This window comes from Panulirus ornatus, chromosome 9 (assembly GCF_036320965.1).
Source record: "Panulirus ornatus isolate Po-2019 chromosome 9, ASM3632096v1, whole genome shotgun sequence".
Lineage (NCBI taxonomy): Eukaryota > Metazoa > Arthropoda > Malacostraca > Decapoda > Palinuridae > Panulirus > Panulirus ornatus.
The window spans coordinates 35227914-35343149 of record NC_092232.1 but is presented as its reverse complement, the minus strand read 5'-3'; the positions used below and the strand labels follow the sequence as shown (position 1 = coordinate 35343149).

At 42.6% G+C, this 115236-nt stretch overlaps 3 protein-coding genes across 3 annotated transcripts in view; 2 read left to right on the top strand and 1 right to left on the bottom strand.

Annotated features, from left to right (window-relative positions):
• The window catches only part of LOC139750331 (COMM domain-containing protein 8-like), an 11336-nt gene extending 134 nt beyond the window's left edge, over positions 1–11202 (top strand). Inside the window, exons 1-4 of the mRNA XM_071665008.1 lie at positions 1–25; positions 1724–1876; positions 7550–7699; positions 9813–11202. The exon at positions 1–25 is cut by the window's left edge and continues 134 nt beyond it. Of these exons, the coding sequence (XP_071521109.1) occupies positions 1–25; positions 1724–1876; positions 7550–7699; positions 9813–10001 (517 nt within the window). The 3' untranslated portion in view covers positions 10002–11202. The remainder of the gene's footprint in view (positions 26–1723; positions 1877–7549; positions 7700–9812) is intronic.
• Positions 11203–35289: 24087 nt separating this feature from the next.
• Positions 35290–93051, top strand: LOC139750333 (transmembrane protease serine 5-like). Its single transcript, XM_071665012.1, has 12 exons — positions 35290–35569; positions 46032–46111; positions 46753–46906; positions 47026–47113; positions 49406–49490; positions 54963–55098; positions 56831–56981; positions 62883–62973; positions 68846–69001; positions 69564–69729; positions 75270–75497; positions 92679–93051. The coding sequence occupies exons 1-11, from the start codon at positions 35527–35529 to the stop codon at positions 75470–75472; spliced, it is 1353 nt and encodes a 450-aa protein (XP_071521113.1). The 5' UTR covers positions 35290–35526; the 3' UTR covers positions 75473–75497; positions 92679–93051.
• Positions 93052–93076: 25 nt separating this feature from the next.
• Positions 93077–109004, bottom strand: LOC139750051 (uncharacterized). Its single transcript, XM_071664390.1, has 6 exons — positions 108927–109004; positions 106686–107069; positions 102292–102486; positions 94364–94499; positions 93595–93793; positions 93077–93203 (listed from the first exon to the last, which is right to left on the bottom strand). Exons 2-6 carry the CDS (start codon positions 107067–107069, stop codon positions 93077–93079), a joined length of 1041 nt encoding a protein of 346 aa, XP_071520491.1. The 5' UTR covers positions 108927–109004.
• Between the last annotated feature and the right edge of the window lie 6232 nt (positions 109005–115236).

Genomic DNA, 115236 nt, shown 5'->3' with positions numbered 1-115236 from the left:
TATCCCAGCCCAGCAGATACTCAAGGTAGTTTTATGACATTGTCATGTTAAAACTGCAGTGGATCTGAAACATAAACACACGACTTTATCTAAGTAAAAGTGTGGTAGTCTATATATATGCTTTGTTAACATGGTGTTCATATTCTCAAGTGTAAATCATCCCTCGTTTTCCCTGATCTTCATTACCTTCACCGCCTGTTCACCAAACATACAATAAATAAATAGTGATAATTTTGACCAACACACGGCCGAGGTGTCTAGCATTATCTGGCTCAGTTTGTTTTAGATAGTTTGGGTAAATTACTAGTTCAAGTGTAGTTTCAGTTTAGGGGCACCACCAAAAAAAAAAATTTTTTATACAGATTTTGATGAAACTTTTTTTTATTGGACTCGTAAAATACTTTGTTCTGTAACTGATGATAATTAGGTGTGGTATTCACAGTGGTGTCCCTCTGGGTTCTTTCCTATTACCTCCTGCCCTTCATTTCTTCATAAATGATCTCTTATCATCTAACCTTGTTCACTCATATGCTCATGAATTCACCCAACATATTTCAGCTCATTGCTATTATTGACAGAACTTCAACTGCTATCATATTTCATTAATTAATCAGTTTTATATCAGTACTGATGGGTTTTCTAAGATTTTTATATCATTGCACAATTACTGAATACTGAGCACTTTGCACTTATTTTAGAAAGGTTGTAATATAGTTTTAATCAAGAAAATCTTCGAAAAAATTGCTGTGATATCAATAATTAAGAATATTTTGTTGTTATACATGTGTCTGCAAAACTTTGTGAATAGAACCTTCATAAATCGGGAATAAGTGTACAAAGATTAAAAAGAGTAAGAGATCTATGTAATTAGAACAAATCAAAAACTTAAGATTGAGGAAAGTAGGAGATCTATGTAATTAGAACAAATTAAGAACTTAAGATTAAAGAGTAAGAGATCTATGTAATTAGAACAAATTAAAATCTTAAGATTAAAGAGAGTAAGAGATCTATGTAATTAGAACAAATTAAGAACTTAAGATTAAAGAGAGTACGAGATCTATGTAATTAGAACAAATTAAAATCTTAAGATTAAAGAGAGTAAGAGACCTATGTAATTAGAACAAATTAAAATCTTAAGATTAAAGAGAGTAAGAGATCTAAGTAATTAGAACAAATTAAAAACTTAAGATTAAAGAGAGTAAGAGATCTATGTAATTAGAACAAAAACGTAAGATGAAAGAGAGTGAGAGCTATGTAATTAGAACAAAAACGTAAGATTAAAGAGAGTGAGAGCTACATAATTAGAACATATTAAAAACAAGATTAAAGAGAGTAAGAGATCTATGTAATTACAACAAATTAAAAACTAAGACTAAAGAGAGTAAGAGATCTATATGATTAGAAAAAATCAAAAATATTCAGTGAGTTCTCATAATGGTAAAGTAAGAGGGAGTTAAGAACACGTGCCCCTGCCTCTGCTCATTTCCCATGCCATCAACTCCAGCACAGCTTTCCATATGTTTTCAAGATTGCTTTTTCACTTCTAGGTCACTGACATGAGTCTGTTTTCAGTTTTGAGTCTTGTACTTGACTGGATGCTTACGGTCTCTTGTTAAACTTAGAACTGTGCCTAGATCTGTAGTTCTTTTCTTTTTTGCTTTTCTATATATTATGCAGTTTGTACCCTGATACATTCTTATGATTTTTTCTCTCCCCTTGACAGTTCCTTCATCATGTAATTGACAATTTGTGTGGGGGAAGAGCTGTCTCCCATGAGTTGTGTAAAGAATGCCCACTTGATAAATTTTGGCTTGCTGTGAAACAAGCTAAAGCAATTGTGCAAGATGTCACCATTGGAAAGTTGACAGAGGAAGAGGTAAGGCTATAACAGATTCTTATCATTCTTAAGGTATTGTGTAGGGACACTGTGGAAGAAGCTTATTCAATGTAATGTAAATATCAGAATGCATACTTTTTTACTGTTCTTCAGTAAATATCAGAATGCATTCTTTTTTACTATTCTTCAGTTAATATCAGAATGCATTCTTTTTTCCTGTTCTTCAGTTAATATCAGAATGCATACTTTTTTACTCTTCTTCAGTAAATATCAGAATGCATACGTTTTTACTGTTCTTCAGTAAATATCAAAATGCATACTTTTTCACTGTTCTTTAGTAAATATCAGAATGCATACTTTTTCACTGTTCTTCAGTAAAAGCTCCAGGACTAGCCTGAGAGTAATCCAGTCTATCTTGCAGAAAGTTCTAAGTTGTGAACCCACCTCAAAAACATACTGTAATCATAATGCCCAACAGTATACATCTTTGTGAGGATCTTAGCCAGAAAACCTTTTTAACAATTTATTCACAATGATATGGAAACAAAAACCAATTGTTATTTACTTTCAATAATTTTCATAACTAAAAAAGTTATGTATGGAAAGATGATTTCATACCATTTGGATGAATATAGTGTACTTAAAACTGTATGGGTATAGATTGTTCTGTGTTGATTAGACCTTTTCTTTAGCTGATCACACTTTTTAGTACTTAAGTTTTTTTTTTTTTTTTTTTTTTTTTTTTATACTTTGTCGCTGTCTCCCGCGTTTGCGAGGTAGCGCAAGGAAACAGACGAAAGAAATGGCCCAACCCCCCCCCCCCCATACACATGTACATACACACGTCCACACACGCAAATATACATACCTACACAGCTTTCCATGGTTTACCCCAGACGCTTCACATGCCTTGCTTCAATCCACTGACAGCACGTCAACCCCTGTATACCACATGACTCCAATTCACTCTATTTCTTGCCCTCCTTTCACCCTCCTGCATGTTCAGGCCCCGATCACACAAAATCTTTTTCACTCCATCTTTCCACCTCCAATTTGGTCTCCCTCTTCTCCTCGTTCCCTCCACCTCCGACACATATATCCTCTTGGTCAATCTCTCCTCACTCATTCTCTCCATGTGCCCAAACCATTTCAAAACACCCTCTTCTGCTCTCTCGACCACGCTCTTTTTATTTCCACACATCTCTCTTACCCTTACGTTACTTACTCGATCAAACCACCTCACACCACACATTGTCCTCAAACATCTCATTTCCAGCACATCCATCCTCCTGCGCACATCTCTATCCATAGCCCACGCCTCGCAACCATACAGCATTGTTGGAACCACTATTCCCTCAAACATACCCATTTTTGCTTTCCGAGATAATGTTCTCGACTTCCACACATTTTTCAAGGCTCCCAAAATTTTCGCCCCCTCCCCCACCCTATGATCCACTTCCGCTTCCATGGTTCCATCCGCTGACAGATCCACTCCCAGATATCTAAAACACTTCACTTCCTCCAGTTTTTCTCCATTCAAACTCACCTCCCAATTGACTTGACCCTCACCCCTACTGTACCTAATAACCTTGCTCTTATTCACATTTACTCTCAACTTTCTTCTTCCACACACTTTACCAAACTCAGTCACCAGCTTCTGCAGTTTCTCACATGAATCAGCCACCAGCGCTGTATCATCAGCGAACAACAATTGACTCACTTCCCAAGCTCTCTCATCCCCAACAGACTTCATACTTGCCCCTCTTTCCAGGACTCTTGCATTTACCTCCCTTACAACCCCATCCATAAACAAATTAAACAACCATGGAGACATCACACACCCCTGCCGCAAACCTACATTCACTGAGAACCAATCACTTTCCTCTCTTCCTACACGTACACATGCCTTACATCCTCGATAAAAACTTTTCACTGCTTCTAACAACTTGCCTCCCACACCATATATTCTTAATACCTTCCACAGAGCATCTCTATCAACTCTATCATATGCCTTCTCCAGATCCATAAATGCTACATACAAATCCATTTGCTTTTCTAAGTATTTCTCACATACATTCTTCAAAGCAAACACCTGATCCACACATCCTCTACCACTTCTGAAACCGCACTGCTCTTCCCCAATCTGATGCTCTGTACATGCCTTCACCCTCTCAATCAATACCCTCCCATATAATTTACCAGGAATACTCAACAAACTTATACCTCTGTAATTTGAGCACTCACTCTTTTCCCCTTTGCCTTTGTACAATGGCACTATGCACGCATTCCGCCAATCCTCAGGCACCTCACCATGAGTCATACATACATTAAATAACCTTACCAACCAGTCAACAATACAGTCACCCCCTTTCTTAATAAATTCCACTGCAATACCATCCAAACCTGCTGCCTTGCCGGCTTTCATCTTCCGCAAAGCTTTTACTACCTCTTCTCTGTTTACCAAATCATTTTCCCTAACCCTCTCACTTTGCACACCACCTCGACCAAAACACCCTATATCTGCCACTCTGTCATCAGACACATTCAACAAACCTTCAAAATACTCATTCCATCTCCTTCTCACATCACCGCTACTTGTTATCACCTCCCCATTTACGCCCTTCACTGAAGTTCCCATTTGCTCCCTTGTCTTACGCACCCTATTTACCTCCTTCCAGAACATCTTTTTATTCTCCCTAAAATTTACTGATAGTCTCTCACCCCAACTCTCATTTGCCCTTTTTTTCACCTCTTGCACCTTTCTCTTGACCTCCTGTCTCTTTCTTTTATACTTCTCCCACTCAATTGCATTTTTTCCCTGCAAAAATCGTCCAAATGCCTCTCTCTTCTCTTTCACTAATACTCTTACTTCTTCATCCCACCACTCACTACCCTTTCTAAACAGCCCACCTCCCACTCTTCTCATGCCACAAGCATCTTTTGCGCAATCCATCACTGATTCCCTAAATACATCCCATTCCTCCCCGACTCTCCTTACTTCCATTGTTCTCACCTTTTTCCATTCTGTACACAGTCTCTCCTGGTACTTCCCCACACAGGTCTCCTTCCCAAGCTCACTTACTCTCACCACCTTCTTCACCCCAACATTCACTCCTCTTTTCTGAAAACCCATACTAATCTTCACCTTAGCCTCCACAAGATAATGATCAGACATCCCTCCAGTTGCACCTCTCAGCACATTAACATCCAAAAGTCTCTCTTTCGCACGCCTGTCAATTAACACGTAATCCAATAACGCTCTCTGGCCATCTCTCCTACTTACATAAGTATACTTATGTATATCTCGCTTTTTAAACCAGGTATTCCCAATCATCAGTCCTTTTTCAGCACATAAATCTACAAGCTCTTCACCATTTCCATTTACAACACTGAACACCCCATGTATACCAATTATTCCCTCAACTGCCACATTACTCACCTTTGCATTCAAATCACCCATCACTATAACCCGGTCTCGTGCATCAAAACCGCTAACACACTCATTTAGCTGCTCCCAAAACACTTGCCTCTCATGATCTTTCTTCTCATGCCCAGGTGCATATGCACCAATAATCACCCACCTCTCTCCATCAACTTTCAATTTTACCCATATTAATCGAGAATTTACTTTCTTACATTCTATCACATACTCCCACAACTCCTGTTTCAGGAGTATTGCTACTCCTTCCCTTGCTCTTGTCCTCTCACTAACCCCTGACTTCACTCCCCAGACATTTCCAAACCACTCTTCCCCTTTACCCTTGAGCTTCGTTTCACTCAGAGCCAAAACATCCAGGTTCCTTTCCTCAAACATACTACCTATCTCTCCTTTTTTCACATCTTGGTTACATCCACACACATTTAGGCACCCCACTCTGAGCCTTCGAGGAGGATGATCACTCCCCGCGTGACTCCTTCTTCTGTTTCCCATTTTAGAAAGTTAATACAAGGAGGGGAGGATTTCCGGCCCCCCGCTCCCGTCCCCTCTAGTCGCTTTCTACGACACGCGAGGAATACGTGGGAAGTATTCTTTCACCCCTATCCCCAGGGATAATATACATATATATACACATACACACACACACACACACACACACACACATATGCACATACACACACACACACACACATACATATATATACATATGAAAAATGTAAGAACAATTTAGAAACAAACTTTTAGCTTGAAATGAATGAAAAAAATGAATGTCACATAATGGTTCAACCTCTGGCTATGGAAAAGGAAATGTACAATTTATTCACACAAACGTCAATAGCAGTTCTCATCAATTTCACCACTGTGTCAATAAGCTTCAATGTCTAAGCTACATTTTTCTCCAACTTCACTATTTTCTTGTCAAAAACACCATGCATGAAAACTATCACTCCATTAACACAACTATAAACATTTACTTCCCCTTTAAAAGTTCTGGGGAAGTCTGTCTCGATACACTGCGGCGAGGCGACGCGACGCTGACACAATCACTGTCACAATATCACTTCTGCCTCCTCAAGTCAATCTCTCAGCCACAGTGCCGGCCTTCATCGTCGAAATCGGTCTTCTTCCTCATTTGCCGAACCCGTCCTCTAATGTACTGACCCAACGAGGTCAAGGCTGATGAAGACGCTTCGAGACGCGTAGTTCCGCTGACTAGACTGTGATTGGCTGGGTAGCTTCAGACCCAGGGTCGAGTGCCTTGGCCTCCAGCGTCTGCAACTTGTTGACTCGGGGTCGCATCCCGCCGCCGCCAGGCCCACCAGATGGCAACAGCGTCGACAGCGAGACGGACCTGCTACATCCTGCGACGAACACGAGTCCTGGCAAAGCTCTTGTATGCAGCAGACATTGGGTTGATACAAAGAGGAACACGGTCACGTGCTAAGTGGCTCATTATGAACTTGTGAAGACGATCTTTCACCTGAGACATTGATCTCAACTCATTTCATTTCATTTTTTTTTTTTTTTTTTTTAAGTATGTACAATATCTTCTTTAATTCAACGTTTTCCTCCTATTTTGTGTCTTTATCAGTCTATAGCCAGCTCTTCAGTGGTAAAGCTTCCTTTTTTACTCTTGGTTTCCTCTGAAAGTTGATTATTTTACTTTTAGTGCCCCCTCACCTTCTCTAAATGAACCCATACTCTCTCTTGTATTTTCCAAGGGTCTTCTGAATTTTATCCCAGCTACAGATAGACTAGGTATATGGAACAGATGGCATACTTCCTCATGTCTTAAAGGACTGTGCATCTGATGTAGCTCTGATCTTTGCTCATGTATTTCATGTCTAAATACCCAGACATTTTATTTTTCTTGGATGCATGCCTTGATTCAACCCATCCCAAAGAGAGGAGACCATCCCAGTCATTTCAACTATCGTCCCTTCAATCTCATATCTCTTATTTCTAAAACCTTTGAAACTCTTCTCATCTCTTGATTTTCCCAAATATGGTACTTATTCTCCTCTTTCAGATCACCGATGTGGCTATTGTAGTACAAGGTCTACAAATGTATGTCTTTATTATACAACATTCCAAATTGTCATGAGCATCATAATTTAGCTGAAACTGTAGCTTACGCAATAATGAAAATGCTTGTTGTATATGGTACAGAATTCATTTTGCAAGACTCTTGTTTAGCAGAAAGGTTTAAAAAAATGGTGTTTTTCGATGCAGGAGTATTCTGTAGGTTTTTAATGTGGATTTGATATTAACAGGTAATTAACCTCCTGTTGCCATTTGGTGAAGAATTGGCAAAAAATGCTTATGAGGCTATATGTGCCCGGAAAGAAGAAATTAGGGAATCCTTATTGAGAGCAGCTTTACAAGATACTCATCATCTTAAAGATTTTGACTGGAATGTTAGGGTAAGTGCTGTCATTTTTGATATTCAGGGCATTATTGTGTAATGATACTCTGTATTATTGACATGATTCATACAAATTTAGGCATCAGTACAGAATCTGAGTGTTTTGGAATTTTACTGAACTTGTTTATGGCTTCTGTATACCTCTGACATATAGAACATACTCGTACCTCCTTCCAAAGTTTAATGATTCTCTCCTACCTTAACTCTCATTTGCCCTTTTTTTCGAACCCTGCACCTTCCTCTTAACCTCCTGCCACTTTCTCATATACATCTTCCAATCATTTGCACTCCTTCCTTGTAAGTACTGCCCAAACACCTCTGCTTTCTCTTTTACTAGCAACTTTACTTCTTCATCCCACCACTCACTACCCTTTTTAATATGCCTATCTCCCATCTTTCACATGCCACATGCATCTCTTGCTTATGCCATCACTGCTTCCCTAAATACCTCCCATTCCTCACCCACTCCCCTTTTTTCATTTGCTCTTACTTTTTGCCATTCTACATTCAATCTTTCCAAGCATTTCTTCACACAAGTCTCCTTTCCGAGCTCATTTACTCTCACCACTCTCTTCTCACCAACATTGTCTCCTCTTTCGAAAACCTTTACAAATCTTCACCCATGCCTCCACAAGATAGTAATCATACATCCCACCAGCTGCCCCTATCAGTACATTTACATCCAAAAGTCTCTGTTTTATACACCAATCAGTTAATACCTAATCTAATTATGCCCATTGACCATCTCTCCTACTCACATATGTATACTTGTGTATATCTCTCTTTTTTATCCCTGGGGATAGGGGAGAAAGAATACTTCCCACGTATTCCCTGCGTGTCGTAGAAGGCGACTAAAAGGGAAGGGAGCGGGGGGCTGGAAATCCTCCCCTCTCGTTTTTTTTTTAATTTTCCAAAAGAAGGAACAGAGAAGGGGGCCAGGTGAGGATATTCCCTCAAAGGCCCAGTCCTCTGTTCTTAACGCTACCTCGCTATCGCGGGAAATGGCGAATAGTATGAAAAAAAAAAAAAATCTCTTTTTAAACCAGGTATTCCCAATCACTAGTCTTTTTTTCATCATACAACTCCTCAAGCTCATCATCATTTCCGCCAGGTGCAAAAACACCAATAATCACCCATCTCTCGCCATCCAATTTCAACTTTACCCACATCAATCTAGAATTAGCTTTCTTACACTCTATCACACACTCCCACAGCTCCTGCTTCAGGAGTGGTGCTATTCCTTCCTTAAATCTTGTCCTCTCTCCAGTATATATATATTATTTGTATTATTTATTATACTTTTGTTGCTGTCTCATGCGTTAGCGAGGTAGCACAAGGTAACAGACGAGGGCTGGCCCAACCCACCTACATACAAATGTACATATATAAACACCCACACACACACACACACACATACATACATGTACGTTTCAACGTATACATACATATACATACACAAACATATACAAATCCATACTTGCTGCCTTCATCCGTACCTGTCGCCACCCGGCCACACACGAAATAGCATCCCCCTCCTCCAGCGAGGCAGCGCCAGGGATAAAAAAAAAAAAGGCCATCTTCGTTCACACTTAGTCTCTAGCAGTCATGTGTAATGTACCAAAACCACAGCTCCCTTTCCACATCCAGGCCCCACAGACCTTTCCATGGTTTACCCCAGATGCTTCACATGCTTTATCTTGTTTTTTCCTTTGTCTTTCTTAATTAAGAACCTACATATGGGGAAGACTAAGGTGAATTGGATGACAGAGAACGTATTTATTTGAGAAGGTAGCCACAATGAATAGATGTATAATGTATCAAAGTAATGAGTAATCATATTATGTACACAAAATTCTACCACAGCCACCTTGTTACACTATAGGAAACTATAAAACCGTCATAATTTTGTTGAATTATCTTCAAGCAGTGTAGGATTAGCATTCTTTTAAAAGATTAGTAGATAATGAGTTATATCTTAGCATCAGAATATTTTGATTTAATCAAAGGTGATATATAGACTAAGTTGTAAACCCTACTAATTAAGCCTTAGAAATTAAGCACTCAAAATGTCCTGTATGATATGCATTTATGCATACTTTTTTCTTTACCAGTTGGCTGTTTCAAGTGACAAGGTCTTAGATCTCAGTGAATCATTGCTGACACTTCACCTACATTCATCTTCACTGGAGAATAGAAATGCAGATAACCTCAGTGTTGAGATGACAGCAACTCAAGTAGATGCTTTACTGGACTGTCTAAAGGCCGCTCAAGAAATTATCAACAGACAACAATTTGAGTAGCCAACATCATTAAAGAGATTACGACATAAATGTTGATTAATTTAGATTTGTAAGGGGACCAAGATTATTAATCTAAAGTGGGAACTAAAGATGAGAAATGTAAAATAGTCTAATTTTTTCAGATTCTAATCAGAGCATGTGCAACTGAAATTTCTGTGTTTGCCAATTAAGAAATATGCTCACACACACACACACACACACACACACACACACTAGAGCTCTGCTTAGGTGTGTACAGATGTACGAGTGAAACATGATGCAGTTTTTCAAAAGTAAATGGACAAAATAGGGCTACAAGTCATGAACGATGAGATGTACATTTACTTAGCTTCAGTATTTTTCTCTAAAAATGATTACCATATTTCCCACCATATTAGACAGACTGCTACATTAGATGCATTCCTTATTTAGCAGGGAGTATTTAGAAAATAATAATGCTGAGGTATTGGCATAAGACATGCAAGGTGACCTTTGGGGACTTTTTTTTGGAAAATATTGCACCTTATATGGCAGGAACTGTTACTTAGGGGCATAAATCAGCATAGATTTGAAAAAAAAAATTCTGTTAACACAAAATAGCAAGATAAAACATTCCTTGGCAGTCTTGAAGTCCAGTGTATCCTCCAAGTAAATAACTTATTGGTTAGGTGATTCCAATACAGACCAGTTTCATAAGTAAAGAAGACCTAGTCTTTACTGCATCTGTCCTTCTCAATGACTGGTTCCAACTTAAGCATAAGCTGCCTTACCAGTTACAGTACAAACTGTGCAGGTTTTATCTGGCTTTCAAGCAATGAAGCCACACATAAGATAAGTATCCTTACCAATAAGTTCTCAACACATCATATGATGGATCTCAGCAGCTCTTTCTTGAATCATAGGTCATCACTGAGATACAGTTCCTGTAATCTATCCTTAATCTAGATGTGAAAATCCTCTAAAAGTGTTTGAGAAAACCTCTCTTCAGGCTGTCTTTCACAAATTCAAACTGATTGAGGTAGGGGCTTCTTACATTCCAATTCCTTGTTCTTACAATATTTATTTAGTTTAATTTATATTTAAGCCTGTATTCCCTTCTGATGCTGCATCCTTGTTCTTTCAATCTAAACAAGTCTATTTATATTTAGTGGAAAAATGTTTACACTTGTTATATGCCTTTCTTAAGGCTGAACAGCCTGTAATATACATTTACATAATATTTCAGTGATTTTTATTATCATTTGAATATCATTTGTGATTTAGTGATAAAAAAAAGGAACAGCAGTCAAGCATAGTGCAGGCTGACCTCAGTATGGGAAATTTGAGGGATGAGGGAAAGATCTCAACTCTGATGGGATGACAGACAGAACAGCACTGTGCTGTGATTACCTGAGACATGATTATGATGCCATTTGATTACCTTGGCCACTTTTGCTAACAGTGGTCAAATCTCCAATTTCTTGTTCCTCTAGAATACTCAAAAGTGTCCGGAAAGGAATTTTTTCACACAGTACCTGAGGGATTGGCTGCTGTACAGTCAAATGAATTTTGTTATTTAGACACTAATTCCTGTGTTTGTAATATATTCAAGTAAATAATATTTGAGGGCATACATTATTATCATTGTATAACACAAGGACCCATTTTATAGGGTCATGAGTGTTGAAAACCAACACAGAATCTTCATAGTAAGTTCTTAAAAAAGTTAAAAAAGTGAGAAAAAGGATTGTGTGGTGCAATGTTGTTTTCAATGAGGCCCATGCTGGCTCTCAGTGCCCTTGGTTACTGGGCTCATCCTGCTTGAGGTTACACCACAAGTGGAAAAGTCACCTTCAGCAAGGCTGTATCATAGTTGAAACAAAAGTAGTCTCATCAGAGAACTTCTTTCTTCAAGGGTGTCCATTCTGTCCCTGGTTCTGAGAGTAATGCAGCTGTGGAGCTACAGAAACCCCTGGTAAAAAGGCCATGGAGGATAACCAAGACCTTGTTTGAAGGAACTCCTGGATTAGTATATAATAATGATGTCAATTTCTTTCTTTCCAGCCTCAAAGATTGATGCACCCAACTGAAACTATTACAAGTGTAGGAAGGTAGTACTGAAAAGTATTTACCCTCTTTCATTCTTTCCTGTAAAACTCTAAGCTTGCTTTTCATAAGCAATATATGGTTTTTCTTCCATTTGTTTTTCCTTAAGATTGTTGAAGATGGAAGGAGTGGAGATTTTTACTCGTCATCAGAGGTTAACAGGCCTTCTTTCATTTGTATTTCACAGCTAAGCTATCATGATAGGGTAACAGGCCTTCCTTTATTTGTATTTCACAACTAAGCCATCATCATAGGCTAATACGCCCTCGTTCATTTGTATTTCACATCTAAGCCGTGACCATAGGCTACGAGGCTTTCTTTTATCTGTTTCACATCTAAGCTGTCATCAAAGGCTAAGAGGCCTTCTATAATTTGTATTTTACATCTAAGCCATCATCAATAGCTAACAGGCCTTCTTTTGTTTGTATATCACATCCAAGATGTCCTCATAGGCTGACAAGCCTTCTTTTACATGTACTTCACATCTAAGAACTATGTGCAGAACAGCCTTGTGTTCATTTACATTTACTTTGAATTTACTATTCTCACACTCCCTTCCAACCCTTTACACTTATCAATAGCAATTGTGTTGTTTCTCAAAAGTAGTTTATTTATATACATGATTGTCATTTCCAATAGTAGCAAAGTAGCACCATGAACAGATGAAGAAAGGCCACGTCCATTTTCTAGCTGCCATGTGTAATGCACCGAAACCACATCCAGGCCCCACAGACTCTTTCCAAGGTTTACCCCAGATGCTTCACATGTCCTAGGTTGGTCCACTGACATCACATCACTCCCTGTATACCACATCATTCCAATTCACTATATCCCATGCATGCCTTTTATCCTCCTGTATGTTCAGGCCCAGAGTGCTCAAAATCTTTCTGACTCTATCCTTCCATTTCCAATTTAGTTTCTCCATTCTCCTTATTCTCTTCAGTTCCAACATATATGTCCTTTTTGTCAACTTTTCCTCACTTATACTCTCCATATGACCACATCATTACAGCATACCTTCTTCAGCTTTCTCAACCACACATTTCATTACCACACCACTCTCTTACCCTCTCATAACTTACTCAATGAAACCACATCAGATACTGTCTTCAAACATTCAATTTCCAGCACATCCACCACCCTCCACACAGCCTTATCGATATCCCATGCCTCACATCCATATAATATTGTTAGGACTACTATCATTGTAAACATATCCATTTTTGCCCTCATTCCCACCTCCTTTAACCACTTTTTACTACATGCAGGAAATGGAGGTAGAATTCTTTCTCCTTTACCCCAGTATTAACATCAGTATTACTTTCCTTTCCCATCCATTATGTTTTATTGATGCTTTTCTGCTTTTGTTATTTCTTTTCTTTTTTTTTTTTGCTTTGTCGCTGTCTCCCGTGTTTGCGAGGTAGCGCAAGGAAACAGACGAAAGAAATGGCCCAACCCACCCCCATACACAATGTATATACATACACGTCCACACACGCAAATATACATACCTATACATCTCAATGTACATATATATATACACACACAGACACATACATATATACCCATGCACACAATTCACACTGTCTGCCTTTATTCATTCCCATCGCCACCTTGCCACACATGGAATACCATCCCCCTCCCCCCTCATGTGTGCGAGGTAGCACTAGGAAAAGACAACAAAGGCCCCATTCGTTCACACTCAGTCTCTAGCTGTCATGTAATAATGCCCGAAACCACAGCTCCCTTTCCACATCCAGGCCCCACACAACTTTCCATGGTTTACCCCAGACGCTTCACATGCCCTGATTCAATCCACTGACAGCACGTCAACCCCGGTATACCACATCGATCCAATTCACTCTATTCCTTGCCCGCCTTTCACCCTCCTGCATGTTCAGGCCCCGATCACACAAAATCTTTTTCACTCCATCTTTCCGCCTCCAATTTGGTCTCCCACTTCTCGTTCCCTCCACCTCCGACACATATATCCTCTTGGTCAATCTTTCCTCACTCATTCTCTCCATGTGCCCAAACCATTTCAAAACACCCTCTTCTGCTCTCTCAACCACGCTCTTTTTATTTCCACACATCTCTCTTACCCTTACATTACTTACTCGATCAAACCACCTCACACCACACATTGTCCTCAAACATCTCATTTCCAGCACATCCACCCTCCTGCACACAACTCTATCCATAGCCCACGCCTCGCAACCATACAACATTGCTGGAACCACTATTCCTTCAGACATATCCATTTTTGCTTTCCGAGATAATGTTCTCGACTTCCACACATTCTTCAAGGTCCCAGGATTTTTGCCCCCTCCCCCACCCTATGATTCACTTCCGCTTCCATGGTTCCATCCGCTGCTACATCCACTCCCAGATATCTAAAACACTTTACATCCTCCAGTTTTTCTCCATTCAAACTCACCTCCCAATTGACTTGACCCTCAACCCTACTGTACCTAATAACCTTGCTCTTATTCACATTAACTCTTAGCTTTCTTCTTTCACACATTTTACCAAACTCAGTCACCAGCTTCTGCAGTTTCTCACATGAATCAGCCACCAGCACTGTATCATCAGCGAATAACAACTGACTCACTTCCCAAGCTCTCTCATCCACAACAGACTTCATACTTGCCCCTCTTTCCAAAACTCTTGCATTCACCTCCCTAACAACCCCATCCATAAACAAATTAAACAACCATGGAGACATCACACACCCCTGCCGCAAACCTACATTCACTGAGAACCAATCACTTTCCTCTCTTCCTACACGTACTCATGCCTTACATCCTTGATAAAAACTTTTCACTGCTTCTAACAACTTGCCTCCCACACCATATATTCTTAATACCTTCCACAGAGCATCTCTATCAACTCTATCATATGCCTTCTCCAGATCCATAAATGCTACATACAGATCCCTTTGCTTTTCTAAGTATTTCTCACATACATTCTTCAAAGCAAACACCTGATCCACACATCCTCTACCACTTCTGAAACCACACTGCTCTTCCCCAATCTGATGCTCTGTACATGCCTTCACCCTCTCAATCAATACCTTCCCATATAATTTACCAGGAATACTCAACAAACTTATACCTCTGTAATTTGAGCACTCTCTTATCCCCTTTGCCTTTGTACAATGGCACTATGCACGCATTCCGCCAATCCTCAGGCACCTTGTTATATGTCAGCAAAATCATTGTAAACATTTAACCATGGTGACATTTGCCTAATTTCAGTTATTCAGTGGATCTCCAAAGTAAAATGTTTGAGTACTATACTCATATTGTATCATTTACAACACAATAATTTTCCTCGTAACTACATAAACTCTTTAGAACGTACAGATCTTGTAACTGTTTAAGCTGGCCTTGTTTATCAAGGTCTTTCTTTTTATATTGAAAGCTGCTTTCAGTAATTGTCATTGAAGCCAGCCCTTAAGAGGAAAGGCTTAAAGGAAGAGTAATCTGAAAAGATTTTGATGAGGTGGAAGACATTTTTAAAAAGGAGCAGTTTTGAGATGTTAGGAAAAAGCAAGACCAGCAATTCTGACCCACAGGATGCGAGACGGTATTGCACACCAAGTTAAAGTTTGTAAGTTAGTATGGCATTACTGTCCTAGGTGGCTGATACTAATACAGTGTTCCTTCAAATTGGTTTATGTCTTAACCATCTATGTTGCTGGGTTTTATCTGCTCATTATGTACTGTCAGAGCACCTGGAGTACCATAAAACCTTTATGTGTGTATAATTTGTGTAGCACACAGTTTATTAAATCCTAAGTTATTATCATTATTCAATTAACTGTGTGGCAAGATGACATGCAAGTTTACAACATTGACACCTCGGTAATGCGGACCAAAAACAGCTTGCCATGATCATGCAGCATCTGGTAGCCATTGCAAGTTGAAGTTACTTGTCCATCTGCCTGGTAAAATTTTGAGTGGAAAGGTCTGTTCAGTATGCTAGAGAAAACAGTCACTGGAGATCAGAGATCTATGAGTTGTTCCCAGATTTAAATTCCACTGATGAAACCTTGTCTTAATTTTGTAAATTAGAGCAAGACTGCTTAAATCTTGTACTGAGCCTTGAGTTCAAACTGGTTTGGAGGAAATTGGCAGGTGAAGTACAATCAGAAACCAATTACTTTAAACAGTGACTAAGTAATGTAACTGCTCCAATATATTATTATTGTATATAAGGTAGATGGTATAAGGCACGTACCCAAGATTTGGTTGAGGGAGGCATGCGAAATATGAACTCTTCAAGATAATGACGTAAGGGTATACAAAATATTCTAGAATTTCCTTAGATTGTAATTGTTACTTATTCCGGTAACCGGCATCATTATATTTTAGAGAAGTCAGCGATATTTAGTTCATTCAGAGATCACCCATTTTTGTATAGATCTATAATAATTTTTCATTCATTTACTATATTTCATCGCTGTTTCCCGAGTCAGCGAGGTAACGCCAAGAAACAGACGAAGAATGGCCCATCCACTCATATACACATATATACGTACATAAACGCCCATACACGTATATATACGTATCAACATATATACATATACGTACACATACACAGATATATACATATATACACAGGTCCATAATGCTTGCCTTCATCCATTCTCGACGCTACTCCGCCCCACAGGAAACAGCATCGCTATCCCCTGCTTCCGCGAGGTAGCGCCTGGAAAACAGACAAAAAAGGCCACATTTGTTCACACTCAGTCTCTAGCTGTCAGGCGTAATGCACCGAGACCACAGCTCACAGACCTTTCCATGGTTTACCCCAAACGCTTCACATTCCCTGGTTCAAGCCAGTGACAGCACGTCGATTTATAGTCATACTTGATAAAATAGTTGATAGCATTAATCAAGAGAGTTTTGTTTCACAACATCTAGTATGCTTTTGTATATGGGTAAAATTTTGCTATTGTAATTACGTCCGTCTTAGAATGGTGGTGAAACGGACACCAGTTTCATTGGTCAATAAATCACTGAAACACATATAGTTAAGTATATACACATATAGGGATAATCAGAGGGTATAGCATAAAATCTAGTAAAACCTGTTAAATGTTATGGAAATTACTTTTATGGTACAGGAAATGGTGTATGGTGTATGATCGCATACACAAATTAAGGTAGTATGGATGGAGACAATATCTAAGGGATAAGTTTCCGTGAGCATAAAACCCGACTATACAAAAATAACTAATAGGTAATTACTTAGGGGAGGAGGTATGTACATAATTTATTTGTCTTAGTTCTAGGAAGTGCAAACCAGACCAAACAACTGAATAATAATTTGGAATATTTTTCATGAGATCAAATAAAATGGGATTATTACATGTGGGATGTCAATGACAAAACCAAAATGGCAAAGGTTTACTGTACATATTTTGAGAAGATAGAAAAGCGTCCAAGTTGGAAGAGGGACCTAGCCCCTCTGTATTTTTTCCTTTACTATATGTTACAGGCTTAATAAAAATCAGACTAAAATTCCAACGAAAAACTCAGAGTTCAATTGAACTAACGCAGAAAAATTTGAATGCAGATGATTCTGTAATCTTCATGCAAAGGCAAAACGAGAATAGGTCACTCCTGGTATTCCAGATGCGTGAAAAATGTCAAGACGAGATCCTATATGTGAATGAGACAAGTACCCTGTGTGGCTGGCAATAACTGTTGTGGGCAGGGTAGACCTTCCAGTCTATAAACTGTATTTCAGTGTACAATTTGATCTGTGCGAGAAATGCATCATTATCTTATGACAAATCTTCAGTGGAAACACAAATTCTTGTGGGACTATAACAAAAAAATATTTGCAATTGGCTGGGCTAGTCCTGCCATTTTCCTCTCAAGTACTATACACCTACTCGAACCTATTTTCTTCTCATATATTCTTTTGCTATCTCCTGTTTGTACAATCGTTTTTGAAACGTTATCATGATAGAGTCCAACAAACCTATGGTTCCTAGTCACTAGCATTATGGGTTCCTGCCTGACCCTACTGCCAATGTGAGGGAGGACTCAGACAGTAGTAGTACTGGCCCCTCCACGACGTTTCCCTTTCCCTTTCTTTCGCACCTTCTCTTGTTGAACACCATCTTTCCAGTATCTTTCCTAATATCTTACTTCTCTCTCTGAAACCCAATTGTCTAATGATGTTCTCACTAGTCCCTTTTTCATATACAACTATAATTTCCACTCATGAATCCAGTTCAAAGATGGTGTCTTTACTTATTCCAACATCAACGCACCAGTTGCACACCTAAAGGAGTCCCCAAACTTTGATATTACGTGGCTCAAGGTCTGTCTCCCAACTACCACACTCTTTGTTTGTTTCACATACTTATCTCTGATTTTTCTAACTAAACTCCTGCCATGAGACAGTTAAAAAATGGCAAGGTTTTTCGACTAGTTTATTCGGACACAGCAGTCTAAAGTCTCAACACTCACTCTTCGAGACTCTTTTACGAAACAAAATTCCTAACCTCTAGTATGGCTCCATCAGTATTATAACTCTTTCGAACGATCAGCAAATTTTGTTTGCTTTGGTTGAAAATTGCTTTTCCGATAACAAAGCGCTTGTCAACGTTGCCGGGGAATTTAACCATAACATACAAGGCTTTACTGCAAAATCTTAACCTCGTGTGGCGTCATACTGGAACAACGTTCTCCTTCCTACTTCCATAAAGACTTTACACGTGTAAATACGGGGTGGAGACCCACTCACTGAAAGCCTGCAAGAAAGACCCGAAACAAATATAATCACATACGGAAATGAGGAGGCAAAATGAAAAATATCCCGCACACACACAGGGAAAAGACAAGAATGTTGCTGGAACGAGCCAAACAATGCGTCTTCTTTTACCTCGTATAACGTATTAGTCAGGGAGCAGTTGTAGCTCTAGTTTTCAGTTCGCTTAGCAACCTATATAAATGAAGTCCATTACAAACTAAAGCATAACTGGATCAAGCCAGGATACTTGTCCGTGGTAGAGTCGCCCGATCCGATACGTCCAGCATCAGTTGGTTGGAGTTCTTAGCCTACCCGTCAAGTGTTCAGAGCCACTGACGTCGTCTAACGTGAAGTTCAACGTCAATTAAGCACAAGGTTTGTCATCATTCGACCCATTCCGTCCACCATCACCAAATCTGAGTATCCAGTTTCCATATTGACACAATCACATTCCATTCTCTCATATCATTTCCGGGTATTCAACATCCATATCTACACAAACATCATTCCCTCCACCATCTCCTCATCAATATATTCGACTTCCATATCCACACAGCCACAATCCATGTCAAATATCTCAACATATTCAACTTCCATCACCTCCACAAAGGAGAATTCTCCTGCCTGCACGGTGTTGGAGAAAAGGTTGAGGGAGTTTGCAGGGCGGGGCAGAGATGTGAACCCAACAGAGGTCAGACCTGTTGTTTGTTGGGTTCTACGGCCATCGACCTATGAGGAAGGTCATTAGCCCTGCAACCCTATCTAATGTAAGACTGAAGTCACCATTCCTAAATAAATGTTAACAAAAATAAATTTAAAAACATAAGAATAAGTACAATTCCGATATGATAATGATAAAGATACTAATATCAAAAATAAATAATGGGAAAGAAGGGATTTTGTGGGTATTGGGCCGACGTGGCGGCAAATACCACTCAGTCGGCACAGCACATACGGTTGCATTTTACCCAAGAGTGCGAGAAGATAGGACACACTAGAGATCGCCCTCCACCACGTCATGCATACAGAATACATAGTCTATTCGGAGGTCCGCCGGCTCAACCCCAGAGCGTAGCTGCCCCGCGGTATAACCAACACCCCCAAAAAGCCGATCGCCTAGTGAACAGACACGTCCACCCACCATGTGACCAGCCCAAGTAGGAGGAGCCTCACACCGAAGATAACCCCGCCACAGAGGAGAAATCACGAACCATACATCATCATGATAAATTCTGTTTCTCTGAAGAAGACCATCAATTTGTCAATAGTACTCGAGTTATGCCCGAGTACATTAATGATGTTAAAAGAAATGTTTTTCTTGTAAAGATTTAATAGTTTTCTTCTATGTTGTTGAAATCTGATGCATCGGAGGAGTAATGTTCTATTGCGGGGAGTTCTTCGCACTGCTGGCATACTGGTGGGCAATCTTTGTTTATGTATGGCTGCAGATGGGTGGTATAAGGCCAGCACGACCTCTCTCTTCTGTTCTTGTGGTATGAGGTCGGCCAGTCCGCCACTTCTTGCTTGTATTTTCTACTGATGGTCAGGTTGGTCCACTGACTCTGCCACAGAAGATGGATTGATCTCTTCCCCAAGGAAAGGCAGGACCCCAGCTCCCGAGGGATCGTAACGACCTCCTCGAGTTCTGAGGTCGACTTAGCCAAGCTGTCTACCTCATCATTGTCGTATATATTGCAATGACCCGTCAGGCACCTTGATCAAGATGATATCTTTCTCACATGAATCTAGTTTATTAATAATATTGCCCTGCAATTCACAGGGCTCTGTATATTTAGAGCCTATTGCTTTAAGAGCAGAAAGAGAATTTGAAAAAATTACTGCTTTATTGTAATTTGAATTAATCATAAAGTCTATGGTTCGATCAATAGCAATCAATTCAGCGTAAAATACAGATGTATGGTTCGATAAGCGGTATCTGAGGGCACACTCCATCGACCATACACTTGCACCCACACATTCGTCCGTCTTGGAACCATCAGTGTAGAAGTAAACATGTGATTGATAATGACCTGACGAAAACGCTGGTGTACCTCGCTCTCCGATGTACTGGCCTTTCCGGGTGGAAGCCAGTTTGTCTTGAGGTTGATTCTTTAACCAACGAGTCCACTTCATTCACTTTAATACCTGAGTTCTCACTAAGGAAGTGTATTCTGACGGCCAGGGTCCTGACGCCTCTGTTGACGAACTGTAAACATTCCAGAATGAGGCGACAGGCAGTTGTTCCTCCTGACCATCAGAATACCACTTTACCACCACAGGATCTCACGTCTTAGCCGCGGAGGACGTAAGTGCATACACAGGCCTCACCTTCCAATCGTGGAACTCTGGTACAGGTTACGGCTCCAAGACACATTCGTAAATATTTATTCTGTATCACATCCAACCTCCTCAGGTGTATACTCACTCGCCAAAGCATATACCTGAGAGCCACAGTCTAGTTTAGATCTAGGGGACTTATAAATCATTAATAAAGATTTTCTGTCAGCTTCCCAGAAGGAACCCGAGAGATACTTAAGAATATTTAATTTTTTACTGCAGTTTACTGCAATTCATTACTAACATGACTTTTCCAATTAAGTCTTTTATCAAAATTGAAGCCTAAGAATTTTACTGTATTTCGAAATGGGATTGGGTTGTTGTCTACCGGTAAAAGCAAAATCGGGATACTGATTTTTGGGGTAAAAACAACTGCGATACTTATATTAGATGAGAACTTAAATCCCCACTGTAGCGCCCAACGATGAACGGACTCAAGCGCAGCTTGAACCCGCTCAGCCGAAAATTGTGCACTAGACGAAGATGTGCCACAGTGCACAATCATCAACATAAAGTGAGTATTTAAGATCTCGCAGGACGGAAGTTGGAGACAGAATATCATTAATCATAATATTAAATAAAGTTGGGCTAAGAACGCTGCCTTGCGGCACCCCGTTCTTTTGTACAAATGTGTCCAAAATGACATTGAGTGCTGTAAGTAACACAGCAAAGGTGGTATTAATTTTAAAAAATCTGATAAATATAGGTAAATACTTCTTTAACCAAAAGCATAAAGTCTGCTTAAAATTCCGTTTCGCCATGTCATGTGGAAGGCTTTCTCTAAATCTAAAAATACAGCAACTAAAATAAACGTCTCTTCTATAAGAGTAATAGCTATCCACAACGGAACAGTCTTCGTCTATGCCGTTTAGAAAGGTCTTGTAAACAGAGCACGGCTGGTCTATACAATGCAAACAACAATTGTAGCTGTGCTTGTTTATGCCTACGGCCTCTACAATTCCAGTGAATGATACTGAACGTGTTGATTTAAGAGTTATATAACCGACCAGTTTTCTTAGCCCGTTTATGTCGGGACTTGGGCGAGTCTCCAGGGGAACATGAACGGTCTCTGGAAGTGGATTGTCATTGTATTCATCAAGTCTATGTTCTCTAAAGAAGAGGACCTGTGGACCACAAGCCTCTCTGCTGGATATACTGGAACAATGACGTGCCACGTAGCTTTGTTCAAGTTTAGTCAGGTTTAAAGACATTCGTTTTGTTCTCTTTCTTTTCTTCAGGACGGACAACCGAGGATGTGGTATTGGCATAAGATTTGTTATGGATTGTGGTTGGAGGACTGAGTGTAGGTGTAGGGTTAGATGGAGCTGAGTTTTTGGAACTGACGGTCGGCGTGTCACAAGGAGTCTGCGTCGAGATGGTTCGCATATCCGGATTACATTTCAAAGCCGAGGCGTAAGATTCGCTAGATTTAGAAGCCCGTAGCCAGCTTGGATGGTTGCCATCGCAGTTGACACACTACATCTTATTGGCCGTACAATCCTCAGCTGCACGACGCTCCACAGCACACTTCCCTCCCGCATTTAGTAGAAAGAGTGCAAGACTTTAAGGCGCGGCCACATTTCTGGCAATTAAAGCAACGCAAAGGATTTGGAATGTAGGGACGAACTCGACATCGCATGTAACCAATACAAATATCGTCCGGCAGCCGAGATTTTCCGAAGGTTACGTTAATCAGGGGAGTTCTACGCCGTTCACCATGGACAAATTAAGTGATGAACCTGACGGTGATAACTTTCTCGTGTCGTCCTGTGACATACCCAGGACATCAGTACCGTAGGTGACTCCCCTGCATGAATTCATGGCAGTGGGTATCGAGACCACAACGTCATGAATATGGAACTTCGTCAACTTTAAGTCGAGTTCCGCCACCTGATTCGTCGACATGACTTTTATCAACAAATCGCCCCTAACCAGTTTCCTGACCGTTTCAACAGAGCCAGACCAACCATCAATGACCTTCCTCATTAGGAAGGGATTGAGGGAGGTAAAAGTCATTGATTCGGTCGCATGATGTGGCTAAAACAAAATCATTCGCCTTCCTACATTTTGTAGATCCGTCACCACTATCCCCCTATGGGGGCAGCGGATGGCTTACCTGAGTCCATCCTAGCCCTAAAATCTGGGGTGGCAAACCACCCCAGATAGTGAAAAAAAAACCTAGTCAGACAAAAAAAAAAAAAAAAAAATCAGGTTGTTGTTTTAGACAGAAAAGGTTTCAGGGCGGAACCGGTTGCACAAAGGCCGGGCGGAGTTCTGCCGACACCCGTCAATGAAAGATCGATTCAGCACAAAGCAACCTTACAGAAAATTAATGATGAACAATAACTGCACAAAACAATCTTAAAGTCATTTATGAACAGTAACTGCACAAAACCTTACAGAAAATTAATGATGAACAATAACTGCACAAAACAATCTTAAATTTATTTACGAACAGTAACTGCACAAAACAATCTTAAAGTTATTGATGAATAATAACTGCACAAAACCTTACAGAAAGTTATTGATGAACAATAACTGCACAAAACAACCTTACAGAAAGTTACTGATGAACAATAACTGCACAAAACAACCTTACATAAAGTCATTGGTGAAAAAAAAAACAATCTTAAAGTTACTGATGAATAATAACAGCACAAAACCTTACAGAAAGTTGGTGAATAATAACTGCACAAAAAAACCTTACAGAAAGTTAATGGTGAACAATAACTGCACAAAACATCCTTACAGAAAGTTATTGATGAACAATAACTGCACAAAACAACCTCAGAAAGTTATTGATGAACAATAACTGGGCAAAACAACCTTACAGAAAGTTATTGATGAACAACAACTGCACAAAACCTTACATAAAGTTATTGATGAACAATAACTGCAAAAAACAACCTTACAGAAAGTTATTGATGAACAATAACTGCACAAAACAGCCTTACAAAAAGTTATTGGTGAATAATAACTGCACAAAAACATTACATAAAGTTATTGATGAACAATAACTGCGCAAAACAACCTTACATAAAGTTATTGATGAATAATAACTGCACAAAACAACCTTACATAAAGTTATTGATGAACAATAACTACACAAAACAACCGTACATAAAGTTATTGATGAACAATAACTGCACAAAACCTTACATAAAGTTATTGATGAACAATAATTGCACAAAACAACCTTACAGAAAGTTATTGATGAACAATAACTGCACAAAACAACCTTACAGAAAGTTATTGATGAACAATAACTGCACAAAAACAACCTTACAGAAAGTTATTGATGAACAATAACTGCACAAAACCTTACAGAAAGTTATTGATGAACAAATACTGCATAAAAACCTTACATAAAGTTATTGATGAACAATGGCTGCACAAAACAACCTTACAGAAAGTTATTGAAAAACAATAACTGCACAAAACCTTACAGAAAGTTATTGAACAATAAATGCACAAAATCTTAAAGAAAGTTATTGATGAACAATAAGTGCACAAAACAACCTTACAGAAAGTTATTGATGAACAATAAATGCACAAAACAACCTTAAAGAAAGTTAATAATGAACAATAACTGCAAAACAACCTTACAGAAAGTTATTGGTGAACAATAACTGCACAAAAAACCTTACAGAAAGTTATTGATGAACAATAAGTGCACAAAACCTTACAGAAAGTTATTGACGAACAATAATTGCACAAAACAACCTTACAGAAAGGTATTGGTGAATAATAACTGCACAAAAAAACCTTACAGAAAGTTAATGGTGAACAATAACTGCACAAAACATCCTTACAGAAAGTTATTGATGAACAATAACTGCACAAAACAACCTCAGAAAGTTATTGATGAACAATAACTGCGCAAAACAACCTTTACAGAAAGTTATTGATGAACAACAACTGCACAAAACCTTACATAAAGTTACTGATGAACAATAACTGCACAAAACAACCTTACATAAAGTTATTGATGAACAATAACTGCACAAAACAACCTTACATAAAGTTATTGATGAACAATAAATGCACAAAACAACCTTACATAAAGTTATTGATGAACAATAACTACACAAAACAACCGTACATAAAGTTATTGATGAACAATAACTGCACAAAACAACCGTACATAAAGTTATTGATGAACAATAAATGCACAAAACCTTACATAAAGTTATTGATGAACAATAACTGCACAAGACCTTACAGAAAGTTATTGATGAACAATAACTGCACAAAACAGCCTTACATAAAGTTATTGGTGAATAATAACTGCACAAACAACATTACATAAAGTTATTGATGAACAATAACTGCACAAAACCTTACATAAAGTTATTGATGAACAATAACTGCACAAAACAACCGTACATAAAGTTATTGATGAACAATAAAAGCACAAAACAACCTTACACAAAGTTATTGATGAACTATAACTGCACAAAACAACCTTACAGAAAGTTATTGATGAACAATAACTGCACAAAACAGCCTTACATAAAGTTATTGGTGAATAATAACTGCACAAAACATTACATAAAGTTATTGATGAACAATAACTGCACAAAACCTTACATAAAGTTATTGATGAACAATAAATGCACAAAACAACCTTACATAGTTATTGATGAACAATAACTGCACAAAACCGTACATAAAGTTATTGATGAACAATAACTACACAAAACCTTAGATAAAGTTATAGATGAACAATAACTGCACAAAACAACCTTTCAGCAAGGTATTGACGCACCTTCAAAACAAAGCAGGGGTAGCGACAACGCAGGGAGGCCCAGCCACAACCTAGCTGAGACGCGGCAAGAGTTGTGTACAGGTGAGCAGGGTTGGACCGTTGGAACAATTACGCTTTAAAAAATATATTACAATTATAAATACTTTCTACTTTTTAAATTACAATTATAATTACAAATACATTTGAGAATAGCAATTACATTAGTTACAATTACCACAAAACAAAATCAATTGTAATTACAATTTCCCAAAATTGGGAGAAAATCATTTTCGTTTACAAAAAAAAAAAAAATTAATTTTGCATTGTAAGGTTATCCTTTACTTCCAGACAAGTGTCACAAAATACGTATTTGAGAACAAAAATAGAAATTTCATTTTCGTAGAAGTTGCAGCAGATGGTAACTAAAAACCTGGTAGATTGTCACACAATTCACTATCGCACTTTGTGAATCACAATGAACGGTAAGAAGTGGCACCAAGCTGAGCTCTGTTAGCAGCGAAAAAAAATAAAAATAAAAATAAAAAATCCGGCAATACTGACAACTGGCTCTGATGGAGCATAATGGAGCAACGCAGCCAATCATCACCTGCTGGTCTCTTGCTAGGTTCTTCAGTGGATGCAGAGTTGGGGACACTTCATTCCAGTATAGCACTGGATCACTTGATAATGACAGAGTTCTTTCCTCTACATCATACTGCTCCGACACAAGACTCACTGACACTGTGCTTCCCTCTGATCCCCGGGGGTTGATTTTGGAAGTTCGTTGAACATTTTGGTATGAAGGAGAAAAGGCTGGGTGTTTTTGATTCAGGTGATATAATCCTTCTGCTGGATCATCCTTGTTACTTTCTTTATCCCTTGTTGATGTTGACCCCCTCCCGAACTACCTCCAATTCTTCAAAGCATTTCCTTGAATATACCAGCACTTGGTGCCTCGGCTCTTGTAATGGAAGCCACTCCAGTTTGAACCTAGGATCCCAAAAAAGCCCGCGACTTGAACATCTCTCATTTCCACGTATGGATCCAACGTTTTCTTCACAGAGTCCAGTAGGACTTTAGCCAGTTGTTCACACTACTGTCACTGGGTGTTATGATTATGAATTAGGTTCTCCAGAGAGTGTTTAAGTCCCTAAATCACTGGTCGAACAGCAGACATGGTCACCTTCTTCTGCCCCTGCACAACTTGCCTGGCCTCATGGAAGGCTTCGAAAGTCACAAGCTCCTTTAAGGCAGGAATCTCCACTGGCATGATTGTCTTCCTCCTCTGCTCTCACTGGGACACAAGATCAATTGTATCAATCACCTCTGCAGGGTTCCTCAGTTCGTATAATGTTTTGTTTTTAAATATCATCAGACTGATATTTTTGTTTGGGTAGGGTCAAGGGATCAATAGAGTGGACTCAAACGGTTAATAATATTAATAAAAAAAAGTACCGCTAGCGAGTACTGCTACAACTACCGGATGTACTTTTTATAGAAATATATTGCTACAGCCATTCATTTTTTGGGCCAGGATCGCTACCGCCGGTAATTTAAAAAGTACCGTTTGCCCACCTTTTGCACTGACAAGGCTACCAGCACCACTTTCCTCCCCTTTCACAATTACTATCAAATTACAATGACTTGATCACTCAAATAATTACAATCACAAGCATCTCTATCAACTGTATCATATGCCTTCTCCAGATCCATAAATGCTACATACAAATCCATTTGCTTTTCTAAGTATTTCTCACATACATTCTTCAAAGCAACACCTGATCCACACACCCTCTACCACTTCTGAAACCACACTGCTCTTCCCCAATCTGATGCTCTGTACATGCCTTCACCCTCTCAGTCAATACCCTCCCATATAATTTCTCAGGAATACTCAAAAAACTTATGCCTCTTTTGTATGAACACACCTTTATCCCCTTTGCCTTTGTACAATGGTACTATGTATGCATTCCGCCAATCTTAAGGCACTTCACCATGATCCATACATACAATGAATATTGTTACGAACGTGTGCGCGTGAGCCAACATGTTCGTGTATATAACGTGTGTGTGTGTCCTTGTGTATAGAGATGTCTTCCTCTGAGAATGGCTCGGAGCTTCTCTTCCCACCAAGCATTAGGCTTAATAATTTAATTTTGAAGCCAGATGGTCATTTGTCCTTGAGTTGTCAATCAGTTACGGAATATTTCACCACAGTACGGGGGGGTTGGGCCATTTCTTTCGTCTGTTTCCTTGCGCTACCTCGCAAACGCGGGAGACAGCGACAAAGTATAAAAAAAAAAAAAAAAAAAAGTACGGGACAAGTCATCGCTGCAGGTTTAAACAAGAAGGACCAAGGGAGTGAGGGCTGCCCAGAATGTGCGACGCTAGAATACCACAACCAATCACAAGTGCTCTTAGTCCCATAGCCAATCAAGGGTGGTGTTATAGCTAGCAGGGCGGAGACTCGTCTTTGTAATAAATACCCATGACACCCACTGAGCTCTCTCTATCTCTAGCCTAGCGAGGTAAGTGGTTCCCCCTGCTGTAAGCCTGTAAGCCCGTTACCCGAGTACTGTGCTGTAAGCCTGTAAGCCCGTTATAATTATCAAAGTGTAATGTTATCGAAGAACTGACATAAAGGAAAGAGATCTGGTTTGAAATCTTATCTGAAATGTTAACTCATGTACAAATGTTAACTCATGTTTAATGTTAACTCATGTTCAATGTTAAACTCATGTTCAATGTTAGCGTCGATGATTCATCCCTGATTTATGTGTTCACAATGTACATTTGAATTCTTTCATTATAAGTAGATTTAATGTAATGCTGGTCTTTAATTCAATCCCATAACGCTTAGATAGAGTTATCCTGAGTTGTGCAACATAAATCTAACGTCCTTGCAGAGACAAGGATCAGTATAGTATTTGTAACATATATATGTTACTGGAGACCTTGCCCGAATAAGTACCGAGTTCGTAACAATATCCTTACCGACCAATTGACAACAAAGTTACCCTTTTTTTTTTTTAATAAATTCTACTGCAATACCATCCAAACCCGCCGCCTTACCAGATTTCATCTTCCGCAAAGCTTTCACTTTCTCTTCTCTCTAAACCAAACCATTCTCCTAACCTTCTAACTTCGCACACTATCCCGACCAAAACACCCTACATCTCCACTCTATCATCAAACACATTCAACAAACCTTCAAAAAACTCACTCCATCTCCTCTCACTTCATCACCACTTGCTATTACTTTCCCACTTTCCCTCTTCACCGATGTTCCCATTTGTTCTCTTGTCTTACGCATGTTATTTACCTCCTTCCAAAACATCTTTTATTCTCCCTAAAGTTTAATGATACTCTCTCACCCCAACTCTCATTTGCCCTCCTTTTCAACCCTTGCGACTTTCTCTTGACCTCCTGTCGCTTTCTTTTATAAATCTTCCAGTCATTTGCACTCCCTTCCATGCAAGTATCGTCCAAACGCTTCTCTTTTCTCTTTCATTAACCACTTCTTTATTCCACCATTCACTATCTTTTCTAATCTGCCCACCTCCCATCTTTCTCGGGCCACATGCATCTTTTGCACAAGCCATCACTGTTTTCCTAAATACATCCCATTCCTCACCCACGCCCCTCACGTCATTTGCTCTCACCTTTTGCTATTCTACACTCAATCTCTCCTGGTACTTCCTCACACAAGTCTCCTTTCCAAGCTTACTTACTCTCACCACACTCTTCTTCCTAAAGGCCTGTCTACACGAGCGGGCCTGACCGGCAGGTTTGCCCGTTAACGGGCAAATTCTGGCGGGCCTGCCCGTGAATGTTGTCCACACGACCGAAGTGATGAACAGCCGGGCCTGCCCGACGATGTTGCCAGTAGCGGGTGGAGTGCGGTACGAGAACCATGGTGCCTAGCATTGTCAAGAAAAAGATTTTGTGCTCTATGATAATAGCTTTGTGTCTCAAGAAGAAAAAGAAGAAAAGGATATGGTGTAAAGATTGGTTAAAGAAAAAAAGTATGTTTGAAAGCACTGCAACAATACTTCATGAACTACAAAGTAGTGAGGAACACGACTTCAGAAATTACCTGAGGATGAGTGTAAGCACTTTTTACATCTTGTTATCAAAGGTGGAGCCATACATAGTGAAGAAAGACAGTTATGAGAAACAGCATTACAGCAGAAGCTCGTCTGGAAGTAACTTTACGATAAAGGTCAATCAAAGTACTAGTAAGTGCTTTAGACCAAAAAATTGTTGGTGGCTCACTAGACTTATCCTGGGCTGCCATCGTTAAATGTTCACTGTGCTACTATGCCGTGGGATGTGGGATGAAGGCCCGCTGTGGGTTCACGATATTGCGTCTGGCAGGGTAGAAACTCCAGCTACCGGGCACCAGCTCAGTGATTTCGCTCGGCGGGCTTTCGGGCAATTTGATCGTTTGCCCGTCAAATATGCCCGTTAACGGGCAAGCCCGCCGATCAGGCCCGCTCGTGTAGACAGGCCTTAACATTCCCTCTTCTTTTTTGAAAACCTGGACAAATCTTCACCTTCGCCTCCATAAGACTGTGGTCAGACACCCCTCCAGTTGCCCCTCTCAGCACATTAACATCCAAAAGTCTCTCTTTAACACGCCTCTCAATTGACATGTAATTCAATAATGCCCTTTCACCGCCTCTCCCACTCATATACGTATACCTTTGTATATCTTTCTTTTTAAACCAGGTATTTACAATCACCAGTCTTTTTTCAGCACACAAATCCACAAGCATTTCACCATTACCAATCACAACACTGAATATCCAATGTACACCAATGATACCCTCAAGTGCACCATTACTCACCTTCACACACACACACACACACACATATATATATATATATATATATATATATATATATATATATATATATATATATATATATATATATATATATATTTTTTTTTTTTTTTTTTTTTTTTTTTTTTTTTTTATACTTTGTCGCTGTCTCCCGCGTTTGCGAGGTAGCGCAAGGAAACAGACGAAAGAAATGGCCCAACCCCCCCCCATACACATGTACATACACACGTCCACACACGCAAATATACATACCTACACAGCTTTCCATGGTTTACCCCAGACGCTTCACATGCCTTGATTCAATCCACTGACAGCACGTCAACCCCTGTATACCACATCGCTCCAATTCACTCTATTCCTTGCCCTCCTTTCACCCTCCTGCATGTTCAGGCCCCGATCACACAAAATCCTTTTCACTCCATCTTTCCACCTCCAATTTGGTCTCCCTCTTCTCCTCGTTCCCTCCACCTCCGACACATATATCCTCTTGGTCAATCTTTCCTCACTCATTCTCTCCATGTGCCCAAACCATTTCAAAACACCCTCTTCTGCTCTCTCAACCACGCTCTTTTTATTTCCACACATCTCTCTTACCCTTACATTACTTACTCGATCAAACCACCTCACACCACACATTGTCCTCAAACATCTCTTTTCCAGCACATCCACCCTCCTACGCACAACTCTATCCATAGCCCACGCCTCGCAACCATACAACATTGTTGGAACCACTATTTCTTCAAACATACCCATTTTTGCTTTCAGAGATAATGTTCTCGACTTCCAAACATTCTTCAAGGCTCCCAGGATTTTCGCCCCCTCCCCCACCCTATGATCTACTTCCGCTTCCATGGTTCCATCCGCTGCCAGATCCACTCCCAGATATCTAAAACACTTTACTTCCTCCAGTTTTTCTCCATTCAAACTTACCTCCCAATTGACTTGACCCTCAACCCTACTGTACCTAATAACCTTGCTCTTATTCGCATTTACTCTTAACTTTCTTCTTTCACACACTTTACCAAACTCAGTCACCAGCTTCTGCAGTTTCTCACATGAATCAGCCACCAGCGCTCTATCATCAGCGAACAACAACTGACTCACTTCCCAAGCTCTCTCATCCACAACAGACTTCATACTTGCTCCTCTTTCCAAAACTCTTGCATTCACCTCCCTAACAACCCCATCCATAAACAAATTAAACAACCATGGAGACATCACACACCCCTGCCGCAAACCTACATTCACTGAGAACCAATCACTTTCCTCTCTTCCTACACGTACACATGCCTTGCATCCTCGATAAAAACTTTTCACTGCTTCTAACATACTTGCCTCCCACACCATATATTCTTAATACCTTCCACAGAGCATCTCCATCAACTCTATCATATGCCTTCTCCAGATCCATAAATGCTACATACAAATCCATTTGCTTTTCTAAGTATTTCTCACATACATTCTTCAAAGCAAACACCTGATCCACACATCCTCTACCACTTCTGAAACCACACTGCTCTTCCCCAATCTGATGCTCTGTACATGCCTTCACCCTCTCAATCAATACCCTCCCATATAATTTACCAGGAATACTCAACAAACTTATACCTCTGAAATCTGAGCACTCACTCTTATCCCCTTTGCCTTTGTACAATGGCACTATGCACGCATTCCGCCAATCCTCAGGCACCTCACCATGAGTCATACATACATTAAATAACCTTACCAACCAGTCAACAGCACAGTCACCCCCTTTTTTTTTTAATAAATTCCACTGCAATACCATCCAAACCTGCTGCCTTGCCGGCTTTCATCTTCCGCAAAGCTTTTACTACCTCTTCTCTGTTTACCAAATCATTTTCCCTAACCCTCTCACTTTGCACACCACCTCGACCAAAACACCCTATATCTGCCACTCTATCATCAAACACATTCAACTAACATTCAAAATACTCACTCCATCTACTTCTCACATCACCACTACTTGTTATCACCTCCCCATTTGCGCCCTTCACTGAAGTTCCCATTTGCTCCCTTGTCTTACGCACTTTATTTACCTCCTTCCAGAACATCTTTTTATTCTCTCTAAAATTTAATGATACTCTCTCACCCCAACTCTCATTTGCCCTCTTTTTCACCTCTTGCACCTTTCTCTTGACCTCCTGTCTCTTTCTTTTATATATATATATATATATATATATATATATATATATATATATATATATATATATATATATATATAATATATATATATATATATACATATATATATATATATATATATATATATATTTTTTTTTTTTTTTTTTTTTTTTATACTTTGTCGCTGTCTCCCGCGTTTGCGAGGTAGCGCAAGGAAACAGACGAAAGAAATGGCCCAACCCCCCCCCCCATACACATGTACATACACACACCCACACACGCAAATATACATACCTACACAGCTTTCCATGGTTTACCCCAGACGCTTCACATGCCTTGATTCAATCCACTGACAGCACGTCAACCCCTGTATACCACATCGCTCCAATTCACTCTATTCCTTGCCCTCCTTTCACCCTCCTGCATGTTCAGGCCCCGATCACACAAAATCTTTTTCACTCCATCTTTCCACCTCCAATTTGGTCTCCCTCTTCTCCTCGTTCCCTCCACCTCCGACACATATATCCTCTTGGTCAATCTTTCCTCACTCATTCTCTCCATGTGCCCAAACCATTTCAAAACACCCTCTTCTGCTCTCTCAACCACGCTCTTTTTATTTCCACACATCTCTCTTATCCTTACGTTACTTACTCGATCAAACCACCTCACACCACACATTGTCCTCAAACATCTCATTTCCAGCACATCCATCCTCCTGCGCACAACTCTATCCATAGCCCACGCCTCGCAACCATACAGCATTGTTGGAAACACTATTCCTTCAAACATACCCATTTTTGCTTTCCGAGATAATGTTCTCGACTTCCACACATTTTTCAAGGCTCCCAAAATTTTCGCCCCCTCCCCCACCCTATGATCCACTTCCGCTTCCATGGTTCCATCCGCTGACAGATCCACTCCCAGATATCTAAAACACTTCACTTCCTCCAGTTTTTCTTCATTCAAACTCACCTCCCAATTGACTTGACCCTCAACCCTACTGTACCTAATAACCTTGCTCTTATTCACATTTACTCTTAACTTTCTTCTTCCACACACTTTACCAAACTCAGTCACCAGCTTCTGCAGTTTCTCACATGAATCAGCCACCAGCGCTGTATCATCAGCGAACAACAACTGACTCACTTCCCAAGCTCTCTCATCCCCAACAGACTTCATACTTGCCCCTCTTTCCAGGACTCTTGCATTTACCTCCCTAACAACCCCATCCATAAACAAATTAAACAACCATGGAGACATCACACACCCCTGCCGCAAACCTACATTCACTGAGAACCAATCACTTTCCTCTCTTCCTACACGTACACATGCCTTACATCCTCGATAAAAACTTTTCACTGCTTCTAACAACTTTCCTCCCACACCATATATTCTTAATACCTTCCACAGAGCATCTCTATCAACTCTATCATATGCCTTCTCCAGATCCATAAATGCTACATACAAATCCATTTGCTTTTCTAAGTATTTCTCACATACATTCTTCAAAGCAAACACCTGATCCACACATCCTCTACCACTTCTGAAACCGCACTGCTCTTCCCCAATCTGATGCTCTGTACATGCCTTCACCCTCTCAATCAATACCCTCCCATATAATTTACCACGAATACTCAACAAACTTATACCTCTGTAATATATATATATATATATATATATATATATATATATATATATATTTTATATTTCATTATACTTTGTCGCTGTCTCCCGCGTTTGCGAGGTATATATATATATATATATATATATATATATATATATATATATATATATATATATATATATATATATCATCCCAGGGGATAGGGGAGAAGGAATACTTCCCACATATTCCCTGCGTGTCGTAGAAGGAGACTAAATGGGAAGGGAGCGGGTGGCTGGAAATCCTCCCTTTCCGTTTTTTTTTTTTTTTTTTTTGATTTTCCAAAAGAAGGAACAGAGAAGGGGGCCAGGTGAGGATATTCCCTCAAAGGCCCAGTTCTCTGTTCTTAACGCTCCCTCGCTAACGCGGGAAATGGCGAATAGTTTGAAAGAAAAAGAAAAAGAAAATATATATGACAAGAATTCACTTTCGACTGGGCGGTATAATCGTAAATGGAAGGAAAAAAAGCAGACTTATTCAAGACCACGCTCCAAAGGAGCCTACCTTACTCTGCTCCCTCATGTTGCGAAGCCTGGAAACTGCAGGGACCCCATAACAAGACTTGCTAGGGTCACACGTATTTGAAATAACGTGAGGGATGACAAATTAACAAGTGTTATCAAGCAAACGTCGCAGTAAAGTTAGGTAACACACGCTGGAAAAATTCCCAGTAGGCGACCCAGTTGCCACGTGGCAAAATTTTCATTTTAAAATGTTAGTACAACATTTGTCCTTCTTACACGTCACAGCTATATATGTTTGTGTCTTTGAAAATACTGTATAAAAAATCAGTATGAGAGATGGTTTTTAAAATTCTATTATCATTATTACATAAATACAGATTTCCAGTTGGCAGCTAAAAATCGTAGCCAGTAGGCATGTGAACAGTGCGTGTGTGTGTGGCTGAGGACGCAAGTAACGTTCGTGTGTTTATTAACGGTGTACGTGAAGACTATGGCTCGCTGGTATTCCCTCGTGATCCTAGTTTCTTTATCAGGTAAGTGTAATGACTGAATATCTAGTATTATATACAAGCGTTCTTCAGCAATGTCATTTATTCATTAGGGTCTGAAAGACGAAGTTGCAGCAGCATATGTCCACAGTTTGCTGAAGCTAGATTTCAAAAATTGATTATCTTTCATGTTTATTATTCTTTTTATAGTTCACTTGCTGACCACCAGCATAATTATATCTCCTAAGTTCCACTTAACTGTACTAAGACATTTAAAACATCAAGTGCTAATAACCAATAGAACCTTAAGTACTACTTGTTCACCCAGGTCTGTGATGTTTCTTCTAGGCACAAATATCCCTTGGTCTCCTACAGCTAGGCCAAATATGCCCTGGTCTCCTGATGTAGGAAGGGACAATGTATCTCAACACTGCCTTGTGGACGTATTTGCCACTTAAGCAGCTAGGTTAAGCTAGCAAGAGAATTTTGGAAACACCTTAATATGCATGAATACTGAATTTGACTTTGATTTAGTACCCAACTTTCATGCAAGAGTGATATTTTTCAATCGATTTGTACATGTCAAAAATAATATAGAACATACATGGACTGAGACAGAACTTATGCCACTAGATTTTACTTTCTGAAGGGGAGGGGGAGGTTTTATGATCTGGCATTTTCATGCTCCTCTTGTCTTGAGATTGTATGCCGTGGCGTACTTGCAGCAGTGGTTGATCCAGCCCAGATGAGCAAGTGATTGTTAAGGCCATCTGTCTTGAGACAATTGGCATCTTACCCACCACGTCCTCTGCCTGTTGAGCAAGGTCACCTGATCGGCTGACTGGATTTCCCACGTTAAAATGCCCAAAACTGTTACCTGTTCTTGCGTCTGATTATCATTCTTGCCTGCAAACATTTCTGATGTTTTCTTAGCGTATTCTCGAGGACAACCTCTATATGAAACCTGTATGTTGCTATTTCACATAACGTCACTTCCAGCTGATTCTGCATGTAGGTTTGTTTGGATTGACTGGTTACGTGCTGAAGCACTAAATTCGGTCAAGGTTCTGACGAATTCACGGGTCGTGACTTGTCCTCACTGAAGGGAGAGAGTAGCTCTAGGTATGAGAAGGTACCTGACGAGGCTACTCATCACGTGACAGGCGACCACAACCCATAGACAAAGTGTAAACATTGGCAACTCGAGAACTGGTCAATTCGATGTTTGACTTTTCTCCCACGGCTCATTTTGTGCTTTACTCTTGTATGATTAATCACTGACTGCTAAAACTGTAAGATATAAGTCCGTTATTTCTTGATAACCAATTCTCCATCAACTTAAAGTATATCTTGTGATTTGCTCATATCCTGAAATTAACGGTAGTGTTTGTCGTACGCTAACAAGGGGTTCCTGTCCTGTGCCTTTCTCATAGTTGTCACCGGGAACTTGCACTCCCACTGTGGCCACAGTGTGGCCATGGGCCAGGCGAGGGACGTACTCTCGGCCGGTTAGAGAGCGGAAGCGTCTTTACCTCGGGTTTCCCCACAGTAGCGGCTGTTCACACATGCGTCAAGCTTTTGTCTTCATAATATAATATATTATATAATCCTCATACAATCTCGCACTCCCTCTTCCTCTAGTAAACTGGCACGTCAGTGGCTTTCAAGTGTCACTCTTTTGACCTAAGTAGCTGTCTGCCTCTCAGACATGTCGGCTGCTGCTGGTTTTCAGTCCACAGACATACATGTCATTTTCTTACTTGGAACACAACACGCTCGACAGTACTTTATACTATGTTTTACTGCGGTCAGGGTTACGCTAGGGTCTAACTTTACTGCAAATTCTCTCTCTCTCTCTCTCTCTCTCTCTCTCTCTCTCTCTCTATATATATATATATATATATATATATATATATATATATATATATATATACATATATAGTTTTTATCGAGGATGTAAGGCATGTGTACGTGTAGGAAGAGAGGAGAGTGATTGGTTCTCAGTGAATGTAGGTTTGCGGCAAGGGTGTGTGATGTCTCCATGGTTGTTTAATTTGTTTATGGATGGGGTTGTTAGGGAGGTGAATGCAAGAGTTTTGGAAAGAGGGGCAAGTATGAAGTCTGTTGGGGATGAGAGAGCTTGGGAAGTGAGTCAGTTGTTGTTCGCTGATGATACAGCGCTGGTGGCTGATTCATGTGAGAAACTGCAGAAGCTGGTGACTGAGTTTGGTAAAGTGTGTGAAAGAAGAAAGTTAAGAGTAAATGTGAATAAGAGCAAGGTTATTAGGTACAGTAGGGTTGAGGGTCAAGTCAATTGGGAGGTAAGTTTGAATGGAGAAAAACTGGAGGAAGTAAAGTGTTTTAGATATCTGGGAGTGGATCTGGCAGCGGATGGAACCATGGAAGCGGAAGTGGATCATAGGGTGGGGGAGGGGGCGAAAATCCTGGGAGCCTTGAAGAATGTGTGGAAGTCGAGAACATTATCTCGGAAAGCAAAAATGGGTATGTTTGAAGGAATAGTGGTTCCAACAATGTTGTATGGTTGCGAGGCGTGGGCTATGGATAGAGTTGTGCGCAGGAGGATGGATGTGCTGGAAATGAGATGTTTGAGGACAATGTGTGGTGTGAGGTGGTTTGATCGAGTAAGTAACGTAAGGGTAAGAGAGATGTGTGGAAATAAAAAGAGCGTGGTTGAGAGAGCAGAAAAGGGTGTTTTGAAATGGTTTGGGCACATGGAGAGAATGAGTGAGGAAAGATTGACCAAGAGGATATATGTGTCGGAGGTGGAGGGAACGAGGAGAAGTGGGAGACCAAATTTTAGGTGGAAAGATGGAGTGAAAAAGATTTTGTGTGATCGGGGCCTGAACATGCAGGAGGGTGAAAGGAGGGCAAGGAATAGAGTGAATTGGATCGATGTGGTATACCGGGGTTGACGTGCTGTCAGTGGATTGAATCAGGGCATGTGAAGCGTCTGGGGTAAACAATGGAAAGCTGTGTAGGTATGTATATTTGCGTGTGTGGACGTATGTATATACATGTGTATGGGGGTGGGTTGGGCCATTTCTTTCGTCTGTTTCCTTGCGCTACCTCGCAAAAGCGGGAGACAGCGACAAAGCAAAATATATATATATATATATATATATATATATATATATATATATATATATATATATATATATATATATATTATCCCTGGGGATAAGGGTGAAAGAATACTTCCCACGCATTCCTCGCGTGTCGTAGAAGGCGACTAGAGGGGACGGGAGCGGGAGGCCAGAAATCCTCCCCTCCTTTTTTTTTTTAACTTTCTAAAATGGGAAACAGAAGAAGGAGTCACGCGGGGAGTGCTCATCCTCCTCGAAGGCTCAGATTGGGGTGTCTAAATGTTTGTGGATGTAACCAAGATGTGAAAAAAGGAGAGATAGGTAGTATGTTTGAGGAAAGGAACCTGGATGTTTTGGCTCTGAGTGAAACGAAGCTCAAGGGTAAAGGGGAAGAGTGGTTTGGGAATGTCTTGGGAGTAAAGTCAGGGGTTAGTGAGATGACAAGAGCAAGGGAAGGAGTAGCAGTACTCCTGAAACAGTTGTTGTGGGAGTATGTGATAGAATGTAAGAAAGTAAATTCTCGATTAATATGGGTAAAACTGAAAGTTGATGGAGAGAGATGGGTGATTATTGGTGCATATGCACCTGGGCATGAGAAGAAAGATCATGAGAGGCAAGTGTTCTGGGAGCAGCTGAATGAGTGTGTTAGTGGTTTTGATGCACGAGACCGGGTTATATTGATGGGTGATTTGAATGCAAAGGTGAGTAATGTGGCAATTGAGGGAATAATTGGTATACATGGGGTGTTCAGTGTTGTAAATGGAAATGGTGAAGAGCTTGTACATTTATGTGCTGAAAAAGGACTGGTGATTGGGAATACCTGGTTTAAAAAGCGAGATATACATAAGGATACGTATGTAAGTAGGAGAGATGGCCAGAGAGCGTTATTGGATTACGTGTTAATTGACAGGCGCGCGAAAGAGAGACTTTTGGATGTTAATGTGCTGAGAGGTGCAACTGGAGGGATGTCTGATCATTATCTTGTGGAGGCTAAGGTGAAGATTTGTATGGGTTTTCAGAAAAGAAGAGTGAATGTTGGGGTGAAGAGGGTGGTGAGAGTAAGTGAGCTTGGGAAGGAGACTTGTGTGAGGAAGTACCAGGAGACTGAGTACAGAATGGAAAAAGGTGAGAACAATGGAAGTAAGGGGAGTGGGGGAGGAATGGGATGTATTTAGGGAATCAGTGATGGATTGCGCAAAAGATGCTTGTGGCATGAGAAGAGTGGGAGGTGGGTTGATTAGAAAGGGTAGTGAGTGGTGGGATGAAGAAGTAAGATTATTAGTGAAAGAGAAGAGAGAGGCATTTGGACGATTTTTGCAGGGAAAAATGCAATTGAGTGGGAGATGTATAAAAGAAAGAGACAGGAGGTCAAGAGAAAGGTAAAAGAGGTGAAAAAGAGGGTAAATGAGAGTTGGGGTGAGAGAGTATCATTAAATTTTGGGGAGAATAAAAAGATGTTCTAGAAGGAGGTAAATAAAGTGCGTAAGACAATGGAGCAAATGGGAACTTCAGTGAAGGGCGCAAATGGGGAGGTGATAACAAGTAGTGGTGATGTGAGAAGGAGATGGAATGAGTATTTTGAAGGTTTGTTGAATGTGTTTGATGATAGAGTGGCAGATATAGGGTGTTTTGGTCGAGGTGGTGTGCAAAGTGAGAGGGTTAGGGAAAATGATTTGGTAAACAGAGAAGAGGTAGTAAAAGCTTTGCGGAAGATGAAAGCCGGCAAGGCAGCAGGTTTGGATGGTATTGCAGTGGAATTTATTAAAAAAGGGGGTGACTGTATTATTGACTGGTTGGTAAGGTTATTTAATGTATGTATGACTCATGGTGAGGTGCCTGAGGATTGGCGGAATGCGTGCATAGTGCCATTGTGCAAAGGCAAAGGGGATAAGAGTGAGTGCTCAAATTACAGAGGTATAAGTCTGTTGTGTATTCATGGTAAATTATATGGGAGGGTATTGATTGAGAGGGTGAAGGCATGTACAGAGCATCAGATTGGGGAAGAGCAGTGTGGTTTCAGAATTGGTAGAGGATGTGTGGATCAGGTGTTTGCTTTGAAGAATGTATGTGAGAAATACTCAGAAAAGCAAATGGATTTGTATGTAGCATTTATGGATCTGGAGAAGGCATATGATAGAGTTGATAGAGATGCTCTGTGGAAGGTATTAAGAATATATGGTGTGGGAGGCAAGTTGTTAGAAGCAGTGAAAAGTTTTTATCGAGGATGTAAGGCATGTCTACGTGTAGGAAGAGAGGAAAGTGATTGGTTCTTAGTGAATGTAGGTTTGCGGCAGGGGTGTGTGATGTCTCCATGGTTGTCTAATTTGTTTATGGATGGGGTTGTTAGGGAGGTAAACGCAAGAGTTTTGGAAAGAGGGGCAAGTATGAAGTCTGTTGGGGATGAGAGAGCTTGGGAAGTGAGTCAGTTGTTGTTCGCTGATGATACAGCGCTGGTGGCTGATTCATGTGAGAAACTGCAGAAGCTGGTGACTGAGTTTGGTAAAGTGTGTGAAAGAAGAAAGTTAAGAGTAAATGTGAATAAGAGCAAGGTAATTAGGTACAGTAGGGTTGAGGGTCAAGTCAATTGGGAGGTAAGTTTGAATGGAGAAAAACTGGAGGAAGTAAAGTGTTTTAGATATCTGGGAGTGGATCTGGCAGCAGATGGAACCATGGAAGCGGAAGTGGATCATAGGGTGGGGGAGGGGGCGAAAATCCTGGGAGCCTTGAAGAATGTGTGGAAGTCGAGAACATTATCTCGGAAAGCAAAAATGGGTATGTTTGAAGGAATAGTGGTTCCAACAATGTTGTATGGTTGCGAGGCGTGGGCCATGGATAGAGTTGTGCGCAGGAGGATGGATGTGCTGGAAATGAGATGTTTGAGGACAATGTGGTGTGAGGTGGTTTGATCGAGTAAGTAACGTAAGGGTAGGAGAGATGTGTGGAAATAAAAAAAGCGTGGTTGAGAGAGCAGAAGAGGGTGTTTTGAAATGGTTTGGGCATATGGAGAGAATGAGTGAGGAAAGATTGACCAAGAGGATATATGTGTCGGAGGTGGAGGGAACGAGAAGTGGGAGACCAAATTTTAGGTGGAAAGATGGAGTGAAAAAGATTTTGTGTGATCGGGGCCTGAACATGCAGGAGGGTGAAAGGAGGGCAAGGAATAGAGTGAATTGGATCGATGTGGTATACCGGGGTTGACGTGCTGTCAGTGGATTGAATCAGGGCATGTGAAGCGTCTGGGGTAAACAATGGAAAGCTGTGTAGGTATGTATATTTGCGTGTGTGGACGTATGTATATACATGTGTATGGGGGTGGGTTGGGCCATTTCTTTCGACTGTTTCCTTGCGCTACCTCGCAAACGCGGGAGACAGCGACAAAGCAAAAAAAAAATATATACATATATATATATATATATATATATATATATATATATATATATATATATATATTATCCCTGGGGATAGGGGATTAAGAATACTTCCCACGTATTCCCTGCGTGTCGTAGAAGGCGACTAAAAGGGGAGGGAGCGGGAGGCTGGAAATCTTCCCCTTTCGTTTTTTTTAAATTTTCCAAAAGAAGGAACAGAGGGGGGTCAGGTGAGGATATTCCACAAAGGCCTAGTCCTCTGTTCTTAACGCTACCTCGCTAATGCGGGAAATGGCGAATAGTTTAAAAGAAAAAGATATATATATATATATATATATATATATATATATATATATATATATATATATATATATATATATATATTTCCCTGGGGATAGGGGAGAAAGAATACTTCCCACGTATTCCCTGCGTGTCGTAGAAGGCGACTAAAAGGGAAGGAAGCGGGGGGCTGGAAATCCTCCCCTCTCGTTTTTTTTTTTTTTTTAATTTTCCAAAAGAAGGAACAAAGAAGAGGTCCAGGTGAGGATATTCCCTCAAAGGCCCAGTCCTCTGTTCTTAACGCTACCTCGCTATCGCGGGAAATAGCGAATAGTATGAAAAAAAAAAAAAAAAAAAAAAATATATATATATATATATATATATATATATATATATATATATATATATATATATATATATATGTATGTATGTAAGTAGGAGAGATGACCAGAGAGCGTTACTGGATTACGTGTTAATTGATAGGCGCGCGAAAGAGAGACTTTTGGATGTTAATGTGCTGAGAGGTGCAACTGAAGGGATGTCTAATCATTATCTTGTGGAGACGAAGGTGAAGTTTGTAGAGGTTTTCAGGAAAGAAGAGAGAATGTTGGGGTGAAGAGAGTGCTGAGAGCAAGTGAGCTTGGGAAGGAGACTTGTGTGAGGAAGTACCAGGAGAGACTGAGTACAGAATGGAAAAAGGTGAGAACAAAGGAGGTAAGGTGAGTGGGGGGAGGAATGGGATGTATTTAGGGAAGTAATGATGGCTTGCGCAAAAGATGCTTGTGGCATGAGAAGCGTGGGAGGTGGGCAGATTAGAAAGGGTAGTGAGTGGTGGGATGAAGAAGTAAGATTCTATGTTACAACATCACTATATCCCTCCAACCCAAACCACTCTATAACCAACCACCAACCCCAAAGTACAACCAACCACCCACCACCCCTCCAATACAATCACAAAGCTGACCCTTCCTCACACCTCACTAACCTCTACTCACAGATTCCCTAACCTCAACAAACATAACACTGGCAAAACACATACACACACTGGAATAACCTGATAACCACTAAACTGCCGGAGCTCCCACCTCATTTTGAAACACCAACCCACCAGACATACATCCATCAAAAAACCACACTCCCCCCGGAACACACACACACGAATCACACTGACCCGCTTACAATGCACAGACACCCATCGCAACGACACTACAAACACCATTGGAACATATCCCAAGACCCATCATGCCCACGATGCATCTGCCATAAAAAAAGACACCGAGCATGTACTACCCCACCGCCCTGCACTCTACACACAGCCGCACACACACCACAACACTTTATGACCTGTGGTACCAACCGGTGGACGTGGCCAGCTTCCTGAGTGCTGCCTCTTCCTTGCGAGATTACTGGGGACGGTAGAAAAGACCGAAAACATAGCCTTATGCAACAGACCATATATATCCTAGCACAACAGACCATATATCGTAGCACAACAGACCATATATCATAGTGCAACAGACCATATATCCCAGTGCAACAGACCATATATCCTAGCACAACAAAACAAATATCCTAGTGCAACAGACCATATATCCCAGTGCAATAGACCATATATCCTAGCACAACAAAACTAATATCCTAGTGCAACAGACCATATATCCCAGTGCAACAGACCATATATCCTAGCACAACAGACCATATATCGTAGCACAACAGACCATATATCATAGTGCAACAGACCATATATCCCAGTGCAACAGACCATATATCCTAGCACAACAAAACAAATATCCTAGTGCAACAGACCATATATCCTAGCACAACAGACATATATCCTAGTGCAACAGACCATATATCCTACTGCAACAGACCATATATCATAGTGCAACATACCATATATCCCAGTGCAACAGACCATATATCCTAGCACAACAAAACAAATATCCTAGTGCAACAGACCATATATCCTAGCACAACAAAACAAATATCCTAGTGCAACAGACCATATATCCTAGCACAACAAAACAAATATCCTAGTGCAACAGACCATATATCCTAGCACAACAGACCATATATCCTAGTGCAACAGACCATATATCCTACTGCAACAGACCATATATCATTGTGCAACATACCATATATCCCAGTGCAACAGACCATATATCCTAGCACAACAAAACAAATATCCTAGTGCAACAGACCATATATCCTAGCACAACAAAACAAATATCCTAGTGCAACAGACCATATATCCTAGCTCAACAAAACAAATATCCTAGTGCAACAGAACATATATCCGAGCACAACAGACCATATATCCTAGTGCAACAGACCATATATCCTAGTGCAACAGACCATATATCCTAGCAAAACAAAACAAATATCCTAGTGCAACAGACCATATATCCTAGCACAACAGACCATATATCCTAGTGCAACAGACCATATATCCTACTGCAACAGACCATATATCCTAGTGCAACAGACCATATATCCTAGTCAGAAGAGACCAGAAAATTAAGCAAACTGTAAAAGGAAAATGAGAGTCATCGTTTTGACTCCATAAATACAATCAGTCATGCATGGACTTGAAGCGAAGACATTTCTCTTGTCTGTCTATATCTCAGCATGTCTGATGTGGCTTGATGCTACTCTTGTTGGTAAATTATTCCAAATGTTAACAGTCCTAAGGAAGAAATAGTATGTTACCTCACATGAAATAAATCGCTTTCCCGCCACCTTGTATCCATGAGTGTATCAGGCCAGACTGATCCAGTCTGAAATAGCTTTTCTCATCGAGATTGTCAGAGCTTTTGATATTTTTGAGTAACTGTACTGTCATCTCTGAACTTCCCCCCCCATAATGTGAAAAAATTAAGGTCTTGTAGTATCTAAGGCAGGGAGTCACCCTGGTAGCTCGCCGCTGTACTCTGTTCAGGACAAGTCCTTTTCTTTTAAGTAGAAGTAACGAAAACGGAACACAATACTTGAGATGGGCCTTAACTGCAATAAAGAGAGGTTAATTAAAGGGAAATAGATGACAAGGGAAAGCATCTATGAAATTTGGAAGACGGGAAGAACTTGTCTTTTAAACTGTATCAAGTCATAGTTACTGAGAAAGACATGAGAAGGTAGAGAGTTCCAAATTTTCGAGGTGTAGGGAAAGAAACAGTTATCAAAATGGCCCACTCTCGAGTTACCAACGGCCCCACAGTAATCATGCGACGCAGCAGCTGGTTGAGTATTGTGCCTTATGGGAGCCTTATAAGTGATTAGAGAGAAGACTGTGAGATATTCAACATGACTTAGGATACGGGAGTCGAGAAGGGATTCAAATACTTTGGAAATGGTAGATGTCAAAGCAACAGGACGAGAGTTAAGGGCTTAGAACGGTCACCCTTCTCAGAGATGGGATGTATCAACGCCTGCATACAAGAAGAAGGAAAAGTTCTGGCTTATAAACAGAAACGAAACAGACGAGCAAGCACAGGTGCAAGTTCAGAGGCACACTCTTTCAGTACATGGGGATGGATGCCATCAGGACCATAAGCCTTGCTTGTGTGTGTGTGTGTGTGTGTGTGTGTGTGTGTGTGTGTCCAGAGAGAGAAGTGCTTTCCCGACACCTCGAAAAGAGATTACAGGAAGAGGCATAGGATTAATATGAGCATCAGGGGGTGAAGGAATGTTAGGGGAAGGGAAGATGCATTGTGCCACTATGAAGTGGATCATCGCACTAACTGTCTCCCTCCTTGACAGTGACGGCTCCGGCACGGTTAAACATACAGTCGCTACTGACGCAGTTCTGTGCTGTGCACCCCGACACGCCAGGGTGTAAGGTGAGTATTCCTGCCTCAATCTTAGATGCCAACCTAGACCACAGACCACACCCGAGACCACAAGACCGCACCCGTGACCACACGACCACACTAGTGACCACACGACCACACCCGTGACCACAAGACCACACCCGTGACCACAAGACCACACCCGTGACCACAAGACCACACCCCTGACTACAAGAGCACACCCATGACAACAAGACCACACCCGTGAGAGGGGTTAGCGATGCTGCTTCCTGTGGGGCAGAGTAACGCCAGGAATGGATGAAGGCAAGCAAGAATATGCACGTATACATATGTATATGTGTGTGTGTACATGTTGATATGTATAAGTATGTTGTACATATTTGTGTATGTGAGTGGATGGGCAGTTCTTCGTCTGTATCCTGGCGCTACCTCCCTGACGCGGGAAACGGCGATCAAGTGCAATGAAATATATATATATATATATATATATATATATATATATATATATATATATATATATATATATATATATATATATATATACACAACCACTTTATCATGACTGACGCGACCACAACACACTGTTCACACCCACATGACATCACATACCCACGACCACACGACTCCCCACGACCGAGAGCCAGGTCCATTGAGCGCGTCTCCACCCGCAGAAGACCGTCGGCGTGTTCCGACCCAATACATTTCCGGAAGGTCCAAGTGAGCCCTCTGGAGGGAACACGGAGCAGTCCTGCAGCGCCTTCAGCAGGAGGTGTTCTCAGCTGTCTAACTTCTGTGTCCCGAGGAACATCGATTGTAGCATCATCGGTACGTGATCCCCATGTTCGAAGCTCTGTAACACATTAAGTGGCGACGTGATTGAGGCAAAGATTCTACTGTGTTCAGCCCACCGGAGTGTCACTCTGACTGTCTCCCTCACTCCGCAGATTCGGGTCAGCAGTGCAAGGTGCCTGATGGCGACAGCTACGCGCTGCAGATCCTCATGTGTGGTGACGGCACGCCCGTGGGGATCAGGTTAGTTTAGTATTCAGTCACTGACGAGACCTGAGTCACGAGTCCCTGCTCAGACTTAAAAGTCATTCATCACTATGAGTCGGGCAGTGCTCGTCATTCCCTCTCTCCACCTGCCTGAATCGTGAGTCACTCTCAGGGGGTACAGGTTAAAGCCGTGAGTCACTGTCAGGGGGTACAGGTTAAAGCCGTGAGTCACTGTAAAAGCTTCAGTTGCTTTTCATACTCAGGCTTGTGAGTTCCTGAGATTATTCAGTGTTCAGATATGGACCAGCGCATCTCACGATATCCTGGAGGGACATATACACAAGTGGAGGGAAGTCAGCTCGGAATATCGGCTAGTTAAGATCTACGGAGCCTGGTCTCCTCACCATTCACTTACCCTTTTTCCCTTCACCCTCTTTTCTCATCTTCAGTCACCGCCCGGGTCCACCTTTGCTGTGCCTATCATCATCATCGCTATTCCTCCTATATATCAGCGGTTTGTTCTCCGCACAACGTACCCAGCTGGACGTACATGAAGATAATTCCACACTTCCTTCCATCTGTTCCCTCAAAACCGCTCCATCTTCGCTTGCCTGATGTGCATCTCGTTTCCTCACAGTTCTCTTGACCGAAACTTGGACAGGGTGTCCTGGTGTGTCATGCAGTATAGTAAATCGCCGTAAAGACTACATTTTCTTCACATTTTTCTTTCTAAAATCCTTGAAGACTTTCCCCATCTACCTTGATGTATATGTAATGTCACCACTGTAGTGTTGATGGTGTGGTGTGATATGTAATGTCACCACTGTGGTGTTGATGGTGTGGTGTGATATGTAATGTTACCACTGTGGTGTTGATGGTGTGGTGTGATATGTAATGTCACCACTGTGGTGTTGATGGTGTGGTGTGATATGTAGTGTTACCATTGTGGTGTTGATGGTGGGGTGTGATATGTAGTGTTACCATTGTGGTGTTGATGGTGTGGTGTGATATGTAATGTTACCATTGTGGTGTTGATGGTGGGGTGTGATATGTAGTGTTACCATTGTGGTGTTGATGGTGGGGTGTGATATGTAATGTCACCACTGTGGTGTTGATGGTGGGGTGTGATATGTAGTGTTACCATTGTGGTGTTGATGGTGGGGTGTGATATGTAGTGTTACCATTGTGGTGTTGATGGTGGGGTGTGATATGTAGTGTTACCACTGTGGTGTTGATGGTGGGGTGTGATATGTAATGTCACCACTGTGGTGTTGATGGTGGGGTGTGATATGTAGTGTTACCATTGTGGTGTTGATGGTGTGGTGTGATATGTAATGTCACCACTGTGGTGTTGATGGTGGGGTGTGATATGTACCATTGTGGTGTTGATGGTGGGGTGTGATATGTAGTGTTACCATTGTGGTGTTGATGGTGGGGTGTGATATGTAGTGTTACCACTGTGGTGTTGATGGTGGGGTGTGATATGTAATGTTACCACTGTGGTGTTGATGGTGTGGTGTGATATGTAGTGTTACCATTGTGGTGTTGATGGTGTGGTGTGAAATGTAATGTCACCACTGTGGTGTTGATGGTGGGGTGTGATATGTAATGTTACCACTGTGGTGTTGATGGTGTGGTGTGATATGTAATGTTACCACTGTGGTGTTGATGGTGTGGTGTGATATGTAATGTTACCACTGTGGTGTTGATGGTGGGGTGTGATATGTAATGTTACCACTGTGGTGTTGATGGTGGGGTGTGATATGTAATGTTACCACTGTGGTGTTGATGGTGTGGTGTGATATGTAGTGTTACCATTGTGGTGTTGATGGTGTGGTGTGAAATGTAATGTCACCACTGTGGTGTTGATGGTGGGGTGTGATATGTAATGTTACCACTGTGGTGTTGATGGTGTGGTGTGATATGTAATGTTACCACTGTGGTGTTGATGGTGTGGTGTGATATGTAATGTTACCACTGTGGTGTTGATGGTGGGGTGTGATATGTAATGTTACCACTGTGGTGTTGATGGTGGGGTGTGATATGTAATGTTACCACTGTGGTGTTGATGGTGGGGTGTGATATGTAGTGTTACCATTGTGGTGTTGATGGTGGGGTGTGATATGTAGTGTTACCATTGTGGTGTTGATGGTGTGGTGTGATATGTAATGTTACCACTGTGGTGTTGATGGTGTGGTGTGATATGTAATGTTACCACTGTGGTGTTGATGGTGGGGTGTGATATGTAGTGTTACCATTGTGGTGTTGATGGTGTGGTGTGATATGTAATGTTACCAATGTGGTGTTGATGGTGGGGTGTGCCAACAGATGTGGTAAAAGTTCGATGGTGCCACAACTGACCCAGATGCTCATCCACTGCAAGGGTGCCAACGATGCTTTCACACAGCCAGTGGTGAGTAAGGATGCCATCCTCGTTAACACAATGCCGGTGGTGAGTAAGAGTGCCATTCTCGTTAATACAGAGCCAATGGTGAGTAAGGGCGTCAACATTGTTAACACAGAACCAGTAGTTAGTAAGGGCGTCATCAACGTAAACTCAAGAGCCAGTGGTGAGTAAGGGCGTCATCATCGTTAAAACATGAGCCAGTGGTGAGTAAGGGCGTCAACATTGTTAACATAAGAGCCAGTGGTGAGTAAGGGCGTCAACATTGTTAACATAAGAGCCAGTGGTGAGTAAGGGCGTCATCATTGTTAACACAAGAGCCAGTGGTGAGTAAGGGCGTCAACATTGTTAACACAAGAGCTAGTGGTGAGTAAGGGCGTCAACATTGTTAACACAAGAGCCAGTGGTGAGTAAGGGCGTCATCTCTGTTAATACAGAGCCAGTGGTGAGTAAGGGCGTCAACATTCTTAACACAGGAGCTAATGATGAGTAAGGGCGTCAACATTGTTAACACAAGAGCCAGTGGTGAGTAAGGGCGTCAACATTGTTAACACAAGAGCTAGTGGTGAGTAAGGGAGACAACATTGTTAACACAAGAGCCAGTGGTGAGTAAGGGCGTCAACATTGTTACCACAAGAGCCAGTCCTGGGTGAGTAAGGGCGTCAACATTGTTAACACAAGAGCTAGTGGTGAGTAAGGGAGACAACATTGTTAACACAGAGCCAGTAGTTAGTAAGGGCGTCATCAACGTAAACACAAGAGCCAGTGGTGAGTAAGGGCGTCATCATCGTTAAAACATGAGCCAGTGGTGAGTAAGGGCGTCAACATTGTTAACATAAGAGCCAATGGTGAGTAAGGGTCATCATTGTTAACACAAGAGCCAGTGGTGAGTAAGGGCGTCAACATTGTTGACATAAGAGCCAGTGGTGAGTAAGGGCGTCATCTCTGTTAACAGAGAGCCAGTGGTGAGTAAGGGCGTCAACACTGTTAACACAAGAGCCAGTGATGAGTAAGGGCGTCAACATTGTTAACACAAGAGCCAGTGGTGAGTCAGGGCGTCAACATTGTTAACACAAGAGCCAGTGGTGAGTAAGGGCGTCAACATTGTTAACACAAGAGCCAGTGGTGAGTAAGGACGTCAACATTGTTAACACAAGAGCCAGTGGTGAGTAAGGGCGTCAACATTATTAACACAAGAGCCAGTGGTGAGTAAGGGTGTCAACATTGTTAACACAAGAGCCAGTGGTGAGTAAGGATGTCAACATTGTTAACATAAGAGCCAGTGGTAAGTAAGGGCGTCATCATTGTTAACACATGAGCCAGTGGTGAGTAAGGGCGTCAACATTGTTAACACAAGAGCCAGTGGTGAGTAAGGGTGTCAACATTGTTAACACATGAGCCAGTGGTGAGTAAGGGAGTCAACATTGTTAACACATGAGCCAGTGGTGAGTAAGGGCGTCAACATTGTTAACACATGAGCCAGTGGTGAGTAAGGGAGTCAACGTTATTAACACGAGCCAGTGGTGAGTAAGGGCGTCAACATTGTTAACACAAGAGCCAGTGGTGAGTAAGGGCGTCAACATTGTTAACACAAGAGCCAGTGGTGAGTAAGGGCGTCAACATTGTTAACACAAGAGCCAGTAGTGAGTAAGGGCGTCAACATTGTTAACATAAGAGCCAGTGGTGAGTAAGGGCGTCATCTCTGTTAACACAGAGCCAGTGGTGAGTAAGGGCGTCAACATTGTTAACACAAGAGCCAGTGGTGAGTAAGGGTGTCAACATTGTTCACACAAGAGCCAATGGTGAGTAAGGGCGTCAACATTGTTAACACAAGAGCCATTGGTGAGTAAGGGCGTCAACATTGTTTACACAAGAGCCAGTGGTGAGTAAGGGCGTCAACATTGTTAACACATGAGGCAGTGGTGAGTAAGGGCGTCAACATTGTTAACACATGAGCCAGTGGTGAGTAAGGGAGTCAACATTGTTAACACGAGCCAGTGATGAGTAAGGGCGTCAACATTGTTAACACAAGAGCCAGTGGTGAGTAAGGGCGTCAACATTTTTAACACAAGAGCCAGTGATGAGTAAGGGCGTCAACATTGTTAACACATGAGCCAGTGGTGAGTAAGGGCGTCAACATTGTTAACACATGAGCCAGTGGTGAGTAAGGGAGTCAACATTGTTAACACGAGCCAGTGGTGAGTAAGGGCGTCAACATTGTTACCACAAGAGCCAGTACTGGGTGAGTAAGGCCGTCAACCTTGTTAACACAAGAGCCAGTGGTGAGTAAGGGCGTCAACATAGTTAACACAGAGCCAGTAGTTAGTAAGGGCGTCATCAACGTAAACACAAGAGCCAGTGGTGAGTAAGGGCGTCATCATCGTTAAAACATGAGCCAGTGGTGAGTAAGGGCGTCAACATTCTTAACATAAGAGCCAGTGGTGAGTAAGGGAGTCAACATTGTTAACACGAGCCAGTGGTGAGTAAGGGAGTCATCATTGTTAACACGAGCCAGTGGTGAGTAAGGGCGTCAACATTGTTAACACAAGAGCCAGTGGTGAGTAAGGGCGTCAACATTGTTAATACAAGAGCCAGTGATGAGTAAGGCGTCAACATTGTTAACACAAGAGCCAGTGGTGAGTAAGGGCGTCAACATTGTTAACACAAGAGCCAGTGGTGAGTAAGGGCGTCACCATTCTTAACATAAGAGCCAGTGTTGAGTAAGGGCGTCAACATTGTTAACACAAGAGCCAGTGGCGAGTAAGGGCGTCAACATTGTTAACACATGAGCCAGTGGTGAGTAAGGGCGTCAACACTGCTAACACAAGAGCCAGTGGTGAGTAAGGGCGTCACCATTCTTAACACAAGAGCCAGTGGTGAGTTCCTATACAACGGAGAGCAAGACGCATGCGCTAACACATCTGCGTCTTATGTCTGTTGTCTACATTCGAATATTTACTTATACTTAATGTAATATTTACTTATACTTAACATTATAGTTACTTATATTTAATATAATATTCACATAATCTTAATATAAACGTATACTACGAGTAGAGATCTGAATGTAAGGCTTCTTTCGATAAAATTCTAGATAGAAACATTGTGTGCAAATGTTTATCATCACAAGAAACATTGAAAAAGATGGGTGAGTAATTCTTTGATGATATAAAAGTGCAGCTCTTTTCTTTTGTCTACAAAGCAGTTTAGGATCTAATCTCGTCACTGTTCACTAGCGGATACCAGAACCCTTCCTCACAAGAGATTTGCAAGTGATTCTGAGAAAGACATTCTGAACCCAACGTATAAATCTATCCCACAGACCTGCACACCGGGTGTGTGAGTGTCGTTTGTCGGATGTTTAACACCGAGTGCTTACAAGGGTTCTACATCCACAAATACGAGGAAACGTAAATACAGACAAAGTCAGGATCTTTGGTCCCCTCACCATATAGTTTGACCTACGGGCGAGATATGTGCATGTTGACGCTTAACATTTATAAAGGACAGTCGACATGGCAAGGACAAAAACATGGTCCAGTCATGACCCTCTGGGGATGAAAGGTGTGACCATAGGTATACGTCGAAAAGAACCAGCAAAGACTAATTTGAACCCCACAGTTCTCAGACGTGGAATGGCGGGAAAACAAAACAAAAGGAAAATTCTACAGCTTAGGCATATCTGGATGTGTCATAACGGTAGATCTTCGTCAGGTGATCCCGACATATAAACTATGGAAAGCAACAGGCAAACCCGTGATGGAGGTCCTTTTCACAGGGCTGCGACACACAAAGCTCACAGGAGCAGTGGCTGAGGTAACTACTGGAGAACAATGTGGCGGGATATGGAAATGCATGGCTGAAGAAAGTCGATAAACGAAGAGTTGATGTGGTCGAGGGATTTTAATTTCGGTCTGGTCAGGAGAAAGGTGGAAGAAGAGCTACCTCAAGTGTGCGAGTTGTACGCTATAACTGGGGCGAATGAGAACCCCGTAGAATAGCTACTTATAAGACAAATGGTGGCAGGACCTACACAACATCACTAGCTTTTGGGAAGCAGATTTTGCGATCATCATGTGAGGTTTCCTGAATAGAGAGAAAAATATGATTACTTCATTTTTTTTTTTTTTATTGCAGGGTTGAACTGTAGCGTTCCGAAATTGAATAGTACGAGAAGAGTGAGATTCATAAAACAGGTAGAAACTGCGTTTTAGCGCTGTTAAATCTAACCAGACAACTATTGCCCAATTTCGTGATGATGCACAAGTCCGCATCAAGAGAGAAAAATCTAAGTTGAAAAGTCGTGAGTAGAAGCGTCGGCATAAGAGTGAATACGTTTATATATCAAAGCAAGATCACCTGTGAACAGAAGAAAGTGGGTAGGCGATATGGGAGAACCCTGATGAACACCAGTAGAAATAAGAGGGAGATGTTGCTCCGTCATCGACTACCTCAGAGGAAAGACTGGAGAGAAAACTTTTGAATTAGAGAACAGAGAGGAACAGATGAGTCTAAGAAAGTTAGTTTAGCCATCAAAGACTTGTGTCACGCCCTGTCAACTGCTCTAGTAATGTCGAACTCCACGAGAAAATGATTCGTTAAAATCCCCAACAAAGGTGAACCACACAGGAAAGGTCGTGAGTAGATTCTACACCACAAAAGCCATGGAGGTGATCATAGGAAATAAGGGAATGAGTTGTAGACTTAAAGAGAGTTCGTTACAGAGATTCGACCGAAAACACAGATGTCGGAATTAAGATCAACGAGGGCGACATTCAGAGAGGGTTTGAGCTGTGTCCTCCATTAGGGACGGGCTGACCGAAGCCTAGCTCCCAGATGGAAAAATATTTCGGTTTACGGAAATATACGAGACAGACGAGCCGCCAGGATTGACGCTAGCCCAGAGGCCCAGTCTTTTACAAGCCTTACGCTTTGCCCGCCTGTAGATGGCGTGGAGCTCAGGATATCCCGCCTGGGAAGCATGAGAGAGGGTGAGGGTTCAGCAGGAGGTGTGGTGAGGGGCAGGACCACAGATGCAATCATCCATGTCAGGGTCAGTGGAAAACAAGTTGCCGAAAAGATTTTTTTTTTCCACCTGGGATTAACTTACATGTAAACGTAATATATGTTTACATGTTCATCATTACTTGTTAAAAAAATTTACATCCACAGCTGATTTATAGGTAAGTATGATGTAAACACATACCGTTATAAATATGACGTAAACAAATACCGTTGTAAATAATGATGTAAACACATACTGTTGTAAATAATATGACGTAAACACATACGTAAACACATACTGTTGTAAATAATATGACGCAAACACATACTGTTGTAAATAATATGACGTAAACACATACTGTTGTAAATAATATGACGTAAACACATACTGTTGTAAATAATATGACGTAAACACATACTGTTGTAAATAATATGACGTAAACACATACTGTTGTAAATGATAATGTATAACCACAGAAGCGACTGGGTGTGCTGAAGGGCCCGGGGCACACAGGTGGTGCTGGCGTCTACCGATGTGGCGACTCCGGCTCCTGGGAACCGCTCTACGACTCCCCACCTATGAGCGACCTGATCCACTCCTGCCGTTACTCAGGTCAGTGGGGGTGACGGGGGGTTAGAGGAGGCGCGGGGAATGAGCAACTGGTTGACCACTGAAGAAAAGTGGCTTCACTACGTGAACACTTGGTCTGTGAGCTTTTGAGTCAGGCGGGAGGTCAGCTCGTCTTACCCAAGGGCCGTGCTGTTATGCTCAAGGCTCAAAGGAAAGTGCTCAAGGGTAGTATTGTAGTGCTCAAGGGCCATATGACTGTGCTCAAAGGTCATATTGTAGTACTCAAAGGTCGTATTGTAGTACTCAAAGGTCGTATTGTAGTGCTCAAGGGCCATATGACTGTGCTCAAAGGTCATATTGTATTGCTCAAAGGTCGTACTGTAGTGCTCAAGGGCCATATGACTGTGCTCAAAGGTCGTATTGTAGTGCTCAAAGGTCGTATTTTAGTGCTCAAGGGCCATATGACTGTGCTCAAAGGTCATGTTGTAGTGCTCAAAGGTCGTATTGTAGTACTCAAGGGCCATATGACTGTGCTCAAAGGTCGTATTGTAGTGCTCAAGGGTCGTGTTGTAGTGCTCAAGGGGTTGTTACAATGGTATATGCAGATGACGCCACATTGCTTCCCATCATGATTAAGGTGACGTAGGCCGCATGAGTGAGGCACACCTGCTGGCTACGTAGAGCGATGAGGACCACTGCGAGCCTCGCCTGTGAGCAGCCAGCAGTGGACGGCTTCCATACACGAGACGTGAGAGTAAACACCGGAATGGACCGTAAGTAAACATTCATTATCGGAATGAACCGCTATGACACAACTGTTGTATGGTAAGATATTGTTGTATTGACATTGCAGCGCTCCGGAATCATCTGTAGTGCGCTAGTGAATTACGATTAACTGGAGTTGAATTATTCTGACACAAGTCATATCATATATCACTCGTATCGTATGATGCCCAAACCAACAACATTAACTGGTTCATTCCGGTAATCTACCTATCCATTCCAGCAATCATGGTCCATTCCAGCAATCATGGTCCATTCCAGCAATCATGGTCCATTCCAGCAATCGTGGTCCATTCCGGTGTTCATCTAGAAGAACATTTGTGGTAAAGTTCTTTGTCTATAGAAAATACCGCCATGGTTAAGGCTCGAACCCTGGACTTAAGAATGTCAAGGCTGACCGTCTGAGCGAGCTGGGAGCAAACGCGCATACGACCTGTGTTAGGTGATAACGACCTGTCTTAGGTGATAACGACCTGTGTTAGGTGATAACGACCTGTGTTAGGCGATAACGACCTGTGTTAGGTGATAACGACCTATACCCTGCCACTAACTAACTGCCTCACCTCAGTGACACGCCAACATCACTCGCTAACCACTGCGTCCAGCCACAACCACGTCGTACCCCAACACACAAACCATATATCCATACATCTTTTGCCTCTTCCTCACAGTCCGGTTATCCCTCAGGACGAAACACCTGTCTCCAGCCATCATACTCGTTATTACGAAACACCTGTCTCCAGCCATCATACTCGTTATTACGAAACACCTGTCTCCAGCCATCATACTCGTTATTACGAAACACCTGTCTCCAGCCATCATACTCGTTATTACGAAACACCTGTCTCCAGCCATCATACTCGTTATTAATCACATATTTCCAGCCACTAACGACCTGTCTCTCCCTCTTAGTTCACTATGTACCCGCTAGGCAACCGTGTGCAGCCACCATCCGTCCCCAGCTGTGTAACTTGCACCCTCCCCCCGGCAGAGTGTGGCCGCGTGCCCCAGCCCAAGCAGAGGATGCCCATGCACCGTCGCTGGTCCTGGGTGAGGGCCATCTACTTCAGGAACAACATCCACTGTACAGGCACCATCGTCTCCCCCACAGCCATCCTCACCGCCGCCCACTGTCTCGCCAGGTACGGTGTCACCAGGTAGTGTTCCTCCCTCACCAGGGTGTGTTGCTCCCTCACCAGGTTGTGTTCCCCCCTCAGCAGGTAGTGTTGCTGCCTCACCAGGGTGTGTTGCTCCCTCTGCAGGTAGTGTTGCTGCCTCACCAGGTTGTGTTGCTGCCTCATCAGCCTGTGTTCCTCCCTCACCAGGTTGTGTTGCTCCCTCACCAGGTTGTGTTCCTCCCTCAGCAGGTAGTGTTGCTGCCTCACCAGGGTGTGTTGCTCCCTCTGCAGGTAGTGTTGCTGCCTCACCAGGTAGTGTTCCTCCCTCACCAGGTAGTGTTCCTCCCTCACCAGGTTGTGTTCCTCCCTCACCAGGTTGTGTTCCTCCCTCACCAGGTTGTGTTGCTGCCTCACCAGGTAGTGTTCCTCCTTCACCAGGTTCTGTTCCCCCCTCACCTGGTTGTGTTCCTTCCTCAACAGGTTGTGTTCCTCCCTCACCAGGTTGTGTTCCTCCCTCACCAGGTAGTGTTCCTCCCTCACCAGGTTGTGTTCCTCCCTCACCAGGTTGTGTTCCTCCCTCACCAGGTTGTGTTCCTCCCTCACCAGGTTGTGTTCCTCCCTCATCAGGTAGTGTTCCTCCCTCCCCAGGTAGGGTTGCTGCCTCACCATGGAACACGGTGGCGTCGCGCATGGATGACGGCGAGCAATGATGAATGTTTACATGTGTATATATGTGTATGTGTGAATATACATACATGCGATGTGGTATACCGGGGTTGACGTGCTGTCAGTGGATTGAATCGGGGCATGTGAAGCGTCTGGGGTAAACCATGGAAAGCTGTGTAGGTATGTATATTTTGCGTGTGTGGACGTATGTATATACATGTGTATGGGGGTGGGTTGGGCCATTTCTTTCGTCTGTTTCCTTGCGCTACCTCGCAAACGCGGGAGACAGCGACAAAGCAAAAAAAAAAAAAAAAATATATATATATATATATATATATATATATATATATATATATATATATATATATATATATATGCCACAAGCATCATTTGCGCAAGCCATCACTGCTTCCCTAAATACATCCCATTCCTCCCCCACTCCCCTTACCTCCTTTGTCCTCACCTTTTTCCATTCTGTACTCAGTCTCTCCTGGTACTTCCACAAACAAGTCTCCTTCCCAAGCTCACTTACTCTCACTACTCTTTTCACCCCAACGTTCTCTCTTCTTTTCTGAAAACCCCTACAAATCTTCACCTTCGCCTCCACAAGATAATGATCAGACATTCCTCCACTTGCACCTCTCAGCACATTAACATCCAAAAGTCTCTCTTTTGCGCGCTTATCAATTAACACGTAATCCATTAACGCTCTCTGACCATCTCTCCTACTTACATACGTATACTTATGTATATCTCTCTTTTTGAACCAGGTATTCCAAATCACCAGTCCTTTTTCAGCACATAAATCTACAAGCTCTTCACCATTCCCATTTACAACACTGAACACCCCATGTACACCAATTATTCCCTCAACTGCCACATTACTCACCTTTGCATTCAAATCACCCATCACTATAACCCGGTCTCGTGCATCAAAACCACTAACACACTCACTCATCTGCTCCCAAAATACTTGCCACTCATGGTCTTTCTTCTCATGCCCAGGTGCATATGCACCAATAATCACCCATCTCTCTCCATCAACTTTCAGTTTTACCCATATCAATCTAGTGTTTACTTTCTTACACTCTATCAAATACTCCCACCACTCCTGTTTCAGGAGTAGTGCTACTCCTTCCCTTGCTCTTCTCCTCTCACTAACCCCAGACTTTACTCCCAAGACATTCCCAAACTACTCTTCCCCTTTACCCTTGAACTTCGTTTCACTCAGAGCCAAAACATCCAGGTTCCTTTCTCAAACAAACTACCTATTTCTCCTTTTTTCTCATCTTGGTTACATCCACACACATTTAGACACCCCAAACTGAGCCTTCGAGGAGAATAAGCACTCCCCGCATGACTCCTTCTTCTGTTTCCCCTTTTAGAAAGTTAATATACAAGGAGGGGAGGGTTTCCAGCCCCCCGCTCCCGTCCCCTTCAGACGCCTTCTACGACACGTGAGGAATGCGTGGGAAGTATTCTTTCTCCCCTATCCCCAGGGATAGTGGGCAGATTAGAAAGGGTAGTGACTGATGGGATGAATAAGTAAGATTATTAGTGAAAGAGAAGAGAGAGGCATTTGGACGATTTTTGCAGGGAAATAATGCAAATGGCTGGGAGATGTATAAAAGAAAGAGGCAGGAGGTCAAAAGAAAGGTGCAAGAGGTGAAAAAGAGGGCAAATGAGAGTTGGGGTGAGAGAGTATCATTAAATTTTAAGGAGAATAAAAAGATCTTTTGGAAGGAGGTAAATAATGTGCGTAAGACAAGGCAACAAATGGGAACTTCAGTGAAGGGGGCTAATGGGGAGGTGATAACAAGTAGTGGTGATGTGAGAAGGAGATGGAGTGAGTATTTTGAAGGTTTGTTGAATGTGTTTGATGAAAGAGTGGCAGATATAGGGTGTTTTGGTCGAGGTGGTGTGCAAAGTGAGAGGGTTAGGGAAAATGATTTGGTAAACAGAGAAGAGGTAGTAAAAGCTTTGCGGAAGATGAAAGCCGGCAAGGCAGCGGTTTGGATGGTATTGCAGTGGAATTTATTAAAAAAGGGTGTGACTGTATTGTTGACTGGTTGGTAAGGTTATTTAATGTATGTATGACTCATGGTGAGGTGCCTGAGGATTGGTGGAATGCTTGCATAGTGCCATTGTACAAAGGCGAAGGGGATAAAATTGAGTGCTCAAATTACAGAGGTATAGGTCTGTTGAGTATTCCTGGGAAATTATATGGGAGGGTATTGATTGAGAGGGTGAAGACATGTACAGAGCATCAGATTGGGGAAGAGCAGTTTGGTTTCAGAAGTGGTAGAGGATGTGTGGATCAGGTGTTTGCTTTGAAGAATATATGTGAGAAATACTTAGAAAAGCAAATGGATTTGTATGTAGCATTTATGGATCTGGAGAAGGCATATGATAGAGTTGATAGAGATGCTCTGTGGAAAGTATTAAGAATATATGGTGTAGGAGGCAACTTGTTAGAAGCAGTGAAAAGTTTCTATCGAGGATATGAGGCATGCGTACGTGTAGGAAGAGAGGAAAGTGATTGGTTCTCACTGAATGTAGGTTTGCGGCAGGGGTGTGTGATGTTTCCATGGTTGTTTAATTTGTTTATGGATGGGGTTGTTAGGGATGTGAATGCAAGGGTTTTGGAAAGAGGGGCAAGTATGCAGTCTGTTGTGGATGAGAGAGCTTGGGAAGTGAGTCAGTTGTTGTTCGCTGATGATACAGCACTGGTGGCTGATTCGTGTGAGAAACTGCAGAAGCTGGTGACTGAGTTTGGTAAAGTGTGTGAAAGAAGAAAGCTGAGAGTAAATGTGAATAAAAGCAAGGTTATTAGGTACAGTAGGGATGAGGGACAAGTCAATTGGGAGATAAGTTTGAATGGAGAAGAACTGGAGGAAGTGAAGTGTTTTAGATATCTGGAAGTGGATTTGGCAGCGGATGGAACCATAGAAGCGGAAGTGAATCATACGGTGGGGGAGGGGGCGAAAGTTCTGGGAGCCTTGAAGAATGTGTGGAAGTCGAGAACATTATCTCGGAAAGCAAAAAAATGGGTATGTTTGAAGGAATATTGGTTCCAACAATGTTATATGGTTGCGAGGCATGGGCTATGGATAGAGTTGTGCGGAGGAGGGTGGATGTGCTGGCAATGAGATGTTTGAGGACAGTATATAGTGTGAGGTGGTTTGATCGAGTAAGTAATAATAGGGTAAGAGAGATGTGTGGTAATAAAAAGAGTGTGGTTGAGAGAGCAGAAGAGGGTGTTTTGAAATGGTTTGGTCACATGGAGAGAATGAGTGAGGAAAGATTGACCAAGAGGATATATGTGTCAGAGGTGGAGGGAACGAGGAGAAGTTGGAGACCAAACTGGAGGTGAAAAGATGGAGTGAAAAAGATTTTGAGTGATCGGGGCCTGAACATGCAGGAGGGTGAAAGGCGTGCAAGGAATAGAGTGAATTGGAATGATGTGGTATACCGGGGTCGACGTGCTGTCAATGGATTGATCCAGGGCATGTGAAGCGTCTGGGGTAAACTATGGAAAGTTCTGTGGGGCCTGGATGTGGAAAGGGAGCTCTGGTTTCGGTGCATTATTACATGACAGATAGAGACTGAATGTGAACGAAAGTGGCCTTTGTTGTCTTTTCCTAGCGCTACCTCGCGCACATTTGGGGGGAGGGGGTGGTTATTTCATGTGTGGAGGGGTGACGATGGGAATGAATAAAGGCAGACAGTATGAATTATGTGCATGTGTATATATGTATATGTCTGTGTGTGTATATATATGTATACGTTGAGATGTATAGGTATGTATATTTGCGTGTGTGGACGTGAATGTATATACATGTGTATGTGGGTGGGTTGGGCCATTCTTTCGTCTGTTTCCTTGCGCTACCTCGCTATATATTAACTGTGAAGGAAATTTACTAGAGCTAATACATATTGTAAAATTCTTAGTATTAACTGTTGTAAGCTGTAGTGCGTGAACAATAAGGGAATTTTAAGATTTTGGTTTTTCATATGAATTAACCATAGGCACTGTCAGTTTGAGTATGGACTGCGAAGTCTTTTAGATATTAAGGATTAAATGTTAAGCGTGTCTTGTAACTACATAGGTTTGGAACTGCTCTGCTTTGAACCTTCTTCACCTAGAGTTTGCTTCACCGTGGCTCGGGTAGAATTTGTTAAGAATCATTGATGCATTTGTATTTTCATTTTGTTCATCGTCATGTAAAGGGATGAGTAGTATTTCAAGTATATTTATGTAATTTAAAGAAATGTATACATGCATGCATACACTGTACGTATACATACAAGTGCATCTGTCTCTAGGGATACCTTGCTATGGCAAGGAAAGGAAGCAGGTAACACCGTGAGCAAGCAGCCACCTTCGCAGAGGTTTTAATTTAATCAAGGGATGGAAAGAATACTGCCTTATTAAGGACCTTCTTACCCAAATGAAACCTGCCTTACCTAGTTCCAAAGATGACGTGCAGCCTCTGAGTTGCAGGATCTCAGTAAAAGGGCTCCTAGAATTACATGGTAGTAATGAGTATAGTATATTATTATTATTATTATTATTATTATCATTATTATTATTATTATTATTATTATTATTATTATTTATCCCTGGGGATAGGGGAGAAAGAATACTTCCCGCGCATTCTCTGCGTGTCGTAGAAGGCGACTAAAAGGGGAGGGAGCGGGGGGGCTGGAAATCCTCCCCTCTTGTTTTTTTTTTTTTCCCCAAAGAAGGAACAGAGAAGGGGGCCAGATGAGGATGTTCCCTCAGAGGCCCAGTCCTCTGTTCTGGGCGCTACCTCGCTAACGCGGGAAATGGCGAATAGTATGAAAAAAAAGAAAGAAAAGGAGGGCAAGGAATAGAGTGAATTGGAGCGATGTGGTATACAGGGGTTGACGTGCTGTCAGTGGATTGAATCAAGGCATGTGAAGCGTCTGGGGTAAACCATGGAAAGCTGTGTAGGTATGTATATTGCGTGTGTGGACGTGTGTATGTACATGTGTATGGGGGGGGTTGGGCCATTTCTTTCGTCTGTTTCCTTGCGCTACCTCGCAAACGCGGGAGACGGCGACAAAGTATAAAAAAAAAAAAAAAATATATATATATATATATATATATATATATATATATATATATATATATATATATATATATATATATATATATATATATATATATATATAATATTAATAATAATAATAATAGTAACAATAATAATAATGATAATAATAATATTATTACAGATCGCGGGTGTCGCAAAAGCCCCACGACGTCCAGGATTTCCAGATAGAGCTGCCTGGCCCCAACAAACAGGTCAAACGCATCACCATCACCGTGAGTTGGCTTCCCCACACCTGGTGACCCCTGGCCACGACGGCACATGGAGACACTGTTCTACTCGTACTTGGTTATCATGACGGCACTGCCAGTGTACTTATGTAGTACTCACTATGTACAATACTACTGTTGTATGTGTCGCTGATGATGTTTGCTTCTGTAAATACTGTTTCCATGTTACGGGGAGAGAATTTTGCCCTCGTGTTACCCCGTCATATATATATATATATATATATATATATATATATATATATATATATATATATATATATATATATATATATATATATATTATACTTTGACACTGTCTCCCGCGTCAGCGAGTTAGCGCAAGGAAACAGACGAACGAATGGCCCAACCCACCCACATACACATGTATATACATAAACGCCCACACACGCACATATACATACCTATACTTTTCAACGTATACATACATATACATACATACACATGTACATATTCAAACGTGCTGCCTTCATGCATTCCGCTGCCACCCCGCCACACATGAAATGACAACCACCTCCCCTCGCGTGCGCGTGAGGTAGCACTAGGAAAAGACAACAAAGGCCCCATTCGTTCACACTCACTCTCTAGCTGTCATGTGTAATGCACCGAAACCACAGCTTCCTATCTACATCCAGGCCCCACAAAACTTTCCATGGTTTACCCCAGACGCTTCACATACCCTGGTTTAATCCACTGACAGCACGTCGACCCCGGTATACCACATCGTTCCAATTCACTCTATTCCTTGCACGCTTTTCACCCTCCTGTATGTTCAGGCCCCAATCGCTCAAAATATATTTCACTCCATCCTTCTACCTCCAATTTGGTCTCCCACTTCTCGTTCCCTCCACCTCTGACACATACATCCACTTTGTCAATCTTTCCTCACTCATTCTCTCCATGTGACCAAACCATTTTAATACACTCTCTTCTGTTCTCTCAACCACACCCTTTTTATTCCCACTCATCTCTCTTACTCTGTCATTACTTACTCGATCAAACCACCTCACACCACATATTGTCCTCAAACATCTCATTTCTAACACATTCAACCTTCTCCGCACAACCCTATCTAAAGCCCATGCCTTAAACCATATAACATTGTTGGAACCACTATTCCTTCAAACATACCCATTTTTGCTTTCCGAGATAACGTTCTCGCCTTCCGCACATTCTTCATTGCTCTCAGAACCTTTGCCCCCTCCCCCACCCAGTGACTCACTTCTGCTTCCATGGTTCCATCCGCTGCCAAATCCACTTCCAGATATCTAAAACACTTCACTTCCTCCAGATTTTCTTCATTTAAACTTACCTCCCAATTGACTTGTCCCACAATCCTACTGAACCTAACAACCTTGCTCTTATTCACATTTACTCTCAGCTTTCTTCTTTCACACACTTTACCAAACTCAGTCATCAACTTCTGCAGTTTCTCACCCGAATCAGCCATCAGCGCTAAATCATCAACGAACAACAACTGACTCACTTCCCAAGCCCTCTCATCCACAACAGACTGCATACTTACATCTCTTTCCAAAACTCTTGTATTCACCTCCCTAACAACCCCATCACACATCACACATCCCTCCCGCAAACCAACATTCACTGTGAACAACTCACTTTCCCCTCTTCCTACTCTTCCTAAAAACTTTTCACTGCTTCTAGCAACTTACCTCCCACACCATATACTCTTAATACCTTCTATAGAGCATCTCTATCAACTCTATGGTATGTCTTCTCCAAGTTCATAAATGGTACATACAAATCCATCTACTTTTCTAAGTATTTCTCGCATACATTCTTCAAAGCAAACACCTGATCCACACATCCTCTACCACTTCTGAAACTACACTGCTCCTCCCCAATCTGATGCTCTGTACATGCCTTGACTCTCTCGATCAATACCCTCCTACATAATTTACCAGGAATACCCCACAAACGTATATTTCTGTAATTTGAACACTCATCTTTATTCCCTTTGCCTTTGTACAATGGCACTTTAAGTGCATTTCGCCAATCCTCAGACATTTCACCATGAGTCATACATACATTGAATATCCTCACCAACCAGTCAACAAAACATTCAGCCCCTTTTTTAATAGATTCCTCTGCAACACCATCTAAACCCGCCGCCTTGTCGGCTTTCATCTTCCGCAAAGCTTTCACTACCTCTTCTCTGTTTACCAAATCATTCTCCCTGACCCTCTCACTTCGCACACCACCTCGACCGAAACACCCTATATCTGCCACTATATCATCAAACACATTCAACAAACCTTCAAAGTACTTACTCCATCTCCCACTCACTTCACTACTACTTGTTATTACCTTTACCCGCTCCACCGATGTTCCCATTTGTTCTCTTGTCTTACGAAATTTATTTACCTCCTTCCAAAACATCTTTTTATTTTCCCTAAAATTTAATGATACTCTCTCACCCTAATTCTCATTTGCCCTCTTTTTCACCTCCTGCATCTTTCTCTTGACCTCTTGGCTCTTTCTTTTATACATCTCCCAGTCATTTGCACTATTTCCCTGCAAAAATCGTCCAGAAGCTTCTCTTCTCTTTCACTAACAATCTTACTTCTGCATCCCACCCTTTCTAATCTGCCCACCTCCCACCTTACTATATATATATATATATATATATATATATATATATATATTGTATTATTATCATACTTGTCCCTGTCTTCCACGTTAGCGAGGTAGCGCAAGGAAACAGACGAAAGAATGGCCCAACCAACCCACATACACATGTTTATGCATACACGTCCACACACGCACATATACATACCTATACATTTCAACGTATACGTATATATACATACACAGATTTAATTCATACTTGCTGCCTTTATTCATTCCCGTCGCCATCCCGCCACACATGAAATGACAACCCCCTCCCCCCCACATTCGTTCACACTCAGTCTCTAGCTGTCATGTGTAATGCACCGAAACCACACCTCCCTTTCCACATCCAGGCCCCACAAAACTTTCCATGGTTTACCCCAGACGCTTCACATGCCCTGGTTCAATCCACTGACAGCACGTTGACCCCCGTATACCACATCGTTCCAGTTCACTCCATTCCTTGCACGCCTTTCATCCTCCTACATGCTCAGGCCTCGATCGCTCAAAATCTTTTTCACCCCATCCTTCCACCTCCAAATTGGCCTCCCACTTCTCCTCGTTGGCTCCACCTCTGCAGATATATCCTCTTTGTCAATCTTTCCTCACTCATTCTCTCCATGTGCCCAAACCATTTCAAAACACCCTCGTCTACTCTCTCAACCACACTCTTTTTATTGCCACACATCTCTCTTACCCTCTCATTACTTACTCGATCAAATCACCTCACACCACATATTGTCCTCAAACATCTTATTTCTAACACTTCCACCCTCCTCCGCACAACTCTATCCATAACCCACGCCTCGCAACCATATGACATTGTTGGTACCACTATTCCTTCAAACATACCCATTTTTGCTTTCCGAGATAATTTGCATTCCACACATTCTTCAACGCTCCCAGAACTTTCGCCCTCTCCCCACCCTGTGACTCATTTCCGCTTCCATGGTTCCATCCGCTGCCAAATCTACTCTCAGATATCTAAAACACTTCACTTCCTCCAGTTTTTCTCCATTCAAACTTATCTCCCAGCTGACTTGTCCCTCAACCCTACTGTACCTAATAACCTTGCTCTTATTCACATTTACTCTCAGCTTTCTTCTTTCACAAACTTTACCAAACTCAGTCACCAGCTTCTGCAATTTCTCACCCGAATCAACCATCAGCGCTGTGTCATCAGCGAACAACTGACTCACTTCCTAAGCCCTCTCATCCACAACAGACTGCATAGTTGCCCCTCTTTCCAAAACTCTTGCATTCATCTCCCTAACAATTCCATCCATAAACAAATGAAACAACCATGGAGACATCACGCGCCCCTGCCGCAAATCGACATTCAATGAGATCCAATCACTTTCCTGTCTTCTTACTCGCACACATGCCTTACATCCTCAAAAAAATTTCAGTTTCTAACAACTTGCCTCCCGCACCATATATTCTTAATACTTTCCACAAAGCATCTCTATCAACTCTGTCATATGCCTTCTCCAGATCCATAAATGCTACATGCAAATTCATTTGCTTTTCTAAGTATTTCTCACATACATTCTTCAAAGCAAACACCTGATCCACACATCCTCTATCACTTCTGAAACCACACTGCTCTTCACCAATCTGATGCTCTGTACATGCCTTCACCCTCTCAATCAATACCCTCCCATATAAATTCCCAGGAATACTCAACAAACTTATACCTTGTAATTTGAGCACTCACCTTTATCCCCTTTCCTCTCTTCCTACACGAACACATGCCTTACATCCTCGATAAAGACTTTTCACTGCTTCCAGCAACTTGCCTCCCACACCACATATTCTTAATACCTTCCACAGAGCATATCTATCAACTTTGTCATATGCTTTCTCCAGATCCATAAATGCTACATACAAATCCATATGTTTTTGTTTCTCACATACATTCGTCAAAGCAAACACCTTATCCACACATCCTCTACCTCTCATGAAACCACACTGCTCTTTCCCAATCTGATGCTCTGTACGTGCTTTCACCCTCTCAATCAATACCCTCCCATATAATTTCCCAAGAATATTCAACAAACTTATACCTCTGTAATTTGGGCACTCACCTTTTACCCCTTTGCCTTTGTACAAAGGCACTATCCATGCATTCCGCTAATCCTCAGGCACCTCACCTTGATTCATACATACATAAAATATCCTTACCAACCAGTCAACAATACAGTCACCCCCTTTTTTAATAAATTCCACTGTAATACCATCCAAACCCTCTGCCTTGCCGGCTTTCATCTCCCGCGAAGCTTTTACTACCTCTTCTTTGTTTACCAAATCATTCTCCCTAACCCTCTCACTTTGCACACCACCTCGACCAAAACACCTTATATCTGTCACTCTATCATCTAACACACTGTCATCACCTGTCACACTTGTGACTATATATACTCACAAGTTTCACCCAATTCAGGTCACTTTGATCATATGTCAATACGTTCATAATTTATGCATCACCCACGCTAACACATGAAAATCCCCACTCCCAACCTATCATTTTCCAGAGCCATGTTAGTCTAGGTTAGGTTAGGTTAGGTTAAGCTGAACTACAGTGCAATTCTAACCTTCCCAGCTTACCTCATCCCCCCACACCACGGGAGGATTACCAGTAAGCTGTACAAGCTTGAGGCTAAAGCCCGGGCATCAAAATTGGGACTGTATGTGTTATGTGGGGGATAATGATCATCAGTCATGTGCAGGACAGAAGGATGGGGGCGCCCTGTTGGTGTATGATGGAGAAATTTGTATACCGGCCAGTGGACCCGGCATTACCGTGTAGTTAGAAGTAGTAGTATTAATCTTATTACTACAAATAATAATAATAATAATAATAATAATAATAATAATAATAATAATAATAATAATAATTCAATGGCAGTAGCTAGAGAGAGGATGGGCGAGCCCCATCCTAAATGTCACAAATTGAGCATTTAGCTACACTGGTCTATATGTAGCACAGCCGCAGGATATATATTTCCCGCGATCTGACGGATGGTTTTGCAGCGATGAAATGTTGCTATTCTTCTTAAAGTTGCACTGCATGTGCACATCCAACGAGAGTACTTCTTGTGAAGAGTAAAATGTCATATTGTCTATTAGCCTATTAACTGCTTCTCTGTCTCTCACACTCGCCTCATAATCCACACCGACACACACAGAGGTGACAGGTGAACTAACCCTAGCCTCACATCCTCCTCAGCCCAACGCCATCCACATCCACCCGCAGTACAGGCCCCAGATCGGCCGCCAGCACGACCTCGCCCTCATCTTCTTCAAGGAGAACAAGGATTACAGCCTGCCCGTGGCCTGCATCGCTGACATCCCCCATGATCCCACACGTAATAACCTCCAGGTGGTGAGTAACACAAGAGACACACAGATGGAATGAAGTAGCCTTAAGAATCTACCTCAGTTTGAGTTACATAGAGTTAGATACATATATACACAGACCACGCAGACCCGAGGTGCAAGCAAGGGTGGTCTGGCCTTACCTAGATCTACTGACGAAGATCAAGTCCTCTTTTAAAGCATATGACGTACAGGATAGCGAAGCAAAGGCTCTCCCCAGCCTTCACTCCCTCCGGCAACACGCCGCACGCAAAAACAGGTGGAAAAAAATATCTTGCAGGAGTAATATGCCTGAAGGAAATTCTTGTAGGAAAGTCAAAAGGTAAAATGAACGTGAAGGAGAGGATTCGTTCCCTGTTAATGCCCTTATAACCCCCCATGCTGGACACACAACAGTAGGAATAACCACCTCCCCTGCAGGTTATGTAATTCACAGTAACAGATGTAAGGAGCAACTTGTGTGACGTTAACACATGTGGCCCTCAGCAGTACGACGTGCAGTCAGGTGTTTTTTCCCTGAAATTCAGCCCAAGTGTGAGCACCGTCTACAGCAAGTGTCACTCCTACAGGTGTTCAGACTTGAGCATGGCGCCTCGGGAGCCACGGAGGAACCTATGTGGAGCAAGTCTCAAGCCACCTGGGACTCCACCTGCCGGGTCGTGGGCACCAGGTTTGCCGTAGCCTGCAAGGACGAGCTGATCCTCCAGCCATCCCAGTTCTGTGCCTCACATCCAGGTACGACCTATCACTTGGTCCTCCCAGTTCTGTGCCTCACACCCAGGTACGCTGCTCGTCAGCAATCTAGTTAACACTTGCCCTTCAAGGTAACTGTTACACTGAGATCCAGTTTACATCACTGACGCCTATACGACTCTGCTGACGCCTGGAGGACGATGCTGACGCGTGGACACCGCTGACGGTCGGACGATTTCGTGACAGTGCTGATGCCTAGGGGGCACCGCTGACGCTGTGACGACCTGGTGACGCTCAGGACATACTGCTGACTCTATGTCCATATGATAACTCCAGTGACGCCCAGAGAACATGGCTGACGCTGTGAGGATCTAGTGATGCTGCTGACGCCTAGGTGACACTACTGACGCCCAGCAAAGATTGCTGACACCTAGGGAATACTGCTGACGCCAAGGGGCCACTGCTGACACCTAGGGAATACTGCTGACTCTGTGACAACATCGTGACACTTCTGATGTCCAGAGGACACCGCTGACGCTGTGACGACCTGGTGACACTGCTGACGCTGTGACGGATTCGTAACACTGCTGACGCTGTGACAACCTGGTGACGCTGTGACGACCTGGTGACGCTGTGACGACCTGGTGACGCTGTGACGACCTGGTGACACTGCTGACGCTGTGACGACCTGGTGACACTGCCTTGGGCACACTGCTGACGATGTGAATTCCTAGTAACACTACTGACGCCCAGGAGACAGTACTGACGCAATGACGACCTGATGACACTCCTGAATACCAGGGGACACTGCTGACGCTGTGACGATCTATCAACACTGCTGACGCCCAGGGGATACTGCTGACTTCGTAACGACCTGGTGACACCAAGAGGACTCTGCTGAAGCAGTGACGAGGTCCAGGGGACACTGCTGACATTGTGAGGACCTGGTAAGACTGCCGACGTCCAGGGGATACTGCTGACAGTGTGACACTGCTGACATCTATGGAACCCTGCTGACGCTCAGGAGACACTGTTGACGTAGTGACGATCGTTTAACAACTGCTGACGGCCATGGGACACTGCTGACACCCTGGGGACACTGCTGACTGTGTAACGACCTGGTGACACAGCTGACACCCAGGGGACACTGTTGACATTGTGACGACCTGGTGACACTGCTGACACCCTTGGGACACTGCTGACACCCAGGGGACACTGCTGATTGTGTAACGACCAGGTGACACTGCTGACACCCAGGGGACACTGTTGACACTGTGACAACCTGGTGACACTGCTGACACCCTGGGGACACTGCTGATTGTGTGACGACCTGGTGACACAGCTGACACCCTGGGGACACTGCTGATTGTGTGACGACCTGGTGACACTGCTGACACCCTGGGGACACTGCTGACTGTGTAACGACCTGGTGACACAGCTGACACCCAGGGGACACTGTTGACACTGTGACGACCTGGTGACACAGCTGACACCCTGGGGACACTGCTGACTGTGTAACGACCTGGTGACACTGCTGACACCAAGGGGACACTGTTGACACTGTGAAGACCTGGTGACACAGCTGACACCCTGGAGACACTGCTGACTGTGTAACGACCTGGTGACACTGCTGACACCTAGGGGACACTGTTGACATTGTGACGACCTGGTGACACTGCTGATACCCTTGGGACACCGCTGACACCCAGGGGACACTGCTGATTGTGTGACGACCTGGTGACACTGCTGACACCCTGGGGACACTGCTGATTGTGTGACGACCTGGTGACACTGCTGACACCCAGGGGACACTGTTGACATTGTGACAACTTGGTGACACTGCTGACACCCTGGGGACACTGCTGATTGTGTGACGACCTGGTGACACAGCTGACACCCTGGGGACACTGCTGATTGTGTGACGACCTGGTGACACAGCTGACACCCTGGGGACACTGCTGATCGTGTGACAACCTGGTGACACTGCCAAAGCTGTTACTATCGCAATGCTGGTGCCCAAGGGACAAAGCTGACGCTGTGAGGTGACACTGCCGACGCCCAGGAGACATTGCTGACGTACTGACGATCTCAACACTGCTGACGTACTGACGATCTCAACACTGCTGACGTACTGACGATCTCAACACTGCTGACGTACTGACGATCTCAACACTGCTGACGTACTGACGATCTCAACACTGCTGACGTACTGACGATCTCAACACTGCTGACGTACTGACGATCTCAACACTGCTGACGTACTGACGATCTCAACACTGCTGACGTACTGACGATCTCAACACTGCTGACGTACTGACGATCTCAACACTGCTGACGTACTGACGATCTCAACACTGCTGACGTACTGACGATCTCAACACTGCTGACGTAATGACGATCTCAACACTGCTGACGTACTGACAATCTCAACACTGCTGACGTACTGACGATCTCAACACTGCTGACGTAGTGACGATCTCAACACTGCTGACGTAGTGACGACCTCAACACTGCTGACGTAGTGACGATCTCAACACTGCTGACGTACTGACGATCTCAACACTGCTGACGTAGTGACGATCTCAACACTGCTGACGTACTGACGATCTCAACACTGCTGACGTACTAACGATCTCAACACTGCTGACGTACTGACGATCTCAACACTGCTGACGTACTGACGATCTCAACACCGCTGACGTACTAGCGATCTCAACACTGCTGACGTACTGACGATCTCAACACTGCTGACGTACTGACGATATCAACACTGCTGACGTACTGACGATATCAACACTGCTTACGTACTGACGATATCAACACTGCTGACGTACTGACAATCTCAACACTGCTGACGTACCGACGATCTCAATACTGCTGACGTATCGACGATCTCAATACTGCTGACGTACTGACGATCTCAACACTGCTGACGTACTGACGATCTCAGCTGCTAACGTACTGACGATCTCAACACTGCTGACGTACTGACGATCTCAACTACTGACGATCTCAACACTGCTGACGACCATAGGACGCTGCTGACGCTAGGACGAACTGGTGACACTGCTGACAACCTTTGTCACTAAGGTCTCAGAGCTGGTGATACGGGGTCACCAGGTTCTCAGAACTACTGACACGGGGTCACCAGGTTCTCAAAAAGACTGATACGGTGTCAGTAAGGTTTCAGAGTCGCCAGTGTAGTGTCAGCAGACGTCCCTGGGTCAAAATATGATCAGATGTTTATATGACACAATCACTTTATCCTGTTGGTTCAACTGGTAGTTTGTTCTTGAAAAAATGTCTAGAAACAATAATGAATAATAATAATAGTAATAATAATAATAATAATAATAATAATAATAATAATAATAATAATAATGTAATAATGTAATAATAATAATAATAATAATAATAATGATAATAATAATAATAATAAGTAATAATAATAATAATAATAATAATAATAATAATAATAATAATAATAATTATTATTATTATTATTATTATTATTATTAATATATATATATATATATATATATATATATATATATATATATATATATATATATATATATATATATATATATATTATTTTATTTATTTTATTTTGCTTTGTCGCTGTCTACCGCGTTAGCGAGGTAGCGCAATGAAACAGACGAAAGAATGGCCCAACCCGCCCACATACACATGTATATACATACATACATGTCCACACATGCACAATATACATACCCATACATCTCAATGTACACATATATATACACAAGACATATACATATATACACATGTACACAATTCATACTGTCTGCCTTTATTTGTTCCCATTGCCACCTCGCCACACATGGAATAACAACCCCCTCCCCCCTCATGTGTGCGAGGTAGCGCTAGAAAAAACACCAAAGGCCCCATTCGTTCACACTCAGTCTCTAGCTGTCATGTAATAATGCACCGAAACCACAGCTCCCTTTCCACATCCAGGCCCCACACACTTTCCATGGTTTACCCCAGACGCTTCACATGCCCTGGTTCAATCCATTGACAGCACGTCGACCCCGGTATACCACACCGTTCCAATTCACTCTATTCCTTGCACGCCTTTCACCCTCCTGCATGTTCAGGCCCCGATCACTCAAAATCTTTTTCACTCCATCTTTCCACCTCCAATTTGGTCTCCCACTTCTCCTCGTTCCCTCCACCTCTGACACATATATCCTCTTGGTCAATCTTTCCTCACTCATTCTCTCCATGTGACCAAACCATTTCAAAACACCCTCTTCTGCTCTCTCAACCACACTCTTTTTATTTCCACACATCTCTCTCACCCCTACACTACTTCCTCAATCAAACCACCTCACACCACATATTGTCCTCAAACATCTCATTTCCAGCACATCCACCCTCCTGCACACAACTCTATCCATAGCCCACGCCTAGCAACCATATAACATTGTTGGAACCACTATTCCTTCAAACATACCCATTTTTGCTTTCCGAGATAATGTTCTCGACTTCCAAACATTCTTCAAGGCTCCCAGAATTTTCGCCCCCTCCCCCATCCTATGATTCACTTCCGCTTCCATGGTTCCATCCGCTGCCAGATCCACTCCCAGATATCTAAAACACTTCACTTCTTCCAGCTTTTCTCCATTCAAACTTACCTCCCAATTGACTTGACCCTCAACCCTACTGTACCTAATAACCTTGCTCTTATTCACATTTACACTTAACTTTCTTCTTTCACACACTTTACCAAATTCAGTCACCAGCTTCTGCAGTTTCTTACATGAATCAGCCACCAGCGCTGTATCATCAGCGAACAACAACTGACTCACTTCCCAGGCTCTCTCATCCACAACAGACTGCATACTTGCCCCTCTTTCCAAAACTCTTGCATTCACCTCCCTAACAACCCCATCCATAAACAAATTAAACAACCATGGAGACATCACACACCCCTGTTGCAAACCTACATTCACTGAGAACCAATCACTTTCCTCTCTTCCTACACGTACACATGCCTTACATCCTCGATAAAAACTTTTCACTGCTTCTAACAACTTGCCTCCCACACCATATATTCTTAATACCTTCCATAGAGCATCTCTATCAACTTTATCATATGCCTTCTCCAGATCCATAAATGCTACATACAAATCCATTTGTTTTTCTAAGTATTTCTCACATACATTCTTCAAAGCAAACACCTGATCCACACATCCTCTACCACTTCTGAAACCACACTGCTCTTCCCCAATCTGATGCTCTGTACATGCCTTCACCCTCTCAATCAATACCCTCCCATATAATTTACCAGGAATACTCAACAAACTTATACCTCTGTAATTTGAGCACTCACTCTTATCCCCTTTGCCTTTGTACAATGGCACTATGCACGCATTCCGCCAATCCTCAGGCGCCTCACCATGAGTCATACATACATTAAATAACCTTACCAACCAGTCAACAATACAGTCACCCCCTTTTTTAATATATATATATATATATATATATATATATATATATATATATATATATATATATATATATATATATATATCATCAGTGGTGTCTCCTCTCAGGACTGTCCATGTCTCGGGGATCCTCGGGAAGTCCATACATGGCGGAGGTGGGCACCAGCGTGGAGGAGGTGTGGGTGGTGCTGGGCGTCCTCTCCCAGTTCTCGAACGAGTCCTCGTGCGGCCTGGGCCACTCCATCTACAGCCAGGTAGTCGAGGACTCCGACTGGATCAAGAGCTGCGTCTTCGACAAGCGGTGCACCTGATGTGACAGCGAGAATGGGAACGAAGGTTGGTAACCCCTCGCGATGTGGTCTTTGTTTTGGTCGGATGTGAACGGTTGGTAGCCCTGGTGGTTGGTCTGTGGCGAGGGGTGTGACCCGCTGGTAGCTCTCCCTGGGATGTGGCAGTTCTCGCAGTGGTCTCTATGAGCTCGGGTGGGTTCGATGTGGTTTTGGTGCTGAAATACAACCGCCGGGGAACGAAGAATCACTGCTGGGGATAAGAGGTGAAGGTGGCGAGTGGAGGGCGGGATGTGATCCACTCAGTGGTGTGATCCTCACTCAGATGTCTTATTGTGGATGTCTTGCCTTGATGATCCATGGCTTCTGCTTCAGGTCAGTTCTCATGTGGCGTCCAGCAACGGTGCAGTTAGGCAGCCCACCCACCGTAACTCGTACGAGCTACTTAGTTATTCCTAGTCGTGCAAAACGCCAATGATAATATCACGTAATCACGCTTGCTTGGTACATCATTTTCTGTGACGACAGGTGGTTACGAGAGGAATGGAAAAGCCGGGTCGCTAACCCCAGTTAACATTAAGAAACTTAACTCATTTCGGGTGAACGTCACCTCTGCAAGGTGGCTAAGCTACCTGCATTATTCTTTCTCAGCATCTATTTTTCTAATCTTAAATCATTCTGTTCACATTTTTTATCCCTTGGCTTCCAATTTGTCCCTTGATTTGAAGACAAATATTCTTTCTAAAAACAACAACAGTACCTTAGTAGTATCTGTGTTTTTATGTTGGAGACTCCCGCCACAGACAGAAGTTCTCATATAGAAATACAAGGGTAATGAAAGGAAGAAAGGAGAAACGAGAAGTATTTTTGGAGAGATTGAAAGGTCGATCTTTTGATAAGTGATAGACCATAGTTACTGATAAAATCTTGAGAGGTTAGAGAGTTCCAAAGCTACAAGAAAGTTATCAAAACGGCCCACCCTTGAGTTACCACCGGCCACTCAGTAATCATGTGACGCACCAGCTTGCCGAGTATTGTGTGGTCTAGCTAGTGGTGGGGGCACACAAGCAGCCAGCTCTCGGGAGCAAAAACCGAAGTAATACCTATAGAAGAAGCTAAGTCAACCAAAATTACGGCGTAGGGCAAGTGAGTCAATTCTTGAAGTTAGCCTGAGAGAGTTGATAAGTCGGACCGCTTTAGACTTAACTCTGTCAAGTCGAGATACAGAGCTAGAACCAATCCAGATGCGAGAGTAGGACTCCAAACAAAGACGAATCAATCTTTTGAATAAACGGAGCAACTGCTCGGGAGGAAAGAGATTTCGAAATCTAAACAGAACTCCCAATTTCTTTGAGGCAGACTTTGTTAGTTCCGTAATGTGGGGTTTGCAAGATAGTGTGGATGTTATAGCTATACTAGTGTGTTCACTGAGTCAAGAGGTGGAGTTACAGATCCGCCAAGAGAGACAGGAAAACTGTGAGGAATTTTCGATAGACAGTTGGGCTAAAGCTAGTTCTTGGAGGCGTTAAACTTAACCAGATTTCGTCTTCCTCACTGAGATATCCTGTTCAAGTCTGAGTTTACTGAGGAAGTTGTATGAAGACGAGAGGGAAATCAAGTGATCGAATGAAAGGATGAGGATGAATGCAGTGTTGACTCATCAGCTTGTGAGGGCATTTGGTTATATGTAAAAAAAAAAAAAAAATGAAAAATTAGAAGAAAAGGTGTAGGGGACAAGACAAAACCTTGAGGGACACCGCTGTTGATGGAGAAAGATGCAGAGGCTGATCCGTTAATAACCGCGGAGATAGGTCGGCCATAGAAGCTTGATATGAGGGAGGGAAGCCAAAAGAGGGGAACTTAAGAGATGAGACCTTGATGCCACACCTTGTCAAAAGCTTTAGATATATCAAGGACAACTACATAGCATTCCCAAAAATCTTTCAGGGATAAAGACTAGACATTAGTAAGATAGGAAAGAATATTACTAGTGGATCTCGCCTCACGAAAGCCATACTGGTGATGAGAGAGAGAGAGAGAGAGAGAGAGAGAGAGAGAGAGAGAGAGAGAGAGAGAGAGAGAGAGAGAGAGAGAGAGAGAAGACTGTGAGATTCGAGATGTCTGAGGATGATGGACTTTGGAAATAGTAGATGTCAAAGCATGAGAATAATAGGTAGAGGGATTACAACGGTCACCCATCTTAAGGACGGAATGTATCCAAACATTCTTTTAAGAAGAAGGAAAAGCTCTGTTTAAAAAAAAAAAAAAATGGAACAGACGAACAAGCACTGGTACAAGCTCAGAAGCACGCTCTTTCAGTACACAGGGATGGATGGCATCAGGTCCATTAGCGTTGCTTGTGTCGAGAGAGAGAGAGAAGCGCTTTTCGCACAGTTTGAAGGTGGAGTTACAGGAGAAACGGGAACCAAAGACTTGATTTGTCTACGGGGGAGACAGCTATAGTACCGTCAGAACGGAGAAGTGAAGGAAAGGTAGGGTCACAGAAGTTATTAGAGACGCCCTTAGCTTAAGACCGGAAAGACTTGTTAGTGGAAGAAGAGGAGAGATTATCACAGTTACTTTAAATAAAGGAACGGTTTGCCTCACAGATAACGTACCTGCTATGATAAATGGTGAATAGGAGTTGGAGGAAGGAGAGTTTTTCCAAGTCCGACATGCCTCATCCCTTGTCTGAATGGTCTCAGAACAGGAACGGTTTAACCATGAATTGGATGAAGAGGTCGTCTTGGAGGAAGAAGCGATAAATGCTTCTATTTCCTAAACAATAACCTCCACTAAGGTTGTAGCGGAGACGGAAGCTTCACGACAAAAGAGACAGTTAATTTAACCAACAAAAGTCAGAAGAGAATTTTCGTAAATTATTTCAATCAAATTTGTTGAGATGTCAATATTTATGTTTAGAGGGGAAGGTGCTACAGGGGAAGGTGCCGTGAAAGTACAGAGATTGATGAGAGTGTGGTCAGGTGAACCAACTGAGGCGCGAGACTGTGTTGAACTACAGCACGAAGAATTATACGTCAAAACAAATCCAGAATATTAGGAGAGTGGTCATATGGTCCAGGAATATAGGTGGGGTGGGTGATCCTTTGATCTAGATCATTGTGAATGGAGAACGTGAGGGCTTCCATCCCCCACCATCCCGTATGGGAGCAATTCAACCATTCCCTATGGTGAACGTTGAAATCCCCGAGGTACAGGATCCCGGCTTGAGGGTCAGATGTCACAGGGTCATACCAGGAATTTAGATAATCGAAGAAAGATACAAAATGTGTAGAATTAGGAAAGCAGCAAGCGAAAACAAATAAAAACAGTGGTAACCGGGAGACTGACACTGAGCCACATAACATCATAGTTTAGGAATTCAAGGTCCTCAAGGCGTGCAACAGGCGTGTTGATGTTGGAATAAGTACAAACACCACCTTTGAACCGGAATCGTGAGCGGAGATTATAGCTGGGTATGGAAATGGGGCCAGTGAGAACATCATTAGACAACCAGGTCTCAGAGAGAAGCAAGATATTACATGTTGTTTGTGTAATTCATAAGATGTATGCACACAACACTAGGGGATACAGGTCCAATATCATTAATAGCTTTAGATTCTCGATTACATTGTTATTAACTTGTCAAAAACTCTTTCACTGAGAGAGGCAGCTAGGCATTGAGTGGGGCAGCTAGGCACTGAGAGAGGCAGCTAGGCACTGATAGAGGCAGCTAGGCACTGAGAGAGGCAGCTAGGCACTGAATGGGGCAGCTAGGCACTGAGTGGGGCAGCTAGGCACTGAGAGAGGCAGCTAGGCATTGAGAGAGGCAGCTAGGCACTGAATGGGGCAGCTAGGCACTGAGTGGGGCAGCTAGGCACTGAGAGAGGCAGCTAGGCATTGAGTGGGGCAGCTAGGCACTGAGAGAGGCAGCTAGGTACTGAGAGAAGGAGCTAGGCATCGAGTGGGGTCAGCTAGTCACCAAGGGCAGCAGGAAGACACTGAACCCTGACATGATCATGAGCGGGTCGATGCAATCCTGCTGATCGACTGCCTTATCTTCCCAGTTCGTGATGATGTCACTGTGGTAATTACGTCACCAGATGCCAGACACACCCCTCTACCTGACCCGCTCTTACAACCAGTGATCAGTCATACTGGGGTTTGTTGATCACAGATAATGATGACCCAGTCGTGGGAAGAGATAGGAATTTCGACTGTCTGAGAGTTCATGGCAAGTCTGCCTGTGATTGGCTAGTTGTTACTGGGGCGACAGGCCAGCGATGGGCGGCGCGCGCCACCACACATCTCTCCTTCCATTATCCCAGGACCAGCTTCCCGGGGGCCCGTAGTACCGAGGCTGACCAGCTTCCCAGGGGCCCTCAGTACCGAGGCTGACCAACTTCCCGGGGGCCCGCAGCACCGAGGCTGACCAGCTTCCCAGGGGCCCTCAGTACCGAGGCTGACCAGCTTCCCGGGGGCCCGCAGCACCGAGGCTGACCAGCTTCCCGGGGGCCCTCAGTACCGAGGCTGACCAGCTTCCCGGGGGCCCGCAGTACCAAGGCTGACCAGCTTCCCGGGGGCCCTCAGTACCGAGGCTGACCAGCTTCCCGAGGGTCCTCAGTACCGAGGCTGACCAGCTTCCCGGGGGCCCTCAGTACCGAGGCTGACCAGCTTCCCGGGGGCCCTCAGTACCGAGGCTGACCAGCTTCCCGGGGGCCCGCAGTACCGAGGCTGACCAGCTTCCCGGGGGCCCTCAGTACCAAGGCTGACCAGCTTCCCGGGGGCCCTCAGTACCGAGGCTGACCAGCTTCCCGGGGGCCCTCAGTACCCGAGGCTGACCAGCTTCCCGGGGGCCCTCAGTACCGAGGCTGACCAGCTTCCCGGGGGCCCTCAGTACCGAGGCTGACCAGCTTCCCGGGGGCCCTCAGTACCGAGGCTGACCAGCTTCCCGGGGGCCCGCAGCACCGAGGCTGACCAGCTTCCCTGGGGGCCCTCAGTACCGAGGCTGACCAGCTTCCCGGGGGGCCCTCAGTACCGAGGCTGACCAGCTTCCCGGGGGCCCTCAGTACCGAGGCTGACCAGCTTCTCGGGGGCCCGTAGTACCGAGGCTGACCGCTTCCCGGGGGCCCGCAGAACCGAGGCTGACCAGCTTCCCGGGGCCCTCAGTACCGAGGCTGACCAGCTTCCCGGGGCCCGCAGTACCGAGGCTGACCAGCTTCCCGGGGCCCTCAGTACCGAGGCTGACCAGCTTCCCGGGGGCCCGCAGTACCGAGGCTGACCAGCTTCCCGGGGGCCCGCAGTACCGAGGCTGACCAGCTTCCCGGGGGCCCTCAGTACCGAGGCTGACCAGCTTCCCGGGGGCCCTCAGTACCGAGGCTGACCAGCTTCCCGGGGGCCCTCAGTAATAGGGCTGACCAGCTTCCCGGGGGCCCTCAGGACCGAGGCTGACCAGCTTCCCGGGGGCCCTCAGGACCGAGGCTGACCAGCTTCCCGGGGGCCCTCAGTACCGAGGCTGACCAGCTTCCCGGGGGCCCTCAGTACCAAGGCTGACCAGCTTCCAGGGGGCCCTCAGTACCAAGGCTGACCAGCTTCCCGGGGGCCCGCAGTACCGAGGCTGACCAGCTTCCCGGGGGCCCTCAGTACCGAGGCTGACCAGCTTCCCGGGGGCCCGCAGTACCGAGGCTGACCAGCTTCCCGGGGGCCCTCAGTACCGAGGCTGACCAGCTTCCCGGGGGCCCGCAGTACCGAGGCTGACCAGCTTCCCGGGGGCCCGCAGTACCGAGGCTGACCAACTTCCAGGGGGCCCTCAGTACCGAGGCTGACCAGCTTCCCGGGGGCCCTCAGTACCGAGGCTGACCAGCTTCCCGTGGGCCCTCAGTACTAGGGCTGACCAGCTTCCCGGGGGCCCTCAGGACCGAGGCTGACCAGCTTCCCGGGGGCCCTCAGGACCGAGGCTGACCAGCTTCCCGGGGGCCCTCAGTACCAAGGCTGACCAGCTTCCCGGGGGCCCTCAGTACCAAGGCTGACCAGCTTCCAGGGGGCCCTCAGTACCAAGGCTGACCAGCTTCCCGGGGGCCCGCAGTACCAAGGCTGACCAGCTTCCCGGGGGCCCTCAGTACCAAGGCTGACCAGCTTTCCGGGGGCCCGCAGTACCAAGGCTGACCAGCTTCCCAGGGTTCCACAGGACCGAGCGTATAACTGAGGCACAAAGAAGGTAGAACTGGGGCACCAAGAGCCCAGAACTGGAACAATAAGAGCGTAGAACTGTGGCACCAGGAGCGTAGAATTGGGGTACCAAGTGCGTAGAACTGGGGCACCAGGAGCGTAGAATTGGGGTATCACGAGCCTAGAATTGGGGCACTAAGAGCGCAGAACTGTGGAACCTAGAGCGTTGAACTGGGGCACCAAGAGCCCAGAACTGGAACAATAAGAGCGTAGAACTGGGGCACTAAGTGCGTAGAACTGGGGCACCAGGAGCGTAGAATTGGGGTACCACGAGCCTAGAATTGGGGCACTAAGAGCGCAGAACTGTGGAACCTAGAGCGTTGAACTGGGGCGCCAAGAGCCCAGAACTGGAACAATAAGAGCGTAGAAGTGGGGCACCAAGTGCGTAGAACTGGGGCACCAAGATCGTAGAATTGGGGCACCAAGAGCGTAGATCTGGAGCATAAAGAGCACAGATCTGGGGCACTAGGAGCGTAGAATTGGGGCACCAAGAGCTTAGAACTGGGGCACCAAGAGCCCCGAACTGGGGCACTAAGAGCGTAGTTCTCTCCTCCCATAGTATACAATTATTATTATTTATTATTATACTTTGTCGCTGTCTCCCGCGTTTGCGAGGTAGCGCAAGGAAACAGACGAAAGAAATGGCCCAACCCCCCCCCCCCCATACACATGTATATACATACGTCCACACACGCAAATATACATACCTACACAGCTTTCCATGGTTTACCCCAGACGCTTCACATGCCTTGATTCAATCTACTGACAGCACGTCAACCCCGGTATACCACATCGCTCCAATTCACTCTATTCCTTGCCCTCCTTTCACCCTCCTGCATGTTCAGGCCCCGATCACACAAAATCTTTTTCACTCCATCTTTCCACCTCCAATTTGGTCTCCCTCTTCTCCTCGTTCCCTCCACCTCCGACACATATATCCTCTTGGTCAATCTTTCCTCACTCATTCTCTCCATGTGCCCAAACCACTTCAAAACACCCTCTTCTGCTCTCTCAACCACGCTCTTTTTATTTCCACACATCTCTCTTACCCTTACGTTACTCACTCGATCAAACCACCTCACACCACACATTGTCCTCAAACATCTCATTTCCAGCACATCCATCCTCCTGCGCACAACTCTATCCATAGCCCCCGCCTCGCAACCATACAACATTGTTGGAACCACTATTCCTTCAAACATACCCATTTTTGCTTTCCGAGATAATGTTCTCGACTTCCACACATTCTTCAAGGCCCCCAGAATTTTCGCCCCCTCCCCCACCCTATGATCCACTTCCGCTTCCATGGTTCCATCCGTTGCCAGATCCACTCCCAGATATCTAAAACACTTCACTTCCTCCAGTTTTTCTCCATTCAAACTCACCTCCCAACTGACTTGACCCTCAACCCTACTGTACCTAATAACCTTGCTCTTATTCACATTTACTCTTAACTTTCTTCTTCCACACACTTTACCAAACTCAGTCACCAGCTTCTGCAGTTTCTCACATGAATCAGCCACCAGCGCTGTATCATCAGCGAACAACAACTGACTCACTTCCCAAGCTCTCTCATCCCAACAGACTTCATACTTGCCCCTCTTTCCAAAACTCTTGCATTTACCTCCCTAACAACCCCATCCATAAACAAATTAAACAACCATGGAGACATCACACACCCCTGCCGCAAACCTACATTCACTGAGAACCAATCACTTTCCTCTCTTCCTACACGTACACATGCCTTACATCCTCGATAAAAACTTTTCACTGCTTCTAACAACTTTCCTCCCACACCATATATTCTTAATACCTTCCACAGAGCATCTCTATCAACTTTATCATATGCCTTCTCCAGATCCATAAATGCTACATACAAATCCATTTGCTTTTCTAAGTATTTCTCACATACATTCTTCAAAGCAAACACCTGATCCACACATCCTCTACCACTTCTGAAACCACACTGCTCTTCCCCAATCTGATGCTCTGTACATGCCTTCACCCTCTCAATCAATACCCTCCCATATAATTTACCAGGAATACTCAACAAACTTATACCTCTGTAATTTGAGCACTCACTCTTATCCCCTTTGCCTTTGTACAATGGCACTATGCACGCATTCCGCCAATCCTCAGGCACCTCACCATGAGTCATACATACATTAAATAACCTTACCAACCAGTCAACAATACAGTCACCCCCTTTTTTAATAAATTCCACTGCAATACCATCCAAACCTGCTGTTGTATATCACGCATTCCCCAGCGGTGTTTACAGTATGCTTAATGTAACTCTTCGTCAGAAATGATTTTATTAAAGTGTTTATGAGAAGGAAGATTCGAGAATAGTTAAGTCAATGGGAACAAATACACAAATGCAATATTATGTGATACTACCAATTAATTCCAAAGATATGGTATGAGAACACATGAATAAAAAACAAAACAAAATCTACCGTGAATATTACACGGGTGATAACACTCCTGGTGATGGCTTGTGATACATGAGAGGGGTTCTGTACAAATGATCCTTTGGTGGTTGGCAATCACGAAGCCTGTACCAGCGTCCACATCACGACCCGCGGGCCAACACACTGTCAGTACGGAACAATACCAGTTAACGTGCTGTAGGTCAGCAACACCAGAACAGATAGCGTTTAAAGGCAGAGATCACAGCCAGCTTAATGCGTATGATTCAGAGACAACGAGAATACGAATCACAGAGAAACTGTAGAGAATTATTGTATCCCACAGAAACAAAAAAATTAACAGAACTACAATATTCTGAGCTAGTTGGTAACATTCACACCCAATAATGAATTATACGCGCTGTCATTCCACATATGTATTCCCCAAGTTTTATCATTACTTGTCTCTAAGAAATTCTTCCTTAACTCTTACGGAAATCCCATCTAATTCCAGGAGAATTATAAGTTATTATTTCCATCTATTTATAACAGGAACACCGGTCGTGAGTTACACAAAATACTTTTTGAAAATGATGTGAGAGATTAACAATTACGACATAAAAAAGAAAAATATACTGTAAGATGACTCCCTGGTAAAATATCAGTATATTTCTACAATCATACAATATTCTGAACGAGTAATATACATTGACTAAAATACACTTGACTGATGAGTACGCACGTACGTGTAAACAAACCTTCATTCAAATCTCCCAAAACATAACTTGCCACACCACACAAGATGTGTACGTTTCTATACCATTATGTGCTGCCTTCTCATGTATCAGTACGAAGTTAATCACACACATTTAGGCGCTGCGCTAACACTGCTGGGTTGGTAGAGCTCCATTGTCAACACTAAGGCAGAGAGAGGTGTGTGGAGGATCATGCCTCCCTCCACCACACCAAGCTTCAAGACTTCCCCATCTGTAGGGGGTAACCCACAGGATGTAATACCATGTCATGTTACTTTTCTATATAGATCACCTTTATTCTGAGCGTAATTTCTCTCAAGTCATACACACACACACACACACACACACACACACACACAACATATATATATATATATATATATATATATATATATATATATATATATATATATATATATATATATATATATATATATATATATACTTTGTTGCTGTATCCCGCGTTAGCGAGGTATCGCAAGCAAACAGACGGAAGAATGGCCCAAACCACCCACATGCACATGTATATACATACACGTCCACATACACATATATACATACCTATACATCTCAACGTATACGTATATATACACACACAGACATACACATATGTTCACATGTACATAATTCATACTGTCTGCCCTTATTCTCTCCTGTCGCCATCCCGCCACACATGAAGTGACAACCCCCTCCCCCCTCATGTGCAAGAGGTAGCACTAGCAAAAGACAGCTAGGGCCACATTCATTCACACTCAGTCTCTAGCTGAAACCACACCTCCCTTTCCACATCCAGGCCCCACACACTTTCCATGGTTTACCCCAAACGCTTCACGTGCCCTGCTTCAATCCATTGACAGCACGTCGACCCCGTTATATCATATCGTTCTAATTCACTCTATTCCTTGCACGCCTTTCACCCTCCTGCATGTTCAGGCCCCGATCGCTAAAAATCTTTTTCACTCCATCCTTCCACCTCCAATTTGGTCTCCCACTTCTCCTCGTTCCCTCCACCTCTGACACATATATCCTCTTTGTCAATCTTTCCTCTCATTCTCTGCATGTGACCAAACCATTTCAATACACCCTCTTCTCCTTTCTCAACCACACTCTTTTTATTACCACACATCACTCTTACCCTTTCATTACTTACTCGATCAAACCACCTCACACCACATATTGTCCTCAAATATCTCATTTACAACACTTCCACCCTCCTCCGCACAACCCTATCTATAGCCCATGCCTCGCAACCGTATAGCATTGCTGGAACCACTGTTCCTTCAATCATACACATTTATGTTTTCGAGATAATGTTCTCGCTTTCCACACATTTTTCAACGCTCCCAGAACTTTCGCCCCCTCCCCCACCCTGTGACAATTCCGCTTCCATGGTTCCATCCGCTGCCAAACCCACTCCCAGATATCTAAAACACTTTACTTCCTCCAGTTTTTCTTCATTAAAACTTACTTCCCAGTTGACTTGACCCTAAACCCTACTGTACCTCATAACCTTGCTCTTATTCTCATTTACTCTCAGCTTCCTTCTTCCATGCACTTTACTAAACTCTGTCACCAGCTTCTGTAGTTTCTCACCCGAATCAGCCACCAGCGCCGATCATCGGCGAACAACAACTGAATCACTTCCCAAGCCCTCTCATCAACAACAGACTGCATACTTGCCTCTCTCTCTCAAAAACTCTTGCATTCCCCTCCCTAACAACCCCATCCATATACACACTGAACAACCATGGAGACATCACGCACCCCTGCCGCAAACCGACATTCACTGAGAACCAATCACTTTCCTCTCTCCTACTCGTATACATACCTTACATCCTCGATAAAAACATTTCACTGATTCTAGCAACTTGCCTCCCGCACCATATACACTTAATGCCTCCCACAAAGCATCTCTATCAACTCTATCATACGCCTTCTCCAGATCCATAAATACTACATACAAATCCATTTGTTTTTCTAAGTACTTCTCATATACATTCTTCAAAGCAAACACCTAACCCACACGTCCTCTACCACTTCTGAAACCACACTGCTCTTCCCCAATCTGACGCTCTGTGCATGCCCTTCACCCTCTCAATCAATACCCTCCCATATAATTTCCCAGAAAAACTCAACAAACTTATACCTCTGAAATTTGAACACTCACTTTTATCCCCTTTGCCTTTGTATAATGGCACTATACATGCATTCCGCCAATCCTCAGGCACCTCACCATGAGCTATACATACATTGAATATCCTCACCAACCAGTCAATAACACAGTCACCCCCCTTTTTTTTTAATAAATTCCACAGCAATACCATCCAAACCCGCCGCCTTGCCGGCTTTCATCTTCTGCAAAGCTTTCACTACCTCTTCTCTGTTTACCAAATCATTCTCCCCGACTCTCTCACTTCGCACACCACCTCGAACAAAACACCCTATAGCTGCCACTCTATCATCTAACACATTCAACAAACCTTCAAAATACTCACTCCATCTCCTCACGTCACCACTACATGTTATTACCTCCCCATTAGCCCTCATCACCAATGTTCCCATTTGTTCTCTTGTCTTACGCACTTTATCTACTTCCTTCCAAAACATCTTTTTAATCTCCCTAAAATTTAGTGATACTCTCTCTCCTCAACTCTCATTTGCCCTCTTTTTCATTTCTTGCACCTTTCTCTTGACCTCCTGCCTCTTTCTTTTATATATCTCCCAGTCATTTGCACTATTTCCCGGCAAAAATCGTCCAAATGCCTGTCTCTTCTCTTTCACTAATAATCTTACTTCTTCATCCCACCACTCACTACCCTTCCCAATCTGCCCACCTCCCACGTTTCTCATGCCACAAGCATCTTTTGCGCAAGCCATCACTGCTTCCCTAAATACATCCCATTCCTCCCCCACTCCCCTTACGTCCTTTGCTCTCACCTTTTTTCCATTCTGCACTCAGTCTCTCCTGGTACTTCCTCACACAAGTCTCTTTCCCACGCTCACTTACTCTCTTCACCCCATCATTCTCTCTTCTTTTCTGAAAACTTCTACAAATCTTCACCTTCGCCTCCACATGATAATGATCAGACATCCCTCCAGTTGCACCTCTCAGCACATTAACATCTAAATGTCTCTCTTTCACGTACCTATCAATTAACACGTAATCCAATAACGCTCTCTGACCATCTCTCCTACTTACATACGTATACTTATGTATATCTCTCTTTTTAAACCAGGTATTCCCAATCACCAGTCTTTTTTCAGCACACAAATCTACAAGCTCTTCACCATTTCCATTTACAACAGTGAACACCCCATGTACACCAATTATTCCCTAAGTGCCATATTACTCACCTTTGCATTCAAATCACCTATCACTATAACCCGGTCTCGTGCATCAAAACTAGTAAGACACTCACTCAGCTGCTCCCAAAACACTTGCCTCTCATGATCTTTCTTCTCATTCCCTGGTGCATATGCACCAATAATCACCCATCTCTCTCCATCTACTTTGATTTACCCATATCAATCTAGTTTACTTTCTTACACTCTGCCACATACTCTAACAACTCCTGTTTTAGGAGTAGTGCTACTCCTTCCTTCGCTCTTGTCCTCTCAATAACCCCTGACTCGACTCCCAAAACTTTCCCAAACCACTCTTCCCCTTTACCATTGAGCTTCGTTTCCCTCAGAGCCAAAAGATCCAGGTTCCTTTCCTCAAACATACTACCTATCACTCCTTTTTTTCTCATCTTGGTTACATCCACACACATTCAGACACCCCAATCTGAGCCTTCGAGGAGGATGAGAACTCCCCGCGTGACTCCTGTTCCCCCTTTTAGAAAGTTAAAATACAGGGAGGGGAGGGTTTCTAGCCCCTGCTATATATATATATATATATATATATATATATATATATATATATATATATATATATATATATATATTGTTACGAACTCAATACTTATTCGAGCAAGGTCGCCAGTGACATATATATGTTACAAATACTATACTGATCCTTGTCTTTGCAAGGACGTTAGATTTGTTATGTTGCACAACTCAGGATAACACTATCTTAACGTTATGGGATTACATTAAAGACCAGGGTTCAATCTACATATAATACAAGAAATAAGAACACAAAATGACAAGCAAATTGATCGGGTACAAATACTTTTGTTAACACTTGACATTCAGTATTCCACATTCTACATTCCAAGTAAGATTTCAAACCAGATCTCTTTCCTTTATGACAATTTGACCGATAACATTACACTTAGTTAGACCCTTTTATAACGAGTTATAATTCTATGATACTCAATTATGACAGACAAAACAAATGTAGGGTCTGTATCGCACTGCACTCGGATAACGGGCTTACAGCAGGGGGGGACACCGCTCACCTCGCTGGGCTAGAGAGAGAGAAATCGAATTTCAGCGGGTGTCAGGGGTATTTATTACATGTAAAGATACAACACTACCCTTGATTGGCTATGGGAACTAGGAGCATTTGTGATTGGTTGGAGTATCCCAAAGTCCGACCCTCATCTAGCGTGATTTCAAACTCGTTTTTGTTCCCTTGTTCGTCGTGAACAAGGGAACAAAAACGAGTGTACGGGATGACACCCCGTAGCTGGCCCCACGCCTTCACCTGACGCCAATGATAAGGGTTTGGGTGCTGGAGGACTGGTAAATATCTGCTTCAAAGCAGGATTACTAAGACAAATAACACGGTCAGGGAAGTGAGGTCCGAGCCGAGAGCAACAACACCCTACACCAAGGCACACCATACACAGACACACCATACATATATACGAACATGTGGGCACATACACCATGTTCGTAACAATATACACACACACTCACCACTAGGAGAAGGAAACACGAGAATTCTGGGCGCTTTCGTGTATTAAACACACCTTTATCAGCTTAGTTACACAGTGAGAAAACAGATACAATAGAGGTCATGTACACAAAACCGGAGGAAACCTGGAATGGGGACATTTAACTTTGTAATTAGGGAGAAGCGAGGTTGGCACAAGGGTCTGCGTGCCCTACCCTCTGTCATCTCCCGGATGACCTCACTCAGGTAAAACTGTACACAAGAGTGACTTAATACAACATAATCTCATGGACAGTTGATAACACGATTTACAATTTTCCTTACAATAAAGGGATCTAATTTGTTCACGTCTTGACTGATAGTGAATATATTATCATCATGGTGTTTCACTGTGCTAGAGTCTATTTCTTTCATTCCTATCACTCGAGAGAAGTGAAAGGGACAGATATAGTCCCAACAATTCTATATGGATGCGGAGGAGGGTGGATGTGTAGGAATTAACTGTTTGAGGACAATATGTGGTGTGAGGTGATTTGATCAAGTAATGAAAGGGTCAGAGAGATGTATGGTAATATAGGTAATATAAAGACTGCGGTTGAGGGTGTGCTGAAATGGTTGGGACGTGGAGAATATGACTGAGGAAATGTTGACAAGGAAAATACATTTGTTAGAAGTCGAGGGAACAAGGAGAATGGGGAGACCAAATTGGATATGGATGGATGGATGGAGTGAAACAGATTTTGATTCATAGGGGCATGAGCATGAAGGAGGGTCAGAGGCGTGATTGGGATCGAGTGAATTGGAACGGTTTGGTATACAGGGGGTCGACGTGATGGGCAACGAACTGAACCAGGGGATGTGAAGCGCCCGAGGTAAACAGCAAACTGCTGCTTCATACATATGATCAGTGTGTGGCCGTTGGTAACTCAAGGTAAACCGTTTCTTTCCCTTCACCTCGAAGCTTTGGAACTCTACCTTCTCATGTCTTTCCCAACAACTATGACCAGGCACATTTTAAAAGGCAGGCTTTTCACTTCCTTTCAAATGTGAAGATATTTGCCTGTTAGTTTTCTTGCCCCTTCATATTTTCCCTGTGTCAATTAAGGCTCGGCCTTTATGCGAACTTTGGTCCTTGACTGGAACCTCCAACGTAAAAGAAAAATTATATGCATATTTGGACAATGCGTATTAACAGAGTGGTAAGCACGTAAACGCTCTGCATCGCTATGAATTAAAGTTTTAAATTAAAGCTAAAAAGGAGTATGCGATTAATATATAATGAAGGAAAACGTTCACATGCAGATTACGGCATCATGAAAATCGCCTCAATCACTGCTGGTGTCCAATATGGTCCTTATTCTGAACATTTAAAGCAGAGGCCCAAAAAAGGCCAAAGCCCCACTGATGATAGGCAGTATTCATTATCGCGGTTTACAGTGAAGAACATAACATTGTAAGAAAGTAATGGCTAATAATAATGGGTAGACTAATAATGAGCCTATTATCATTATAATTCTTAATGGACTATTGTTTAAATAATTTATAAATGTTATTCATTGGGTACTTACCGATCGGTTCTTCATTAATGATAATGTCTACTGTGGGTAACGTACTGGCTATGAAATGGCTATGTGATCTAGCACTGAGAAGACGACTGTCACAGCACTGGTTTTTTGTTGTTTGTTTTTACATTATCAAAACCATTAATCAACTATCATTTTCTCGTTTCACTATAAAGTCTGGTATACGCTCCAACTACTGCGTTTGGATGTTGTGAGGTACTAGGCTCATCCCTCACGTCACTATAATCACTTAAGCACCATAAACCACAAGTAAAATCTCCCTTACTCGCAACGCGGGACGAGAGCTGAAAGTCTGTTTATGCTGGCCGGGTAAGTGGGTAGGAAGGAACATACATACTACACAAACTGGCTCGTTAAAAATGTGTCGCGTGCGGTGATTGGCCGCAAGTAAGCAAGATGTCCTATGATTGGCCGGCTCCCGGTTGTTTACACTCCCAAGCATATAAGGCGAGATATCTCCACTATCTCCACCCGTTTAGATACTATAGACCTTATTTTCTATGACAATATGGTATCTCGGTTGTCATTGTGAAAAGGAAGAGTTTGAGGATTGTATGGTATACTTGACTCATATTTTTTGGCCATAATGATACTAATGATATTATCAGTTACAATCATTGTTATCTACATTATCATACACATTCAGGATCCCTTTCTTATCCAGTGGCTCCTGTAGCATGGGCAGGTTGTACAACTCTGAAGCGAGTTCGCTTGACAAGACTGTCAAATGATGATACAGCCTCGCCAAAGTGAATTTTCACTGGCGATGTAACGCCAAGCAGCCAGATCCCAGTAACACCCACCCACACATGCATGTGTGCGCGTGTATGTAGTGCAGTTAATAAACATTTTGTGCTTGAATCCAGGTCTGGGTGTGTCTGTGTGATTAATGAATGGATTTACATACGTAAAATGAAGACATGTCCAAAACCATAGGACTCAGGTCATAAGAGGCAACACTTCCAGAAGTTGAAACTATTCACAGTATTACCCTGTTGTTGTTACCTATTTGTGCTCTAAGGTGGAAGCTGAATAAATGTGGAGCTCTGCCTCTTATCACTGAAGCTTCCTGGGATAGTCGTATAATATTTAATTAGCCTAGTTAGTCTGGGAACTTTCTGGGGTAGTGGTATTTACTTAGCCTAGCTTAGTCTGTCGTCAACTTTATTCTTTCATCAAAAAATGTCAGGCTCGTGGCCAGCTGTCAAGAGGTTACTTTCTGTATGTCTTCAGGTCGGTTACTGCTGTACATATCTGTAGTTATTCTTATTTTGTTGAACGTATTTGTGACATTTCTGATATAATTACCATTCGGCAGTCGATAATTCACCAATGTAGCAACGTACAACATACATACGTAATTCACCTTTTGTGAATCATTATTATTCGTCCATCCACTCGTCCTCACAGGGGATGTTGTTGGCGGCGAGTGTCTTCCGTAGTCTGGCGATGACATCTCGAGAGTTCTGCAGTTCCGCCTCCAGGTCGAGCCGCCGCTGCCGCTCCCGCTGCAGTCGACGCTGAGACACCCGCCGAACCTGCAGGAGGAAGGCTGCCCCAGGCATGACCCCCAACGTCAGTGTTTGTTTACGAATGATTTATTTTTAAAAGACTTGTTGAACTACTGAGACCCGTGAAGCTAAAATATATATTGTTCTTTTCCTAAATTGACAAATTTGTAAGTAATATTACCCCAAACGATGATGTTGATTGATTGAAATATAGTTTACACTAAAACTGATATGAACTAATGATAATTCCAAATAAATTGACATGTATTTTATGCTTTTATTTATTACAATCCATGACTAGCAGGTATGCTGAGAGACAAGAACAGAAGTGATATCACACAACAGTTTGATACAGTCTGGAGTGCACACTGACCCTCCAGACACAGCTGTTACATAGTTATACCCAATTTCGCATGTCTGGATGCTGAAAGATGAGATAAAAGGAAAATGTTTATGACTGTATACATGAACATTTCAAGGTGAAGGATATAAAACAAAGTAAGAAGCTAGAAACACTTGGGACATTGCACTTGGAAAACAAACAATAAGCTAAGAGCATTACTCCAAGGTAAAAACACATCCTCTTGGCAACCACCTTAACGACCAGTACACAGGAGGGAAAACTGAAATGGTATGATCATACATGACACAGTAAAGGCTGATGATTAGCAGCAAAATATGACCTCTTACTGACCCCAGCAGTGACAACGTGCTATATCCTGACGACCCTGGCAGTGACACTTACCGTGCTGTATCCTGACGACCCTGGCAGTGACTTACCGTGCTGTATCCTGACGACCCTGGCAGTGACTTACCGTGCTGTATCCTGACGACCCTGGCAGTGACACTTACCGTGCTGTATCCTGACGACCCTGGCAGTGACACTTACCGTGCTGTATCCTGACGACCCTGGCAGTGACACTCCGTGCTGTATCCGGACGACCCTGGCAGTGACACTCACCGTGCTGTACCCTGACGACCCTGGCAGTGACACCGTGCTGTATCCTGACGACCCTGGCTGTGAAACTTACCGTGCTATGTCCTGACGACCCTGGCAGTGACACACCGTGCTGTATCCTGACGACCCTGGCAGTGACACTTACCGTGCTGTACCCTGACGACCCTGGCAGTGACACTTACCGAACTGTATCCTGACGACCCTGGCAGTGACACTTACCGAACTGTATCCTGACGACCCTGGCAGTGACACTTACCGAACTGTATCCTGACGACCCTGGCAGTAACACTCACGGTGCTGTATCCTGACGACCCTGGCAGTGACACTCACCGTGCTGTATCCTGACGACCCTGGCAGTGACACTTACCGAACTGTATCCTGACGACCCTGGCAGTGACACTTACCGTGCTGTATCCTGACGACCCTGGCAGTGACACTTACCGTGCTGTATCCTGACGACCCTAACAGTGACACTTACCGTGCTGTATCCTGACGACCCTGGCAGTGACACTTACCGTGCTGTATCCTGACGACCCTGACAGTGACACTCACCGTGCTGTATCCTGACGACCCTGGCAGTGACATTCACAGTGCTGTATCCTGACGACCCTGGCAGTGACACTCACCGTGCTGTATCCTGACGACCCTCCACAATCTAAGGACAATGAGGAGCCCAAAGCCAGCGTGGGCGTCCTCAGAGTGGATGTAAACAATATCAAGACACAGCGCCACCGTCACCACCAAACCGTCGAACACTTCAGCCTGCAATTCAGAATAGCATTTTTTTTTTTTTCAGCCACAAGTAAAACATATTCTCTCTCAACATATTCCCACTGCCAATACACGAAGAAGAGTATATTTTCGACACACGAAGGAATACGTGGGAAGTATTCTTTCTCCTCTATCCCCAAGGTTTTCGGTGTATTATACATGACAGCTAGAGACTGAGTGTGAATTAATGTGGCGTTTTTTTGTCTGTTTTTTCCTGGCGCTACCTCGCTGAAGCGGGGGATAGCGATGCTGTTTCCTGTGTGGCGGGGTAGCGAAAGGAATAGATGAAGGCAAGCAAGTATAAATATGTAGGTGTGTATACATATGTATATGTCTATGTATATGTGTGTATGTTGATATGTATATGTATATATGCGTGTATGGGCGTTTATATATATATATATATATATATATATATATATATATATATATATATATATATATATATATATATATATATATATATATATATGGAGAGAGGTGGGTGATTATTGGTGCATATGCACCTGGGCATGAGAAGAAAGATCATGAGAGGCAAGTGTTTTGGGAGCAGCTGAATGAGTGTGTTAGTGGTTTTGATGCACGAGACCGGGTTATAGTGATGGGTGATTTGAATGCAAAGGTGAGTAATGTGGCAGTTGAGGGAATAATTGGTATACATGGGGTGTTCAGTGTTGTAAATGGAAATGGTGAAGAGCTTGTAGATTTATGTGCTGAAAAAGGACTGATGATTGGGAATACCTGGTTTAAAAAGCGAGATATACATAAGTACACTTATGTAAGTAGGAGAGATGGCCAGAGAGCGTTATTGGATTACGTGTTAATTGACAGGCGTGCGAAAGAGAGACTTTTGGATGTTAATGTGCTGAGAGGTGCAACTGGAGGGATGTCTGATCATTATCTTGTGGAGGCTAAGGTGAAGATTTGTATGGGTTTTCAGAAAAGAAGAGTGAATGTTGGGGTGAAGAAGGTGGTGAGAGTAAGTGAGCTTGGGAAGGAGACCTGTGTGAGGAAGTACCAGGAGAGACTGTGTACAGAATGGAAAAAGGTGAGAACAATGGAAGTCAGGGGAGTGGGGGAGGAATGGGATGTATTTAGGGAGTCAGTGATGGATTGCGCAAAAGATGCTTGTGGCATGAGAAGAGTGGGAGGTGGGTTGATTAGAAAGGGTAGTGAGTGGTGGGATGAAGAAGTAAGAGTATTAGTGAAAGAGAAGAGAGAGGCATTTGGACGATTTTTGCAGGGAAAAAATGCAATTGAGTGGGAGATGTATAAAAGAAAGAGACAGGAGGTCAAGAGAAAGGTGCAAGAGGTGAAAAAAAGGGCAAATGAGAGTTGGGGTGAGAGAGTGTCATTAAATTTTAGGGAGAATAAAAAGATGTTCTGGAAGGAGGTAAATAAAGTGCGTAAGACAAGGGAGCAAATGGGAACTTTAGTGAAGGGCGCAAATGGGGAGGTGATAACAAGTAGTGGTGATGTGGGAAGGAGATGGAGTGAGTATTTTGAAGGTTTGTTGAATGTGTCTGATGATAGAGTGGCAGATATAGGGTGTTTTGGTCGAGGTGGTGTGCAAAGTGAGAGGGTTAGGGAAAACGATTTGGTAAACAGAGAAGAGGTAGTGAAAGCTTTGCGAAAGATGAAAGCCGGCAAGGCAGCAGGCTTGGATGGTATTGCAGTGGAATTTATTAAAAAAGGGGGTGACTGTATTGTTGACTGGTTGGTAAGGTTATTTAATGTATGTATGACTCATGGTGAGGTGCCTGAGGATTGGCGGAATGCGTGCATAGTGCCATTGTACAAAGGAAAAGGGGATAAGAGTGAGTGCTCAAATTACAGAGGTATAAGTTTGTTGAGTATTCCTGGTAAATTGTATGGGAGGGTATTGATTGAGAGGGTGAAGGCATGTACAGAGCATCAGATTGGGGAAGAGCAGTGTGGTTTCAGAAGTGGTAGAGGATGTGTGGATCAGGTGTTTGCTTTGAAGAATGTATGTGAGAAATACTTAGAAAAGCAAATGGATTTGTATGTAGCATTTATGAATCTGGAGAAGGCATATGATAGAGTTGATAGAGATGCTCTGTGGAAGGTATTAAGAATATATGGTGTGGGAGGCAAGTTGTTAGAAGCAGTGAAAAGTTTTTATCGAGGATGTAAGGCATGTGTACGTGTAGGAAGAGAGGAAAGTGATTGGTTCTCAGTGAATGTAGGTTTGCGGCAGGGGTGTGTGATGTCTCCATGGTTGTTTAATTTGTTTATGGATGGGGTTGTTAGGGAGGTAAAGGCAAGAGTTTTGGAAAGAGGGGCAAGTATGAAGTCTGTTGGGGATGAGAGAGCTTGGGAAGTGAGTCAGTTGTTGTTCGCTGATGATACAGCGCTGGTGGCTGATTCATGTGAGAAACTGCAGAAGCTGGTGACGGAGTTTGGTAAAGTGTGTGGAAGAAGAAAGTTAAGAGTAAATGTGAATAAGAGCAAGGTCATTAGGTACAGTAGGGTTGAGGGTCAAGTAAATTGGGAGGTGAGTTTGAATGGAGAAAAACTGGAGGAAGTGAAGTGTTTTAGATATCTGGGAGTGGATCTGGCAGCGGATGGAACCATGGAAGCAGAATTGGACCATAGGGTGGGGGAGGGGGTGAAAATTCTGGGAGCCTTGAAGAATGTGTGGAAGTCGAGAACATTATCTCGGAAAGCAAAAATGGGTATGTCTGAAGGAATAGTGGTTCCAACAATGTTGTATGGTTGCGAGGCGTGGGCTATGGATAGAGTTGTGCGCAGGAGGATGGATGTGCTGGAAATGAGATGTCTGAGGACAATGTGTGGTGTGAGGTGGTTTGATCGAGTAAGTAACGTAAGGGTGAGAGAGATGTGTGGAAATAAAAAGAGCGTGGTTGAGAGAGCAGAAGAGGGTGTTTTGAAATGGTTTGGGCACATGGAGAGAATGAGTGAGGAAAGGTTGACCAAGAGGATATATGTGTCGGAGGTGGAGGGAACGAGGAGAAGAGGGAGACCAAATTGGAGGTGGAAAGATGGAGTGAAAAAGATTTTGTGTGATCGGGGCCTGAACTTGCAGGAGGGTGAAAGGAGGGCAAGGAATAGAGTGAATTGGAGCAATGTGGTATACCGGGGTTGACGTGCTGTCAGTGGATTGAATCAAGACATGTGAAGCGTCTGGGGTAAACCATGGAAAGCTGTGTAGGTATGTATATTTGCGTGTGTGGACGTATGTATATACATGTGTATGGGGGGGGGTTGGGCCATTTCTTTCGTCTGTTTCCTTGCGCTACCTCGCAAACGCGGGAGACAGCGACAAAGTATAAAAAAAAAAAATATATATATATATATATATATATATATATATATATATATATATATATATATATATATATATATATATATATATATATATGGAAAGATGGAGTGAAAAAGATTTTGTGTGATCGGGGCCTGAACATGCAGGAGGGTGAAAGGAGGGCAAGGAATAGAGTGAATTGGAGCGATGTGGTATACCGGGGTTGACGTGCTGTCAGTGGATTGAATCAAGGCATGTGAAGCGTCTGGGGTAAACCATGGAAAGCTGTGTAGGTATGTATATTTGCATGTGTGGACGTATGTATATACATGTGTATGGGGGGGATTGGGCCATTTCTTTCGTCTGTTTCCTTGCGCTACCTCGCAAACGCGGGAGACAGCGACAAAGTATAATAAAAAAAAAAAATATATATATATATATAGGTCGTCAGGATAGGGATGAAAGAATACTTCCCACGCATTCCTCACGTGTTGTAGAAGGCGACTGGAGGGGACGGGAGCGGGGAGCCCGAAATCCTCCCCTCCTTGTATTTTAACTTTCTAAAAATGGGAAACAGAAGAAGTCACGCGGGGAGTGCTTATCCTCCTCGTAAACTCAGATTGGGGTGTCTAAATGTGTGTGGATGTAACCAAGATGTGAAAAAAGGAGAGACAGGTAGTATGTTTGAGGAAAGGAACCTGGATGTTTTGGCTCTGAGTGAAACGAAGCTCAAGGGTAAAGGGGAAGAGTGGTTTGGGAATGTCTTGGGAGTAAAGTCAGGGGTTAGTGAGAGGACAAGAGCAAGGGAAGGAGTAGCAGTACTCCTGAAACAGGAGTTGTGGGAGTATGTGATAGAATGTAAGAAAGTAAATTCTCGATTAATATGGGTAAAACTGACAGTTGATGGAGAGAGATGGGTGATTATTGGTGCATATGCACTTGGGCATGAGAAGAAAGATCATGAGAGGCAAGTGTTTTGGGAGCAGCTGAATGAGTGTGTTAGTGGTTTTGATGCACAAGACGGGTTATAGTGATGGGTGATTTGAATGCAAAGGTGAGTAATGTGGCAGTTGAGGGAATAATTGGTATACATGGGGTGTTCAGTGTTGTAAATGGAAATGGTGAAGAGCTTGTAGATTTAAGTGCTGAAAAAGGACTGGTGATTGGGAATACCTGGTTTAAAAAGCGAGATATACATAAGTATACGTATGTAAGTAGGAGAGATGGCCAGAGAGCGTTATTGGATTACGTGTTAATTGACAGGCGCGCGAAAGAGAGACTTTTGGATGTTAATGTGCTGAGAGGTGCAACTGGAGGGATGTCTGATCATTATCTTGTGGAGGCTAAGGTGAAGATTTGTATGGGTTTTCAGGAAAGAAGGGTGAATGTTGGGGTGAAGAGGGTGGTAAGAGTAAGTGAGCTTGGGAAGGAGACTTGTGTGAGAAAGTACCAGGAGAGACTGAGTACAGAATGGAAAAAGGTGAGAACAATGGAAGTAAGGGGAGTGGGGGAGGAATGGGATGTATTTAAGGAATCAGTGATGGATTGCGCAAAAGATGCTTGTAGCATGAGAAGCGTGGGAGGTGGGTTGATTAGAAAGGGTAGTGAGTGGTGGGATGAAGAAGTAAGATTATTAGTGAAAGAGAAGAGAGAGGCATTTGGACGATTTTTGCAGGGAAAAAATGCAATTGAGTGGGAGATGTATAAAAGAAAGAGACAGGAGGTCAAGAGAAAGGTGCAAGAGGTGAAAAAGAGGGCAAATGAGAGTTGGGGTGAGAGAGTATCATTAAATTTTAGGGAGAATATAAAGATGTTCTGGAAGGAGGTAAATAAAGTGCGTAAGACAAGGGAGCAAATGGGAACTTCAGTGAAGGGCGTTAATGGGGAGGTGATAACAAGTAGTGGTGATGTGAGAAGGAGATGGAGTGAGTATTTTGAAGGTTTGTTGAATGTGTTTGATGATAGAGTGGCAGATATAGGGTGTTTTGGTCGAGGTGGTGTGCAAAGTGAGAGGGTTAGGGAAAATGATTTGGTAAACAGAGAAGAGGTAGTAAAAGCTTTGCGGAAGATGAAAGCCGGCAAGGCAGCAGGTTTGGATCGTGTTGCAGTGGAATCTATTAAAAAAGGGGGTGACTGTATTGTTGACTGGTTGGTAAGGTTATTTAATGTATGTATGACTCATGGTGAGGTGCCTGAGGATTGGTGGAATGCGTGCATAGTGCCATTGTACAAAGGCAAAGGGGATAAGAGTGAGTGCTCAAATTACAGAGGTGTAAGTTTGTTGAGTATTCCTGGTAAATTATATGGGAGGGTATTGATTGAGAGGGTGAAGGCATGTACAGAGCATCAGATTGGGGAAGAGCAGTGTGGTTTCAGAAGTGGTAGAGGATGTGTGGATCAGGTGTTTGCTTTGAAGAATGTATGTGAGAAATACTTAGAAAAGCAAATGGATTTGTATGTAGCATTTATGGATCTGGAGAAGGCATATGATAGAGTTGATAGAGATGCTCTGTGGAAGGTGTTAAGAATATATGGTGTGGGGGGCACGTTTTTAGAAGCAGTGAAAAGTTTTTATCGAGGATGTAAGGCATGTGTACGTGTAGGAAGAGAGGAAAGTGATTGGTTCTCAGTGAATGTAGGTTTGCGGCAGGGGTGTGTGATGTCTCTATGGTTGTTTAATTTGCTTATGGATGGGGTTGTTAGGGAGGTGAATGCAAGAGTTTTGGAAAGAGGGGCAAGTATGAAGTCTGTTGTGGATGAGAGAGCTTGGGAAGTGAGTCAGTTGTTGTTCGCTGATGATACAGCGCTGGTGGCTGATTCATGTGAGAAACTGCAGAAGCTGGTGACTGAGTTTGGTAAAGTGTGTGAAAGAAGAAAGTTAAGAGTAAATGTGAATAAGAGCAAGGTTATTAGGTACAGTAGGGTTGAGGGTCGAGTCAATTGGGAGGTAAGTTTGAATGGAGAAAAACTGGAGGAAGTAAAGTGTTTTAGATATCTGATAGTGGATCTGGCAGCGGATGGAACCATGGAAGCGGTAATGAATCATAGGGTGGGGAGGGGGCGAAAATCCTGGGAGCCTTGAAGAATGTGTGGAAGTCGAGAACATTATCTCGGAAAGCAAAAATGGCTATGTTTGAAGGAATAGTGGTTCCAACAATGTTGTATGGTTGCGAGGCGTGGGCTATGGATAGAGTTGTGCGCAGGAGGGTGGATGTGCTGGAAATGAGATGTTTGAGGACAATATGTGGTGTGAGGTGGTTTGATCGAGTAAGTAATGTAAGGGTAAGAGAAATGTGTGGAAATAAAAAGAGCGTGGTTGAGAGAGCAGAAGAGGGTGTTTTGAAATGGTTTGGGCACATGGAGAGAATGAGTGAGGAAAGATTGACCAAGAGGATATATATGTCGGAGGTGGAGGGAACGAGGAGAAGTGGGAGACCAAATTGGAGGTGGAAAGATGGAGTGAAAAAGATTTTGAGTGATCGGGGCCTGAACATGCAGGAGGGTGAAAGGCGGGCAAGGAATAGAGTGAATTGGATCGATGTGATATATCGGGGTTGACGTGCTGTCAGTGGATTGAATCAGGGCATGTGAAGCGTCTGGGGTAAACCATGGAAAGTTGTGTGGGGCCTGGATGTAGAAAGGGAGCTGTGGTTTCGGGCATTATTGCATGACAACTAGAGACTGAGTGTGAACGAATGGGGCCTTTGTTGTCCTTTCCTTGCGCTACCTCGCACACATGAGGGGGGAGGGTGATGGTATTCCATGTGTGGCGAGGTGGCGATGGGAATGAATAAAGGCAGACAGTGTGAATTGTGTGCATGGGTATATATGTATGAGTCTGTGTGTGTATATATATGTGTACATTGAGATGTATAGGTGTGTATATTTGCGTGTGTGGACGTGTATGTATATATATATATATATATATATATATATATATATATATATACATATATATATATATATATATATATATATATATATATATATATATATATATATATATATATATATATATATATATATATATGTGTGTGTGTGTGTGTGTGTGTGTGTGTGTGTGTGTGTGTGTGTATGAGAGGATGGGCCTTTCTTCGTCTGTTCCCTGGCGCTAAGTCGCTGACGCGGGAAACAACGATTAAGTATGATAAATATATATCATATATATATCATATATATATTAATCCCCTATCCCTGGGGATAGGGGATTAAGAATACTTCCCATGTATTCCCTGCGTGTCGTAGAAGGCGACTAAAAGGGGAGGGAGCGGGGGGCTGGAAATCCTCCCCTCTCGTTTTTTTTTTTTTTTTTTTTTTCCAAAAGAAGGAACAGAGGGGGCCAGGTGAGGATATTCCAAAAAAGGCCCAGTCCTCTGTTCTTAACGCTACCTCGCTAACGCGGGAAATGGCGAATAGTTTGAAAAAAAAAAAAAAATATATATGTAGAGAGAGAGAGAGAGAGAGAGAGAGAGAGAGAGAGAGAGAGAGAGAGCATACCTTGTGGGTGAAATATTCGAACTGGTATGCATATATCTTGAGGAGGATTTCCACGAAGAAGAGGCAAAGGAGGGCAAGCGAGAGGTTGTGGAGCACGATGGGAGCGAGGGAGCGTCGGGTGTTGTGGTCCAGCTCCAACAACAGCACAGCCACCACCAGCGCCGCGTCCACCAGCACCAACCCCACCACCGTCACCTGGAAACAACAACAACACAACCGATTGTAAAGCAACGCTTTCATAGTGCTGTTGTTATCCTACCTCAGACTTCATTTTTTCTTTTCTATACCTGAAAGAGAAAGGAACACACATCAGAAAAGCACATTGATGAATTGAAGTCATATGTGCGGGGGAATAAAATTTATAGGAGATAGTTTCACACAGCGCTAAGAGGATTAGAGGATAAATAAGAGGAAATTCGTACTTGTGAGGCTTCAAAGGTGTTTCTTAAACAGCGAGTGTTTAGACCAACGAAGATGGACGTCACTGATTTGAGTCCAGGTGATGATGAGACATGATGAAGTGGCGCTTCAGGTGACTGGTCGTGACAAGAAGCTATACCATACTTCACAAAAGAAGAGGGAGAGAGGGAGAATATAGGCCAAAAGGCTTCAGAATGGTCATCAAACAAGATGATTTGAGGAGGAATGACATGCACCTTCTCAGAAGCGTGAAGCTGACGATGACCTCCTGGGGATAGGGGAGACAGAATACTTCCCACGTATTCCCTGCGTGTCGTAGAAGGCGACTAAAAGGGGAGGGAACGGGGGGCTGGAAATCCTCCCCTCCTGTTTTACTTTCCAAAAGAAGGAACAGAGGAGGGGGCCAGGCGAGAATTTCTCCCCTGACGCTCAGTCGTCTGACACGACACTACCTAATATGAAAGAAAAGTAATGGTGCCTTTACTTTTTAAGTATCTACTGGTCAAGAGTTAAAGTTATTCCATTTACATTGGATGAGAAAGGGATTCACAGTAATGCTTGCCTATCAGGTGGGATATGTAGGTCAGGGTGACATACTTTTGGTGGAACGCTGAAGCATACATCAGTATGCATGTGCATAAGAATTTACATAACTGGATAGCGAATAGTGCCTGAGAACTCAACTTTACTAAAAAAAAAAAAAAAAAATGCAGACGCTCGCGCGTAGACGAACGTGGACGCTCGGGGATACAGAATAATTTCGCTCGGTAGAGGTACACTATAAATGACATCTATCTAGTGTATATGCTAGCCGGAGAACACCTATTTGAACATAGTGACAGAATGGAGTACGGAAGAGTGATGGCTTTGCCTTACACGTGTGTATATAGTCTGTGGTCATTCGAGGGACACTAATATGAACACGAAAGAGATTAGGCACTATGATAACCCATGAACAGTACTGTTTGACAGAGAAGAGATCTATGATATTAATGAATAAAAGTGGGAAAGCAATGTGGGTTTAGAGAGTTAGAAAGACTGTACGAAGAGATCCCTAATGCCAAACTTTGTTTACATGTTTTGGTCGTTTATAGTACAAAGTATCATTAAAATAGTCAAGAGCAAACCAAAAAGTGTGAGCGAGAAGAGAAATATGTGCTGTAGAATAGCCAGTTTGACACTTTATGATATCCACTGATGCACTGTAAAATGAAAGATTTGTTTGTAGCAGAGTCCATGAAGTTATAGATGACTGGAATGAAGTTATTAATCGGAAGGTATGATACGAAGAAAGATAACTACCTGAAGTATGATAGGAATAAAGATAACTACCTGAAGTATGATAGGAGGAAAGATAACTACCTGAAGTATGATAGGAATAAAGATAACTACCTGAAGTATGGTAGGAATAAAGATAACTACCTGAAGTATAGTAGGAATAAAGATAACTACCTGAATTATGATAGGAATAAAGATAACTACCTGAAGTATGGTAGGAATAAAGATAACTACCTGAAGTATGATAGGAGGAAAGATAACTACCTGAAGTATGATAGGAATAAAGATAACTACCTGAATTATGATAGGAGGAAAGATAACTACCTCAACTACGATAGGAAAAAAGCTAATTACCGGAATTAACTACGCTGAAGTTTCAGAGTGAACACAAGACGATGGTACCAGAGAGTAAAGATAATGGCAGACTGAAGGTGGGATATGGAGGATATTAACAGCCCAAATGAGGGGATGAGCTTTCATGTCTTGAGACGAAGTTTCATTGGATGAAGTCAAGATAGAGTTGGCCTGGAACTAGAGTTGCGATCCAGGATCTCCTTAAAGACACAGAGGTTCTATTGTTGTTAGAACACGGGATATGTTGATCATAAACATAAATTCAGTAGAGGTGACCATTAATTTACTTCTATTTTAATGATGTAGTGTGGACTGTTCATTATCTTATGTTGTGACTATTCATGGATAGTTGAACCAGAACGGGGAGGCAACTAGCTAGCTTTATTCTGAAGAGGATATTTTCCGTTTATGTGTGACGCAAATTATGGGTGCAATGGCCATACCGGGGCTAGGTTTCGATTAGAACTGGTGCGCTCCTGTACGGGCAATGTCTGACTCAATAGGACAGATCACCGGTGTAAGACAAGAATTTTAGTATGTTGTTCGCATCTTGGATATAGAGTTGAGGTTCTAGATAGGTTGATAATCTATAGATAGCGTCGATGTTCTAGATATGGTGCTTATAGTTTACACAGTGTTTGAGGTTCTAGATGTGATGTTGATAGGGTATAGATAGTACTGAGGTTCTTGATATGGTGTTGATAGTCCATAGATAGTCTGCATATGGTGTCTATTTTCTAATGTTGATTTTGTAGATATGGTGGCCATAGTTTATAGATAATGTTGACATTCTAGATATAGTATTGAGGTTCCAGATGTGGTATTGATCACCTATGGTGTTGAAACTCTCGATATAATGCTGAAGTTCCAAGATATGGTCATGTAAGATCATATATGGTGTACGGTTCTAGAAATGATGTAGGTTTAGGTATGGTGTTGAGGTTCTAAGTTTTTTTTTTCATACTATTCGCCATTTCCCACGTTAGCGAAGTAGCGTTAAGCACAGAGGACTGGGCCTTTGAGGGAATATCCTCACCTGGCCCCCTTCTCTGTTCCTTCTTTTGGAAAATTAAAAAAAAAAAAAAAAACGAGAGGGGAGGATTTCCAGCCCCCCGCTCCCTCCCCTTTTAGTCGCCTTCTTACGACACACAGGGAATACGTGGGAAGTATTCTTTCTCCCCTATCCCCAGGGATACCCCTGGGGATAGGTTCTAAGTATGTAATACTATTTTTAGACGAACTAAACTTAAACAAGCAGTGAAAAAAAACAAAAATTTTTTTTAGAGCGAACAAAATCCTGGATCTATGGGTAGGGCCTTCGAATTTTAGTCCAGGGAAATCATTCTTATTCTTTACACTTCATTGGTTCGTCCCCAACTCGAAAACTGCGTTCAGTTTTGGTCACCCTACCCAGAAAATGGCAGAGTGCAGGTCGAATTGCCAAAATGATTTCCAGGCAGAGGAACAAATCTTACGAGAGCAAATTAAACAACTTGAATCTATTAGCGATCTCATGAAATTATTCAAAATTATCAAAAGCTCTGATAATTTTGATCTATCAAGTTAAGACTTAAGTTGGTCTGATTTCACTCGCAGTAACGGATACAAACTCGTGGGCAAACATTTTTCCTCGAATGAGGCGAAGTACATTTACTTCAAAAGGCGTTATCATATGGAATGATTTACTAGTTCGAATGGTTGAAAGCAGTACCATAAGACGATAAACATTTCCCTTAGAGTCCACGACTTCATATCATTTTACGCCTCCATAGTCACAATAACAACTGGTGGATTCTTCTTTGAATTATCCACATACCTTCTAACTTTTCCCACACTAACTTGTACGATTCTGATATGTTCCACTATAACAAACAATCTCGAAAGGACCTAATGGTCTGATGTTATTTTGAATTTCTTTGTATTCCCTGTGTACTAACGTGAAGGGACAGTTAGGCCGGTGTGGTAATACTGTACAAAGAACAACAGTTTTGTTCATCCGTAATATTGTTGCATGAAACAGGAGCAATCATGACAGATTTATGTTACAGTCCTGTGTAAATAACATCATGAATTGTATTTAATCATTCAATACTCAAACAACCAACAGAGAAACACCAACTAGACATTACGATTAAGGCAACAAGCACCAACATGATCCCTACAGTACAGTTGTTATCATGGTATATATTTTCCATAAAACTGGTCTTACATTCAGGTATATAAGCAACATTGATCTGCGCACCCCATTATTACCGCCTCCATATCATTAGATTTTAGAACGTTGGAGCGACATAAGCCAGTCTCTAGCTAGTGTGTGGGACAGCCAGTGTAGTGGGACGTACCTGGCACGGTGTGGAGGAGAGGATGTGCTGCAGATGTTCCCTTGTGTCCCGGGGTATCCTCAGAGCTGACCCGTCGGAGGAGCTCGACCCCACGCTACCCGCGTCCTCCCTGTTCTTCTGGGTCGAGCTGGGAGGCTCCTGGATGTTGCTGACTGAGTTTGTATCTTGGCTGTTGCTGGGAGGGTCCGTGGCATGGGTGCTGCCAAGAGGTTCTGTAGCCTGGGTGCTGCTGGGAGCGTCTATAGCCTGGGTGCTGCTGGGAGCGTCTGTAGCCTGAGTGCTGCTGGGAACGTCTATGCCCCGGTCGCTGGTGGGAGAACCATTGGCTAAGATCCCACCAGAAAACCCTTCAGAAAGACTGTCAACCCGGATCAAGGTCTCCATCTGCCAAAAAACGTCACACGGTTGAATGTTGAAAATATGCACTGAATCATGACATGAGAGAAAACAAATATTATATTTGCCTGGACGGACGAAAGGCTTGTGTTTCAACTAACCTCCTCTCTGTGGATGTAAACGAAAACTTTACTCGACCATCCCAAAAAAACATCGCATTCCAAAGTCATTCTTCTTACATGTTTTATCTACATGAATGGCATATTCACCTCTCATGACGTTATCAGTCGATATGAAATATCTTTCAGGGGAGAGCTGAAAGTATGCGGATAACCTAAGAACGCAACTTTTAAAAATTAAACCTAAATGAGCTGTACTGGGGGATGCGAACAGTAACTTGGGCCTATCTTAACTCATGATAAACAGCTAAAAATAAGTTCCCAAATCACTGAAATGAATGCGCTACAGGAAGAATCAAGGGCAACTGTAGCTAAAGAAAGTTTAATTATTACCGACAAGTAAATTCTGGTGTATAAGTTGTCTTGAGTGACATATTCTTCCAAAAGTTGCTTCTGTTATAGTTACTAAAGCAACGACTCTTATTAACTCAGTCCTAAATGATGATCAATTCCGGAAGATCCTAGTTGGAAAACTCAAAAGGACACCTAGCTAGTACAGTAGAACCCAAGTTACACAATAAAATGGGTGGTCCTCTGAAATTCATTTTAAATAAGAGCCTGAATAATAAAAAGAGAATATATATTTTCAGACTGTTTTAAGATATTGATACATACAATCACGAATCACAATAAGGCTTTGTTGATGCGCGCACCGTACACTCCTCTGAATTGTCGTAAGGATATTGTTTCGTTTTCTTCTTATATCTAGAACGGAAATGAACAGCTTCAGAAATACATCTGGGTATCAAACTCTTACGTAGAACCTTATCTTCCTCATCACCAGAGAAAACTCACTGAGATCATTATAATACTGAGTCCTGACATCTGAAACTCAACATACTTAAGAATAGTACAAGAAATTGAAACTTACGTGCAAATATATGTAGGGAATGTACGCCAGACGGGATATAAAGAAGTTATGGAAGGGAAATATCTACCAAGGAAGAGTAATAGCATTCCAAGTTTGGTCCTCTATATCATTCATCTTCGATGTGTAACATTCATCTGTTGATGCCCGCAAGTCATTATTACATATCCGCCTAAGAAAACCGTAGACCACTTGAACGAATGATAAATACAATCACCATATATACCTGATACTGATTATTGAAACACCTACATGATTCTGATGTTGAAATATAATTTTTCTTGTTAGTTGTATACACCATTCTTCTAAATGTTTCATTTATGCACAAAGCCAGACCATCATAACCAACAGTTAATCTAAAGATAATGACGCTATGATTAAAATCAAGGTATACGTAAGGTAAGAGATGTACGCCTGGACTTTCAAGACACGTCCACATCCGTGGCCACCAGTCCTTGTCTATATAGTTTTTCGTACTTTACCCCTAATTCTTGTTAGGAAAGTATAACACTGGTAGAACTATAGACTTATGGTTATATACGTCAATTATAATCATATAGGTGTACTCCCAAAAACCGGCATATCCACTGATAATGGAAAATTGGATAGATTTTCAGTGCTTGTGCACAGGTGTCATTTAAACTTTCTTTTTTTTTAAGCCATGTCTGTTTCCCACACACTCTTATTAGCTGACTCGTTTTCACTCGGATATCCTCACGACACTTTGCCTAAATACGGTATATGGTCACGCAATATCTGCATGCATATTTCCTGTCACCTTGGTCACTCAAATCTCCTTTCTAATTTCTCTAAGAACGTACAAATATAATCTGCGAGACATTTCTCTACCCCACTCACCGTTGCTGCATCCCCGCCTCCACATTACACTGGCCAGCACCGCCCCTCCGCTCGAGCCTCCGCCATGGCGTCCGAAACTGGATACAGTCTCTTTCCTATGCTATTCCGTGCCTCAGTAGATATCTACCTCGTGACTCCTTTTCATAGTACTGATTTTGCATGATCTCCTGATCCATTAACATATAGGAAGAGTACTTTTATAACCGATGGAGTAATGAAGATTCGAGCAGCGAAAGAGTATCGGTATTGTTTATTATGTAATTCAATCTTCCCTTGCAATTAAGTTTTATAGTTTCTATTGTATCCAAAGTTCACCGCCATCGCTTACAAAAAGAGGAGTATATATATATATATATATATATATATATATATATATATATATATATATATATATATATATTATGTAATTCAATCTTCCCTTGAAGTTGTTTTATAATTTCTACTGTGCCCAAAATTCACTGCCAACGCTTTTTTTTTCTTCTCATTTTCCTAAGGAAGGAACAGAGAAGGGGGCCGGGTGAGGATGTTTCCTCAGAGGCCCAGTCCTCTGTTCTTAACGCTACCTCGCTGACGCGGGAAATGGTAAATGGTATGAAAGGAAGTAAAGTGTTTTAGATATCTGGGAGTGGATCTGGCAGCGGATGGAACCATGGAAGCGGAAGTGAATCATAGGGTGGGGGAGGGGGCGAAAATCCTGGGAGCCTTGAAGAATGTGTGGAAGTCGAGGACATTATCTCGGAAAGCAAAAATGGGTATGTTTGAAGGAATAGTGGTGCCAACAATGTTGTATGGTTGCGAGGCGTGGGCTATGGATAGAGTTGTGCGCAGCAGGATGGATGTGCTGGAAATGAGATGTTTGAGGACAATGTGTGGTGTGAGGTGGTTTGATCGAGTAAGTAACGTAAGGGTAAAAGTGATGTGTGGAAATAAAAAGAGCGTGGTTGGGAGAGCAGAAGAGGGTGTTTTGAAATGGTTTGGGCACATGGAGAGAATGAGTGAGGAAAGATTGACCAAGAGGATATATGTGTCGGAGGTGGAGGGAACGAGGAGAAGTGGGAGACCAAATTGGAGGTGGAAAGATGGAGTGAAAAAGATTTTGTGTGATAGGGGCCTGAACATGCAGGAGGGTGAAAGGAGGGCAAGGAATAGAGTGGATTGGATCGATGTGGTATACCGGGGTTGACGTGCTGTCAGTGGATTGAATCAGGGCATGTGAAGCGTCTGGGGTAAACCATGGAAAGCTGTGTAGGTATGTATATTTGCGTGTGTGGACATATGTCTATACATGTGTATGGGGGTGGGTTGGGCCATTTCTTTCGTCTGTTTCCTTGCGCTACCTCACATACGCGGGAAACAGCGACAAAGCAAAAAGAAAATAATAATAATAATAATATATATATATATATATATATATATATATATATATATATATATATATATATATATATATATATATATATATATTCATAATGTCTAAAGATGGCTTATAAAGTCAACAATGATATCTCAAACCAATCTTAATGTAACTACATATATCTAATTTGTAATTGCTCGAACCTGGCATTAGTTTCAATATCTATATAAGTTGAATTATTGTATCACTATAGTAGTGCTGCTGTTTTAAGTGTAAATCAACTAGGAGGAAAAAGAGCTATAGTTAGGAGTGACATGGTGAAGGCAGGTAACCTAACAAGGATTAAGCAATCTCATACAGTTATTTCCCCCTTGCACAGTATATGGCGTGATTTTAAGGAACACATTTGCAATAGAGTATGATATACATAAATATCTTTCTTATTGGTTATCTATTATTGCAAACACAGGAGTGCCATATAATTTTTGTTTCATATTTTCAATCGTTGTTGTTCTAAAATATAATTGATTACTCAATATCTTTAACTTCTCTTTCATTCAAAACTTTATCTTATTTCTATTCATGCTTATGATAATGGCTTATAGTCATTCCCTTCTCATTGACTGTCTTTTATTCTTCTCTTTCTCCAGTTCAATTTTTGTTTATTTCACAATTCACATTACAACTCCTCTGGCATTCATCTTGTCCAGTCTACATCACCATGTTCTCTTGATATTCATTCCATTCCCAACATGAATTTCATTTGTCTGTTTGCTCTGTATTAGCATTATTAGCTTTGATTGTGTCCTTTTTCTTTACAGAGTGATATGCACTGGTCCTGTCGGAACCAAAGTTTCCTGCAGATATTTATTGATTTCGTAGATCATTTTCCTTATTACTTCTTTTAGTTGACGTGGATAATTTTCTCATTGAATAATAGTTTTACTATAGATAACATAACACCTATATTCTGTATACTTTTCTTGCATTTTGCTCCCCACTAACAACTTTCTATGGTCGGTTTTGTGTTCGGTCTGAGCTGGTTGGGTGGGTATGGTTGGTGTGGGACCATTGTACCAGACACAGCTTGGTCAACGATGGATTGTATTGGCTCTTGTGCTGGCATACACCACTTAGAAGTCTGATGCCTGGTTCTCTCTCTCTCGATTTTAATAATCATAGATACGGTGAACTTCCCTTCTAAGAATAGACCTTAAAACTGGACTAAGTACGCATAACACTGCTCATTATGTGAGCTCGTGGGCGTAGGTGTTGTGTTGTGTCTGTGTCAGTCCAGTAAGATGATTCTTTGTGCTTACATATACTTACCATTCCTGGTAGTGCACATTTATCCTGTCATTTACATCACTATCCCTGAGCAGCCGCTACTTTTGTTCTTTTATCCGCGTGCATCTTGCTATTCTTGTCCATATAGTACTATCGGTACACAACGGGTTTAGCTTTTTATGGTCCCCCCTGTGTCTTATAATAACTTTGTTGTTTTCTCTAGCTCTGCTGTGGGAAAATTTCTGTGAATAGCAGTGGCTAATCATTGTTCTAATTAGCTTCTTTTACTACTGTTTGTCACTCGGTATGAAGATGGTTAACAAATATGATGGAAAGTTTGACTCAACGATTGAGACTTGTATTTGGAGAAAATGTAATTAGTTACATTAACTCAATATAATTAATGTAAATTTCAACTGTGATCATCTGTACATTAGATTTACATAATGCTAAGCGTGTCACTCAGTTTGCTATTTTATGTAAAATATGACAAAATTAATTTTTTTTTTCAAAGAACAACAATACATAGTTGTTTTCAGTACCGTCTACAATGGTTCATTTCCATTCTTTCATGTAAAGAAGTAATATCTTTGTCTTAGGAGTCATGTATCACACTATCTATCAAGATAGAATTGAACATTAATAAGTGATGTGTCAAGTTTGCGCTCTCATTGTTGAACTCAATATCTAATTAAAATTGCGGTGTGCTTCCATGATTCCTTAAATATTTCATACCACAAATTGCTCGTTATAATATCTGGTTGTCTTTTAAAGCAGAACTTGTCGAACAGAAAGATAGAGTTCATGTCTGGATTCATTTTCTCGTCTTTCCTCCAACATAATCAGCATAATGCAAATTCTCTCTACAATACCCACCATACGTATATACTTCTCTGTCTGATCTCATTTTTCATCCTTGAATCTTTAACAGTATTCTGTTCTTCATAAACAGAGTATCTTACAATCTTCATCTAAGATATCCTTTACGATTCATTCTTGAATGCGTACGGATTTTCCCGCCACCATTTAACTGCTTCCTCTTTTCAGTTTATCCCATCATACACTGCCACAACAACTCTGTTAAACTATAATCAACTCTATTCTCATATGAATAAAATGGTTTTGCTGTACCTTTCACTAATTTCAGCTTCTCATGCATGATGAAAAATCCCTGATAGTCTCTGTTTACACGGATTCTGTTAAAAAAGAAAAATCTTGCTTTGATTACTGTATTTCTCGTTTTTGAAATCATGTGTAAACTGATGGTTCCTAACTGCTTTTCTACCATTTTCACATTGTATGAAAAATAGATACATCTATGTTGTTTAGAATCCCACTTTTCACTACTGTCTTGAAGTTACATATACTCTACATTCAACTCCTCCCAGGATCTGAACACTATTAAACACTTGCAGTTTATTTACTTACTCTGTGTATGAAATGTTTCCCCCCCAAAAAAAAATGTAAAACTATATATAACTCTCTACAATACATTCCTCTGCATTTCTTATAAATTTCTGATCAGCAATTTGCCAATTAGGTCAATATGTTAACTTAAATAGTATTCTTTAATCCTTTCGTTACCACTACATCTTGTTCTGTGGTGCACATAAACATTATATATGTATATACAACATTTTTCATGCTTCCTCGCCATTCCCGGCAAGAGCGACGTAGCGTCAGATATAGAATCAGAGATTTATTGGAAAAAAATTCTCAATTGACTTTTAAGTTTCAACTTTAGTAAAGCAACAGAGGGAGGGACCCCAGCCCGTCGCTCAGGAGGAGATCCACATGCAGTATTCTTAATCCCTGTATCCCCCTGAGAATGCATCTCTATTGTCTCAATCACCATCATGCTCATGAACTCATCTTCACTTCACCGTCGATAAAAGTAATTTCACTTTACCCTTAAGGGTCACGCAAAGTCTTCATTACTCTCTCAATAACATTAGCCCCTTGCATAACACCCACTGACCTATGTAGGGGTCAAATTAAATTTGTTAATACACCCTCGGCTACTTCTTACGATACATACATATATATATATATATATATATATATATATATATATATATATATATATATATATATATATATATATATATATATTGCTTTGTTGCTGTCTCCAGCGTTAGCGAGGTAGCGCAAGGAAACAGACGAAAGAATGGCCCAACCCACCTACATACACATGTACATACATACACGTCCACACACGCAAACATACATACCTATACATCTCAACGTATACATATTCATATACACACACAGACATATATACACATGTACATAATTCATAGTCTGCCTTTATTCATTCCCGTCGCCACACATGAAATAACAACCTCTCCCCCCTCATGTGTGCGAGGTAGCGCTAGGAAAAGACAACAAAGGCCCTTTAGTTCACAGTCTCTAGCTGTCATGTAATAATGCACCGAAACCACAGTTCCCTTTCCACATCCAGGCCCCACACCAACTTTCCATGGTTTACCCCAGACGCTTCACATGCCCTGATTCAATCCATTGACAGCACGTCGACCACGGTATACCGCATTGTTCCAATTCACTTTTTTCCTTGCACGCCTTTCACCCTCCTGCATGTTCAGGTCCCGATCACTCAAAATCTTTTTCACTCCATCTTTCCACCTCCAATTTGGTCTCCCACTTCTCCTCGTTCCCTCCACCTCAGACACATATATCCTCTTGGTCAATCTTTCCTCACTCATTCTCTCCATGTGACCAAACCATTTCAAAACACCCTCTTCTGCTCTCTCAACCACACTCTTTTTATTACCACACTTCTCTCTTACCCTTACATTACTTACTCGATCAAACCACCTCACACCACATATTGTCCTTAAACATCTCATTTCCACCACATCCACCCTCCTGCGCACAACTCTATCCATAGCCCACGCCTCCCAACCATACAACATTGTTGGAACCACTATTCCTTCAAACATACCCATTTTTGCTTTCCGAGATAATGTTGTCGACTTCCACACATTCTTCAAGGCTCCCAGAATTTTCGCCCCCTCCCCAACCCTATGATTCCCTTCCGCTTCCATGGTTCCATCCGCTGCCAAATCCAATCCCAGAGATCTAAAACACTTCACTTCCTCCAGTTTTTCTCCAGTCAAACTTACCTCCCAATTAACTTGGCCCTCAACCCTACTGTACCTGATAACCTTGCTCTTATTCACATTTACTCTTAACTTTCTTCGTTCACACACTTTACCAAACTCAGTCACCAGCTTCTGCAGTTTCTCACATAAATCTGCCAACAGCGATGTATCATCAGCGAACAACAACTGACTCTACTTCCCCAGCTCTCTCATCCACAACAGACTTCATACTTGCCCCTCTTTCCAAAACTCTTGCATTCACCTCCCTAACAACCCCATCCATAAACAAATCTAACAACCATGGAGACATCACACACCCCTGCCGCAAACCTACATTCACTGAGAACCAATCACTTTCCTCTCTTCCTACACGTACACATGCCTTACATCTTCAATAGAAACTTTTCACTGCTTCTAACAACTTGCCTCCCACACCATATATTCTAAATACCTTCCACAGAGCATCTCTATCAACTCTATCACATGCCTTCTCCAGATCCATAAATGCTACATACAAATCCATTTGCTTTTCTAAGTATGTCTCACA

What these genes read in the sequence shown, in the direction of transcription:
- LOC139750333 (XM_071665012.1), top strand. Translation starts at nt 35,527, where the DNA reads ATGGCTCGCTGGTATTCCCTCGTGATCCTAGTTTCTTTATCAG. An exon ending in GATCCTAGTTTCTTTATCAG is followed by an intron (nt 35,570 to 46,031) that starts GTAAGTGTAATG and finishes CCTCCTTGACAG; the next exon opens with TGACGGCTCCGGCACGGTTA. An exon ending in CCACTCCTGCCGTTACTCAG is followed by an intron (nt 55,099 to 56,830) that starts GTCAGTGGGGGT and finishes TCCCCCCGGCAG; the next exon opens with AGTGTGGCCGCGTGCCCCAG.
- LOC139750051 (XM_071664390.1), bottom strand. Translation starts at nt 107,069, where the DNA reads ATGGAGACCTTGATCCGGGTTGACAGTCTTTCTGAAGGGTTTTCTGGT. An exon ending in TCGAATATTTCACCCACAAG is followed by an intron (nt 94,500 to 102,291) that starts GTATGCTCTCTC and finishes TCTGAATTGCAG; the next exon opens with GCTGAAGTGTTCGACGGTTT. An exon ending in GGTCGTCAGGATACAGCACG is followed by an intron (nt 93,794 to 94,363) that starts GTGAGTGTCACT and finishes TTTCACAGCCAG; the next exon opens with GGTCGTCAGGATACAGCACG.